Source organism: Moschus berezovskii, chromosome 28 (genome assembly GCF_049115385.1).
Source record: "Moschus berezovskii isolate FMDL1 chromosome 28, NW_MosBer_1.0, whole genome shotgun sequence".
Taxonomy (NCBI): domain Eukaryota; kingdom Metazoa; phylum Chordata; class Mammalia; order Artiodactyla; family Moschidae; genus Moschus; species Moschus berezovskii.
This window is the reverse complement of record NC_142487.1, coordinates 20067235-20211413: the sequence shown is the minus strand read 5'-3', so window position 1 is coordinate 20211413 and position 144179 is coordinate 20067235.

Sequence of the window (144179 nt, the reverse complement as noted above, 5' to 3'; positions counted from 1 at the left end):
GGTAGGCTACAGTCCATGGGGTCACAAAGAGTCAGACACGACTGAGTGACTTCAACTTAACTAAATATTCTACTTGATGGGTGAGTAATCTGAGGACTCCTTGAATCAATTTAGCACACATGCTTTTTCTTTAGTATGAACAAAAACCCACAGAGCAGTTCTTAGAGATTTTCTGACCCCAGAAAATTAAGTAGATTATATTTTCAGATTGACTAGCAAAGCCCTCACAAGCATTTCCAAATGAGGAAATGTTTTTATTTTATAGAGATTTAATTCTAACAAAGAATGTAATAAGTTGAAGACTATACTAAACAAAATAAGCATTTGGAAAAAAATCACCCCTTGGTAGTATTCGGGAAATATTTACATCACAGTTGAATTTTTGACTCTAATCATGAGCATAAAGACCATCCATGCATCTTCTAAGTTAGGAGCTGGCAGAAGTAACTAGGGGGAAAATAAAACAAACAGGACAGAAGGTATGACAGAGTACCAGGACAAGGGGACAAAAGAGGACGAGATGATTGGATGGCGTCACCATGAGTCTGAGCAAGCTCCAAAGGACACAGAAGCCTGTGTGCTGCAGTCCGTGGGGCTGCAAAGAGTTGAACACGACTGAGCAACTGATCAATAGCAACAAATGGCCATGTGAATGTGCCTCTGACTTCCCGCACTTCAGCTGTACCGCTATCACACGGAATTCATTCCTGTGGAAATAGTCCTGACTGGACTTTCTACCTGTAGGCATTCCCCTGCAAAGGTCTCCCCATTCCCATGTCACTGTGGAGTTTGGAGACCGATGTCTTTTCCCTGTGTCATCACACAGCCTTCCCTGTATCTGTGTCCTGATCCCCTCCTCCTATTAGGACTCCAGTCTTATTGAATTCGAACCCCTCCTAACAACCTCATTTGAACTTAATTGCTGCTTTAAAGACCCCTTCTTCAAATACAGTCACAGTCTGAAGCACCAGGGTTTACGGACTTCAACTTAGGGATTTAGTGTGGACACAGTGCAGCCCATAATGATACTCATTGGGTTTAGCTCCACTCCACTATTTTTAGAGTAAGATCTAAATAAACACAAAAATCTTGGAACAATGAGCTGTACTTTTCATCTTGGATTAGTCTCCTCTTTCTTCACACACACCCTCCCCTCAAACCCCAAGTTTATCAGAACATTCTAAGTCACCTTGGCCAGTTTCAGTTTGGGTTAAAATTTGTTTTTAAAGATTAATCCTCCTCTCATGGCTTCAGGGTTCTGGATTTTAGCCTCTGGACAGCTTATTACTGAAGCTTTTATTTGACTTTTGACATTTATCTAGCATGATACACCTTTAACTGTCAGCTTACTGAGCATCAAACCAAAGGTTATATTTACCCTTATAAATTCCCTGCTCAAGCTTTCGCTTCCTTTCTCCTTCAGCAAAGCAGAGAGGAAAAGAAAAAAAAAAAAATTCCTGTCCACGTCGGACCATGAGCAACATGGATTTCGAGGGTAGTTTTCCTCAGCAAAGAGATTTCAAGTTCTAAGTAGCCTTTTCTCTTGGAAAAGGTGCTCCATCCACCACTCTTCACACTGGTCCATGGCTAGATGCCCATGGAACATGTTACCTTGATCTTTAAACTGCATCATATTTAATAACTGGACATCTGATTTGAATTTGGATTATTTAGTTTGATTTTGCTACATTTCCAGCCCATAAGTGAATATAAGTTAAATGTTCAGATTAGGGGATTGGGATGTCTGGGAACATTTCCTAGGATAGGAAAAGGACTAGCAGCAGATGGGGATTTGGTAGATCACGATGCTCACTTGACAAAGACCAACAGGGAGCTCTGTGGTAAAACTTGTCTGTCAGAGGAGTCCTGTGCCAGGTGGGAGTGCCTTGTACCATCATCCTACCAAGTTTCTGATGAGGACCAGCCTGAGAAGATGTGGTTTCAGCTACAAATGCCTTGCTCAGTCACTGAGGGCTTCTCAAAACATGATACAAACTTGGGAGGAGGATCCTGACAAAGAGAGTTCGTCAGTTGAAATTCTGCACAGCTGGACAGCATATCCCTTCTCAAAGGGGATCTGAGCTGCACAACTCTGTCAGGCACATATGCTTTGAAAAAACTCTTCAGTGATGTCTACTTTTGTGAATATGCTTAAAACTGGTGACCATATTATTTATTGTCCAATGGATGCCCTTTTGAGAGTAAAAGGAGTGGATATTAACAATTACATCAGGACAACAGGCATGTATAATCACTCACTATATATCTGTCTTCCTTTATTACTCACGAACGTCTATCTTCACTCCTAGGAGACTCATCTATGCATCCATCACAATTAATTTCCTCCATATTTACTGTGTGCTTAGTCGCTCAGTCACGTCCTGCTCTTTATGATCCCATGGACTGTAGCCCGCCAAGCTCCTCTGTCTATGGGGATTCTCCAGGCAAGAATACTGGAGTGGGTCGCCATGCCCTCCTCCAGGAGATCTTCCCAACTTAGGGATCGAACCCAGATCTCCCACATTGCAGGCAGATTCTTTACCGACTGAGCCACCAGGGAAGCCTAAGAATACTGGAGTGAATAGCTTATCCCTTATGCCAAAGAATCTTCCTGACTTAGGAATCGAACCAGGATCTCTTGCATTGCAGGCGATTCTTTACCAGCTGAGCCACCAGGGAAGCCCCTCATATTTACTAAACACTTACTACTTATGGAAAAGGCAAACGTGGGTGTGCTTTGCAGACTGTGTTAAAGGAGAACATGTGAAAAAGCAGACGTGCACACCCCTCTTCTCGCTTCCTCTGCTTTCAGAACTCACACATCCACCTCACTGATTCTCAACCTTGAATCTGTACACTGTGGTTCTGTGAAACAGATCACTAAAGGCCCATACAACTTGTACTATTTCTTAATTTTCTGTTTTTATTTTCATGTGTGTAGGTTTTTATATTCAGTCTATGGTATACAATCACTTGGAAAAGCAAGCAGTTTCAGACTCCTAAAGTGTGGATGTGTATAATTTTAGTCTAATTTTTTCAAGACTCGCTAGCAAGGTTACGAATCTTAATCTTGCTCATTTTTGCCAAGGTGCTCAGTGTACTTGTTTGTCGACGGGAGGCCAGTCCCTATTTCCAGCCCCTTCCTGTCTCAAACAAAGAGGAGGGTCAGAGAAAAGAGTGGCACATGCCTTTTCAGATCTATTTTCTGAGCCAGGTGACTTCCTTTTCTCTTGTATCTAAGAACCGGGATGCCGTTTTTTAGCCAGTCTTTTCAGGCCAGGAAAGGGATCAGACAAGATAATGGTGTTCTCCAGTTTCTCTACTCCCCTGAATCTCTGAAGCTTCCCAGTGAAAAGTGGAGAGCCTTCTCAACAGTGCCTTCTTGCCATGCATAGTCATTTCTTTACCTATCAACTGTACTATGAATTGCAGCAATCTCCATTTGAAAGTCCAAGTTCCACCTCTATGACTTCATCAGCTCTGTGATATTACGTACCTGTTCAACCTCCCAGAAATTCAATTTTAATTATGCCAAATCTCTTTAAGGCATTTTATGGCCATTAAATGATATAAAACTATGTGTTTGGTTAGTACTACGGTCAGATGTACCCAAGAGAAAACTATACTGCAATACTTTAAAACACAGAGATTTGGGACTTCACCAGTGATCCAGTGGTTAAAACTCCAATGCAAAGAACCCTGGTTTGATCCCGAGTCACTAGAACTAGATCCCACACACCACAAAAAGATCAAAATCCGGCATGTCACGACAAAGCTCAAAGATCCCGCATGCCACAGCCAAGACCTGGTACAGAGAAATACACAAACACTAAAAAATAAAACAAAACTGAAAAGTACAGATATCTTTGCTTCACATAGACAACTAGAAGGGCAAGATAGTTAAGCATGTTACCTCTGATCATGGGCCCTTCTGGGTTCTTGCACTACCATCCTTGTTGTTGGTTTCTGTTGCCATGACTTCAAGATGGTTCTTTCACTTCAAGCCTCGATTCATTGTTCTGGCTTAAAAAAAGGAGAAAGTCAAAATGTCACAGGGGAAAATAACAAAAGTACATTTGCTGAGTCTCTCTCTTTTAAAAGATCGTCTGGGAAGCCTAATCTAGCAGCTTCTACTTATATTTCATTAGCCTCATCAGGACATTTGGCCCCTTGTGGACCCAGAGCAGTTTGGGAAAAAGGATGCTTTAACCCACCACATGGACACCTTGAACAAAATAAGGGATCTACTAATACAGAAGAGGAGAATGGATATCCAGGATTCATCTTCCATATTGTATAAAACACACTGTATAATGCCTGCACAGACACAGCTTATCTAAACCCGTTCCATTGTAGAAAGTATAATCCTACCACTCTATTACTTTGTCAACAAAGGTCCATCAGTCAAAGCTATGGCTTTTCCAGAGTCATGCATGTATGTGAGCGGAGAAGGCAATGGCAAGCCACTCCAGTACTCTTGCCTAGAAAATCCCATGGATGGAGGAGCCTGGTAGGCTGCAGTCCGCGGGGTCGCTAAGGGTCAGACACGACTGACTGACCTCACTTTCACTTTTCACTTTCACACATTGGAGAAGGAAATGGCAACCCACTCCAGTGTTCTTGCCTGGAGAATCCCAGGGAAGGGGGAGCCTGGTGGGCTTCCGTCTATGGGGTCACACAGAGTCGGACACGACTGAAGTGATTTAGCAGCAGCAGCAGCAGCATGTATGTGAGAGCTGGACTATAAAGAAAGCTGAGTGCCGAAGAATTGATGCCTTTGAACTGCGGTGTTGGAGAAGACTCTTCAGAGTCCCTTCGACTGCAAGGAGATTCAACCAGTCCATCCTAAAGGAAATCAATCTTGAATATTCATTGGAAGGACTGATGCTAAGGATGAAATTCTGATACTTTGACCACCTGATGCAAAGAACTGACTCATTGGAAAAGGCCCTGATGCTGGGAAAGATTGAAAGCAGGAGGAGAAGGGGACGACAGAGGATGAGATGGTTGGATGGCATCACTGACTCAATAGACATGAGTTTGAGTGAACTCCGGGAGCTGGTGATGGACAGGGAGGCCTGGCGTGCTGCGGTCCGTGGGGTCGCAGAGAGTCGGACACAACTGAGTGCCTGAGCTGAACTGAACCACCCCATCCTTGAACTTCTCATATATATTTTTACTTATAGAAATGTCCTCTCATTCTCTTTTCTCCCAAATAACATATTCATAGACTTTTCAAAGTTGAAAAACATCATGAATCATGTGGCCCCACTTTCTTAAGTCTGAGACCCAGCTTGGACATCATAACTGGTTCCTGCTGATCTTTCTAAATCCAGTACAGTATACACTGTTGCAACTATTACTTGCTGGCCAACTCATCCTCTAAATATAATTTCTCCTTCTGAATGCTGTACTTAAAAGTGATCCTTTCTCATCTATTACAGACTCAAAATATTAATTTAAAAATCATATTGTTATTCTTTAACCCTGTGGGCAGCCACAGTGACACCAGTACCTCTCCAAAGCAACTCATGCTCCAAACATCCAGGCCTATCCTACCCAGAGGGTGGCCTTGGCCAACAATGACACCCCTACAAATGGTCTCCTGCTCTGGGGGAGGGTTGCCCTACAGACTAGTATGTAGTATGACTCGACAAGAGTAAGAGCCAAGCCTCACAGCCAGCTGGTCTGAGGGTCAACCTCACTCACCACTGCAACCACAGCCATTATGGTCCATCTGCATAGATAGCCCATCATGGCCCATCTGCCCATCATGCGGTCCACTCATTAGAATGCCAGGCTCAGGTGACCAAGGGGATTGTGCCACTGGGCCCCAGAGGACATCTTCATCATAAGACCACTCTCACAAGACTGAGACACAGCTGATATACTGAATACACAGAAAAAAGAAGAAGAAAAAAAAAAACCACAGCGAGTGAGGCAAAATGAGGAGCAAAGGATTACCTTCCAAACAAGAGAACAAGACAAAACCTCAGAAAAGAACTAAACAAACATAAGCAATTGTGTATGGCAAAACCAACCAATATAATATTGTAAAATAATTAGCCTCCAATAAATATAAATAAATAAATAAGAAGAGGGGAAAAAAAAGAAGATGAAGTGTTCAAGGTGAAGTCATAAAAATGTTCACTAACTTAGAAGAGCAGAAGAACTTAGTGAGAACATCACCAAAGAGAAAACATTGAGAAAAAAAATCAGAACTGAAGAATATAACAACTGAAATGAAAAATACCCTAGAATGAATCGAGAGCATGCAGAAAGATGCGGAAAAAAAGACTGCAGGATAGATTGGGAATCTGGAGACAGTATATTGGAAGTCATCCAATCAGAACAGGGAAAAAGAGAAAAGAATTTTTTAAAATAAAGTTAAATTAAGAGACCTCTAGGACAACATTAAGCACACTAACATTCACATTATAAAGATTCCATAAGGAGGACAGATGAAAAAAAGAAAGAAAATCTATTTGAAGAAAAATGTCTGAAAGCCTCTTTAACCTGATGAAGGAAACATTCATCCAAGTCAGAAAACACAACAGAGATGAACCTGAAGAGACTAACACCAAGACACATTATAATTAAAATGTCAAAAGTCAGAGAAGTTAATGTTAAAAGTTAGGAGAGTCAGCTGATTTTTCAGCAGAATCTTTATAGGCCAAACAGGATTGACATAATATATTCAAACCACTAAAATAAAAACTTAACAGATGGAACACTCTAGCCAGCAAGGTTTGCATTCAAAATTGAGGGCGAGATAGTTTCTCAGGTAAGTGAAATCTATAGGAGTTAATCACCATTAAGCTAGCCTTATAAGAAATGTTGAAAGGACTTCTTTCAATAGAAAAGAAATGACCATAACTAGAAACACACAAAAAGAATATAAAAGAAAAAACTCTCCAGTGATAAAGGTAATACAGTATACGCAGTGGACCAAACACCTATAAAGTTAGTATGAAGGGTAAAAGACAAAAGTAGTATAAGCAATTATACATAAAGTAGTTAAATGTTACACAAAACACAAAGACAGCAAGACAATAAATGTGACACCAAAAACATAAAATGTGGAGAGGGCCTAAAAATGTAGTGTTCTAGAATGCACTTTAACTTCAGCAACCATCAATTTAAAATAGTTAGATACACAGGTAGTTATAGATGAACCCTCAAGGCAACCATAAACAAAAAACCTATGACAGATATAAAAAACAAAATAGAAAGAAATAAAATGTAACAATAAAGAAATTCAGCAACTCACAAGAGAACAAGAAAGGAACAGACAAGCGCTCCAAAAACAACGGGAAAACAGTTAACACATGGTAGAAAGTATATGTGTATCAATAATTACTTTAAATGTAAATGAACTAAATGTTCTAACCAAAAGACATAGGATGGATTGAGCAATACCAGTGTCATAGTCACATGAGACACTGCCTTTAATTCTGCCATTCAAATCTATAACCAGTAAAAACATCTACAAGTCAACAAGGTTCTTCTGCCCCGCTCACCAGGACACCACAGAGACCCACATCTCCGTACACCTGACGGTGGATGGACCAGAATACACAGAGGAGAACACTGGGGAAACAGCAGAGGTGGAGCCCACGATACCAACCCCCTCCCAATGGTGGCTTCGCCAGCTGCCCAGAGAGCTCAGGAACAGCAGGGGAAGCAGCACATTCAACTCCAGCTTCCTGGAGCAGCATCCATGGCCACAGGGATGCAAGCAGCAGCAGCGGGCCCCGTGACTTTCTCCCTCCAGCTGGAGAGGCACATAGTAACTGGACAACACCAGAAGTAGCAGAGGCACCTGCAACCCCAGCTCACCCTTAACCTCACCCAACAATAGCAGTGCCTTGGACCCAAGAGTCTCCAGAGGCAGTAGAGGTGTCCATCATTTGATGTCCCAGATAGCCACACCGGGGGTACCAGCAACTCTGACAGTACCAAGGCACTAGCGTTCTAGAGGCACAAGCAGTGTCGGTGAGGGCACTAGACAACAGCTTTGGCAGTGGCCGTAAGAGGGAGAGCACTGATTCTTGCATACAGCCAGAGGCAGCGCAGGTAAGGCCAACTAAAACTTGTGCTATACCGCCACCTACCGAAAAACAAAAGAAATGTTTCTAATTCCCAATCTGTTGAATTGTTGGAATAAAACAATTAAAGGTTTACCTAAAGAAAGGCATTCACTATTTCAAAGACGTCAGCAGAGAAACAAGTCATAAAACACCAGGAAAAACCACAGTAACACACTATCACAAAAAGAAAATGACAATTCTTTAGAAATCAAACATAGAGTCACAAAATATTATGATCTAGCTAATAGAGAATTCAAAATAGTTGCCATGAATAAATTCAACGAGCTACAAGAAGGCTCAGGAAAGAAGTTAAATGAGCTCAGAAATAAAATTAATGAACAGAGGGAAAATGAGACGGGAAGTCTAAAGAAGAACCAAACAGAAATTCTGGAGCTGATGAACTCAATAAATAAGATGAAGAATGCATTAGAAAGCATTGGAAATAGAGCAGGCCATATAGAAGAAAGAATTAGTGAGCTAAAAGAATTGTAGAAATTATATGGATAGAGGAGAGAGAAACAGGATATAAAAAGTGAAGAAATTCATGAGAACTATCCAAGTCCAGTAGAAAGGGCAACATGAGGATAATGGATATCTCTGGAGAAGTGAGGGTGAGGGGATCGGAGACTTTATTCAAGAAACCTGGGGAAGAAAATGGAGAGACGAGTCCATGAGGCTAAGATACACCTAATCATCTCAACAAAAAAAGACCTTCTCCAAGACACATTATATTAAAACTGTCAAAAGTCAATAGCAAAGAATTTTAAAGGCAGCCAGGGGGAAAAAGCTGGTAAAGTTCAAAGGAAATCCTATTATGCTATCATCAGGAGATTTCTTAGCAGAAACCTTACAAGCTAGGAGTGGGATGAAATACTCAAAACATTGAAAATTGAAAACTGTTGGCCAAGAATACTCTGTCCAGCAAAGCTATGCTTCACATATGAAGGAAAAACAAAGGCTTTCTGAGACAATCAAAAGTCAAGGGAGTAAATCACCAATAGACTAGTCTTAAAAGAAATCCTGGAAGGAGCACTTCTACCTGAAATGAAACACAAAAGTACACAAAACTTAGAGTTATATAATAAGTAGACACACAGAATCAGACAATGCAGCTCTGTATCAGGATATATTGTTAAACAGTTAAGTATAGCATAAAGGTTCAAGAGGAAAACACAGTAAAAAGTTAACAGTAGCTACTTCAAGTTTGAAATCAACTCACAACATAGAAAAGATGATTTGTGACAACAAAAAAATGTAAAAGGACAAGAGAAGGACAGAATTATTACAGGCAAATGATAAAATGACATCAGCAGAAAAAAAGACCATTTCATTTATGAGACATTTTACAAAATCCTCATGGTAACCATAAAACATAAATCTAGAGCAGAGGCATAACACATGAAAAAGAGGAAAATGAGAAAAACATCATACAAAATCACCAACACAAGGAAAAAGAAACAATGGAAATGTGAAGCAAACAAAAAACCAAAGATAAAATGGCAGTTCTAAGCTCTCATCTATCAATAAATACCCTATATGTAAATTGACTGATTTCACCAATCAAAAGATAGTGACTGGTTGGATTAAACCAACTATATATTTTCTCCAGGAGATTCAGCTCTAAAGACAGAAAAGAAAGTGAAGAGATGAAAAATGATGCTGTAAGAATATTTCAGTCAAAAGAAAATAGATGTACCAATACTCGTAGCAGATAAAACAGACTTCAAACCATAAATGGCAACAAGAGACCAACATGGATATTGTATACCGATAAAAGCATCAATTCAACAAGAAAACATAATAGTTATTAATATATATGCACCTAACTCAGGAGTGTCAAAATACATAAAGTGATTATTAACACTCACAAATGTAGAAACTGATGGTAACACAATAATATTAAGGGAGGTTAACGCCCACTTACATCAATGGATGGATTCTCCAGACAGAAGGCCAACAAGAAAATGCTGACTTTAATGAAAAATCAGACCTGGTGGACTTAATAGATGCATATAAAACATTCCATTCAAACACAGCAAAATACCCTTTTTTCTCACATGCACATGGGTTGTTCTCAAGGACAGACTATATACTGTGGCATAAAACAATGTGCAATAAATTTAAGAAGACTAAAAGCATACCAAGCATCTTTTCTAATCAGAATGGTACAAAACAAAACAAAGAACTTCAAAAAGGTTGGAAAAATCACAGATATGTGAAGACAGAATGACATGCTACTGAACTACTGAAGCAATAAAGATATTGAGGAAGAAAATTTTTTAAAAGTTGAAGATAAGTGAAAATGAAAATATGATACACCAAAACCTATAGGATTCAGCAAAAGCAGTACTAAGCGGAAAGTAAGTGCTGATCCCCAGTGCAGGTTAAGATCCATGTTTAACTTTACAGTCAGTCCATCATATCTATGGTTCCACATTCACAGACTCAACCAACTGTGGATCATGTAGTGCTATAGTCGTCAATTAAAAAAAAAAATCTGTGAATAAGTGGGCCCACGAAGTTCAAACCTATGTTGTTCAGGGGCCAATTATATATAGCAATACAGGCATAACTCAAGAAACAAACATATAACAATGTCTAAACTTATACTCAAATAAATTAGAAAAAGAAGAACAAAATCCAAAGTCGATAGAAGGAAGGAAATTATAAAAATCAGAGTGAAAATACATGAAATAGAGATTAAAAAGACAATATAAGAGACTAAAAAAAAAATAAACACCTAAGAGCTTGTTTTGTAAGAAGATAAACAAAACTGACAAATCTGTAGCCAGATTCAGTAAGAAAAAAACAGAGATGTCTCAGATAAGTAGTATCAGAAATAAGAGAAACCACAGAAATACGAAGGATTTTCAGAGAATACTATGAAGAGCTATGCACCAAATTGAACAATCTAAAAAGAAATAGATTCTTAGAATCACACCACCCTTCCAAGACTGAAGTATGAAGAAACAGAAAATCTGAACAGATCAATCACTAGTAAGGAAATTGAAACACTAATAAAAAATTTCCCCCCAAACAAGAGTCTAAGACCACATGACTTCACAGGTAAATTCTGTCCAACATTCAAAGAAAAGTTAATACATGTCTTTCCTAAACTTTTCCAAATAATTGGGTAAGAGGGAACACTCTGTAATTCATTTACAAGGGCAACATCACCCTGATACCAAGACTAGACAAGGACAACACACAAAAAAATAAAAATATGGGCCAATATCTCTCAGAAACATAGATGCAAAAATCCTCAGCAAAATATTAGCAAACCTAATTCAACAATACATTAAAAGGATCACACACACAATGATCCTATGACTTTTATTGCAGGGTATGCAAGAATGGTTCAACATCCACAAATAAATCAATGTGACACACTACATTCACAAATTAACTAAAAATCCTATGATCATCTTAATAGATGCAGAAAAAGCATCCAACAAGACTCAACATCCATTTATGAAAAGAAACTCAATATACAATGAATGTACCTCAACGTAATAATGGTCATATGTGACAAATCCATAACTAATATCATATTCAATGGTGAAAAACTAAAAGCAACCCAAGGTGAGAAAGAAAGATGCTCAGTCTCACCACTTTTATTCAACATAATATTAGAAATCTAAACCAGGAAAATGAGGCAAAATAAGAAATAAAAAGCATCCAAATTGGAAAGGAGAAAGTAAAATTGTCACTGTAAATGGCATAATTTTATGTATAGAAAACACTAGTGATTCCACCAAAAAACTACCAGAAATAATAAAGTTGTAGGGTACAAAATCAACACGTAAAAGTCTGTTGCATTTCTATACACTAACAAAAAACCAGTGGAACAAGATTAAGAAAACAATCCAATTAAGAAAAATAGAATTGCAATGAAAAGAATTAGAAGAAAAATTTAACCAAGAAGGTGAATGAAGACTAACAAACAAGAAAACAGAAAGAAAGAAAGAAACTGAAAAAGATACAAAAAAATGGAAAGATGATCTGTGTTAATGGATTGCAAAATTAACACTGTTAAAATGTCCCTATTACCTAAAGCAATCTATAGATTCAATGCATTCACTATCAAAATCTCAGTAACAGTTTTCACAGAAATAGAACCAAAAAATTCTAAAACTTGCTTCAAACCAAAAAATACCCAGAGAGCCAAAGCAATCTTGGGCAAAAAGAACAAAGCTAGAGTTATCACCCTTCATGATTTCAAATTATACGGAAAAGTTATAGGTGTAATCAAGCAACGTGGTATCGACAGGAAACACACAGAGATCAATGGAATAAACTTTCAAATTCCATAAATAAACCCACAGATACATGGATAATAAATTTACAACAAAAAGCAAAGGATAGAGAAAGTTAGTATCTTCAATTAACTGTGTTGGGAAAAATGGACATCTATAATCAAAAGAAGGAAACTAGACCAATACTTAAAGCATAACACAACTATTCACACAAAATGGATTTAAGACTTAAATGTAAGACCTGGAACACAAAAACTCCTAGAAGAAAACAAAGACAGCATGTTCTTTGACATCAGTCTTAGCAATGGCTTTTTGGAATGTCTCCCTCAGACAAGGGAAAGACAAAGAAAAAATAAATGCGACTACATCAAACTTGAAACCCTCTGCACAGCAAAAGAAATCATCAACAAAATGAACAGATAACCTACTGATCAGGAGAAGATATCTGTAAACCCTATATCTGATAAGGGATTGATTTCTAATTCACATCAAGAAATCACACAATTCACCATAAAAAAAATTAACCAATTCAGAAATGGAGAGAGGACCTACACAGACATTTTTCTAAAGAAGATACACAGATGGCCAACAGATATACGAAAAGATGCTCAATATCATTAATCATCAGGAAAATACAAATCAAAGCCGCACTGAGAGATCATCTGCCAGAACAACTACTATGAGAAACACAAAAATAATAAGTGTGGAGAGTATACAGAGAAAAGGGAATCCTAGTGACGGGAATGTAAATTGGTGAAGGTACTATGGAAAAAGTAGGGAGGCTTTTCCAAGGACTTTGGGATTAACATGTACACACTGCCATATTTAAAACAGATAACCAACAAGGACCTTCTGCACAACACAGGGAATTCTGCTCAGTATTATTTAACAACCTAAATGGGAAAAGAATTCGAAAAGAATAGATCCGTGTATATGTATAACGGAACCACTCTGCTGTACACCTGAAATGAATGCAACATTATTATTCAACTATACTCCAATATAAAATAAACTTTTTAAAGAAAACCTAAAAATAGGACAATCTAGCAAGTCTACTTCGGGGTAATTATCTGAAGAAAATGAAAACACTCATTGAAAAAGATGTATGCACATCTTCTGTTCACACCTTAAGTTACAACAGCCAAACTATGGAAGAGACCTAGGTTTCCATCAATAGATGAATGGATAAAGCAAAAGAAAACACACACAGATACAATGAAATATTACTCAACCATAAAAAGGAAGGAAAATTTGCCATCTGCCACAGTATGAATGGACCTAGAGGGTATTAAAGTCAGAAAATGACTGATCCCACATAACTCCATTTATGTATGGAATCTAAAAAACAAACAAAAAAAGAAAATAGAGAGTCAAAGATGGAACAACATACTGGTGGTCCCCAGAGCTGGTGGCAGGGATGGGGGTGGGGACTGGGTGAAGGGAATCAAAAGATACAAATTTTCCGTTATAAATTAAGTCACAAGGTTGTAACGTACAGAATAGGGAATATAGTTAGTACTATAAAAACTGTATAGTGACAGGCAATTATTCGACATCAATTTTTAATGTATATAAATATCAAATCACTACACTGTAAGCCTGAAACTTATAAAATACTGCATGCTGAATATACTGCAATTAAAAAGAAAACAGTGTTAATATATTTTTGTCACAAAATTTCTGCAAATAATCATGCATTAATTAGAACAGAAAAGGAAGGGCAGTAAATGCACACATTCAATACAAGCAAGCTGCTGCTGCTGCTGCTGCTGCTGCTAAGTCACTTCAGTCGTGTCCGACTCTGTGTGACCCAATAGACGGAAGCCCACCAGGCTCCCCCATCCCTGGGATTCTCCAGGCAAGAACACTGGAGTGGGTTGCCATTTCCTTCTCCAATGTGTGAAAGTGAAAAGTGAAAGTGAAGTCGCTCAGTCGTGTCCGACCCTTAGCGACCCCACGGACTGCAGCCTACCAGGCTCCTCCATCCATGGGATTTTCTAGGCAATACTACTGGAGTGGCTTGCCATTGCCTTCTCCGAATACAAGCAAGACAGAACATCAAATCTGCTAAGTGTGAAATAGAGGAAAATTTACAAAGCCCAGGAGAAAAACTTTCATTTTCTTATCTTTTGAAATTCACACCTGAATTATCATACATATATACACACAAAGAGCAACTGTGACATCAGAGGACAAGACTTCTTAGTTTCCTGTAAAATCAGTTACTACATTGCAGTGACATATCGTTTTTCACCCTTACAAAATGCTAACTAAATGGTAAATATATAAACAAGAATTCATATTTGCATAACTAATTTTCAGTTTTCTAATCTCTCTCCTTATGCTATCTGCCTTTTGACATTTATAATCCATATTAAAACTACATTCATATTTACATATTAGTTTGAGAAAAACGAGGGACTTGCCCAAAGTTACACACTAGAAAGTGAAAAATTCTGATTTAAAATCTGGTTCTCTTTCTCCCACCTCTCTGATTATTGACCCACTGGTAAAGAAAATTTGCTTGGAGTCAGAAATTGGAGGAGGGTTTATGTGCTGATTGAAAGAAATGTTTTTGTTTATCTTCTTTTTCCAAATTAGGAATATGATAGTATTGGGTGGAAAAAAACATTTTCAGGTTCAGTGGTTTAGCTAAAGGCTCAAGGCAATAAATTTCCAACAAGACTCAGGTTTCTAATCTGTACTTTGAAGCTGGCAGAATAGGTGAAATTCATCATGTCACTTACCTTCAATTAACTGCTTCAATTTTCTCAAGGAGCAAGCCAAGGAGACACAATCACATACTTGTGATTGATATATCGAATTCAGAGCTGATCACTCTTCTTTATAACCGTCCCTTAGGTTCACTCACCCCCCTAAGGAAAAGACCTTTGAGTCATCTTGACCTCATGCTGACACCTCTGTCCACAGACTAATAACTGCTGGGATAAACCAAGATCTTTCATTCTACAGTCTTCTTAATTCATTTACTAAGTATTCATTCAGTCACGCATATGGTCCCTGAACCACTCCAGGTTCTGGGACTACATGGAAAAAAAAAAAAAATGGACAAAACCCTAGGCCTGGCTGTGCCTACATCCCTATAAAGGAGGAGGAAAACACACGAAATCTGCCACATGCTACTGTGACTGTAACAGCAGTGGATCATAAGGCAGAGTGAGAAGACTCTCTCCTGTCCAGTAACCCAGAGGACACTGAAGAGCAGACCATCCAAAGAGTGGTTCCAGCGACACCATGAGGCTACAACAGAAGAGGCAAAATATAAAGTATAACCACACACTGTTTCCACAAGGTCTCTGGATAACCTGTAAAAGTGAAAGTTAGTCGCTCAGTCATGTCCAACTCTTTGCGACCCCACAGACTATAGCCCTCCAGGCTCCTCCGTCCCTCGGATTCTCCAGGTAAGAATACTGGAGTGGGTTGCCATTCCCTTCTCCAGAAGATCTTCCCGACCCAGGGATTGAATCTGGGTCTCCTGCATGGCAGGCAGATTCTTTATCATCAGAGCCACCAGGAAAACTCTGGCGGATGATTTAGGTAGAAACAAAAAATGGGAAAATCTTGGAGAATTTGGTCGTTGGATACTGGTATATTACATATTTAGATGATCCAACAATCTTGGGTGTTCATTGGAAGGACTGATGCTGAAGCTGAAACTGCAATACTTTGGCCACCTCATGCGACGAGCTAACTCACTGGAAAAAACTCTGATGCTGGGAAAGGTTGGGGGCGGGAGGAGAAGGGGACGACGGAGAATGAGATGGCTGGATGGCATCACCGACTCTGTGGACATGAGTTTGAGTGAACTCCGGGAGTTGGTGATGGACAGGGAGGCCTGGCGTGCTGTGATTCATGGGGTCGCAGAGAGTCGGACACGACTGAGCGACTGAACTGAACTGAACTGAGCTGAACTGAAGTGGACTGCATTTCTCCAGGCAAAATAAAGCCCAGATTGAGGCCACACATCTGAAGCATGACGGATGTCCTCAAACGGGTAAGGTCAAGCTACTCACGGGTTTACAGAAGTAATCCGAGTATTAACGTTGCCATAGCTGCTGGCAGTAAAGGTGATGTCGAGAAAGGAAGGCTGGCTCAACCAAAGTTTTCAACAGCATAAACTAAGGGGCTTTCAAATGACCGGAAGTTTGTTAGATTATCAATGGTACAGCAGGGTGGCATATGTTACAGAGGAGGGAGAATTATTGTACTGGCTACAGACAAATCAGTCTCAAAGGAACTTAAATTTCAAAGTCATCCCCAGATCTCACCATATGTATGTTATGGCAATGCAGTGTCTCCTCTGCAGAATACGAAAAGGAAGTGGGGTCTTTGGGAAAAAGCCAGGCATGTTAAGTCAAAGCAGAGTGAGCAAATCTGTTTAAAACTGAATGTGGTTCCCAAAGGGAAGAAGCCCAACAGGAAGAACTGGAGGAGAAAAAGCACTGAGTAGCAGCAGAATGAATATGTGGCTAAATAATCTTGTGCTATCACCCGTGAACAGGACACCAGGATCACGGTGCATGGTTTCTGAGGTTCCAGGACTCAATAGGCTGAGATTCTGGACAGTGTTGTGGTCGCATCAGATGGATACCTGCCTGTACTGTGGGTAAAGTTATAGGAGAGAGACTCTGGGCTTAGATTCCAGAATCTTTTATAATGAGTAATAAGCATGGAGGGAAACATTATCTTGGTTATATGAGATAATAAGCATTCCTGCTTTTACTTAAGAAGACTTAACCTCTATGCTCAAAGGCTGTTTGTATTAACATCCTTGAAGTAGTCTGAACCAAAGGGCAGTCCATCCTATGAATACAATATAATTTTCTGTTCCTTCACAGCTGATAGATACTGAGTTGCTTCTAATTTGGGGCAACTACACTGGAAAAGACTCTGATGCTGGGAGGGATTGGGGGCAGGAGGAGAAGGGGACGACAGAGAATGAGATGGCTGGATGGCATCACTGACTCGATGGACATGAGTTTGAGGGAACTCTGGGAGTTGGTGATGGACAGGGAGGCCTGGCGTGCTGTGATTCATGGGGTTGCAAAGAGTCGGACACGACTGAGCGACTGAACTGAACTGACAGGTAAGATTACTACACATATTTATGTCTAGGTTTCATGTGCATGTTAGTTTGGATTTCTCTTGGCTAGGAGTGGGATTGCTGAGTGATAGAAATATATGATTAAATTTGTAAGAACCAGCAAACAATTTTCTAAGGTGGCTGTGTCAGTTTGCATTTCGACCAGAAGGATCTGAGAGTCCATTTATTCCACATGCCTTCCTTAGTTTTCTTCTCACCCTATTGCCCTGGCTAAAAACTACAGCAAATATTAAATAGAAATGAATAGAGCAGGAACCCTTACCTTGTGGCAAGAGTTTTAACTACATTTCTATGGCAGATACAGAGTAAGTCATGTTATCTACTTTTGTAATTAGCTTTGTAACGTGTATCTTTAGAGTAATTTGACCATTTCATCTACATCATGATTTTTATTGACCTAAAGTTATTCATAATATCTCCTTGATATATTTATTATCTATAGGATCTGTACTAGTTTCTCTCCCTTTCCTGGTATTGGTAAATGATTTCTTTTTTTCTTCTTTGGTCTGGCTAGTGGTTCATCAGTTTAATCAATTCCATGAACAAGTTTTTTATTTCATTGATTTAAAAACTCTCAGTTAAAAATGTCATTGATTTCTGAGTATTATTTCCTTTTTTCTGCTCGCTTTACTTTTTCTAGCTTCTTAAAGTGGCACCTTTACACTTCTAGATTTTTAATAAGCATAAAAATATTCCTCTAAGCATTGCTTTAGCCATATTCTATAATTTCTGGTATGCTGCATTTCATTTTTATCCAATTCAAGACACTTCTATGTCTATTTTGACATATGGGATAGGAAGAATTATAGTGTTTAATTTCCAAAGAGATTGTTCAAGTATCCTTCTGTTACTGATTTGTATTTTAACTTCATTGTAAACATAAAACATATATTTAGGATTTTATTTTTAATTGGTGAGATTTTCGTTATGGTCCAGAATGTGGTCTATCTTGGTAAATGTTCCCTCTGCATATGAAAAGAAGATACATTATTCTATTGTGTGGAGAGCATATACATGTAACGTATCAGAGCTGTTTGACAGTACTACTCAAGTCTTATATACTTAATGATTTTCTATTTGTTTCATCAGCTAATAAGATGGTGTTGAAATCTACAACTATACTTATGGATTTATTATTGAGATTTTTTTCACATGTATTTTGAAATATTCTGAAGCATTTTTATAGATGCCTCCATATTTAGGACAGTTACATCTTTTTGATGCATTGATAACATTATCACTATATATTTCTCCTCTTTAAATCCAAATAATATTCCTTATTCTGAAGCCAACTTTGTGTGATATTAAAAGACATTTCCTTGTAGACTTTTGGATAGCAGTCATTCTGACTGGCGTGAAATGGTACCTCATTGAGGTTTTGATTTGCATTTCTCTGATAATGAATGATGTTGAGCATCTTTTCATGTATTTGTTAGCCATCTGTATGTCTTCTTTGGAGAAATGTCTGTTTAGTTCTTTGGCCCATTTTTTGATTGGGTTGTTTATTTTTCTGGAATTGAGCTGGAGGAGTTGCTTGTATATTTTTGAGATTAATTCTTTGTCAGTTGCTTCATTTGCTACTATTTTCTCCCATTCTGAAGGCTGTCTTTTCACCTTGCTTATAGTTTCCTTCGCTGTGCAGAAACTTTTAATTTTAATTAGGTCCCATTTATTTATGCTTTTTTTCCAATATTTTTTCCAATATTTTTCAATATTTTTTCCAATATTCTGGGAGGTGGGTCATGGAGGATCCTGCTGTGATTTATGTCAGAGTGTGTTTTGCCTATGTTCTACTCTAGGAGTTTTATAGTTTCTGATCTTACATTTAGATCTTTAATCCATTTTGAAGTCTACAAACAATAAATGCTGGAGAGGGTGTGGAGAAAAGGGAACCCTCTTACACTGTTGGTGGGAATGCAACTAGTACAGCCACTATGGAGAACAGTGTGGAGATTCCTTAAAAATCTGGAAATAGAACTGCCATACGACCCAGCAATCCCACTGCTGGGCATACACACCAAAGAAACCAGAATTGAAAGAGACACATGTACTCCGATGTTGATCACAGCACTGTTTATAATAGCCAGGACATGGAAGCAACCTAGATGTCCATCTGCAGACGAATGGATAAGAAAGCTTTGGTACATATACACAATGGAGTATTACTCAGCAATTAAAAAGAATACATTTGAATCAGTTCTAATGAGGTGAATGAAATTGTAGTCCATTATACAGAGTGAAGTAGGCCAGAAAGAAAAACACCAATACAGTATACTAACACATATATATGGAATTTAGAAAGACGGTAACGATAACCCTGTATATGAGACAACTACTCTTCGAATGTATAAAGTTGTTTCTATTATTTATATTCTTAATGCTTCTGTGAATAATTCCCATTTTGAATATGGTTTATTTGCAAGATTTTTCTTGATTATTGTTACCTGATGTTTCCCATTTTAGAGAAGCTTTTTAAGGCAGCTTTGACTCTGTCGAACCTCTCAATTTTATCTTTATTTTTATTGCATTCTGATGCTGGGAGGGATTGGGGGTGGGAGGAGACAGGGACGACAGAGAATGAGATGGATGGATGGCATCACCAACTCGATGGACAGGAGTTTGAGTGAACTCCGGGAGTTGGTGATGGACAGGGAGGCCTGGTGTGCTGTGATTCATGGGGTCGCGAAGAGTCGGACACGACTGAGTGACTGAACTGAACTGAACTGAACTGAATAACTGGTATGTATTAGGTGCTTTCTGTTCTTTATGATTATTCTGTTTATCTTGCTAACTTCCTAAACTGGCTGTTTACTTGTACACTCATTGCTCTTCCTTTTTGTGTAAAGTCTACTACATTTGGGGCCTCACTGGATAATATTTTCCATACCCCATAGGTTTTAGGACTTTGTATTTTTATTGTCTTTCTGTGATGATGTTGTTTTTGGATGCCATGTACTCAGTGATATGAACACATTGTATATTTCAGTTAATTAATAAAATAAAGAAAAAAAGATATTTCCATGTTGTTTAGTATTTCCAAAGTATATCTTTTTTCCTATCCTTTTACTTTTAATTGTCTATACAGTGTATATGTATCAGTGTGGTGTTGGTAAATAGTATAGAGTTGTCTTGCATTTCTGTCTAATCTGACAATCTTTGCCTTTTAATTAGGGTTTTGGCTGTTTATAGTTAATTAAATTATCAATATTTGGATTTAAATTTTTGAGTTTGCTATTTGTCTCTTTGTCCTCTTTGTCTTCTTTTTCTCTTTTTCTGACTTATTTTGCATTCTAGTTTCTTTTTTTCTTTTCTAATGATTGCACTATTGGGATCATACTAATAATTTTTTAGTGCTTGCTCCAGGGTTTACAAATTCATTTTTAACTTATCAAAGTCTACCATCAATTAATAATATACCACTTCAGGTATATTAAAATATTGTAACAGAGCATTTTTATACTTTCTGCTACTAAATACATACATTTTACTTGGACATCTGTTATAAATCACAAGACATTGTTAGATTTTTTATTTTTGCTTTAACTTTTTAAAAGACTAAATAAAAATATATATTAATCCTGATAGCTACCATGTTCTGTGTGTTTGTTTCTTTTTTAGATTCAGATTTCCATCTTTTATCATACTTTTTCTTCTTGAAGTACTTCGTATTAAAACACTTCATTTAGTGCAGATACTCTAGCAATGAAATCTGGATATATTGGATAGAAGTGGTATTTTTGATCTGTATGAGATACATATAGCATCATCAAATTCAAGACTTTTAAAATAATATTAAAATCCTCTATAATAGTGGTTATTATGCACAAAAAAGATATTTTGTGTTGGAATTCTAGAAATTGTAAAATGAAAATGCTTGAAATGATTATGAAGTGAATGGGAATTTTAAAAATAAAGCTTATAAAAGAATAATGAAATAAATCTTTGATGGCTATTATGGTATTTACTGGTCACTATTACTGCTTAACTATTTATAACAAATTGTTTATCACCCAACATATTTAATTTTAAATATTAAAGAAGCAAAACAGTCACACATTATAGTAAACCCAAATTCTACCTCAAACTATGTTCATATTAGACCCTGTTTTTCACTACCAGTAAATTATTCTCCATTTTATTCAGTGAAGAAGCTCCTCTTTCCATCAAATAAAATGCACATACTCATTAAAATCTAGCAGCACAGCTCTGAAGGATGTTTTAGAAACTTCACATGACAGGAGATTTACTATGCAGTCCGACTTCTGTATTTTATAGATGTACAAACAAAAGGCAGCTTAATATTTTATCAGAATCAAGACTAAAATTTAGGCCCCACTGATTGACAAAGCTGGTGCTCTACAGAAAACTAATAAATTGTGCCATTGGTTATTTTTCTATTCAGAATTCAATGGTTTAGGTGTAAAACTGATAAACAAAATGTTTTCTTTCTATTGCCATTCTACCTCCAACTGGTATGCAAGCAAATTTAATGAAAATAAGAGAAATATGTCATTACCTCTTTTTTTGTCCTTGTGTCCCAAAGAGACAAGTATATTGGTCACATGAAAGTTCACCTATAAATGTATGAAATTAGATTAACCTCTCATTGACTTAACAAAGACTCTTGGCTTTTTGTATCATGCATGTATCTATGCAAATAGATACATATCCCATATGTTCGTTTCAGCATCAATGCTTTCTCAGTACCATCCAATAGAAGTGGAAGAGTCTATCCCACTTGGTTTTGTATGTGGCAGCCAGGGTATTTCACTCTGATCTTAACCAAAGAAAGCAAAACCTGTGCCCTTGTAAGTGTTTGTACAAGGCACACCACAGTACAGACACAATTTATCATTTATTTTTGATCATTTATATTGACTTGATCATCAACTATTTAATAACTCAATCACAAACTAAAAAATAAGTAGACTGATTAACTGGGGACAAAACTTACTTTCACCAGTTCATGCTGACACAACAATGGCTCTGTCTTATATTATGAAAAGTGCTGGTGACTGTTAATTTTCAGAGAAAGTAAACAAGTAGCAGAACAGGATACTTCCAGGCTCCTCTGCAGTGGTGCCACAAACAAAAACCTTGTCCAAGATGCACATTTTCAGAGATTATCTCATACCCCTGTCAAATGTGGATTATAAAGACCTAGCAGAGGAATAAAGTAACAAAAATTACCTCTACTCCTCCCACTAAATACAACAGCCACAAATTACTGGAAATCTTTCCAATTATGGCTCTAAAATTGAGCCTTCAATTGGGAACTAACAAAGCCTAGTCCACTGCTAATCCTTAGATAATTACGAAAATTCGAAATTGCCTGTCATGTGATTGAAGTAGACACTTATAAGGCAACAGGGTGGCCGTGGTCACTAAAGAGACGGGAATTCAGATGAAGGATGTGACACTGTGGGTGTCAGCAAATGCAAAGAGAGAGGACACCTCTCTTTCCCTGTGCCTGTTGACCTCTGTGCTCCATGCCCAATCTCCTGGTCTAAATGCATTTACACATCTTAGCATCTTTTTCACATGATCCATGAGAAATCTTTCTGTATTCTCCTGTACTCTCCAAGCAGATAGTTGGTTCTGATCCTTAAAAAGGCTGACGTATGTTGGGTCAATCCACCATTGACCTACAACACAAGCTAATTCTTTAAAAAATTCAGTGTTAGCAAATGTTCAAAAGAGCAGCACATAGGAACATTTTATACAGATAAAAGAATTATAAAATAAGCTCATAGAGTATGGTATCTTATATATCTGATATTCTGAGTTTACCAGTTACTTGTAAAAGCATTACAAATCAACTAGTTTCCTATCTCATAAGGAAACACATCTATGAAAGCAGCCATGATCCCTCTAACCTTCTTGGCCTCCTAGTAATTCATACAACACATTAGAATTAGTCACACTCTTTAGCAGCTAATCACTTGCTATCATGTTATTGTTTTCTAATTATTCCATGTACATTATTCTTGGCACCCCAAAGTTGCAATCTTTAGTTTAAAATGACTATGTTATACCACCCATGTGTGCCCTGTACCTTCTGAATTTGTGCTGATCACATGAAGAGCACTCAATACTAGCTTACTTTTCTCTCTCTGTGTCTGCTGTCAGCGTACAACATACTATCACATCCACAGCCCCATCAACTGTACTTGAATAACCTAACACTCTCTCTTCTTCTGTCTACAGTCTCATCTTATAGGTTTAACTTAGTCTCCTGTATGTCTTAGATGTTACATTATGGCCAGAACTTAGCCAATGATCCCTTTTATTTCTTTATATTCTCTTTCCTCAGGTAGCCAATACATACTCTTGCAGGCAGGAACTATATCTTAAGTCGTATCTATCTCCACAGTGCCTAGCATAGTGGAGCCCAAATGAGAATACACGTGGTATTTTACCTTTTTTCTATGTGTCCCGAAATTTAATGCAGTACCTGACACACAGTAGTCAACAAATGACTTGTTAAATGAATAAATAATGAGATAAACATAATTAAAAATTAAGCTAGATTGAGTTTAAATAAAACATTCTTTGTTAAAAATGTAGGCATATATAAATTCTGATTTTCAAAAAGTTGTAGAAATAAGAAACGCGGTTGCTAAGTTATTTATACTGTACTGAACTGATTTTGATTGGCAGCTTCAAATTATTTCACGATCAAAACTCTAACCAGGGAAACTAAACTTAGCAAACTAAAAGGGGGAATGAGATGGTGGAGTAGAAGACATGAAGCTCACCCCCACCACAATCAAAAAAACCAGACATGTATAAAAATTCTCACAGAAAACTGGAAATTGGCAGAAAAACTCCTATACAACCAAGGCTGCAAGAAAGATGTAACTGGGTGTATGCTCAGTCATTAAGTCATGTTCAACTCTTTGTGATCCTACAGCTCGTCAGACAGGATCCTAAAGGAAATCAGTCCTGAATATTCACTGGAAGGACTGATGCTGAAGCTGAAACTCCAATACTTTGGCCACTTGATGCGGAGAACTGACTCATTGGAAAAGACCCTGATGCTGGGAAAGATTGAAGGCAGGAGGAGAAGGGGATGACAGAGGATGAGATGGTTGGATGGCATCACCAACTCAATGGACATGAGTTTCAGTAGGCTCTGGGAGTTGGTCATGGACAGGGAAGCCTGGAGTGCTGCAATCCATGGGGTCAAAAAGAGTCAAACACGACTGAGCAACTGAACTGAACTGAACTGAGGCTGTCAGGATCCTCTCTCCATGGGATTCTCCAGGCAAGAACACTGGAGTGGGTTGCCATTTCTTTCTCCAGTAACTGGATAAGATGGGTGGGGCGGGGGAAAACATTGGATCCAGATTTGTGTCCCTGAAAGGTGTCTAAGAGGACAAGAAGGACCACATGGAGAGTCTCTCACCCTGGTAAGTGACTCAGAGTGATTGTGTGTCTGTCCCGAAATCCTACATGTATGAAACAAGCTCCTTTGGTGCTGGGAGAACACCTGGGAGAGCAGAAAGTCTGATGAAGCCTTGTGAGCTAACCCCACCCTGAACAGGGTGATGACTGCCACTGAGCTGAGAGGAAGTCCCACCTGACACTCCGTGCAGGCCTCAGATCCTCCAACACCAGGCAAAACCCCCTATCAAAGCGATAATGGCCAGCACACACTGGGAAAGATGTGGCCCGCATCCACATTAAATCCAGTCCTCACACTAAAAATACTGGGCACACACAGTCAACATAGGAACACTTTCATGTTAAGAACCCACCTTCTAGACCACAATAGATAACTGCTTCATTTATATTTATAGGGATAAAGTTAATAAATTGAAAAAGCAGAGGGATAACTCCCAATTGAAAGAGCAAGAATGAACCCCTGAACAAACATAAAATCAAACAGAGAAAATCAGCTTACCAGGTCCTGAGTTCTGAAAGTTGGTAACAAACATGCTAACTGAAATAAGAGAGAACATCAATATAAACACAGATCATTTTAACAAAGAACTAGAAACTATAAAAAAGACCCAATCAAAAATAAATAGCTCAATTTCTAAGATAAAAAGCACTCTGCTGCTGCTGCTAAGTCACTTCAGTCGTGTCCGACTCTGTGTGACCCCACAGACGGAAGCCCACCAGGCTCCCCCGTCCCTGGGATTCTCCAGGCAAGAACACTGGAGTGGGTTGCCATTTCCTTCTCCAATGTGTGAAAGTGAAAAGTGAAAGTGAAGTAGCTCAGTCGTGTCCAACCCTTAGCGACCCCATGGACTACAGCCCACCAGGCTCCTCCATCCATGGGATTTTCTAGGCAAGAGCACTGGTGTGGCTTGCCATTGCCTTCTCCGGGAAAAAGCACTCTAGAAGCCATTAATAGCAGACTAAATGACACAGAATAAGGCATAAGAGATCTAAGAATGTAAAAATAATGCAAATCACCCAATCAGAACATCAGACAGAGGAATTCCCTGACAGTCCCATAGTTAGGACTCTGTACTTCCAGTGCAGGGGTGCTGGGTTCAACGCCTGGTTGGGAAACTAGGATCTTGAAAGCTGTGATGAGGCCAAAAAAAAAAGCAGACAGAAAGACAAACAATAAAAAGGAACACATGAGATTTACAGGACATACACATAACAGGAAATCCAAAAGGAAAAGAAAGAAGAGAAGGGAATAAAAATTGCAGTTGAGGAAACTTTGGCTGAAAACTTACTAAATCTAAAAGCACAGAGGGTTCCAAACAAGATGAACTCAAACAGAACCACAAATGAAGACAAACCATAATGAAAATAGCAAAAGTTAAAGAAGAATTTCTACAGGCAGCAAGAGAAAAAGAGAGTCACATATGAGGGAATCCACATAAGACTATCAGCTGATTTCTCTGCAGAAACTACATGTCAGAGAGTAATGGCTTGGTATATTTAAAACCCCAAAAGGGGAAAATTACAATCTAGGATACTCTACCAGGAAGATCATCATTTAGAATACAAGAGATAAAGAATTTCTCAAGCAAAAAAAAAAAAAAAAAAGAATTCAGCAATACTAATACTACTCTAGAAGAAATGCTGAAGGGTCCCCTCTAACTGGAAAAGAAGCAAATATTTATAGGAAAGGGAAAATCCCAATGGGAAAGGCAAATATAAAATCACTTAAATAGGCCAGTATACAGATTGTTTTTAAAAACAACAATAACTACAGTAAACAGTAAAGGGAAAAGTATGAAGATGGAAAAGAGGACATCAAAAACACAAAATGTGGGAGAGCAGAATAAAAACTGTAGACCTTTTAGAATGTGTTTGAACTTAAATGATCACCAGTTTAAAACAAATAGGTATAATTATAAGTCAAAATACATAAACTCCATGGTAACCGCAAATAGAAACCTACAATAGATACCAAAAAAAAGAAACTTAAGCATTTCACAGAAAAATCATCACATCACAATGGGAAAAACAAAAAGATGATGAAATGAACAAAGCGTAACTATAAAAACAAGCGGAAAACAAGGAATTTAAAATGGCAGTAAGTACACACCTATCAATAATTACTTTAAATGTCAAGAGATTAAATGCCTCAATCAAAAGACATAGGGTGCCTGATTGAACAACAACAAAAAACAAAACCCTTCAATATGCTTCTTACAAGAGACTCACTTCAGGGTGAAAGAAACACAGACTAAAACTGAGGATTTGGAAAAAGATATTTCATGTAAGTGGCAATGACAAGAAAGTAGAGGCAGCAAGACCCTATCAGACAAAACAGACTTTAAAACAAAGACTATGACAAAGAATAAATAAGGACATTATACAGTGATGAAGGGATCAATATAAGATTATATAATATATATGCACCCAATACAGAAATACTTAAATATGTAAAGCAAATACTAAATACGTAAAGCAAATACTAAATATATAAAGCAAATACTAAATATGTAAAGCAAATACTATCAGACATAAAGCAGAAATTGACAGTAATACAATACTAGGAGGCTTTAACACCCACTGACATCAATGTGTCAACAGATCATTAGAAAGAAAATCAATAAGGCAACAGAAGTCCTAAATGACTCAATAGACCAATTAGATTCAATTGATATCAAAAGGACAGCACATCTATAAGAGCTGAATACACATCCTTTTGAAGTACGCATGGAATGTTCTCCAGAACAGACCACATACTGGCCATCACAAAACAAGCCTCAACAAAAATTAAGAGAATAGAATATATTAAACATCTTTTCTGATCACAATGGTATGAAACTAGAAATCAACTACACAAAGGAAGAGAAAAAGAATAAATATGTGGAGACCAAACAACTTTCCACTAAAATACCAATGGGTCAACGATGAAATCAAAGAGGAAATTTAAAAACACTTGGAGAAATATAAAAATGAAAACACAACTTTCCAAAATCTATGGGATGCAACAAAAACAGTTCTAAAAGCAAAGTTCATAGTGATACAGGCTTTCCTAAAAAAAGAAGAAAAGTCTCAAACACCCTATTCCAGCACCTAAAAGATTTAGAAAAAGAATACACAAAGCCCAAAGTAGGATGAAAGAAGAAAAATGAGAGAGGAGATAACAGAGATAAAAAGTAGAATAAATTAATGAAAGAACTGGCTTTTTGAAAAGATAAACAAAATTAATAAATCTTTAGCCAGGCTCACCAAGAAGAAAAGAGAGAAGACTCAAGCAAAATACAAAATGACATAGGAAAAATAAAATCCAATACCACAGATACAGAAAAATAAGAGAATAATATGTCAAACTTGACAACCTAGAAAAAATGAAAAATTTTTAAAAATATATCTCATGCTAAGACTGGGTCCAGAAGAAAGAATTTGAACAGACCAATAACCAGAAGTGAAACAGAGTCTGCAATTAAAAAAAAAACAAAAAACCCTCCCTGCAAATAAAAGTCCAGGACTGGACAGCATCACTGAAGAAGTCTACCAAACATATATATAAGAACTTATATCAATCATTCTCAAACTATTACAGATAACTGAAGAAGAGGAAACACCCCCCCAAATCATTCTACAAGGTTATTATTCTGATATCAATACAAAACAAAGACACTCCAAAAAAAGAAAATCACAGGCAAGTATCTTCAATAAATACAGATGCAAAAATCCTTAATAAATAGTAGCAAACCAAATCCAATAAAAATCAAAAGGATCATCACGATCAAGATGGATTTATCCCAGGGTCACAAGGATGGTTCAACATATGCAAATCAATCAGTATGATATATCACATTAACAAAAGGAAAGAAAATCCACATGAACATCTCAATAGATGCAGAAAAACCATTTGATTAAATTCAACATCCATTTGTGACAAAAAACTCTCATTAAAGTGGGTCTAGAGGGAACAAATCTCAACATAATAAAAGCCATTTATGACCAACACACAGCCAACATGATACTCAATGGTGAAAATGTGAAAGCCTTCCTGCTAAATTCAGAAAAAAATGACATTGAAGACCTCTCTTACCACTTCTCCCTAAAATGGTATTGGAAGTCCTAGCCACAACAGTCAGAAAATAATAAAGTGTATCCAAATTGGAAAGAGATAAAATTGTGACTATTTGCAGATGACATGATACTCTACACATAGAGAACCATAAAGCCTTCACCCCAAAACTATTAGAATTAAGTAATGAATTCAGCAAGGTTAGTAGAATACAAGATTAATAAACACTGATCTGTTTTGTATCTATACACCAGTAATGAAATCAGAATTTTTTTTAAAATCCTATTTAAAATGATACCAAAAACACACATAGGAATAAACTTAACCAAGTAGGTAAAAGACCTATACACTAGAACTATAAAACAATGATGAAGGAAACTAAAGAGGAGTCAAAGATATTAAAAGATATCCCATGTTATTGGGTTGGAAGAATTATAGTATTAAAATAGCCAAACTACCCAAAGAAATCTGTAGATTTAATCCAATCCCTAGGACAAAATACCTAGGACACTTTTCACCAAACTAGAACAAATACTTCTAAAATATATGTATAAAGCTACAAAATACCTAGAATTGCCAAAGTAATCCTAAAAAAGATAACAAAGCTGGATGAATAATCCTCCCAGACTAAAGCTAAAATAATCAGAGCAGCATGGTATTGGCACAGAAACAGATACATCAGTGGGAAAGAATAGAGAGCCCTGAAATAAACTCATGCACTTATGGTCAAGTAATCTATGGAAAAGGAGGCAAGAATGTACAATGGAGAAGAGAGTCTCTTTAATAAGTGGTACTAGGAAAATGGGACAACTACATGTAAAAAAATGGAACATTCTCTAACACCATATACAGAAATAAGTTCAAAATGGTTAAAGATCTTAATGCAAGATTAACATCATAAAACTCCTAGAGGAGAACACAGGGAGAACACTTTTTGACATAAATCATAGCACTATTCTGTCATATAAAGCAAATGAAATAAAACTAAAAAGAAGGAAATGTGACCTAATTAATTAAAAATTTTTGCATGGCAAAGGAAGCCATCAATAAAACAAAAAGACAATCTACAGAATGGGAGAAAATATTTGCAAACGATATGACTGACAAGCGGTTACTATTCAAAATATACAAATAACTCATACAATTCCACATAAAAATTGAATTCAAAAATGGGCAAAAGCCTTGAATAGACATTTTCCAAAAGAAGATATACAGATGACGAATAGGCACATGGAGAATGCTCAACCTCACCATCAGAGAAATGCAACCACAATGAGGCATTACCTCACACCTGTCAGAATGGCTAAAATCAAAGTCTATAAATAGTCTTACAGATGGACAATAAACATATGAAAAGATTCTCAACATTGCTCACTTTTAGAGAAATGCAAATCAAAACAACAATGAGATATCATCTCACATCAGTCAGAATGACCATCGTTAAAAAGTCTACAATCTGGAAAGGATGTGGAGAAAAGGGAACTCTCTTCCACTTCTGGTGAGAATGTAAATCAATACAGCCACTATGGAGAACAGTACGGAGATTTTTTTTAAAAAACTTGGAATAAAACTACGATATGACTCAGCAATACCACTCCTGGGCATATACACTGAGAAAACCATCAATTCAAAGAGACACATGTACTCCAATGTTCATCAGCGTACTCTTTACAATAGACAGGACAGGAAAGCAACCTAGATGGCCGCTGACAGATAAATGTATTAAGAAGTTGCAGTACATAAACACAATGGACTAGTACTAAGCCATAAAAAAGGGATGAGAATGAATCAGTTGGACTGCGGTGAATGAACCTAGAACCTGTTTGTTTATAGAGAGTGAAGTAAGTCAGAAAAAGAAATATATATGAACACATACATTTGGAATCTAGAAAAATGGTACGGATGAACCTATTTGCAGGGCACAGACTTGTGGACACAGCAGGTGAAGGAGAAGGTGGGGTGAATTGAGAGAGTAACACTGAAACAAATGCATTACCCAAACAGGCAGCCCAGTGGGAAGTTGTTGTATGATACAGGGAGCTCAGCCCAGTGCTCTGTGATGACCTAGATGGGTGGAATGATGGGGGATGGACGGAGGTTCAATAGGGAGCAGACACATGTACACTTACAGCCAACTCACACTGCTGTACTACAGAAACTAATACAATATTGTAAAGCAATTATTCTCCAATTAAAAATAAAATTTTATAAAAGTCTTTAAATAACAAATGTTTGAGAAGATGTGCAAAAAAGGAACCCATGTTTACTGTTGGTGGCAAAATAGTATGAAGATTCCTTAAAAGAAAAAATGGGACTACCATATGACCCAGCAATTCTACTCCTGAGTATATACCAGAAAAAAGAGAACACTAATTTAAAAAGATGCATACACTCCAATGGTCATAGCAGCACTATTTTCAACAGCCAAGACATGGAAGAAATGCAAGTGGCCACCAACAGATGATAGACTTAAGAGGATTTGATATATACACAAAATGAATTATTATTCAGTCGTGAAAAGAATACTGCCATTTGCAGGAATATGGATAGACCTAGACAATATTATGCTTAGTGAAACACGTTGGATGGAAAAAGACAAATACTACATGATTATCACTTATATGTGGAATCTAAAAAATACAAATGAATGTATTTACAAAACAAACTGACTCATAGACATACCCAAGAATCTAGTTACCAGGGGGGTTACCCAAGGGGAAAAGGGAAGGGGTGAGATCAAGGTATGGGATTAATTATTTAATTTTTAATTGAAGGACAATTGCTTAATAGAATTTTGTTTTCTGTCAAACCTCAATATGAATCAGCCATAGGTATACATGTATCCCCTCCCTTATGAACCTCCCTCCCATCTCCCTCCCCATCCCACCCCTCTAGGTTGATACAGAGCCCCTGTTTGAATTTCCTGAGCCATACAGCAAATTCCCTTTGGCTATCTATTTTACACATGGTAATATAAGTTTCCATGTTACTCTTTCCATACATCTCACCCTCTCTTCCCCTCTCCCCATGTCCATAAGTCTATTCTCTACATCTGTTTCTCCATTGCTGCCTTGTAAATAAAATCTTCAGTACCATTTTTCTAGATTCTGTATATATGCATTCAGTTTAGTTCAGTCGCTCAGTCATGTCCGACTCTTTGCGACCCCATGAACCACAGCATGCCAGGCCTCCCTGTCCATCACCAACTCCCGGAGTTCACTCAAACTCATGTCCATCGAGTCGGTGATGCCATCCAGCCATCTCATTCTCTGTTGTCCCCGTCTCCTCCTACCCTCAATCCTTCCCAGCATCAGACTCTTCCAGTGAGTCAACTCGTCGCATGAGGTGGCCAAAGTACTGGAGTTTCAGCTTTAGCATCAGTCCTTCCAATGAACACCCAGGATTGATCTCCTTTAGAATGGACTGGTTGGATCTCCTTGCAGTCCAAGGCACTCTCAAGAGTCTTCTCCAGCACACAGTTCAAAAGCATCAATTCTTCGGCGATCAGCTTTCTTCACAGTCCAACTCTCACATCCATACATGACCATGGGAAAAACCATAGCCTTGACTACATGGACCTTGGTTGGCAAAGTAATGTCTCTGCTTTTTAATATGCTATCTAGGCTGGTCATAACTTTTCTTCCAAGGAGTAAGCGTCTTTTAATTTCATGGCTGCAATCAGCATCTGCAGTGATTTTAGAGCCCAAAAAAATAAAGTCTGACACTGTTTCCACTGTTTCCCCATCTATTTCCCATGAAGTGATGGGACCAGATGCCATGATCTTTGTTTTCTGAATGTTGAGCTTCAAGCCAACCTTTTCACTCTCCTCTTTCACTTTCATCAAGAGGCCTTTGAGTTCCTCTTCACTTTCTGCCATAAGGGTGGTGTCATCTGCATTAGAATATATATATATGCATCAGAATACGATATTATACGATATTTATCTTTTTCTTACTGACTTCCTTCACTCATATAATAGACTCTAGGTTCATCCACCTCATTAGAACTGACTCAAATACATTCCTGTTTATGGCTGGGATTAAGAAACAAACTACTACGAGTAAAATAAATATGTGACAAGATACACTGTATAATACAAGGAATTATATCCATTATACCATAATAACCTATAACAGAATATAATCTTAAAAAAATACTTAATCACTGTTACACACCTGAAACTAGCATATTGTGAGTTACCTATACTCAAAAAAAAAAAAAACCCAAAATAAAATTAACAGACTACATCAATTCCCATTTTCTTCCCCCAACTTCATTTTGGAGACTCTCTAGGAAATGTTTTTGAGAAAGTGTGGAGAGCAGAGAGATATTCAAAATGCAGGAGAGAAGGGTAGCAGAAAAATTAACAAATTCCCTGGATATTGTACACATTAGTTATTCACACTGCTGGGTTCTATGCTTTGAAACAAAGTATAATATAAGACATAAAGTCCACTGCTTTGAGTAGAAGCTATTTTAGACTTAGAGGAGGTCCAGTAATTTCCTCTAAAGATCTGCCATTCATCCCCCTTCTCAGCTCTAACAAATCTGCCAAGTTGGTCTTTATAAACCCAACACTATTTCCAAACGGTAAACAAGGAACCACCAGGAGCCACATGAGGAGAGGATTCTGGTGGGGAGAATGAAAACAGAACACAGAGGAAAGAGCACAGAAATGGGAAACGAGAGGTCGGAGCTAAGTGTTGCTTACAATACAACAGTGCCACCAACGCCTCTGTGTACATGCTGACCTGGATCAAAGTGTCCTCCTCATGACATTTTAAAGAAGAGGTATTCTGCTATTTCATCTTTCAATATAGAATACATGTGAGGCAAGAACCAGATGTACTATCACAGAAGCTATTTATCCTCCGGCAGCATGATTTCTAGTATCAGCAAATCACCTCCATTCTTTGCCCAGAAATCATGAGTTGGTACACAACACTGCCACTTCAAAAACAGAAGTCACAGGCCACACACCTGCTTGACAACCAACTGGTGTCTGACACCATCTGGAGCTCTGCTTTCAGGAGGCCTGTCTCCAAACGGTCTCCTCTTCCCCATCTGGATTTTCCTGGTTCTGATGTTTGAGTTACTGATTTATTGAGACAACACAGAATACCACAGCTTCCCTCTTCTTTAAGTAGCCACGTATGTTTCACCTGTGTTTCGCGTTAGGCATACACTCACACTTGAGTGGCATCAGCTAATATAATTGCTCCCTTTTTCTCTCCTCAAAACCAAATGATTTTGACCTTTTTGGATCTCTTAATTTCGGCACTAAAAAGTCATTCAAGTTACTCTTGCACAAATTTATGTTACTTTTGCTGTACTAAATCATCATTATCTTGTCTTCAATTTTAATATTTACTTCTAAACGTTTTGATAAAGATTCCAGTCCAAGTAGAAAACACGCCTAACACTACCAAAGATTTGTGATACTTGTTTCGAATCACATCAAAAAACACCCCAGTTTTTTGTGCCAAGTGCTCAAGACTGTGGCGTGTACACTTTGTCTTAAGAAGTCATAACTTTCTTTAACCACATAAGCAAGGAATTTAAAGGCGGTGGGTTCTTACTCTAGAACTAAGAATGAACTTTAAAGAGAGGCTGAAACAGAGTTGATTCCTTATAAGTGGTTATAGCATGCCACAGTTCATCTATTTCAAACTCCAAGCTGAACACTAAAGCTAGCTTTGAAAATATTCTGACAAATTTTCATGCAAAATCAACTGTACCATTTTCATCATCACAGGGCGAGATCATGACCTCAAAAACACACTCCATCCAGCTTTAACAGCTCCCTTGATTCAGTAGAACATGTTCCCCTTGAACTAAGCAGAAGTCTGCTTCCCTGGAATCTCCACCCCTTTACTTCTGGCCTCTGGAATACTACCAATGAAATGTCACCTTGCTCCCAAATGGCTGCCCTGAGAATGTAAGGTATAAAACAAACAGCCCGCACACAAGAGGGATGTCTTAACAGGCTTTAATGGCGAGGCGCTCCCAGGGGGGATTCCCGGACCCAAGCAAGGGAGGTCGAGGAAGTCCGCGCGTATCCTGTGTCGAGAGGCAGCTTATATAGGTTCACAGCTAAGGGCAGCAAAGTTTTTGCCAAAAATGGTAAGGCGAGGAAGCGAGTGTCTTGATAGGCTGGTGGGTCGAGGTGGCGTAGCTTGATTGGCCTTCTGGGGCGGCCCGAGCTGCTGTCCTGTGGTTGACGTGGCGGCGTGTCATTGGCCCCCCCGGGTGGGGTGACTTGGGGCTTTCCGGTGGGCGGGGTTTCGTCGGGGACTTTCCCGCCGGCGGGAAGGGGCAAGACGAGGAGAGGCCAAAATGGCCACCGAGGTCCGGCCTTACAGAGAATATTTTAAGTTTTCCCCTTAGACCATTTATTGTCTGTTCAGACGTTTCTAGTTTCTTTACCAGCGGCTTCCTGGACAAGTCACCCACTAAGCACTCTCCTGTGGATGAAATGCAATCTCAAAGCATCCCCTCAAAACATAAGCCTTGAATCTGAGTTAAGTGAACACATCCCTTGACTCTGTCTTCTCCGTAGGATGTAGATCTTTGTAGGATATAGAAAGCTGAAAACAACAGCAGCCATCTATGACCACACCAACACAGATACACACGCGGACACACACTAGACAATTTGAAAGTTGACAACAACCAGAAAGCTGAGGTTACAAAACTACAAGTAACCCAGACTATAAGGGAAGACAGGACCCTCTAGAGAGAAGAATGCATACACCTGTTCACCGAGGAGAGAAGCTACTGGGCACCACACATACACTCGGAAGGACAAATCAGCTAAAAGTCTAAACAAATTGCTAAAGGCTGAATGTGGGCCAGTGTGGCAATGTAAAACTCCAGTCGTTGGAGGCCAAGGAGAATTCGTACCCTTTTTCAGGCTCCTTCTCCACTTAAGGTGTTTGGTAGGAAGATGAGCGGTGGATGAGAATGGAGGAGGCTCGTGGCTGGGGAGACATAGAGTCAGGGAGGAGCCTTGCTGTGAGCAAGTGCACAGCCCCTCTGGACGCTTCCCCCCACCCCCAGAAGATAAGCCAGAAGCTTTTGGAAGAAGAGCAACAAATCCCATCACCTGAGGGCACAGGTGAAATTCACTGTGTCAAGAGAAGCGAACAAACAAAAGCTGCTGCTCCGGAAGCGTGCAGTACACATTCCTGGGTCTAGATCTCGAGGGGTGTCCCACCAGGGAGGCTAGGCCAGGATCACAGGAATAAAAGCCCCAAGATGCGTGGCCAGAGCTGTATCTAAAGCAATCACCGAGTCATTATTTCTAATACTTGTATGTCTCCCTTCAATGCTAAACGTTTCCTGGCTAATCTCATTCTTGACTCCTAGAAAATTTTTCTAAGAACCCGCTCCTGCTTTTCTCCTAGTTAGGCTACCAGGCGAAGCCTTTTGAATGGCTGCCAATGAATGGGGTTTAGACAATCCCTTTCTGCCGGGGCTTTGAAAATAGATAATAGAGAGGGAGAGAAAAGGGTTAGCAGATTAAAAATTCAACAGCCCTCGCAGCTTAGCTGTTCTTTTCTTTATTCTAGCCTTCCTGTAAATCGACTTTTTGAATATTGAGATGATTGAGACAGAACAGGATAATACAGAGTGCAGAAAAAATTTCCCCAATCTCCAAGAATCTTCCCCTTCCCTGGGTCCTTGGAGGACAGGTAAAGAAACACCACGGAGAGGAAGGAGAATTCGCGCTTGTCCTCTGCAAAGACCGCATGCGCCTGAGGGGAGAGCTTGCAGCGCTCAAAGCCTGGCGATTGAGTTTGTAATGAGCAGAGCCAAGCGGAGGCTCCTGCGCTGCTCTGATCCTTCTGAATCAGGCCCACTGCTGGGCTCCCTCTGCGCCTGTTGAAAGAGCCTCCAGGGACTTGTCTATGCGGTTGTTGTCTCAATCAACACTGCAAGCTTCTTTTCCTCTTCCTTCCCACCCTCCAGCCCTCAACGCTGCCAACTGTGGCGGGATTTTCATGACGCAAGTAGGTCTTTACCCCACCTGCACACTAGATAAGACCCTGAAGTTTCCAGAGCCCCACAGGAATGGGGGAAAAAAGGCAAGAGAGACAATCACAGTCCTCTTAAATGTATTCTGTTTCCCTCCATCTAATCTCCAAAGCCTCCTAGGCATGCAAACCCCAAGAGAATGTGTTTTCGGAAGTCCCTTAAGGAAAAGGCCGATGTAGGGGAGATCAAACCAGTCCATCCTGAAGGAAATCAATCCTGAATATTCACTGGAAGGACTGATGCTGAAGCTGAAACTCCAATCCTTTGGCCACCTGATGTGAAGAGCCAGCTCACAAAAGACCCTGATGCTGGGAAAGACCGAAGGCAGGAGGAGAAGGGGGCAGCAGAGGACGAGGTGGTTGGTTGGCATCTCCCACTCAATGGACATGAGTCTGAGCAAGCTCTGGGAGTTGGTGGTGGACAGGGAAGCCTGGCGTGCTGCAGTCCATGGGGTCGCAGAGAGTCCCAGAGGACTAAGAAACTGAACAACAACAAGGGGGAGACAGGTTGAGCAATTACGTCATCAGAATGATAGTGGACTCATGAGGGAATGCTTCCCTCTGCTACTTAGGCTCTTTGCCAGGAGTTTTAATTTGTTTGTTTCATTTTGGTCTTACTTTTATTCTTACACTGGTTTGGGTGCCAGTGTTGCAAGAGTTTGCAGTACCATCTTTTGATGTGAAGAAGACCATGAATTCTTTCTAGTTAGGACCAGAAGCTTTAGATGCTTTGGTAACTATGAGATCTCCCTCTGTCCTACTCCATATCTCTCTCCCGCCATCCTTCCATCATCAGCTGTTTATTGAACACCTCCGTGTGCAAAGAAATCTTTATCATTCTAATTAATGACAATTTATTACAGTCGATGTAGGAGATCAGGGTAAATAAAACACAAAGCCTTTCATCTTCTAGCTAAAGAACTAGTAAAGGCCGCAGCGTGGTTGCAGCCTGCCCACCCATCAAGGCAGCACCACTGTCTCCTGTGCACTGAGCTCCAGAAGGGCAGGTGGCAGCCTGTGTGGGCACCAGGTCAGCTCCAGGCCTGCACGATGCACATCAGAAATGGGGTTCCATAAAGGCTTGTTGAACTCAATAAGTGAGAGTGTGTGTAAGTGCATAGATGGACTCTAAAGATCTTTCCATTCGCATTTTCTGTGCTCCCCCAAGTCACCTTTCACATAACAATCCCCATTATGAGTAGTTTAGACACACTGAAACCCACTCATCCTCCAGAAGCACACCCAAAGGAATTTTTTCAATTCTTTGAGATTTTCGGCCATTCTACAAATCAGGGCAAAACAAAAGGAAATCGTCCAAACAAAAGCAAGACCACCATTCCCTGAAGTATGAACGAAGGCCTGTGGAAGGACAGAATACTATCTGTGTGTCTGTTTGTAAATTTGCTGAGGCTGCTGAGGGCTGAGATGTAGCTGGGAAGGCTTCCTGTAAGTGGAAACATTTCTGCTCCTTCTCAAAAGTCGGGTGTAACTTGGCTGGACAGAGCCAGAGGAGAAAAGGACTTTCCATGGATGGGGTTCTTGGGGATGCACTGTGATTCAGAAACAGAAAGTAAAGTGGGGATATGGAAGTGAAAGTGTTCGTTGCTCAGTCCTGTTGGACTCGTTGCAACCTCATGGACTGTACCCCACAAGGCTCTTCTGTCCTTGGAATTCTCCAGACAAGAATACTGAAGTGGGTAGACATTCCCTTCTCCAGGGCATCTTCCTGACCCAGGGATCCAACCTGGTTTCCTGCATTCCAGGCAGATTCTTTACCACTAAGTCACCAGGGAAGCCCAGTGTGGAGTAGGGCAGAGGAAATAGTGAGTCTGCCCAGATTAACTGACTGGCTGGCACATATAAATGTATATGCTCCCTATAGAGAGGTAAAGAATGCATGGAGGATTTTAAAGTAGAGAAGTCCGTGTTCTTGAAGGGTAGTTTTAGGAGTGGTGTACCAGAGGGCCTAGGCAAAGGAAAGCAAGGAGACTGGATATAAGGCTTTGCAGGAGTAGAGAAACACACTCGTGGTATTAACACGTGGCTTATCAGAAATACAGGCTCAAAAATGGCTCATCCCAGCCCACTGCATGCCTGCGAAATTCTTCTGCATTGATCTATACTCAGAGATGATGGAGGCATAGTAAAAACTGCTATAATCTTAATAGATGTTACTTCTCAAATAAACCAGTGTATAAATAGCTTCCAGAACCCAGATTATAGAAGCCAGCTCTCTACTTGTACTGACGTCCCTCAAGAATAGCTTTCCCACCCAATCAGGAGATTCTTACCTAATGCAAATCGCCCTGACCTTCATCACAAGGCGTTGTAATATTGTGTTTGGAGATATTGTTGTGGTCTTCCTGTGTCTCATTAGCACAGAATCATAGCCCACTGCATCCTGTATCTTTTGGTGAAAGTAACTGAGCTCTGCAAAGGGCCAGACAGAGTACACAGAAGAGGGAGAGAATATGACTATTTCCTTGGGAAAATCATAAAGGCATAATTATACTTCATATATATAAGTGGCTTATTTTTGGAAGCATTAAGTTTTAATCCGGGAACATTCATCTCTGAGACTTGGCATTTAGTTCAGATGTTAATAACCTGGGGTGAGCACACAGGTGCAGGGGGCCCCCAGCCTCCAGGGCCACCAGTCCTCGTCTCCACTGGTTGCCTTGCCCGTCCGTACACTAGGAGGTAACGCTGCACACTGGTTAAGGGTGCAAGCTCTGGGGGCTATCTGAGTTTGAATTCCATCTCTACTACTTTGATCTTGGCAAGCTGTTTAAATGTTCTCTCTCTCTCTTTTTTCCTATAAAAATGGTAGAACCTATCTCACAAGTTAGTTTGTTCTTTTGAGAACCAGATGAATTTCCAGGCTCAGGGGGCATACCATTGAAAAACATCAAGATCCCTGTCCTTGCGGTGTTTACAGTCTACTAAGGGGGGCGAGCCAGTAAGCTACTAATAATATAGTATACCAGCAACTATAAAAATATATTAACATGATTAGTATGTAGATATATTGTACGCTAGCCAGTGAGGAGGGCTATGGTAACGCGGAAGCAGCAGAGCAGGGTAAGACGGATGAGAGATGCTGAGTGGACGGGTTTGCAGGGTGGCCAGGACAGTGTCCCTGAGGACCTAAGACTTGAGGATATACTCGGAGGGGAGGAAGTTATCGAAGTAAACACCTGAGATGGAGGCCCAAAGGCCCTCACGTGGTATGCTCCACTAAAGGAGGAGCCAGACAGAACAGGCTCCGTCTTGAAAGCAGGACTCCATCTAGGGCCGAGCTTTATGCCCAGTGTCTATGGAAATGACATACTAACTGGAAAACCAGGCCCCAGGAAGGAAGAGCCCCAGGGCTCATACCTAGACTCTCCGCCTAAAAGAATACCTCTGTGTAACCAAATAGAATCATCCTTATTGGGGTATGACCACAGGCCTATTGATAATTGTCCACTGTTAACTACCTAGGCTTAAGGCATACGAATCACAGGTTAACTTTGATTGTATCTTTCTTTTCCTTTGTTCAGACTAGTTTCAGGGAATTTGGGGAGGTGGGTTTGGGCATGTACACTTAGGGTATATAAGGTTTTCACCTTGGTCGGGGTTCTTCACTAAGAGGAGACTCTGTCTTGGGCCCGCCAGTGTAATAGACTGCACTCCACTGTCTGCATTGTCCTTCTGAGTGAGTTTGTTTCCCGGAATGCGTGGCTACAATACCACGAGCCCCAAGAAACCAGGGTCATTGCCACAGTGAGACAGGGAAAGGGTGTGTGAGGCCAGGTCACTAGGGACTTTCTGGCCACTTTGTCGACTTTGGCTTCTAGGAGTGAACTAGGTTTGAACAGAAAAATGACAAGACCCTATACCAACTAAAAAAAAATATATATATATATATATATATATATATATTCACAACCAGAAAGCAGAGAGTGTTTTATTCAGTGGGAAACTTTTAGGACTTCAAGCCCAGAAGGCAGCATCTCAACTAACCCTGAAAAAGTACTCAGAGGAAGAAAGGAGGGGAAGGAATCAGGCTCCATAAAAGTTTGCAGCAAAGAGGGCAGAGAGTCTGAACATCAAAGATTATTGTCAATTAAGGAAACCAGATATCTCAAACTAAGGAATTTGCACTCTTCTGCATCTAGGAAGATGCAAGCATCTGGGCTTACTGAAATCTTTCCTTTCATATGCAGCTCAGCTCTCTGGGACCAGCATCCTGAGTTTTTACATCCCCTGTCTTTAGGGAGTTGATGTAGCCTGTTAGCAGGTACACTTCTCCTCCGTGAATTACCTTAGGGCTCACCAGCTCATATTAGGATGGCCTGAATTGAGGATAGCTGTGACATTCTTGTTTACTGATATGGCAGGAAATATTCCACTTCACAAAATGATTTACATTTTAGAGGCTCATGTGCTGAGAACCACAGAAGCAGCAGAAAGGCCCTTGAGGTTTCTGCTGCCATCAGGTGAAGGACAGTGATGGTCACGTCCAAGGAAGTCACTCTGAAGTGGGTAATAAGGAACCACATTCTGCATACATTTTGGAAGTATGGGATGTCTTGGACTTCTCTAGTGGTGGCATAGTGGTAGAGAATCTGCCTGCCAATGCAGGAGACGTGGGTTCAACCTCTGGGTTGGGAAGATCCCCTGGAGAAGTAAATGGCAACCCACTCCAGCATTCTTAACTGGGAAACCTCATGGACAAAAGGAGCCTGGCGGGCTACAGTCTGTGGGGTCAAAAAAAGATCCAGACACGACTTGGTGAACAAACAACGGCTACATGTCTTAGACAGTGGCGCTCATATTTTTGGTATGAATAACTGAAAAGATAAAGCTGTCATTAACTGAGAAGCCTGCAAGTAAAGGTTGATAGAGCAAGAATCAGGGTTCAGTGTAGTGATGCTGAGTTTGAGTAACATCCGGTAGGAGATCCTGAAAAGATACCTAGACATGGGACTCTGAAGCTCTAGGGAGTAGACAATGTCTAAACATAGATGTGGTACTTAAAGGCAGGAAACTGGGTGAAATCATCAAGGAAGGGAATGAGCAGGACCAAAACAAGAAAGAAAAATTAAAATCTGAGCCCTGCAGCACAGGGATGCTCAAAAATATGGTACTTAAGAAGCAAAGGCCTCAGGGGCAGCTTAGTCCTAAAGCTAATGAGGCTGAAGTTTCAGGGCCCTTCCTAATGCCCAGTAGTGTGTTCATATTTCTATATTTTCATAACATTTGCCAAAGATCAGATGTTTTAATCAAATCTCAATTACGATGACTGTCTCTTTCCACTGAAACTGGTCTCTCTTGCAACAGGCTCTCCCTTGCGACAAAGCATGCATTTTTCAGAACCTCTAAGAGGAGGCTGAATTGGTTCAAGTTTATTGGCTCTATTAATATGGTTCACAGTCACTGCCACATTTAATTGAGTGTGAGCTGTTTGTCATGGTCTGCGAATGGCTTCCAGGAGGAGTCTGAATCTCCATGCTGCCAACTCAAGTGGGGTCATGACACCAAAGTGTGGGGCCAGAGATCATGGCATCATATAGCTCTCGGAACCAGCTGGGGAGAAACAAAGTTTAAAATGTATGGGACACAAGGTTTTTCTCAAAGTTCTTCCAGTTATTAATGTGTAACATTGTAACTAAGCAGGACCCTATGAGACCTTCCCAGGAGAGGCCCCTCCCCCATATCCTCTGCTTTAGCTCCTCTTTTAAGTAACTAGATAATAATAACAGATACAGAGTTTCTGAGTTGTTTTACAGATGCTAAAACCCCATATCAAATGGAAGAAGTTAAGTACTTGATGACCATGAGCATGAAGCTCCCCAGACCTATCAGAGCCTAAGGATTGGTAACATTAACCCCTGTGACACTGCCCTCGACATTGGCACCTCACCATCAATGAATCAGAGAATTGTGCAAGAGCTGATCACACACCCTGCAATACCCCTCCGTCACCCTGCCTTTAAAAATGCTTTCCTAAAACCCACAGGGGAGTTCAGGTGTTTTGAACACTAGTTGCCCTGGACTCCGTGCTGGACAGCCTGGAATAAACAATGCACTTTCCTTCCCCACAATGCAGTGTCATATCTAGAATTCGTTTTATAGCATTATATTTTCAACTCTGGCCAAGTTTTCAATCAGTTAAGTGGCAGATACTATGTTAATTAGCAATGCTAACTGATGAACCGTCTTAGTTTTTACTCTGGACTGGTGAGGTTAGCTCAAACTACTGCATTCTTTGTCATAGACTAAGAAAAACAGAGTCAGCTAATAAGGAGTGAAATAATGATAAAAGTGAAAGACAGTACAATGACAGGAAACCATGCTGAGCCGGCGCTCCGCTCCCTGTCATTTTCTCTCCCCTGTGCCCTTGACCTCTTGAGGTGGGCCTCTCGATCCCCACCCTTGCCGACTCCCCTTCTTCTCCCATCTCATTCAACAAATATTTACTGAGTGCCCACTGTGTGTCTGCACCTAAAGACAAGGAGTAAAACTTGAAAACAACAGGAGCTGGTATTGATTTTACAGATTTATTCCTCTGCAGAACAAGGCCAGCCTCACCCAGGGGCCGGCTGAGCCAGCCCTCCTGCTTCAGCTCCCCTGGAAATGAGCCCTTCGCCCAGGGGCATCCTGTTCTCTGGCCCTGCCAGGTGCCTGCCATTCTCACATTAGTCACCAGTTTTTATTAAGGCCCTGAGAGTCTCCCTGATGCAAGGCAAAGGTTACTTGGGAGGGGAAACAAATTAAACCATTAACACAGATGAGTTAAACACATTAGCTTCTTCTCCCTGTAGGCATTGAACACAGGATAGAAAGGATTGATGGCATGGCCTGGAGAAAATTCCCGGAGACCAGTGGGGATACCTCCTTTTGGGGAATGAACTTTTTAATACCAAAAAGATTTGGACCCGCACATGGCAGTAGTTTGACTTCTAAAACAATAACAGCCATTATTTACTGCACCCTTACAGTTTACTAAGCACTATATGCACACACATCCTTTATTTTCTCTTTTAAGCAGCCTGGTAATAAATGTAATGTATTTTAACCCCCATTTTACAAATTATGAAACTGCATCTTCAGGGAGTTTAAGTAATTTCCCTAAGGTTACACAGGTCATAATGCATTCATATCTCTTAGATTTAAAATCTTGGAATATAAAGCCAGTATATTTTACCGCTTCCCTTAATACAGAGAAAAAATTAATAAAAAACCTACTCTTCACGCAGAAGTATTTTTAATGACTTTGAATTATATCATTGACAACATAACCATACCTATGGAGAACAGTTGTAATCACATCATAACCACCCTTGCTTAGGCTATGCATTCAAGAGCCCTGAACCACTCAAGGACATATGAGAATCTGGAATCTAACACATTTGGGCAATCCCTGCTCTAGGGGCCTTCCCTGGTAGCTCAGTTGGTAAAGAATCCACCTGCAATGCAGGAGACCCCAGGTTTATTCCTGGGTCATGAAGATGCCCTGGAGAAGGGATAGGCTACCCACTCCAGTATTCTTGGGCTTTCCTGGTGACTCAAATGGTAAAGAATCTGCCTGCAGTGCAGGAGACCTGGGTTTGATCCCTGGCTTGGGAATATCCCTTGGAGAAGAGAACGGCTATCCACTCCAGTATTCTGGCCTGGAGAATTCCATGGACAGTGGAACCTGGAAGGCTACAGTCCATGGGTCGCAAAAAGTCAAACAGACTGAGCGACTTTCACTTTGACACTTTGACAGCTCTAGATGATGAATCATTAAAGAGTATACTGCCTCCTCTAACTCACGGGTACCAGGAAGTCAGAGGGTAGCCTGTCCATCTCAAGTAATGAGGTGAGGTAAAACAACTAAGGGAATCCAAAACGAGTAAAACAACTCCAAGGTCTCTATAGATATGGACAGAGATATATTCTATATTCTGTTGATTCTGAGTCTTCAAAAGGCTATTTCAGAACTCTAGCAAACAAGCTGCTTCAGGATGGTAAGAAGAATGATGTGTGTGTGTGTGTGTGTGTGTGTGTGTGTGTGTGTGTTATGTTAGTCGCTAAGTTGTGTCTGTCATGAAAGAACACTGGAGTGGTTAGTCATCCCCTTCTCCAGGGGATCTTCCCAACCCAGGGATTGAACCTGGGTCTCTGGCATTGCAGGCAGATTCTTCCCCATCTAAGCCACCAGGAGAGTTCCAAAGAAATGTGTTAAGACCACTGAATTCCATGAGCAAGGTCCATTCCCATGCTTGCTATAAAGTGAGCAAACTGATGAGGAAAAATGCTGTGTACAATAGTCATTCTGTAAATCCATGGATGTTACCTCTGTTAGAAGCATTGTGAGCAAGGAAGGCAAATCCATATCCAGAGTAATTACCTATTCCAGGAGGAACAAAACACTGCCCTTTCCATGATAGGAGTGGTCCAGTATAAACAACTCATTACTAGATAGCTGGATGATCACCCCAGGGAAGGGTACCATATTGGGAACCCAGTGTTGATCTCTGCTGCTGATAGACAGCAATGGCCATAGCCAGATAAGATCAATCTTGATAAGCAGAAGTCCATCTGCTAAGCCCAGGTATAGCCTCCATCTCTCCCAGAATGGTCACTTTATTCATGAGTCCGTTGGGTGATGACAGGTATGGCTAGTGAAAGAAGCTAAGTGATCCATACTGGTGTATCCAAACTGGCAGCCAAGCTTGAAAAGGCTGCAATCAACAGGGTCTCAAGACACTTTATCTCCTCGCTTAACTGTCTTCCTTATGCAGCTTCTATCTTATGGTCTAAGATGGCTGTTGGAACTCTAGCCAACACATCTGCATTCCCAACAGAGTAACTGGGGAAATGAGGAAGGGAGAGAACACCGGTTGAAAGAAGTTTCCAAAGATGTGCTTACATCCCAGTGGCTAGAATGTAATTAAATGGCCATCACCCAGGTGCAAGCAAGCTGAGAAAGCCTCCAGGAAACATGGACACTTAATTTTTAAGGGAGAAAATGGATATTTGGGGCCAGCAAGCAGTCTCGTCATCCTTTAATATACTTTAAAACAAATTTATCCACTTTATCCACCTCCAAACAACAAAAGCTGTTTTCCCTCGTACAGAACCTCTCTTGGTAAGTGGCAGCATCATTTATCAAACTGCCAAAGTCAGAAACCTTCTCCTACTTCACTGTGTACATTTGGTATGGCCAACCTCTGTTGACTCTATCTTTCAATACACCTAAAGTCTATCTCCTTTCCGGAAATTCAAACACCACTCCCCTGCACCCTTTCATGACCTCACTTTCCTAAGCTCCTGTTTCTCAAATAACCACTCCATTGTCAGCCCATGCCTCTTTCATCCACTTCTCACTCTAACGGCAAAGCCACTTTTCCAAACAGCTTGGATCACAGATGTCTCTGGTCATTCTGCAGTGGCTTCTCAAATCCCACCCCTATCAAGTTCATGGCCTTTACCTCAGTCTTATGGCTTACCAAACCCCCCAGCCCCGTTTTACCTCCATAGTCTAGTCATCCATGGGGGTTTCCAGTTTCTCAAGTATGCTGGGCACTGTTCCATCTTTTGACCTTCCCACATCCCACTTATTACCTGAAGTATACCTACTATTCCCATCCTTACTACTACTCTGCACACACCCACTTCATTGTTGTTCAGTTGCTAAGTCGTGTCCAACTCCTTGCAATCCCATCAATGATGGCATGCCAGGCTCTTCCACTGTCTCCCAGAGTTTGCTCAGATTCACATCCATTGAGTTGGTGATGCTACCTAACCATCTCATCCTCTGCCACCCCCTTCTCCTGTTGCCTTCGATCTTTCCCAACATCAGGGTCTTTTCCCATGAGTTGGCTTTCACATTAGGTGGCCAAAGTAGTAGAGCTTCAGCTTCAGCATCAGTCCTTCCAGTGAATATTCAGGGTTGGTTTCCTTTAGGATTGACTAGTTTGATCTTGCAGTCCAAGGGACTCTCAAGAGTCTTCTGCAGTATCACAATTTGAAAGGATCAATTCTTCTGTGCTCAGCCTTCTTTATGGTCCAACTCTCACATCCATACATGACCACTGGGAAAACCATAGGTTTGACTAGACAGACTTATGTCCTAACTCCTGGTCATTCTTCAAGGATCAGCTCAGGTGTCATCTCTTCCAAGAAGCCTTCTGTAAAGGCCACAGATTGTGAAATTGTGTCTTCCTGCAGCATCTCTACCAGGGGATTTTCTACAACACACCATAATCAGTCATTCTCCCCCTACCCCAGGACTCTAGAAAAGGAACAGAATCATTTGTCTACAGATGTCCTGTTCTTATAATGTCAAGTATAGTGTCAAGCACATCAACTTCTGCAATAAATACGAGTTCACTGAACAGGATTCCAGATCTCTTGCCAATCACACAGATTTCATTTCTGTTCAAAACCTGAGGACTCCGTAATCCTGTTCCTAATTTGTTATCCTGACTAATACAAGCTTGTCCTGACACTGCTGCTCATAAGAACGCTAGTTCAGAATGACCTACCAGGCAATGACGTCTAGTCTGACTTTTATCCTTTACAAGCCTATCTACTACATACCAGATACACATATTCAGAGCAAATTTCAGACTGGAACTACTTGAAACTACTATAAGAAACCCTATGCTGAATCTTGGTTCTAGAAAACTTTTCTGAATCTGCCAATGTAATAACAAACAAAGCTTTAACTACTGAAAATCAAAACACTTGTTGAGCATTAATAATCTCAAAAATATTTATTGCAACCTTCTTTTGCACTGAATACTATGTCCAATGCTGAAGATGCAATGATGAGCAAAAACAGTTCCTTCTCTAATGGAGACTCGGAACTAGTTAGGAAAATGACATTAATCAAATAGCTGCATTAATAAAACTTGTAATTATAAATATTAAGAAGTACTTTCAATGAAATGAAGATATTCACTGATTGCTAATATCAAAGAACTGTACTTGGATGAGTGTGGAAGTGAGGAAAGTTGGGAGGGCCACATAAGGGGAGTCAAAGTATCTATAGGATGAATAGACATTAACTAGGTGGGAGAAAAGTGTGACGATAAGAGCAAGGAGAGAGGGAGAACAATGAGACAGTGGGGGTAGTATATGCAAAGGTCCTGTGGTAGAAGGACTTTTCCCCATACCTTCAAGATGGTGAGAGAAGGTTCATGTAACTGGAGCACATGTGTGATGGCCATCCTGGCAGAGCCATATCAAGAACATGGGTCTCCAGAACTGTGGTAACCGAGATACTTTCATGAGATAGGGATTGAAGGGGAATTCATGTGCTTGTCAGATAAAGGATGAGTCCATGGGAAAATACATATGGCGTGGTCTGTAGCTTCAGTGAATTTACAGTTAAGAATTGGATGTCTTGACCTATAAGCAATCAGATATCAAGTAATGGCTGAACAATTTGCTAATGATTCAAGGAACCACAGGAAATCAGAGATGGGATGAGTCCTTTCCAGTTCCTCTGAAGTCTGTAGCCTGGTGAGCACTGGAATGGATAAAGCTTCTAATAAGAAAATGTACTTTATTTCACTGTATGTTCATCTGCCCAGGGGACCTTTCATGGGTATCTTTCTTGAGCTAATAAACAATTGAAAAAGTTCTAAATAGGAAGTGGGGAACTCTCAGAAAGAAATTATAAAATAGAGTCTGTCCCACTCTGAAGAGCCCAAACAGGAATTTCTTTTCCCAGAAATATTACATTTAAATAGTTCCCAATTTGCTTTTCATTACAGAAAGGATTTAACAGTTTATGGAAATAAGATGTAAAGGGTTCAAATGCTCTTGAAACATACACCAAAGTCTGCCACAGAACAGAGTGTGAGAAGCTATTGGCATTCCTGGTGCATGAGATGAGTGTGAGAAGAGTGTCCTGTTCCCCTCAAGTCACTAGGACAGCTGGCCATGAACTTTAGGGATCTCTGCCTAGACAAAGCTGTACGACTGTCCATAGTCAGGGCTGCGCTGTCCTTGGTGGACAAATACTGTAGACCTGGCTGGGCTCTACAAGTGAGAATACAATTATTAATGTAATAACTAATTCTTAATGAACATTTACTATATAGCAGGATCTGTTCTATATAGCTTATATATATTAACATATTTAATTATTAGGAAAATTGTACAAAGTAGGTATTATTAGATTCATTTTGTAAATAAGGAAGCTGAGACACAGAGGAGTTAAGTAACTTCTCAAAGCCTCATAATTAATTAATAGGGGGTGAGGGTTAGATCCCAGGCAATCAGCCTCCAAAATCCACACTCACTATAAACATGCTGCAGTCCCCCCATTCACATATCCATTTCAAGTGTTTGATACAAGAATGAAGTGGACTTAGGCATAAAAAGAGACTAGAAGAATTCCCAGCCCATAACAGTACCCATGGTAAGTTTTAATTTTTTTGCTTCAGCTGACTTTCATCTGCTACCCCAATTCTGTTCATCTCTTTTTTTTTTTCTTCTATTCTTCTCTCAATTCAACTGACTCTCAGCAACCACAGCTTGATCCATTAACATGTGTTAACCATCTACCTTTTGTCCAGTTCTTCCAGATGACTGTTAAGACGGGAAGGAGGGGAAAGAGAAATTCACAAGCACATTGATGACTGAAGAACCGTAGGAGCAAACACTCCTGAAGGCAAGAAACTCAACAGCCAGCCAACCCAGGATGGGTGCCATGTGGACATGACTCACTCCAGAGGCGCAAGAAGCCTGAGAGTGTCACACCTGCTCCACACATCACAGACATGAGTTTCCCATACTTTTTCCCAAGGTCGGGTGTTGAGGGGATAAGACAGTATGACAGACACAAAATGTGAAATGTGGACTCATAAAGGAGAAATTCAGAGATGTGGGAAGAGAATCAGAAGCAAGCACGGGGCACTTTCATGCCATGACACTGCAACCACAGAGTTAATAAAAGGCTGTGGTTATAGGTGACAGGTGAGGTAATAACATATTGACTTGGGGACCTTGACTTGAAGGCAGGGAATGAAAGACAATCCCTGTGTGTATTTTGACAAATGAAATGATCATCTCTCAAAATCAAAGGTACCCAACCTTGACTTCCTTCTGCTAAGGGAACAGATAATACCATCAAAAGATACAACGTTTTTGTCAAAGGTCTCGCCATGGGGCTCATTAGTTCAGAGAAACGAGTTCCAAACAGGACTGATAGAAGCAAATAACAAAGGACACCTTGGGAACTTTTTGGAACAATGTCTTCCAAGCAGTGAGGCTGCTGAGGGTCAAGACTGTCAGAGGCCTAGGGTACTGGGGATATTTTTAATAGACCGCCGCACGGCTTCTGTGCCATGTGAAGACAGACTGATATTCTGCAATGGACCCTGATGGACATGCAGCTGGAGGAGAGCCAGCAGCGGAAACTAATAATAGAGCAGCCTGGAGCACAAACCCAGTGGATGTGGACGTCATGGCGGGCGACACACACTCATGGCGGGCGACACACACCCACAGGAGGAAATGCCACCCTCACCGCTCACACCTCACCCTCCCTCTTCCTGATCTGCTGAAATGGCTATGACCAGGCATTGAAGGGAGTTCAGAGCTGACAGACAAGCTCTGTCAGTCATTCCTGGTCCAGCTGCGCCTCTGGTCTCAGGTCCGTAGGAGGGCTCTCATTTCCCCTTCACATTACATTTCCCCAAAGTGAGAAATCCTGTAAGCTAGCATTGACTAACTGCTTACCATGCACTGGGCAACTTGTACATCCAATATCTCATTTAACCTTCACCATGATCCAATGAGGCCGTAAATTTTTTAAACAGCATTTCCATTTTTAAACATAAATAAATGGAGGGCCTGAGAAAACAGACACTTGGCCATGTGGCACAGAACGATAATTCAAATCAAGTTCCCATTTGATTCTGAAATGTGGGCTTTTGTCCCCTCTGCTGTCATTTCCTGGATGGCTGTTTGGATCATGAGCATGTGGGGGTAGCAATTTCTGTTCCAGAAACAGTGTCCACCCCTGCTCTGTTTATACCACAGTATGTAAACGCTTGCAAATGTTTGGAAACTCACAACCCTCTAGAGAGTGAAATATAAATTCAAGCAGGATTATTTTAGCTAGATCCTATCCAAAGTCACTTATTTTTACCCTTCCAAGGATCATCTCCTGGGATAATTCAGTATTTACTAAAACCCCAGTGTTTGCTTGGCACTCTGTCAGGAGCTACAGATAAACAACTAATAAGACACAGAACTTGGACATCATCAGATGATCAATGATGCTCAGTTATTAACCTTTATTTCATGCAAATACTTCCACTACTATAGTCTCACCCCAACAAGGAGACTGCTGGAGTTTTCTTAACTCCTGCTCTTATTGGGAAACTTAGAATCCTCATTCCTTCATCAAAAAGATGTTTAAGGCTTGGGGAAGGAGTCCTCCCAGCTGAGCTGTGGTTGCCATGGAGACTTCCTCTCCTTCCTTCTCTGCTTTGGCCACTGCTACCACTTGGACCTCTGGTGACCCCTACCCCCCACTTTAACTCAACGCAAGGGGGAGAACATTATACTGGGAACAGGTGTGTGCATGGTATGTAAAACTAGAAAATGCAAATGTGTTCTACAGAGATGTAGCTTGTGAATGAGAAAACAGAGTTTTAAAAATAGATTTAATATTCATCTATATTCTCTAAAGAAATAAAATATGGTAGTCTAAATTAATAATCTGTCTATGCTTTATTTTTCTAGGGGAAAATAAATTTCAGATTCCTAACAACCAACTTCAAGGCAAAATAAATGAGACTCCTTCATTAATTGTGGGCTGGCTACTCATATTATACTTTTTAAAATTTATTTATCCTAGGGCAGTACACAAATGTCTGGAAGTGGTATAAATAGCCAATTAGAGAATCTAATAGAAAATGGAAGACAAAATTCAATGAGAGTAAGCATGTTGTCTTAGATCCTCTTGTGAGTCTGTCAAGAATGCTCATAAAAGGATGAAGTTAGCTTTGCCAGTGAACCAATGCTTTGGTGCAACCTTCCACTCTGCAAAAGGAAACCTGAGTATGCATAGTATATGTATAAAGGCCATTAAAAGGATAAAATGAGTAAACTCTTGAGGTTGTTTCTAGAACATCCTCTCTTATTTTCAACATACACAACTACTGAGGCAGATATATTAGGTTGAGACTATTATGGAGATATCCAAGAGAAATACTTTTCTCTGCATCTTGATTTCTACTCAAATGCCTGCCCAAAAAGTAACGAAAATATTTGGTTAGAAGGATTTGGACACAGGGTAGGGGGTGGGATGAACTGAGAGATCGAAACTGACATGCATGAACTGCCATGTGTAAAACGGATAGCTAACGAGAACCTATTGTACAGCAAAGGCAGCTCAGCTTGGTGCGCTGTGATGTCTTGGAGGGGTGGAATTTGGGTGCTGGGTGGTCCAAGACAGACTGGATCTACATAAACTTATAGTTGATTCACTTTGTTGTACAGCAAAAACTAACATAACATTGTAAAGTAACTTGTATTGTTTATGTTCAATCGTTAAATTTTGTCCGACTCTGCGACCCCATGGAATGCAGCATGCCAGGATCCTCTATCCTTCACTATCTCCCAGAGTTTGCCCAAATTCATGTCCATTAATCAGTGATGCCATCCAATCATCTCGTCCTCTGCCACCCCCTTCTCTTTTTGATTTCAGATCTTTCCCAGCATCAGGGTATTTCCCAATGGGATGGTTCTTAGTATCAAGCAGCCAAAGTATTGGGGCTTCAGCTTTAGCATCAGTCCTTCCAATGAATATTCAGGGTTGATTTCCACTCGTTTGATCCCCTTGCAGTCCAACGGACTCTCAAGAGTTTTCTCTAGCACCACAATTCGAAAGCATTAATTATTTGGCACTCAGCCTTCTTTTGGAGAAGGCAATGGCAAACCACTCCAGTACTCTTGCCTAGAAAAATCCCATGGACAGAGGAGCCTGGTGGGCTGCAGTCCATGGGGTCGCTACTAGTCAGACACGACTGAGCGACTTCACTTTCACTTTTCACTTTCACACATTGGAGAAGGAAATGGCAGCCCACTCCAGTGTTCTTGCCTGGAGAATCCCAGGGACGGCGGAGCCTGGTCGGCTGCCGTCTATGGGGTCGCACATTCGGACACGACTGAAGCGACTTAGCAGCAGCAGTAGCAGCAGCAGCCTTCTTTATGGTCCAACTCTCATATCTGTATGTGGCTACAGGAAAAACCACAGCTTTGACCATATGAACCTCTGTCAGCAAAGTGATGTCTTTTATATTTAATATGCTGTCGAGGTTTGTCATAGCTTTCCTTCCAAGGAGCAAGCATCTTTTAATTTTATGGCTGTAGTCACTGTCTGCAGTGATTTTGTGTTAGTTGCTCAGTTGTGTCTGACTCTTTTGCAACTCCATGAACTGTAGCCTGCCAGACTCCTCTGTCCATGGAATTCTCCAGGTAGGAGCACTGCCATGAAGTGATCATAACAGTATCTCGCACATCATGACTAGGGCTAATCCTATGTAAGAGGATTTATAGGAAAGAAATCAAAGATGTTTCTTCTAAGTCAAGGCTGCCAATTATGGATTTTTCTGAGACACAGTCCTGGCCAAAAGAAATACTTAGGTTGGTCAATCAACTCTTTCTGACTGTTGGTCTGAAATCAGTTCAGTTCAGTTCAGTTCAGTTGCTCAGTCGTGTCTGACTCTCCGCAACCCCATGAATCACAGCACGCCAGGCCTCCCTGTCCATCACCAACTCCCGGAGTTCAAACTCATGTCCATCGAGTCGGTGATGCCATCCAGCCATCTCATTCTCTGTCGTCCCCTTCTCCTCCCGCCCCCAACCTTTCCCAGCATCAAAGTCTTTTCCAGTGAGTCAACTCGTAGCATGACGTGGCCAAAGTATTGCAGTTTCAGCTTTAGCATCAGTCCTTCCAATGAACACCCAGGATTGATCTCCTTTAGAATGGACTGGTTGGATCTCCTTGCAGTATAAGGGACTCTCAAGAGTCTTCTCCAACACCACAGTTCAAAAGCATCAATTCTTCAGCGATCAGCTTTCTTCACCTATTTTATCCTGACACCTTAAGGGGGGCCTAAAAGCCAGAAAGGAGAAAGGTCCCATTATAACCATGATCAGTCACTGGTGTGGACTTACTTTTAGCTGATATAAGGGAAACAATTTCCTGTCTGAGGGAAAATTCACCTAAGACAAGCAGTGGGAAACCAATCTCATCTGTGTATATATCAGTTTACTTGGACTTTATAAATTTTTTACCCTCGGGCTTTGTTTTAAAAACTTGAAAATCAGCTAGTTTACCTCAATTTCCTTTTCTGTCTTCCTTCCATTTTGTGTGAATATGATCTTGAGTTGTGTATCTAGGACTTTTTCCTATTGACTGCCTTCTGAATGCTTTTATGAAGAAATGGGATTGCCACCATGATAAAAATCTATATCACCTCATTCTCAAATATTGTCTTACCCTCTGGCTTTCTATGTTCAAGACTCTTCCTTCCCTGTGTTTGTTGATATATGTCTGCCTTCTAAACCTGTACAAGTAGGTTCATATTGAGACCTGTCTTGGTAAGAGATTCCTTAGATAAGCTCCTTCTTGCTTGGGGTCTAGGTACTACCTAAACAAATGCCATTTCACAATGAAAGGTTTTATCTTCAGTCATGATGAAACTGAGTAGTTTCAGTGGGTCCCTCAACCCCCGCCAAATACAAAGGCCCCTTCCATGTCCCCTGCCTCTTGTTTGTAGAAAAGCTGAGGTGTCCCAGGCCTCCCTGAGTCACAAAGGAGCAGGTTCAAACAATTTACAGTTAGAACAATAGAGTCCCAGAATCTTTCAGTGTCTTATACAGAGCCTTGAGTTGTCTTATTGATCCTCTAACTGCCACCAGAAGGAAAAAGCTAACTGCATCATGATCAGCCTGTAGCCATGACATAAATTGCTCCATCTTGAGCAGTACTGAATTGATGCCTAGCACAATTCCAAGAACTGGCCTCAAGAGAATGGGATTAACACTATTGTTCATAATAATCTGTACCTTTGTCAGCATCAAAATAATTATAGCTTGTTCTGTCCACAGATGCAAGTGGCAATTAGAATTGTCAGCAAAGAGATGTTATAGACCCATGTCGACATCTTCCACTCTAAGAATATGGTACCCTATGTCAGCATGAAGAAACTACAGAAGAGGAACCTTTGCCCATGAACCCATACAAATGGAATGATGTCTGATGGTGGAGATTTGTAAGCAGCTTATTGCAGGAAAGAGTTTTCTGCAGGAGTCCCCTTTTGTCTTGTCTTAGCAAAGCTATGGGTTGGCCAGAAAGTTCATTTGGATCATACCATCTTACAGAAAAACCCAAATGAAACTTTTGGCCAACCCAATAAATTGTAACTAACTTTGAACCAGGCACCCCCAATATTTACTCATCTCCAGTCCAAGCACACCTTTCACATCTTTTGATCACATGATACTTGGCCTAAACGGTTGGTTCTTTCCTCAGAGTAAACAAACAGAAATGAAGAATAAGTAATTAACAGATAACCAGATACTTCCCCGGCTTCCCTTCAGCGATCTCCTGAATGAACTCTGTGAACAGATGGCATCTAAAGAAAGAGCACAAGGAACTGACAAGTCTGCACACAGTGGGTGGTGATGATGAATCTGATCTGCTACCTCAGTGATTAACTAAGATTACTTCCCCTTCTTCCCTTTAAAAACGTTCATGGTCAAGTAAAATCTTCGGAGTTGGTTCTGGTACACAGGTACACCTTCTCCCCAGATTGCCAGCCTTCTGATTAAAATAATTGTTCCATTCCTACCAGCACTTGTCCCTTCAGTAATAATTTTCTGAGTAGTGAGCAGCCAGACCTGAGTTCGGTAACAAAGAGATTATCCTTATAAATAGTGGAAGTCAGTAGTCTTTAATTATAAAGCCATCTAAAGCAACTTGATTATATTATACCAGTTTGAATTTATACTCCAACATTACATTTGAAATAGGAATGTGTCCCTGGGTTTTTCAAATGTATCAAAAGAATAGTTTTGCTCAGGAAGATGGAGAAGCCCTAACATAACTATTAACTCTTGATGTGGTGAGCAACCTCACCTTGAGCTTGACCATCCCCAATAAAAGGCTAATAAAATTCAATTGGTCCCCTAAAATAGAAGATTGGGAGTCATCCTTCAGGAGAGCCAAAGGTAACAGTTGCTCACTTAGCCTGATTTCAAAGTTGATTTTCTATCACTTGTGGAGATCAATTGCTGCTGCTGCTGCTGCTGCTGCTAAGTCACTTCAGTCATATCCAACTCTGTGTGACCCCATAAATGTCAGCCCACCAGGCTCCCCCGTCCCTGGGATTCTCCAGGCAAGAACACTGGAGTGGGTTGCCATTTCCTTCTCCAATGCATGAAAGTGAAAAGTGAAAGTGAAGTCGCTCAGTTGTGTCTGACTCTTAGCGACCCCATGGACCACAGCCTAGCAGGCTCCTCCATCCATGGGATTTTCCAGGCAAGAGTACTGGAGTGGGGTGCATTGCCCTCTCCCGGAGACCAACTGACTGACTGACTATTTCTCCTCTCATGGTCCATTGAAGACCCAGGTTCCCTGAAGAACTTGTAGGTTGTTTGGCTATATATGCTTGCCCATTTCTGCCATTAGAATAAGCACAAAACCCTGCTTGGGGTGGGAAAAAAGGTAACTCCTCTTTGTCAAAGGATCCTGTTTTTCCTCCCCAATCACTGGGTCTCTGGAGGGCAAGTGACAATAAATTTTGCTTATACCTACACATTTTCTGTGCAGCTAATTGATTTTATTATGTTTCATTCAAATAGTGGGGGAAAAAACTGCCTATGATTTTATCCTTAGAAATGAAAATGTGATCCCCCTTAATCAGACTAAGAAAGGACACTTACATGAATTATATGCCCATTTTAGCTCTTTCCAGCCTAAATTGACCTACTCTATCAAGTAATGGCTTACAAACTAATAGAGTCAATAGAATAGTTATAAAAGAAAGATTTGGATGAAAAAAAATGTTAAGACTAAGTGATTTATCCAGAAGTTGGATATTTTACTGCTTGGAGACTGGCTTAGAATTCTAAATCTCCTTCCTATCTTGGTTATAACTTTGTATCTCATTCTATACCCTTCCTATTTGCTTTATAATTTGGTAGGTATTTTTTTTTATCTTGTATGTGTATGTGTTTATCCTCTTTTATTTAAACATAATCAGGAGCACATCACACTGTTTTGCATCTTTTCTTTGCACCTAATCTTTTTCTGAATCGGGATATAGCATTTTACAGCATTGAGTTAGCCTCTGCTTTTGATGAAGAACTTTGTATGTTCTTAGCACATACCTGTGAGGAGTGCATAAGTCAGGTATTTTCCTAGACATCTAGCTGGCTGAAACTCCCTACACTCCAGGAAGAGGAAGAGGTATTCCTCTCCTGCCTCCTTTAACAAAGATCCCATGAATTATAAAATGGGTGTAGGAATGAATCTGGAGGAATTACTAACCAGTATATATTGTGGAAAAAAAAATTCGACTATATAAATCTTGTGATGGCCTCTTCCTCTGAGTGGTTTCTCAGATATTTCATTGGCTATTCCTGGATCTGAGGTCATAGAATTCAGAGTCTCCTGTCAATCTATAAGTCAAGAGGGTATCTATTTCACGATGATGGGCCTAGGAAAACCAGGCTTACTAAAAGTGTGATTCTAATTCCTACAAATTATGGCACTATACTGTTGTTGCCATGTGGTAAGCTGGGAAAGCTAAATCTAGTCAAGGCTATGGTTTTTCCAGTAGTCATGTATGCATGTGAGAGTTGGACTATAAATAAAGCTGAGTGCCGAAGAATTAATGCATTTGAACTGTGGTGTTGGAGAAGACTCTTGAGAGTCCCTTGGACTGCAAGGAGATCCAACCAGTCCATCCTAAAGGAAATCAGTCCTGAATATTCATTGGAAGGACTGATGCTGAAGCTGAAACTCCAATACTTTGGCCACCTGTTGCGAAGAACTGACTAACTGGAAAAGACCCTGATGCTGGGAAAGATTGAAGGCGGGAGGAGAAGGGAACAACAGAGGATGAGATGGCTGGATGGCATCACCAACTCGATGGACATGAGTTTGAGTAAGCTCTGGGTGTGGGTAATGGACAGGGAAGCCTTTCGTGACTTAACTTGTGACTTGCATGACTTGCGGACATGACTGAGGACTGAACTGAAACTGAAGCTGGGAAAGGAAGAAAAAAAGAGCAGTGTAGTTGGGAGTTCTTTTCCTTGCATCTGTTTTCAATATTTCCTTTCACCATCATTCTTATGCAGCGGATATTGACAAAACATGAAGATCTTTGCACAGATGATGTCCATCTGCTCCGGCACCTTATATCCCACCTGAAGCTCTGATCCCCTGACAGTGACGTCATAGGCTTTTCTGCCCAGAGTCATTTATAATTAGGGCTCCAGGTGAAAAATTAACACCAGGAGCAGATGGGCCCATAAGCGGCAAAGAGTCTGTTCACATGTAAATTTCATCAATACTTGAAGACTGAAGAAAATTGTGGAGCACAGGAAGGCTCTACGCTAAAAATAATTCTTCCGCACAATGGGGAGAGTTGGCCATTGTTCCTCTGCCCTTCCTCAGCCCATCAGGGCTTTTTCTTTCTGTTCATAAGGGAAGACGGGCTGGGGGAAAGCACAGCACCCAGGCCATGACAACTTAGAGCTTTTTGGCTGTGAGCACGGGGATCCAGGTAGATGTAGCACAGGCTAGGCATAAAGAAGTGGTGCTTACCTCAGAGGGAAGAGATGCAGCCCAGGAGCTGTCAATCCTGATTAACTGCTTTAAAGAACTTTCGTGTGTGACACAAAATAAAAATAATACAGCCGTGTGAAGTGGAAGGCAGTAATTGCAGATTCTTCTCAACGGGTGTTTTATGTTACTGGGACCCTATATTACTGAAATCACTGCATTCCTAGTTAAGTGTAAAAAATATGTGGTCTTTTATTTGTTAATTTACATGGTTACAGGAAGCCTGAGGGATCAGTTCAGGACCTGCAGGGATGGGAAATAAGGGGGAAAGATAGCGTTGCATGTAAGTAGGCCCTGAGGTTTTTCGGCACAGTGTATCTGAATTCATCATCTTCCCACCCAAACTTTCATGCAAATTGTAATAACTTTTTTTCTCCCTCACAGAGGTTTAGCAGATTATACCAACGTGCAGTGGCTCATATCCATAGCTCTTCCTTTATTCCATTTAACATACAGTAAGTTCCCTGCGTATGAACCTTCAAGTTGTGAACTTTCAAAAGACGTGAACGTGCGTCCGCATGTCCAATCACGCTAGTCCACGTGCCTGGTATACACTGTCACTTGCTCGCATCCTCTACAAGCAGCTGTGCTTCTGTATACTGAAGTGTACAGTACTACATAGTGGATAGTAGCACAGTATCTTTATTTCAAACCATGGATGTCTAGAAACAAGCGTAAAAGCAGTGGTTTATAGCCCTCTGTGTTAGTTGGGTACCTCGACTTACTTTATTGGACTTTGGAACAAATTGGAATTATGAACCTGCTTTTGGAATACAACCCAGTCATATGTAGGGGACTTACTATATTCTAATCTTTTATTTTATTCTATAATAGTTAAATTAGTCTTTATTTCTGTTGCTTCGTTCCTTCAATCTACTCTAACAAAGAAATCCCAGAACTAGTTTCCTAAAAGTGTTGGTTACAGCTTTTCCCTATCCAGATCATACTCATAGTACCAAGTGAAAGTTAAATTGGAAGTACCATGTCTTTGGAAAAAAATTTAATAGTATCTACTGAAGCTGAATAGATGTTCAACTTTCAACTCAGAGTTCCATCCCAAATATATACCCAAGAAAGATGTATACATTCATACTGTCAAGGAATATGTACTAGAATGTTAATAAAATCACTATTTATCATAGTCCCAAAGCAGGATATATAAATGCTTGTAATCAGTAGAACAAAGAAACTGTGATATAGTTACACAGAAATGAGAACAAATTTATTCAGCAATTATCATTATCATAATGAGTATAATGTTGAGCAAAAGAAGATAGAATGAAAAAGTACATATTATTATCATTCCATCCATATAATGAATAAAAAACATGCAAAACTAGTCTATACTGTTAGAAGTCAGGAGAGTGGTTACTCTTAAGCTGTTATAAGTCAGAGGGTATGGAAAGGAAAGGACAAAAGGATGAGTGGACATGAGTTTGAGTGAACTCCGGGAGTTGGTGATAGACAGGGAGGCCTGGCGTGCTATGATTCATGGGGTCGCAGAGTCAAACACGACTGAGCGACTGAACTGAACTGAACTGAACTGAAGATCTGTGCTCATGCATGTGTAGTCGCTCAGTCATACCTGATTCTTTGCAACCTTTTGGTCTGTAGCCTGCCAGGCTCCTCTGTCCATAGGGTTTTTCAGGCAAGAATACTGGAGTGGGTTGCCATTTTCCTCCTCCAGGGATTCTTCCCAACCCAGGGATTGAACCCACATCTCCTGTGTCTCCTGCACTGCAGGCAGATTCTTTACCCATTGAGCCATCAAGAAAGCCCATGTAAGACTGTGACCATGCAAAATTAGATATGTGAGTGAAGATTGAAAAATAATTTTTTTAATGAAAATGCATTTCTCTTGATTTTATAAATTTTCTAAAATCTTAAAATGTATTTGAAAATTCTGATATAATACCAATATGTGTGTTATTACCTCTATTGGGAATATTTCTATCTGAATAGATGTTTTGTTTTGTTTTCCTTTCCTAGAACTGTCAGAAACAGCACTATCTTATGAATACTGGCCTCTTCTTCTCCTTTCTGGGGATGATACTGTGTTACCATATGAGAAATGTATTACTGTACAGAGAAAGCTGGAGAGATTTCGTGTCCATTTATACTCCAAACTTACTTTCTAGCTCCTCCTTCAATCTGTCCATAGGCTATCAGAGGATGCTTTCCTTGGGAAGGACTTGCAAAGAGCCCAGGAATTGCTATACACATAAAAGTGATGCTATATACTGAATTCTTCCTCCCTATTCAGGGACTCACACACAGATGGAGATCAGAAAGGTCTTAGGGATCATTTCTAGCACCACCTTTGCCTTTTATATATGAGGAAGGTGTGGTGGACACTGTTGGGTTGGCTAACTCAACCGGTAAGCAGCATACCTTTCTTCTGCCTGCCTCTCACCACAGAGGCTGGAACAACCGAGTACTAACTTTCTCAGCCTCCCTTGTAGCTGGGGTTTTCATGTGATTCTATCTGCTGGGAGCTTCTGAGATGGCTTTTCCTTCTGCTTATGGAAGGAACAGGAGAGGAGGGCTGTTTCCTCTCCACACTCCCCTGCTTCTCCTTCCTGCCCTAAATGCAGAGCTGTCTGGAGCTACAATTCACATCCTGAAACAATAAGGCAAGGCTTCCCAGGTGGCACAGTGGTAAAGAATCTGTTGCCAATGCAGGAAAGACAAGGGATGAGGGTGCGATTCCTGGGTCGGGAAGATCCCCTGCAGAAGCAAATGACAACCCACTTCAGTGTTCTTGCCTGGAAATTTCCATGGACAGAAGAGCCTAGCAGGCTACACTATAGTCCGTGGAGTAGCCAAGAGTCAGACATGACTGAACATGAGAACTGCAGTCACTGACCTTAGCGCTGCTAAGCTGCCAGAATCACAGCAGAGGCTGCCCAAGGGCAGATCCCTGGCTACAGGAGAGAATAACCTTCAACTTGATAAGAACTACTGGGACTCCACTTTTCTGTTTCTTGCAGCCAATGTTTTCCTTCAGGAAACTGAAATCCAAACAGGTGAAATGATTTAACTAAAGCCATACAGCTAAGTTACTTGCAGAGCAAGGATTAGGATCCAAGAACAGATACTCCCAACTCAACTCTATCTCCACAGCAGAGCTCTTCAGAGAGGGCATTTTGCTGCAACTACAAGTGAAAATGAGTTAAGCTGATTCATGAGTCCTGTGCCTAACTTGCCTTTTGGTCCAGAAAAAAAAACTGAAGAAGCACTTAAGGAGAAGAAAATGTAAGAATGCTTGAGTATATATCACATAACATTGTCTATACTCTCACTACGGAGAAATAAGAGAAGTCTTTTCTTTCTCCCAAAGCCAATGCCTATGTTTATTAAAAACGTTCAAGGTACCAACTCCCAAACTGAAGGAAATTTGAAATTTGAGCCTAGTCTAAATTCTGTTTTCTAGGTGTGAGAGAGTGAGAAAGAAGACAATGCCACCCAAATTCACAAGCTCCCTCACTTACTAAGGGCATGACCTCAGTCCTCTCTATATTAGATGGCCTGCTTATCAGAATGGTTTGACGAGGCTACTATGGGATCAAGAATTCAGGACATGAGGAAACACTGAACCTTTTCCCCAAACTTGCTAGAAACAGAATGGACTGCCCAGGGATGATGATGCTGGAGGGCAGGAGACTGGCTGACATCTGGGTGGAATCTGGGCTTTGGCCAATGGCTACGTGGTGTAAGAAAGAAAAGGGAGAGCTACACTGCTCTGCATGAGTGAATGGGGATTAAGGGCATTTGAAAGAAGCTTTAGAAGGGGTATTTTGAAGGGGCTCAGTAATAAAACAAGGAGATTTCTGAGCAGTGTGTGTAGGCTAGGCCTTTGTAGAAAAGAAGATAGTGAGCAATTCTCTAAGGACAGAAAATTAAAGGCTTTTTAACAGCATGGCTGTCTATGCATGCTCTGTGCTAAGTTGCTTCTGTTGCGTCCAACTCTCTGCGACGCTATGGACTGTAACCCACTAGGCTCCTCTGTCCATGGGATTCTCCAGGCAAGAATACTGGAGTGGGTTGCCATGCCCTCCTCCAGGGGATCTTCCTGACCCAGGGATCGAATCAAGATGGGGATTTGATTTCTAGGTGGTGGTGGTAGTGGTAAAGAACCTGCCTGCCAGTGGGTGTCGATGGCTGTGTGCAATTGTTATCTCACACTGTGTTGAGAAACTGCCACTTGTATCCTGCCTGCATATTTGTTTGGGACAGGTGTGCTACAAACACATGCTTAAATCAATGCGGGGCATGAAGTTAACAATGCCCCTGAAGACCCCAGCATTTCTGGGAGCCACTCATTTGATAACCTAAAGTGAGAACCAAGTCATGAGAGGATAGGAGGAAACACACACACATCCCCCAAATATACTGGAAGCTGAGTGGCTGCCCAGGGTGGAGGGTGGTGCGGAGTAGGAGGAAGGCTCACACCTGGGTGGAATCTGAGTGACTTCCAACCCTCAGGCAACATCTCTGCGCCTCATGACCTCTGTCTTAAAATGGAAAGTATATCATTAATGATATCTAGGCTTCTTTTAAGACCTGAAGGTCTACAAGTTTACCATTTGAACAACTGTCCTGCTTTCTCTAATATTAAGCCAACGAGGAAAACTTTCCAAGGTTCAGTAGGAATCATAAGAGCCTGGGATCAAGTACAGACAATGGATACAGAGATAGTCAGGATTCAGAGTTCTGAATCTTAAAGCTCAGAAAAGCAGGAGAGAACCAGGTATCAATCTAGGAAACTGGCAAATGAAAGGATCACATCCAGAAAAAGAGCTAATGCAATAATGAGTTGGGAACCCAAGCTGGGGTCTTGGTGCCAGCAATCAGCAATAGATGCGAAATAAACATTAATTTAAGAATTTCTGAAATACTTCCCCAGCTATTTAATAGCTTCTCAGGGGAAATCCTCTGCATGAGTTAAAGCAAAACAAGACCAACTGAAAGAGGAAAAATGGGGCTTGGAAAATAAATGGCCTAAGTCCTTCTCTTATCTTCGAGAAGGTGCCGCTGAAGGAATCAAATAGCAAAACATTCCTATACATGTATATACATTCCATACTTACAAAAATAGCCATGTGTCTCAAAGGGAAGGCGTGGGCTGTCTCAGCACCTTGAGTTATGGGGAGACAGAAACAGATGAACAGCAAGTTAATGGGTTGGTTTTACCACCTGCAAAGTCCTCTCCTCCTGCGGTTGGATTCCAGGGAATATTTAGCATAATATATAGCCACAGGCTCTCTGCCCTCCGGTACAGCAGCAGAAAGGGGATATTTACAACTGAATAGCAGTCAGTATGGGGCCCTATAGAGCAGAACTGCTGCAGTCAGTTCATTATTTACAGTTCCAACAACAGGGCTCATTGTTTCCCTCGTGGCTTCCCAGCTGTTCTGGCAAGTAAGCAGTCCCTAAAAGGCTTCAGGGGGACCCCAAACGCTCAAGACTCACTCCCTCTGAGTAACAGGACTGAACTTACATATAGACAGGCCAAGAAACTTCCAATGAGGCATAATTTCAGGGCCCTCTGAAGACCCCTGGATCAAAAATATCCCTGCAAGCTGCCCGTTGCCTGACCCTGAGACCTGAAATCTTCCTCTGTAGAAGTGTGTCTGTTTGAGTTAGGTTAATGTATGTTCCTATTCTGGAGAAAGAAATGGCAACCCAGTCCAGTATTCTTGCCTGGGAAATCTCATCGACAGAGGAGCCTGGCAGGCTACAGTCTGTGGGGTCACAAAGAGTCGGACATGACTTAGTGACATGTTCCTGTTCAAAAGCAAAAGTATTTCAAGCCAGTATCATTTATTAATATCTTGTTGAAAATTTACCAGATCCCACCTAATTTTAAATCATCAATTTTCTGAGTTGAGCAGGTGCAGACAGATCCTGGAGTACAGGGTTACCTAGCAAAGCACGGCCCATGGAGCAAATCTAGCCAAACACCTGTTTCATAAAGAAAGTCTGACTAGAGCACAGATGCACTAGTTTGGTTACATATTGTCAATGCCAGAGCTGAATGTTTGTAATATAGACTGTATGGCCCGGGAAGATGAAAATATTTACAGAAAATATTCCCTCCTCTTAATACAGAATACAACCTTTGTGGGAAAACTGAGACCCAGAGAGGGCAGGGGACGTGACCAAAACTGTAGGAGTAATCCTGGCAGAGCTGAATCTCAACCTTGACTCTGGACTCCCGGACCTTATTGATCCTTCTGAAACTGACTGGTGTCATTTTAGGGGGTCTCTGAAGAGCTCCGGTACCATAGTCCTTTACGTCTCAGTACAGAGAAGAATTCGGCAAGAGCAAAATGATAGATAAGAAGTGATTTATTACAATAGGATACTTGTGAGGTTTCCAAGCAGGTGGGTGAGAAATGACATGCCCTGGAAACTTACTGGGCTACAGTTTTATATTTTATATAATCAAAGGCAAAGTGGGGCAGGGGAGAGGACCTTCTTTGTCTTTCTTGAGCAGATGTCATGTTTTCATCATTAGCTCCTCCTCCAGGTTGGGCAGGGGAGTTTTCTTGTCCTCGCGTGGTCAAGTTAGGTCCACAAATTACTGTTTTTTACGTGCAGAGAGCATGTCCTAGGGATCATTGACTTACTGAGCTCACTGGGCAGGATGTGGGTCTCCTGCCACCCTTGTTTTCTGGTCTTGGGGCATGTCTTGTGCTTCTGTTGCATGGTTTTGTTGTTAAGCAAGCCTGCTTTCTTGAGGAATCATTAATTCATAGAGGTCTCCCATATTTTCTACTTACAATGCCCTAGTGGGATTAACTATTTAACCCATTTTGTCCCTTCATTCTGTCCCTATCACTTCCATTATGTCACATTTCCTGTAAAATAACAGTAAAAGGCCTTTGAATGAAGTGGGGCCTGAGGAGCTCTCCTATGAACAAAACATACCAACATACAGTCTGTGAATTTTGTGAGTCAGTTTGCTTACTCAGTGGGTTTTTGAGCTATTTTGCAATTGGACACTATTGGTAGATGATGAGTTCTCACAGCAGTTTAATCAAAAGTTTGGAGCTTGGAGAATAACCTCTATCTATCAAATTGAAAAGCCGTGCATTAGGGAATCTCGCCTTTAACATTCAACAGTTGTTCTCTGGTCAGGGCTCATAGAATCAGAGAAACTCTTCTGGTGCAGCCTGTGTGTTATGTGAGTGTGTGTGTGTACTTTCCTTATGAATAAGGAAATTCAGAGATCATATTTCAATCAAATGAGCGCTGAATTATGCAGTTGGGGAAATAACTAATATTCAGAACAATATTTAATAAGTGCTGCTCACTGCGCGAGGAAGACACGGAGAGCCCTGGAGAAAGATGGCCGCGCCCGTGACCTCCAAGAACCCTCAGCTTCGTGGGACAGTCCAATGTGTCCACAGAGACAGGTGGTGATGCAAAGGTACAATAAAGTACTGTGGGATTCCAAATATTGTTTGAATATGCTTCACTTTAGAGATAATATTTGAGATCAGAGTGGAAGCAGATGGAAGAATTCTACACGCAGACAGCTTTGAACAAGAGTCAGGAGAAAGCTCATGCAGGAGTGATGGGGCCCGCCATGTCTGAAGAGCTGAGGCAGGCAAGTTCTGACCAGACTTCCTAGTGTTCTTGCCCCTGTGGAATCCCCTTCCCTTGATCTAGGGTGGACCTAGTGACTTTCTCCTTATGGACAGAACACGGAAAGAGTGACAGGACTCAAATTCCATGACTAGGGTAAAAAGACTGGCTTCTTTCTTGCTTGCACTCTCTCGATGGCCCCCTCCTACACCCTTACTTGCTTACTCAGGTGGAGCAAGCTGCTGTGATGTGAGGTGGTCTAAGAAGAGGAATATGTAGCGAGGAACTGAGGCTGTGGTCCAGCCACCCACAGGAATTGAAAGCTAAAACCACCAGGTGGGTCAACCAGGAAGTGGGTCTTTCCAAAGTAAGTCTCGTCCTGGATGTCGTCTCATGAGAGACTCTGAGCCAGAGGCCCAAACTAAGCAACAGCCATGTTCCTGGCTCACAGGAACTATGAGGTAATATATGATACTGTTGTTTTCAGTTTCTACAATTTCCGGACAATATGCCAGCAACACCCAGCAATAGATAACTGTAGTAGGCTAATTGATGGCCCCCAGAGATAGGCCTACCTCCTCATCCCCAGAACCTATGAAAGTTATATGGCAAAGACATTGTAGGATGTGATTAACTTATAGATCCTTGTGCGGGGTGGGGACTCAGATTCTCTTGGACTATCAGGTGGGTCCTAAATGGAATCACAAGTATCTTTATAAAAGAGGAAATCAGAAGGAAATTCTGTATACACAGAGGAGAAGGCAATGTGACCACTGAGGCAGAGAGAGGAGTGATGTGGCTATAAGTCAAGGATTGCTGGCAGCTACCTGATACTGGAAAAGGCAAAGCATAGATTCTCACATCCAGAGAGAGTGTGGCCCTTCTGACACGCTGATTTTTGCCCAGTGACACTGATTTTCAATTTCTGGCCACCAGAACTGTGAACAAATACACTTCTATTATTTTAAGCCACCAAAAGCGTGACAATTTGCTACTGCAGCCACAGGAAGCAAATACGATTACTAATATAAGAACCTGACAAAGTTCAGCATAGATGGTGTGGAGGATACACGGGAGCACTTTCACAGAGAAGATGGTTCTGGGAAGGTAACCGAAAGTCAGTCGATTAGCTAAACAATTTTAGTACTAAGCAAATTTTACACAGCAAGTTATAGACAGCTCATTTCAGCGGGTGGGAAAAGCAGAGTTAAGCAAAGGAAATGTCCTGATTAGTTTAAAACTCACCCTGGTGGCATTCGGGAGCAAGGACAGGGCAGGGCAGGTTAGACGTCCTTCAGGGAAGTTAGTGCAGCAGACTGGATAAGAACCTGAGGAAAAGCAACAGAAGGACTGAATTCACACAAGGTAATTTCCTAAAGAAGAGGGTAGAGAGAGAAATAAAACAGCAGTGGGGTGGGAGTAAGAACACCGAGCAGCCATTGGCAGCCAAGGGCACTCCTACAGACAGAGCAGCCCACTTCATAGGATAGGGGTCTAAACGCTAGATGGCCTTTCCCATCTAAGGAAAGGAATGAGCCTTATTTGCAAAGACCAAGAGTGGAAACTGTTTCATTTGTGGGTCAGCTAAAGCGACGCAAACAACTCCTTAAGGGTTTAACAAAACACACTGGTATTGCTAGGAAGCCTGTCTGAAGGACTTGGAAACCAAAGCCAGGTAAGCAACTTGGACTTTGAGTAGGACTCAAGGCATAGTGGAAGGGGTCAAACAGCCCTCGCTCAGTCAGTCTCTGATTATATGGTCTTGGGCTAATGACATAGTCTTTCTGACATAACCACTCAGTTTTTAGACACATCAACTGGGTCTAATAACATTGTATAGTGTGATTATAAGGATAAATAAGGACAAATGGGGTAAAACATCAAAAAGAAACTAGCTGATATTCAGATGAACTTCCAGAAGAATACAATATAGAGTAAGAAGAATCATATAATATCAGTTCTTACATCATTTGACTCTTTTCTTGATTAGCATATTACCTAGAACAAAACTACAGGTTGACAGGAAGATATGAATGGCATATTTGATAAGCCACTTATAACAAAGAATAAAGTGTTTAAAAAATTATTTAGTTACATAAATGCTTAGTTTTACTAAGGAAAATATTTATAAATAGTTATATATAAATCATATTTTATAAGATAAATTACATAAAATAAACATAATTTAGATTAACATTTAATAGAACATTATGGATCTATTTGTAAAACTTATATTCATTCCTCAATTTCTCTTTGAAAAAGTAAAATCCAACTTACACTTCTAGAAAATGCTCCTAAAAATACTACTTTCAATTAAGTATGAATGACTAGTATTTGTGTAATATTTCTCTAAGTTAGGAATTTAATTATAGGGAGAAGCTTAGGTCATTTTTAAATAAATTATTCCATTCATTGACTTGATAGTTGATTTCAATTACTTGATTTTTTCATGTGAAACAATAATAATAGCACATATTTGCATATAGTCTTTTCCAATTTACATTCACACAAAACCACAATTCCTAACTGTGTGCTATGTAATGGAAATTAAATTTTTTTCTGAATAGCCTTGTAATGGGGAAAAATAGGACCAATGAATGAAAATGTCAGGAAGGCAGATTTCGGTTCATTTGGGAAAACTATTCATTATCAGAAATGCCTCAAATAGAATGGACTATTGGACTAATGTGACTATTCTCACTGTGGGGGAGCACCCTGAGAGAAATCAAGTATCAAGAGACTTTCTTGGTCAACCTACACACTGTTAAGTTTCCTCCCTGGCTCAAATACGTTATGATCCAATGTGTATTTCTATATTGATGCACTATAAATAAATACTCCTGGCTTGTGTACATCACCAGAAATATAACATACTTGATCTCAGTCTGTCTTTACTGAAGTGCATAGAGAAAGTTAATGGGGGGAGGGTGGGTGGGAGGCAAGATGGGAGAAGAGAGGCAAAAAGGGAAGGGAAAATACACACTCCCTGTTCCTATTGTTCCCACCCTATTCCTGGAATTTACCTCCACACATAACCTCATTCATCTGTTTCACTTCCCAAGTGCTAGGCAAATTATAATTACAAATGCAATTTAAAAATAATAAAGGTTTCTATAAGGTGCTCACACATAGAAATGACTCAGTACGAAGATTTACATCTTAAACTGCCTCAAGTGTTAGACTGTTATTCTACTATAGCTCAAACATGGTTAAAGAATAAAATGAATGGCTACCCCCAGGGGACACTGACATTTTCACAGGAGGAAGAATGAGACTTCATTGCCTTCTTTGCTTACCGGCTCCCTCTTGTTGCCTTTCCATTCTGAAAATGGAAATGTTTCAATCTCCAAAATGTCTGAGCTGGCCCGCTGAGCAGGCCAGGGATGAGGAGCACTGTATCTGAAAGGTGTATGTGAAGATAGGAGGTCTCAGGGTGTGTTAAACTCCAGGAGACAACTTCAGGACACTGTGCTAAAAGGGGGAAATCAAATTTTTCAGTAATTTCTGCATTCAGCTATCTGACATCACCATTTTTGCAGGTCAAAAAGGTTCAAAGTTGGCAAGTTCATATTGCTCAAATTAGGTAAATGGGAAAATGATTAGAGGATTTATGTTTAAGACCACGGTTGCATAGAATCTATAGGAAATTTATTTAGGTAATATGTTTATTTGAGGTAACCCTGAGGAGGCTGATATAGTTTATGGGATACCCCCAAATATTCCCAGAGTTCATGTTTTCACTACCAGGGGTAATTAGGAAAATGCCATCAAACATCAGATACCATGAAGTGTTAAAACTGGAGAAGCAAAGGTGACACTGGAAAAATGTGTTTGAATTCTCTGTTACAGAGTAAAAAATATGAAACAAGTTTCAAGGAGGTGAAGCAAGGCCTAAGGAGCTAAGGCTTTAACAAATTTTTCAGACTTTCTGCAAGAACAACACAATTTATCACATCCTGATGTCCTCCATAAAATATAAAGCTTCCATGGTGGACTGACTTCATTAAAAGCCACAATGAAGTGCCTCCTTGTATCTATACCTTTTGTCTTGAAACTCGGTTGCCCCTACCTTCTCTGGATCTGGGGTGATTAAAATCATGACACAGTCCTACACTCTTCGAGTCTCTCTCCTGCTCAACTTAGAATCCTGCAATTTCTGTGAGAACACATGGAACTCAGCTTGTTGGAGGATGAATGACTACATGGAGCAGAGCTTCAAGTCCCAGCCAAAATGCCAGCTGATCAGAGATGCTTGAGCAAGCCTATCCGTGAAATTTAAAACCCCGACCAAAATTTACACAAACTTCTCATGTTTCTGAAATTGGTCACATAGTCACAGCCAGTATGTTTTATTACCTTCTTCTATTATCCATTTTTTAATTCCCCTTGCTTTAAGTAAGCACCATAGTTGGCTCTGGTTCCTTGCCTGGTAAACTCAAATATTTACTCCTAAAGAGTCTACATCATTAGCCATCCTGACTGTATTAGGTTGTTTTGTTTTCCATAGGCTTCAGAGTTATGGGGAATATAGTAAGACCAGTGAATTTCACAATCATGGGCACATTGCTATACTTCATTGACTTTTACATGAATGCCCCAAATAGACTCTATAGTGTGAAAATACTATACCAGTAAAACATTCCATAAGTTCAGGAATATTGGTGGCAGAAGTATGATGAGCAGAGAAGGGAAATCCATATCCAGAGCACCTCTTTCAAGGACAACAAAGTGCCACTCCTTCCAGGATGGCAGTAACCCCATATAATCAAGTTTCTGTCACATGGCTGGTTTACCTACTCACAAAATGCTACTCTCGCTGGGGCTCAGTGTTGATATTTATAATTGGAAGATTGGAATCTTAGCAGTGAATTCAGTCCCTGACCTTGGTAAGTGGGAACATCATTTTGCTATCTAAGGCATGACCATCCCTACTACCACAGCCACTTTTTTCATGAGCCTATGGGAAGCATGAGATGAGATGGTTGAGAAGATGAGATGGTTCTTCTATGGGAAGAAAGGATGAGATGGTTGGATGGCATCACCGACTCAACGGACATGAGTCTAAGTAAGCTCCGGGAGCTGGTGATGGACAGGGAAGCCTGGCCTGCTGCAGTCCATGGGGTCGCAAAGAGTTGGAAGCGACTGAGCAACTGAACTGAACTGATGGGAAGAATGGGGTAACCAGGCAAACAAGCCGATTGATATCCGCAGGATAAGCCATTCTTACCAACTTGATTATGAAGATCCTCCTTGCTCTTTTGTGAGCATTCACATTGGAAACAAGCTTACATGCATTCTTAGCCTACTTAGTGAGGTTTACCCACATACCTCTTCCTCAGACTTTCTTGTCACCGATTTACGCCTACAACCACTTCCAGTCCAAAAGTCTTTCTCAGTAAAGATTGAGTCAGACATGTAAAAACTGTTGTAGTTGAAAAGTAAAATGGAAAAGGAAAGGAAATTTCAGGAATTTTACATTGAACAGTTGTGAAAGCCAGTGCCACACTGTGAGAGGCTGCTGTTTGCAGATCTAGTGCTGATATTCACTGAGCAGTGTGCAAGGAAAATGAAAATGGAGTCAGTATAGCTAAGAGCCCCCTCTCAAATGGAACCAGGAGGCCACTAAGGAAGTGTGGCTTCTGCCCATCTCAGCCTGGATATAGTCTCAACTTCCAACCATTTACTGTCTTAACTAAGGCAATCCAAAACATCTGCATGAAATTCTAGAATTTCAAAGTCCTTATTAAATCCTTACCATCAATAACTCAGGATTACCTATTCCTTAAGGGAAAATATTTCCCTTTTGTGATAGAGCCAACCATAATCCTTGCAAGACAACTTTAACAACCTTGTGGTTTTTGCCTTTATAAGCCTGCAAATTTTTCTCTTCCCCAGAACACTCTTTCAGTTTCACCTAAACCTGTGTCTCCCAAATTTCAACTGCTAGGGCCCCAAATAAAGCTCTTCATTCTTTGCAGTTTTGAAACTAAGCCGGCACCTGGGAAAAGAAGGCGAGGACAAACTCAGGGAAGCAAAGACACACTGGAACCTGTGAGGGTGAGTGTTGAGGACTGACTGGAACTTGCATCAGTTGCTTATTCCTGGAAAGCTTCAACTAGATGCTTGGGGTGTCCCTACAGGAAGAGCTGACCTGCATCTGGCTGGAGGAGCCCCAGCCAGGAAACAAGGTGACCCAGGAGAGAGGCTATGGCATGGGTGTGCTGTTACTGAAACACACACTCCATGGCCACCTTCCCAGCACATAAACACAGAGTCTTCATCTCCACCTTCCCCTCTGCAACGAAACATTTCTCATGGCCCCCATTGACCTAGAAGGACGCAACAAAGGGAACTCTGGGAAATACAGTTCAAGGGTTACCTAAGTGGACACACTACAAACTCACACAGACCCTAAGTTTGTTGTTCTGTTTTTGTTTTTTTGTCTCATTTGTCTCACAGAAGTTGCTGATTGAAGGAGTGTCTTAAAATGTTCGTCCCTGCTTGGGCCTTAAGGGACAATAAATAAGGAGATCCCAGCTGTAGTATTAATGATTTCTCTCTGGGAATTGGAAACAAGGAACTGAGGATGTTAAATAAAAGCCAATAATTTTTAGTTCCTAAGGATGACTTTAAAATTTTAAGAGTGAAAATAGGCGATGAGATATAAGTCAAAATCCATGTAATAGCTTACTTTCGATAACTGTTTTTATTTTCATGTGTGCTTTCTCCAAAATTTGTTTCTCCTGTTGTCTCTTCGAAAATGATTGCTTTCTGCATCTGCCTGAAACACTGAGTAACATCAAATAAGTGTGATGATGATTTTCCTTTTTTAAAGTTCTTATTATAACATTAATTCTTTTTCTCTCTCACATCCCCTTCCTTTCTCCTGATGGCAAGTGCATATAAGTTAATTTTCTCTGCCTCTTAGTTCATGATATATTCCGATTTTTTGAGCTCAGACCCTCTTTTTATCTTTCTTAGTATTTTAATATTTGGGTTTGCTTTGTCACATAGCTCCAAATTCACCCCTCCTTACCCTGCCCTAGTCTCCTAAGTGGGTAGGAAAAAGAGAAAAGAGTAATCTCAGGGTTGCGATGAGCTTGACTAAAAGTGGCAATACTTGTACAAAGACAGCTCTCACACCAGCATTTAGCATCAGGTGGGTGAGTTACACCTGAGCACACACCTGAGAGTACTTTGATGATTTTTTAAATATTATGCTTTTGAACTTTCCAAATTAAAAAAAAAAATAAAGACAGAGCCTCAAATCCTTTTAACCTTAAAATATTAGACTTTTACATAAATAAAACATTTTAGACATTTTCAAGTACTTTTTCCTCCTTTCTCTCTCCTGGAAGAAAACTGATGAAATAGCCTTTTTTTAAAAAAAAGGAATCAGGATTGTTTGGTTGAGACATTTTTAGCCTTAAAGGGTATTATAATGAATTCTAACTAGCAGGATCAATTTTATGCCTCTTATATTACACAGGTGAATACATACGTAAAGAGAGGAAAGGCTTTTCTCACCCAGATATCTCAGTCATTAAGTGCAAATTCTGGTACTCTGAAATGGAAATAATTCGTTTGAGGGGAAAAGGAAGGGAGCTGAAGAGAATGGTAATTTTGGAAAATGATCTTATTCGGTGGTGTGTGAAAAAGACTTTCCCTGTGTTTACTTGCTTCCTAATTTAATCCACACTGGCAGCCCTTGAAGACCTTAGATGGTTCTCACTGGAAACAGCTTCTGTGTATTTGCATATCAGACCCACAGTGAGCCCTGTGACCCTCTCGGGGAGTTTGTGGTGAGACGGGAGGCGGCCATGACACCGGATGTGGTGGGTCCCGCGGGAACCGCTGAGATCCCCACTCGGGACTGAGGCTCACCACTCTAGCTGCGGTTGCTGGCTGACGACTGTCGGTCGTGTTCTTCTCAAGTATCTGACTTCAGCCCAGGAAAACCATCTCTATCTCCCCCAGGGTCACAGCTCCTCCCACAGGATAACGCTCATCCAGAGCCCAGTACATGACAGGTGAAATGATTAGGGACTTTTCTCCTTTACAGCACAGACAACAAAGGCACAGCCCCAGAGCCTATGAGATCACCTGAAACAGAAGCTCCTGAGAAATTTCTTGGAGTCGCTGTTTTTCCCCCAAAGCATGCAGCTTTTGCATTCTGCTCTAGGATATGACCATTTTATGTGGATATATTTAAAACTGTTAGGTAACTTAATATTTCCCCTAAATTTGCAACTAAAATTAACATCCCTGAATATTCATTCTCTGGCCTTCTGGCCCTAATCAAACAACAAGAGTAGGATACCCAGTTTGAAAAGTGCAGACCTGTGCTGCAGCTCCATGGTAACTGGGTCAGGTGGAAGGGGCTAAATGGGAGCTCAGTTCTAGTGACAAGCGACATGGGTTATCTAGCATCCTTCAAGGCTTGTATCAGCCTTGGTTTCAAGAAGCACCATATTCCATTATAACACAAGAAGGATGCTGAGGAGATGTTTCTGAATCATATGTGAAGATGTTGCATGGAACTGGGTTTGGGTAGAACAGGTCGCCTGAAACATTCAGATGGGTGGATGCTCAGTCACTTCAGTCGTGTCCGACTCTTTGTGACCCTACAGACTGCAGCCCTCCAAGCTCCTCTGTCCATGGGAATCTCCAGGAAAGAAAACTGGAGTGGGTTGCCATGCCCTCCTCTAGGGAATCTTCCCCATCCAGGGATCGAACCCAGGTCTCCTGCGTCGACTTTGCATCGCAGGCAGACTCCTTACCGCTTAGTGACCAGGGAAGCTTTCAGATACACATAGTATTTTGTTTCAATCTCTATAAGACTGATTTAGTCAGAGCTATTTGGGAAGGGTTGGGGGCGGGAGAAGAAGGGGACGACTGAGAATGAGATGGCTGGATGGCATCACCGACTCTGTGGACATGAGTTTGAGTGAGCTCCGGGAGTTGGTGATGGACAGGGAGGCCTGGCGTGCTGTCATTCATGGGGTTGCGGAGAGTCGGACATGACTGAGCGACTGAACTGAACTGAACTGAACTGATTCTGTGCTCAGATTATAAAATTGGAAGTTTGTTTTCCAATTCCCACCACTCTCTCCTTCTTAGGTGGTTTTCCAAACTGCTATTGCCTCTTTGTGGGTACTTCATGCAATGTCCCCTGCCTCAGACAGCCTCTACACTGTCCACCCCAAATACACACACACACACACACACACTTCTGCTACAATGACTGAGTAGGAAAATACACACACATACGCACTTCTGCTAAAATGACTGAGTAGGTAAAGCTCAGGAAAAGTTGGGCAAACAGTGGGTAAACAGATCTCCACTTATCTCTGTGTTTATGAACATTGTAATTTGAGGGAACTAGGTGGCATCTACATTTAGACTGAAAACCTCTTGTGTGCGTGTGTGCTGAGTTGTTTCAGTCGTGTCTGACTCTGCGACCCCATGGACTATAGCCCACCGGGCTCCTCTGCACATGAGATTCTCCAGGCAAGAATACTGGAGTGGGTTGCCATGCTCTCCTGCAGGCAACCTGTGTCTCTTACATGTCCTGCATTGGCTGGTGGGTTCTTTACCACCAGCACCACCTGGGAAGCCCAAATATCTCTTACGACCTTCTAAAGAAATGACCATGACAAGAGTCCTTTATGACATGAAGTTAATAAAACAGAAAGACAAAAGACAGTGACAGAAAATGTGACCAAAAGCAAAACAGAGGAAAGTGCAGAAACACCTTCACTCTGTTTTACTCCCACAGTAAACCTGAGGGCAGATGGGGGTGGGGAGGGCTCACAGTATCCCCCCTTAATTTGCTAGAAATTGAGTGGATCGTGCCCACCACACTGTCACGCTACCCTGTAGTAAGGCCGAGGACCTGTATGTGAGAACACCTCTCACTTCAGTTCGTTCGTTTCCCAACAGATAACTAATGGGTTGTATGTGGCATTGGCCAAGTCGATTCCTCACTCTGAATCTCATCTTTAAAATTGGGGCACTGGGTGAGATGATCTATGAGGTCCCTTTAACACTCACATTCTAAAATTCTATTATTTTTATAACCTGGTTGGGACAAGCATACATATCTCCCGAATTCTCATCCTAGGTTCATTTTCTGTACCACTTACGGTTCCTCCTTAGGCTCTCTGGAATTCCCCAAGGTAACGACAGATGAAGATGACAGGGAGAATGGATGATGTTCATCTTCCTCTATCTACATCTGACTGTGACTGATGGCAAGACACACGTTGCTGAAGATTTGGTGACGTGAAGGTGGGAACAGTTGACCTCTATTAGTTAGTGATAATAGGAGATGGCCTGAAATCTGTTCGAGTGTGTCCAGGAACTACACTAAGTTAAGTCATCTCTTGCTCTGAACATCTGTCTAAAGGACAGTCGATGTCTCTAAGAAGTAAACCAAACACTGCCTTTGTGTTGAATCCTGCAAACAGAAAATGTTAATTTTTAAAATAAGAGTGAAATAGATTTAGAATGCCATTGTTCTTTTAGGTAAAACCTTCAGCTTCTCTCCATGCCAAGAATGCTTAATAATAGTTTAACCTTGCTCAGTAGATTACTTGAAAAATTATTCCTCGTTCTTCATGGGCATGCTTCTCTCACTGACTTTGTCTCGGGTCATAGATCTGGGTAACTCAAAAGTTATTTTGTGAGTTCTCCTGGGTTCTTAAACTAAAAATGTATTTTAAAGTCCCACTCTGAAAAATAAGTCAGAATGATTTTGTGGTATGAGGGGTGGGGTATATTTTATTAGGGATATTCGTAAGGATTTTTAACATTACAGAGAGAAAGTTTGGTTACGGAATGGTTTTTCAAAATTAAAATACTAACGTCTTGCTCTATTTGCTTCAAAAAAAATTTTAAAGTAATGAAACATTTGCAGTCTTGCTGAAACCTTACCAGGAACTACTCTCTTCCTTGCCTCCTCTAAGATAGCTACTCTTCTGAATTTTCTTTTTTTTTTTTTTTACCCTACTAATAATCAGTTCAGTCAGTTCAGTCGCTCAGTCGTGTCTGACTCTCCACGACCCCATGAATCACAGCACGCCAGGCCTCCCTGTCCATCACCAACTCCTGGAGTACACTCAAACTCATGTCCACAGAGTCGGTGATGCCATCCAGCCATCTCATTCTCCGTCGTCCCCTTCTCCTCCCGCCCCCAACCTTTCCCAGCATCAGAGTCTTTTCCAGTGAGTCAACTCGTCGCATGAGGTGGCCAAAGTATTGGAGTTTCAGCTTTAGCATCAGTCCCTCCAATGAACATCCAGGATTGATCTCCTTTAGAATGGACTGGTTGGATCTCCTTGCAGTATAAGGGACTCTCAAGAGTCTTCTCCAACACCACAGTTCAAAAGCATCGATTCTTCGGCGATCAGCCTTCTTCACAGTCCAACTCTCACATCCATACATGACCACGGGAAAAACCATTGCCTTGACTAGACGGACCTTGATTGGCAAAGTAATGTCTCTGCTTTTTAATATACTATGAAGGTTGGTCATAACTTTCCTTCCAAGGAGCAAGCGTCTTTTAATTTCATGGCTGCAATCAGCATCTGCAGTGATTTTGGAGCCCAAAAAAACAAAGTCTGACACTGTTTCCACTGTTTTTCCATCTATTTCCCATGAAGTGATGGGACCAGATGCCATGATCTTTGTTTTCTGAATGTTGAGCTTCAAACCAACCTTTTCACTCTCCTCTTTCACTTTCATCAAGAGGCTTTTGAGTTCCTCTTCCCTTTCTGCCATAAGGGTAGTGTCATCTGCATATCTGAGGTTATTGATATTTCTCCCAGCAATAGATGCTCCTATTTTGCATTCTTTGAAGCTTAGTATCAATGACACATTTTCTTACCAATGAGCAATACTGCTGAAAGCCCAGGTTTTGGATTCAGGCTGCCACCTACAATCGACGTGACCTCATGTATGTTGCTTAATTTTTGTACCAACATTACCTCATTTTTAAATATGGATCTAATCTCATTTCCTACCTCATGGAGTTACTTGAAGAATAAATGAGAAAATACACATAAAACACCTAAAACATTACCTAGCATACATTAACATTCAATAAGTTTTCAGTTTCTCAGGTAGCCCATTAGGTAGCGTGTGTGTGTGAGTGTGTGTGTGTGTCTGTGTTTGTGTGCTCAGTCATGTCCAACTCTCTGCCAACCCCTGGATTGTAGCCTACCAGGCTCCTCTGTAAATGGAATTTATGGCAAAACTCAACATTTCTTCTCCAGATTTACTCACTTTAGCATAATCATATTTAAGTTCATTTTAAGTCTATTACTTGACTGTACTGCAGTTTATCTGTTCTCTTATTGAAGGACAGTTACAACAAAGTACCAATTTATATGACTGCAAACAATAATTTTTGGTTCATGTTTTTATGTATAGATGCATATGAGTTTCTCCAGGGTTTATTCTTAGGTAGAACTGTTATCCCTTTATCTTTGCCAGCTAGTGTCCAAAAGCTTACCAATTTATATGACTGCAAACAATAATTTTTGGTTCATGTTTTTATGTATAGATGCATATGAGTTTCTCCAGGGTTTATTCTTAGGTAGAACTGTTATCCCTTTATCTTTGCCAGCTAGTGTCCAAAAGCTTACTAGCTAGTGCCTTTAAGTCAGGATCCTCTAGCATACTTTTAAAGTCACCAGGAGGACTTTTTAGAACTCTGGGTCCCCATACCCAGAGTTTCTAATTCAGTAGGTATATGATGAGGCCTAAAAATTTGCCTTCCTAACAACTGTCCAGGTGTTGCTGATTCTGCTGGTCTGGAGACTACATTTTGAGAACACATGCTCTAAAAGATTGCTTAAATTTAGTCCTCTGTCAGTGATTTTATGATTTTCTTCATCCTCACAACACTTGAAAGTGAAAGTCACTCAGCAGTGTCCGACTCTTGGCGACCCCATGGACTGTACCCTGCCAGGCTTCTCTGTGCATGGAATTCTTCAGGCAAGAATACTGGAGTGGGCAGCTGTTCCCATCTCCAGGGGATCTTCCCAACCCAGGGATTGAACTACATTTTGAGAACGAGTGCTCTAAATGATTGCTTAAATTTAGTCCTCTGTCATGATCTTATGGTTTTCTTTATCCTCACAACAACCTGGACCTGTCATATTTTTCAATATCATAGAAGTTAAATGGCATCTCTGTGGTTTTAGTTTGGTTCACTCTGATTATTCAGGAGATGGAGAATTCTCTTGTTTGATCACTGGTCATTCATAGTACATCACCTATGAACTGCCACTAAGTAGTACAATGTAGACTAGAAGTGAGCCACTTTTTCATCACTAACGGTCCTAGTTCCTGCAGCAATAAAAGAAAAGGACATAAAAGATATAATAATTACAAAGGGAGCTAAAGTTCTCTTTATTTCTCTGTATAAACAATCAAAGAATCAACAAATAAAGATAATTTAGCAAGGTTACTAAAGAAAAGATCAATATATAAAAATCAACAGAGTTTGTATATGCTATGAAACAATTAGGAAATACAAAGAAATATGATTCCCTAAAGAGCAGCAATAACTATGAGGTAGTAAAGCTCATAAAAGATATGAAAATTCTTCACAGAAAAAGATTATAAAGTTTAGCCATTAAGTATATTTCCAATCAGACTTTAATAGATAAACAAAGATCCATTTTAAAGAATGTGGTCATATACTAATTTATTAAGATTTTCATTAGATTTTCTCCAGAAAATCATTACTGCTAATATTGTTTTACATTTTCTGATGTGGAACCATCTTCACATATTTTCTACTTAGTAATTAGTAATCCTAAAAGATAATGGTGTGAAAGTGCTGCACTCAATATGCCAGCACATTTGGAAAACTCAGCAGTGGCCACAGGACTGGAAAAGGTCAGTTTTCATTCCAATACCAAAGAAAGGCAATGCCAAACAGTGTTCAAACTACCACACAATTGCACTCATCTCACACGCTAGTAAAGTCATGCTCAAAATTCTCCAAGCCAGGCTTCAACAGTATGTGAACCATGAGCTTCCAGATGTTCAAGCGGGATTTAGAAAAGGCAGAGGAACCAGAGATCAATTGCCAACATCTGCTGGATCATCAAAAAAGCAAGAGAGTTCCAGAAAAACACCTACGTCTGTTTTATTGACAATGCCAAAGCCTTTGACTCAGTGGATCACAAAAAACTGGAAAATTCTTAAAGAGATGAGAATACCAGACCACCTGACCTGCCTCTGCAGAAATCTGTATGCAGGTGAGGAAGCAACAGTTAGAACTGGACATGGAACAACAGACTCTTTCCAAAGAGGAAAAGGAGTACATCAAGGCTGTATCTTGTCACCCTGCTTATTTAATTTTCATGCAGTGTACATCTTGCAAAATGCTGGACTGGATGAAGCACAAGCTGGAATCAAGATTGCCGGGAGAAGTATCAATCATCTCAGATATGCAGATAACACCACCCTTATGGCAGAAAGTGAAGAAGAACTGAAGAGCCTCTTGATGAAAGTGAAAGAGGAGAGTGAAAAAGTTGGCTTCAGTTCAGTTCAGTTCAGTCGCTCAGTCGTGACTGACTCTTTGCGACCCCATGAATCAACATTCAGAAAACTCAGATTATGGCATCCAGTCCCATCACTTCATGGCAAATAGATGGGGAATAGTGGAAATAGTGGTTGATTTTATTTTGGGGGGGCTCCAAAATCACTGCAGATGGTGACTGCAGCCGTGAAATGAAAAGACACTTGCTCCTTGGAAGAAAAGTTATGACCAACCTAGACACCATATTAAAAAGCAGAGACATTACTTTGCCAACAAAGGTCCATCTAGTCAAAACTATGGTTTTTCCAGTAGTCATGAATGGATGTGAGAGTTGGACTATAGAGAAAGCTGAGCGCCAAAGAATTGATGCTTTTGAACTGTGGTGTTGGAGAAGAATTTTGAGAGTCCCTTGGACTGCAAGGAGATCCAACCATTCCATCCTAAAGGAAATCAGTCCTGAATATTCATTGGAAGGACTGGTGCTGAAGTTGAATCTCCAATACTTTGGCCACCTGATGTGAAGAAATGACTCATTTGAAAAGACCCTGATGTTGGGAAAGATTGAAGGCAGGAGGAGAAGGGGATTACAGAGGATGAAATGGCTGGATGGCATCACCGACTCAATAGACCCGAGTTTGAGTAAACTCCGGGAGTTGGCAATGGACAGGGAGGTCTGGGGTGCTGTAGTCCATGGGGTCACAAAGAGTCAGACATGACTAAGCAACTGAACTGAACTGAATTAGTAATATTTGTATATTCTATTTAACTCTGTTTGCTTGTATTTGATTTAGAACACATGTATCACTGCTCAAAAAATGAAACTGCATATGATTATCTTAACTGGGTTGTCCAGGCCAACTTTCTTATCAGTACCATCCTGTTCAATTCTCTTTTTCTGAAATCATCATTCTTATTTTTCAAGAGTTCCCAAATGAATTTATAAAAACATATGGAACTAGTATCTTTCAGAGAAGTCACTTTATTATGAGTTCAATGCCTTCATTTTTGATGTGTTTACATTTTTGCTGTTCTTCTTTCATTAATATCAGTCATCTACATTCTAGAAAATATTCATTCTTCTTTAAATTGCCAAATGTACTTTCATAAAACTGTTTAAAACACGGTGGCTCAGATGGTAAAGCGTCTGCCTACAATGCGGGAGACCCAGGTTTGATTCCTGGGTTGGGAATATCCTCTGGAGAAGGAAATGGCAATCCACTCCAGTACCCTTGCCTGGAAAATCCCATGGACGGAGGAGTGTGGTAGGCTACAGTCCATGGGGTCGCAAAGAGTCGGACACGCCTGAGTGACTTCCCTTCACTTCATTTCACTTCATACTGTCTTTATTTGTGTCTTTTCATTTCTCTTATTTTTGTCTTTTTTCTTATTGATAATTCTTACTAAGTGTATCTGTTTGTGTCCCCTTTTAGTTTTGTTGATAATCTCCATAATCTGTTTTGAATAAAATATGCTTTTATTCACTTTCTCATGTTAGAGGCAAAGCGTACAAGTCATTCTTAATGTCTTGAATAGCTGAAACACAGAGAGGGTAATAACTTATCCCAAACCTTGCAATTACACTTCACTCTTGAACAATGTGAGTTTGAGCCTTGTGGGTCCACTTATATGCAGCTATTTTCAACAGTAAATACTCTAGTACTACACAGTTTGTGATTGGTTGAATCTATGGGCGCAGGGGATAAGGAAGGCTGACTATAAGTCATACAGAGATTGACCCCAAAGTTCACAGTAGTTAGTGAGAAAATCAGGATCTGTCTGGACCTAGGAAACGGGACTCATGATGCCTATTCTTGCCCGTGGTTGCTCATACCTAGATGTGTGGCTCAACACACATTCGCTGAATGAATAAGGGCACTATTTTCCTACTGCTGCTATAAAAAAGTCCCACAATCTGAGCTGGTCTAAAAACAACAGAAATTTGTCTCACAGGCTTGAAATCTGAAAATCACTGCTCTGTTCTCTCTTAGAGATATAGGGAAGAATCTGTTACCATGTCTTTTAGTTTCCTGGGGTGGCAATCTTAGTTTACAGTTGCATCACTCCAATTCCCGTCTGTGCTCACATGCCATGCTTTCCTCTGTGTCTGCGTCTCTCCTTATAAGGACATCAGTTACACTGAACTAGGGCCGATCCTAACCGAGCATGACCTCATCTTAACCTCTCACATGTGCAGAGAGGCTATTTCTAAACAAGGTCATAGTCAGGTACTGGGGTTAGGACTCAAACATATCTTATGTGGGGGACACAATTCAACCCATAGCAGTAAGATTCAGATTAGATAAATTCACTCACAAGGGAAAAAAAACACTCACTTCTTACTGGAATCACTTCACTTAGTCTTCTAATTGAAGACTTAAGATCGCTCAGGTTTGCTGCTGCTGCTGCTGCTGCTAAGTCACTTCAGTCATGTCCGACTCTGTGTGACCCCATAGACGGAAGCCCACCAGGCTCCACCATCCCTGGGATTCTCCAGGCAAGAACACTGGAGTGGGTTGCCATTTCCTTCTCCAATGTGTGAAAGTGAAAAGTGAAAGTGAAGTCGCTCAGTTGTGTCTGACCCTTAGCGACCCCATGGACTGCAGCCTACCAGGCTCCTCCATCCATGGGATTTTCTAGGCAAGAGTACTGGAGTGACTTGCCATTGCCTTCTCCGTCGCTCAGGTTTGCCCATCATTTACTCCCTATGCAAGCAGTGAAAGACACAATACCTTTCTAAGCTTCAGTTTCCTTCTATGTAAACTCATAATACAATATCTACTATAAAGAATTATTGTAAAAATCCATGGCAAAAACACATGAATAGGAAGGAAATAAACCACTTCATGGCAGTGAGTTCAAAAGGGTTAAAAAGAGCACAAAGAGAAGGAAAAGCAGAGCCTCTAACATCTCAGTACTAACTGATATGTCAGATATGTCACACCTTCTCTGTGCCAGACTTTCCTTAGATTTTCTGATTTAACGTTGTGATAACCCTCTGAAGTCATTAGCATTGGCAGGATGATGAAGCTGTGATCAGCGTGGCTAGGGAAACTGGACACAATGAGACAAGCAGTGAGTGGTGAAAGCAGGATGGAGACTCAGGTATGTCTCATTTCAGAGCCCAAGCACGGCCCACTGCCCAGGACTGCTCCTGACGGAAGTTGTGGGAGGAAGGCATCCATCCAGGGAAATAACTCTCTATCAATGCTTGCCTGGATTTCTGGTCTTCTAATGCTCCTGAATTTAGAAACAATCTTCTCCGAGTCTCTTCCGCCAATTTCTTGGTCCAGTTCCAAGCTCTGGGCACCTTCTCCCAGAAAGTGAAATACAAAGAGCCCTCCAGCAGTTTAGCAAATGGGTTCTGAACCAGCCTTTTCTTCAAAGAGATGTCTTATAAAAAATGGGCTGAATCGGTGTCTTTTCCCCCTTGACGTTGTCACTGTAAGATTGGTTCTTATTTCCAGTCACTTGGGTTCCTAACTAGATCATCAGTCTACATGTCCTTCCCTGGAGCCCCATTTCCTAGGGATGAGATTTTTTGGTCATTAAAGGTTTCTAAGCTTAGCTCTTTCTCCATAACTGGTCTAAAATGACTTTTCTACGTGACATGTGCTGTGGTCCCTGCTCCTGCAATCTACAACATTGAATTTAATTCAGATTGCCCTATGAGCTAATTTAATAAAATATTTTAAGGGCACTCTGTCCATTCATGACCCAGTTGTTCAGAGGTCAATTCAAATCTCAATACTGACTACTTCCTCCAGACTGTGTGGCTTCTTGTTTCCTTTGAGGGTTTCTTAGAAATAAAATGACTGATTCCAACTCTGTGTCTTTAAAATGAGTAGATATTTATAACTCTGGATTGAAGGTTACATGTACAAGAGGAATATTAGACATATGAGCTAAGATGGATTCTGGGTCCCAGAGAGTTTCAGCAGACCTTTCTTATTATTACAAATTGTTACAGAGGCATGACTCATCGATGGATCCAGCCAGAAGGTAGCTCCAAATTTTCTGTATAGAAGAGTCTTAGTGATGGAGCTTCCCAGGAGCTTACCAAGTGGCGCTTCTGATAAAGAACCTGCCTGCCAATGTAGGAGATGTAAGGGACATAATTTCAATCCCTGGGTCAGGAAGATCCCCTGAAGGAGGGCATGGCAACCCACTCCAGTATTCTTGCCTGGAGAATCCCACAGACAGAGGAGCCTGATGGACTATAGTCCATAGGATTACAAACAGTTAGACATGACTGAGCACGCAAGCACAGAATCACACGGATAATAACGGAAGGTGGGCAGAAGACTTATCTTGAAACTGTATTTTCATAGTGAGCTGATTAAACTTGTTCATATTTATGTTAAAGATCAAGAAGAATGTTTTTTTTCTAAATATGCCTCTAATCACACATTGTGTATAATTAAGAGAATATTAGTTTTTCATGTTAGCTAATATTACTGCTGTAATCGTCATTACTACTATTAATATTTTTGAAAGGATGGAAATTTTAGAGAGGTTGATGCCCCAGTCCCCGTCCATTCTTGGTAGGTCACAAGGACCAAAATTGGGTTTGCCCAAAATGCTGCCAAGGGATTATATTCAGTGGCACTGTTTTGCTGCATGGTGACAAATGCTGAGCTATAGCACGGTGTCCCAATCACTTCAACAATTTATTTGATTTATTCAGTACAATTTTGAAAAAAACTTGGAAGCCTGTCTTTCGAAACAATCCCTGTCTAAATGCTCACTGGTCATTCTAACCACAAGAGAGAAGTAATGATACAGTGGGGAGATGTGTGGTCTAGACTTTGGGTAGGAATGCAAGGACAACTATGCAACAGTAATTGTTGTCACAGCATTATCATGGGAGGCAAGGAGGTAAAAATAGAAAAGAGACTTTCCGCCTTCTCAGTCTAATATATTCCCTTCTATCGTCTTTTCTCAAGATTTTCTCCAATCTCATTAGATTGAAATGAAGTGCTATTTCCTTGATTAAAATAGTGATAGAAAATATTATGTGACTCCTAAACTTACAAGGTGGAGCTGTTGTGAGAGTTTTACATAGAACAAATCATTTAGTCCTCACAGTAACCCTACAGACAGGTAGGGTTACTTCCATCACCAGTTAAAGGAAATACAAACAGAGGGAATGAGTATCCTGCCCAAAGACACAGCTGTATGTGGCAGAAGTAGGAACTGAACCTAAATAATCTGGCTGCAAATCTATGCATTTGCCCACCACATTTTGCTGCATCTTACTAGAGAGTTGGGGATAGAATAAATGATGCTGGTTTTCTGGGTAGCATTTATGATTCTGCAAAGCATTTGAAAAGGGGGCTCAATCAGATAAGGCACAATTCAGGTAATTACACTCCATTAAGCGACTGAACTAACTAACTAAGAACTAAAGAGGAAAAGATAAACAGTCTTGCCCTTGGTAAGGTGAAGAATGTGGGGGTAGGGAATGACTCTTTTAAAATCTCCATCTCAACTAATTATAACACAATTCTCATGTGCTGAGTACTATAAAAGAAATATATTACAGTGTGGCGAGAAATTGCAGCACCATTATTAACCAGAAGAAAAAAAAATTTATTGTACATTACATTGGTATTTTTCTTAATATAAGAAGTATTGGTTATATTTTTATATGTGTAGGGGTAACTTTCATTTTTCTGTGATGTTTGTGGCCTATTTTTTCCCATTTAAAAATACTGAATTGTTGGTATGTTTCTTGCTTTCAGTTTTCTATGTATTAAGTATGATAATTTTAAATTTGCACTATAAATTGCAAACACTGTATCTCTCAGCCTGTCACTTTTCATTTTCCACATGGAGTATCTTTTTTTATGATTAGGAAAAAGTTTTGCATTTCTCTAGGAGCAGAGGAATTCAGCCATTTTACCATGTTTTCTCCTGGTACTTGTTTGTTTGTTTGTTTGTTTTTAATTTAAATACCTCATCCACTTGGAATTTTTCCTGGTGTGGAATGTTAGAAATGGATTCAACTTGATATCTCTAATATGAATATTTACTTATCTCAAAATCACTTATTAAAAATATAATCTCACTCTTCGATTGAGAGGTTGTTCTTATTACATCTAGATTTCTCTACATAATTGAGTCCATTATTTGTGTTTTTTCTCTCCCAGGGTGTGTCTGTCTGTTCCTATGCTAATATCACACTGTTTTAAATATAAGGGCTATATATTTTGATTTATGTTTGATTTATTATCTCCATCTTATTATTCTTCTTTGCTAGGTTTTCCTGGTTATTCTTGTGTGTGTACAAAAAAGTTCCTTCATTTTTCTATATTGAAATTATTTTGCATTCAAAGTCCTCCCACTGCAGGAATGTCTGGCTGCTTCTGTATTTTAGGGATTGCACAGGGCTAGGTTATTATGGCATATCTTCCCTTGAGTTATCCATATGAGTAAGAACGCTGTGAGACCGACAGTCCCTGTTCTTATTCTCAGCCACAGGGGCACACAGGCCACTCCTGGGATAGTCCATCTCCTTGTCCAGAGGCTCAGCGTCCGCTGTTGCCTGTGCCACACCCAGAGCAGGCTGAAGCATAGATATCTCTCTGTAACTTGGACTCCAGTGAAAGTCTTCATATTTGTCTATGACAAATACATGTCTGTCCGCATAGGCCCCTTATGCAGACACTCATTACTGTCATGGATGTTTTTTTCTCCCTCTCCCTACCCTCTGAGCATCCTGTTGCTGAATCAGGTCCCAGATAACCCTCTTTGAAAGATCCTACATTTCCCCTCTTTAATCATTCTCTTACCATCCCTCCTCTTTTCCTTCCCACCCATGTGATTCTTTTCCTAGTACAGTTGGGAGTAGGCATGGAAGACCTTTCTTTTTTCTTCTGTTTCTACCACTCATTTTACTCAGATTCCTTTGACTTAACTAAAGGAACTTAAACTTTTGGAATACAAAAGCCTTGGCTCCTTTTTCTTTGTGTAGTGTCATACATAACTTCACTAAAATCATGATTACATGTCAAGCATTTTTCTTCAACGGGGACAAAGAATGGGGGAAAATTCCATGTAGTTACCATTTCTGACAAAAAGAGGAAAATCTGACCTATACACAGGAATAAAAGCAGGCAGAGAAATGAAAATTAAAAGTCCAAATTGTGGGCTTAGCAGACAAAGATTTCTAAGCAGCTGTAACAAATGTGTTCATAAAACTAAAGGAACCAGGCTTCAGTTCACTTCAGTTCAGTCGCTCAGTCGTGTCCGACTCTTTGCGACCCCATGAATCACAGCACGCCAGGCCTCCCTGTCCATCACCAACTCCCGGAGTTCACTCAAACTCATGTCCATCGATTCGGTGATGCCATCCAGCCATCTCATTCTCTGCCGTCCCCTTCTCCTCCCGCCCCCAATCCTTCCCAGCATCAGAGTCTTTTCCAGTAAGTCAACTCGTCGCATGAGGTGGCCAAAGTATTGCAGTTTCAGCTTTAGCATCAGTCCTTTCAATGAACACCCAGGATTGATCTCCTTTAGAATGGACTGGTTGGATCTCCTTGCAGTCCAAGGGACTCTCAAGAGTCTTCTCCAGCACCACAGTTCAAAAGCATCAATTCTTCGGCGATCAGCCTTCTTCACAGTCCAACTCTCACATCCATACATGACCACTGAAAAAACCATGAAGGAACCAGGCTTAGAGAAGTGATAAAAGAAAAGATGACAATGTATCACCAGATAAAGAATACCAATACAAAGAGAAAATATAAACAAGAGAAACACGGAAATTCTGGATCTGACAGTACAACAGTTGAAATAAAAAATTCACTAGATGGATTCAATACTAAATTTGACCTGACAGAAGAAAAAAAAACTCATCAAACTTCAAGAGAGAGAGAGTTTATACAGTCTGAAAAACAGAGATAAAAAGAATGGAAAAATAAATAACCACCTAAGACAAACATGCAACACCATTAAGCACAACAATATAACATGTGTTACGCCAGTACCAGAAAGAGAGCAGAGATATAAAGGAGCATTAAAGTGTTCAAAAATATAATGGCAGAAAGTTCACAAACCTGATGAGGCTCAATAAATTCCAAGGAAAATAAATGCAAAAAGATTCACATCCACATATCATAATAAAAATGCTGAAAGCCAAAAAGAAAATTTTGTAAGCAGCCAGATGAAAACAACTAATCACATGTAAAGGAAGCCTAATAAGATGAACACCTGACTTCTTACAAGAAACAAGGAAAGCCAGATGGCTGACATATCCAAAGTGCTGAAAAAGAACAAAAAATTATAACTTTCATGCCAGGATTTTATATCTATCAAAAACTATCTTTCAATAAGTGAAAGAAAAATAAATATATTCCCATATAGACAAAAAATGAAAGAATTCATCGCTAGCATATGCACTTGTAAGAGACGCAGGAAAGTTATCAGAAAAAAGCAAGCGATCCCAGCCAGTAATTCACATCTACATGAAGCCAAAGTATAACCACAAAGCTAATTATGTAATCATAAAAGATTCCCTTTATAACTGCTTTAAGAATTAATTTTATAAAATAACATGAAGATAATTGTACTGTTAGGCCAATATAACATATATAAAAGTAATATAATTGGCAAAACCTCATAAAGAAAGTGGTGGAAGAAAAGGTACACTGGAATAAAAAAAATGCCACCAAATGTCACGTGAATCCATAGGAATAAATAAGAAAACCAAAAAAAAAAAGTAAATGAGAAGTTTAACTTAACAAACATTATAAATATACACTGGCACTCTTTTCGTCTATCATCTTTTTAAAAAGACAATTTTTATATATAGCAATAATTATAACCATGTATTTTTGGATAGTAACATTTAACTGAGTGTGTATGACAAAAATAATACCGAAAGAAGTGACAACGTGGACATATAAAAACAATGCTTCAATACCTTCTGGAATTACAATATAAATCTATAGTAGATTCTGATAGACTAAGATATATGATAAGTCCTTGGGCAACTACTTAAGAAAACACACACCTACACACATACACACATATACATATACACACACGTACATATATATATGCATACATATACTAAAATATTAAAAATTAAAATACTTCTATGGAAAATGTTTATTAAAGGTAAGTGAAAATACCTAAGGAGACGCTATGAAAGGCATAACACAAAATGACCAATGAAAATCCAACTGTATCAATGATAACAGATTTTAACAGATTTGCTAATCTAATAAGGGGACAAATAACATCAACTATATTCTTTCTGCAGAAGACACATTTTCAGTTCAGATATAAATAGAAATTTTTTGAAAAAGGAAAAGAAACCATGTTGGAGTATTTATACCAACATCAGACAAAATAGACTGCAAGACAAATATATTATTAGAGATAAAGAGAGACATACTATAACAATGAGAGGGTCAATTCATCAAAAAATGTAACAACTATACACACCTACCCACAGAGGCCTAAATTACATGAAGCAAAAATTGACATGACTAAAGACAGAATTAGACAACTCAACAATAAACAGTAGCTGGAGCCTTCGATGTCTTACATTCACTAATTGACAGAACAACTAGGTTGAGAATTAAAAAAAGGAAATCGAAGAATTAAACACCACTAATAACTACCAGACAGCCATATAATATTCTACTTAATATATCAGAATACACATTTCTCTCACTGTAGATTTTAAATGCAAAATAAATGGAATTATTATTATTATGCATGGCATGCGGGATTTTAGTTTCCTAAACAGAGAGCAAACCCATCCCCCTGCAGTGAAAGCACAAAGCCCTAACCATTGGACCATCAGGGAATTCCCAGAAATGGAATTATTTTTAAAAACAGATTATCTGACCACAAAGGAATAAAGTTAGATGTAAATATAAGAAACACATTTAGAGAATTTGCAAGCATGTGGAAATTAAGTAACTCCTAATTACTTAGGGGGAAAAGGTCATAAGGGAATTTTAAAAATATTTTGAGATCAATTAATATAAAGACACAACATATTAAAATTTATGGGACACAGTTAAAGCAGTACTTACAAATTTATAACTGCAAATACTTTTTGAGAAATTTTAAAAACTCAAAATAACAAAGTCTTTTCCTTTAAGACACAGTAAATGAAAAATAAATTAACCCAAGAGCAAGAAGAAGTGATGAAGATAACAGTGGTACACAATAAAATAGAAACAGTCATTAAAATCAACAGTTAGTATTTTTGAAAATTGAGACAACTGACAAATTTTTAGCTAAAATGAACCAAAAAGATGAGAAGACTCAAATGAGTAAAAAGAGAAATGAAATATACCACCAACTTCACAAAAACAAACTAGATCATAGCAGAATGCTATAAACAGGTATATGTCAAATTATATAACAGATAAAACAGAGAAACTCCAAAAGGACAAAAATTACCGAAACTATCTCTTTCAAGGTGAAAAACAAAATCTGGAAAAACTTGCAAAAAATAAAGTGATTGAATTAGCAGTCAAAATCACTATCCAAAAACAGAAACCCAGGCCAAGATTATGTGTGTGTGTGTTAGCTGCTTAGTCGTGTCCTGTTCTTTGTGATCTCATGGACTGTAGCCCACCAGGCTCCTCTCCATAGAATTCTCCAAGAGTGAGTTACCATTTCCTTCTCCAGGGGATCATCCTGAACCAGGGATCGAACCCAGGTCTCCTGCCTTGCAGGAGGAGTCTTTACTGTCTGAGTCACCAGGGAACCCCTATATTACTGGTAAATTTGACCAGCAAATGTTGCTTGTATAATTGGATGCTGCTGCTGCTGCTAAGTTGCTTCAGTCGTGTCTGACTCTGTGCGACCCCATAGACGGCAGCCCACCAGGATCCCCCATCCCTGGGATTCTCCAGGCAAGAACACTGGAGTGGATTGCCATTTCCTTCTCCAATATCTATAAGCAAAAAAACAGAAAAGAAATTTGGAAATGTGGACCTCCTGCCTTATACCATATACAAAGATTTACTCAATATGGATCACATATCTAATATAAGAGCAATGTGTTTAATGCTTAGAAGAAAACAGGACCAAATCTTTATGATGGTAGTTTAGACAAGGGTTTACTGCATATGACACCAAATATACAATTAACAAAATTATAAAATAGATGAATTGAACTTCATCAATACTAAAACTTTCATGCTTCCAGAGATACCACTGGAAAATATTAATAAAAAGGCAATCGATACAATGGAAAATGAACACTTACAATTTACATATTGCATAAGGAACTTGTATCTAGACTACACAAAGAATTCTTACAGCACAATAATAAAGCAAATAATTCTATTAACAATAGATAATGGATTCAAATGGACATTTCTCAAAGAAGATATACAAATTGTCAATAAGCACATAAATATCATCAGCCAACAGGTAACTGCAACTTAAAAGCACAGTGAGACGTACTTCATACTCACTAAAGTGGATGCAATAAAATATATTAACAAATTTGCCTGAGGATATGGAGAAGTTGGAACCTTATATATTACAATTTGGAATGTAAAATGATGCAACTACTTTGGAAAATGGACTGACAAGAAGTTTAAACACCATTATTACCGTATTACCACTCAGCAATTCTACTCAGATATAGATGATATAAATGAAAAGAAATGCCCACACAAAGCCTTGTAAAAGAATGTTCATGGCAGCATTTTTCATAGTAACCAAAAAGTTACAACTTAAGTCTCCATAAACTGATGAACAGATAAATATGCCATATCCATATAATGGTATGTCATTCAATATTAGAAGAAACGAAATGCTACAATACAAATGAACCTTGGAATCATATGCTATGTGAAAGAAGTCCGTCACAAAAGACTTCATATTATACGGTTCAGTGGATGAATGGAAAAACAGAATGTGATATATCCATACAGCAGAATACTATTCATGTAGAAAAAGGAAAGAGCTCCTAATACATACTACTTCATGAGTGGCCTCAAAAACATCATGTTAAATGAAAAACAGCAAGACATAGAAAACAATCATGAACGGTTTCTATGTAAAATGCCCAGGAAAGCCAAACCCATAGAGACAGAAAGTATTTATTGAGATGAGCTGCTGTTTGAGAGTGGAAAGGAGTATCTCATGCAAGGAACATGAGAAATCTCCTGGGGATTGATGAACATGTTCTAAATTGGTTTGAACTCATGGTTGGACAACTCTCTAAATTTATTAAGAGTCACTGAATTGCACATACAGGCAGGCAAATTTCATGGCATGGAAATTGTATTTCAATAAAGCCTGCAGCGTAGGTGAGTGAAGGGAGAGCAAGAACATGAGAGAGTAGGAGAGATCCAGTAGATGTTCATCCACACACCAGTTGACGCTGAGTATCCTGGTATTGGCTCGGGAATCCAACCAGCTGCAGCAATGCTGGATTGCCTGCACTTTCTTAATTTGGGCTCTGGGTCACTTCTACCCCATCCAGACACATGAGATCCATGGCTTTCCTGCCAACACACAGTCTTCTCACCTGTTAGATAGCAGTGGGGGACAGTTGCTGATTCATTCTCTCTCCTTCAATAGACTAATCAACACTGATGATGATTAGCAATTACACTGCATTAGGCCCCCAGCTTTGTTCTTCAAAGCTGTGGTAGCTCTATGCTCATTTGCAGCTGTGAGGTGGGGCTCAGCCACATGCCGTGCTCTTGACTTTGAGAGAAGCATGATGTCACTGCCACCTAACACCAGTGACAGGACAAGATCACCAGAAGAGATTCCTGGACCAGGTCAGTCTACAGAGAGGAAATTCAAGCTGATAAATTGAAACAAGGTAAATGAATGTGATCTGGGGAATGTAAAAGATTCTGTTTCTCATATTTTCCTCTGATATTGATGACCATGTCTAGGGCCATCAGAATTTATAATTTACAAAGAAAATAAATGCAAAGCAGGACTCCACGTTATGTTAACTGCACAACTCTATTTAACAGTAGCTATTTCCTGAGTCTTTATAAGAAAGTTCCTTCTAGAGAATACAAGAAAGACAAGAAGAACTATTCCTTGTGTGTTCCTTGTGTGGAACATTTTCCCTGTTTTCTCAGGAGAAAGGGAGATTTTAAAAGGAGTGTTTTTAAGGAATGGGAAAGAACATGCTTTCCTGATGTACGAAAAGAATTGGTTCCAGAGGTCCTAAAGAGTTGTGATGCCTTTTATCATTTATGAAGTGCATAGGAATCAGGATTTTGTCAAGTTCAAAGCTCTCAGTTCAGCTCAGTTCAGTTCAGTCACACAACTGTGTCTGACTCTTTGTGACCCCATAGATTGCAGCATGCCAGGCTTCCCTGTCCATCACCAACTCCCATAGCATGCTCAAACTCATGTCCATTGAGCTGGTGATGGACCTAACTAAGCTCTACCCTTGGGATTAAAAGCACCAAATACATAGCAATATTCAAGAATATTTTTACTGGATGAAGGAGTAAAAATTGAATAACTTACAGATGCTCTTAAAGACGTGCTAAGAACCAAGAGAGAATTCCTAAGCCAAAGGAGATCTCAGGTCTAAAGACATTTGCAGAAAAAATGTCTTGGCCAAGCCCTGACAGCCAAGAATAGGGAGAGAAAGATCCAGGAACTCTTTCTAGGGACTATCTAGGGTTGGGAACAGTGCTCATGAAAAGGTAACCAGAGATGATATAAGCACTCGAGATATGTAAGCGAATGATGTTTGGGGGTTTTACTTCCTACAAAACATTTGTAGGGCGTAATGCTACATAGAATGGTAGGGTTTCTAGATTTGTCTGAGAGAACAATCCTTGTGCAATAGTGCTTAGTTGCTCAGTCATGTCTAATTCTTTGCAACCCCTTGGACTGTACCCCACCAGGCTTCCCTGTCCATGGGATTCTCCAGGCAAAAACAACAGAGTTGTTGTTCCCATGCCCTCCTCCAGAGGGTCTTCCCAACCCAGGGATCGAACCCAGGTCTCCTGCATTGCAGACGGATTCTTTGCCATCTGACCCAGTCTCCTAGAAGAACATATATGTTCTACATGATCTAGAAATCTCTAGGGCAGAGGTTCAGCTTAGAACACTCTATAGCTTGCAAATGACTTTCAAGTACAAATCTTACTGGTTCATCATAAAAATCGCATACAGTGAGTAGGGAAGATATTGCTATTCTCGTTTTACAGTTAAGGAAAGTGAACTCTAAAGAGAATAAGATATTCATTCTCCCAGAAAATAGCAAAGCCAGGGGTTGGATCCAGTTCTCTCGAGTCCAAGATCAGTGTAAATTCTGTTATAATCAGTTCAGTTCAGTTCAGTCGCTCAGTTGTGTCCGACTCTCCGCGACCCCATGAATCACAGCACGCCAGGCCTCCCTGTCCATCACCAACTCCCGGAGTACACTCAAACTCATGTCCACAGAGTCGGTGATGCCATCCAGCCATCTCATTCTCCGTCGTCCCCGTCTCCTCCCGCCCCCAACCTTTCCCAGCATCAGAGTCTTTTCCAGTGAGTCAACTCGTCACATGAGGTGGCCAAAGTATTGTACAATATGTTTAATGGGGGACATCTGGCACCTGACTTACAAGACTGGGCCACTTTCATCTAAATGAATGAACTTGCTTGTTATTTTGTTTTGTTTGAAGTGCTTTTAAGAACAGTTAAAAAAATCAGACTCAAAGTGCCTCATACTCTTTGGGCAATGGCCATCTTCATCAATGACATCAGACTCTGAATTTCAGAACAAGAAGACACTTAAGGGTTTTGGACCCAGGTATGTCATTTAACAGGGACTTCCCAGGTGGTGCTAGTGTTAAAGAACCTGCCTGCCAAGGCAGGAGATGTCAAAGACATGGGTTCAATCCCTGGGTCAAGAAGATCCCCTGGAGGAGGGCACAGCAACCCACTCCAGTATTCTTCCCTGGAAAACTCCATGAACAGAGGAGCCTGGCGGGCTACAGTTATGGACTTGCAAAGAGTCGGACATGACTGACTCAACTTAGCATACACACCACATTTAACAGGTGAGGATATGATGGTCCATGGAGCCCAAGACAGGCATGACTACAACTTGTCCTAACCTCAGAGTTTGACTCAATGGCAAGTCAAATCAAATCCTTTCAGAGCCCAGCACAGTCTTTTGTTTGTTTGTCTGTTTTAACTTCAAACCAAACAGTACATGCTCTCAAGAAAGAAATAAGATAAAGCATTTCATTGTCGTCTCTTTGTTATTATCCTCTATTACTTTTTCTATTACTGTCAGTTTAACTTGTCGTGACCACATCACAAACTCTTTTTAGATAGAGTCCAAGTGGAATGCCCATTCACTTATCCCAGAAATGACCACTGTGAATGCAAGTTTCTCACAAGAAAAGCAATACCTTCATGGCACATGGTTAGGGTTAAAGGGAAGACTAATAAAATTGAATTCATTAAAAATTAAAATATAGCAAAGCAGATTAATTTTAAAAATTATTTGTGGAAGTGCTGCCAAGAGTAATTTAGGAAAAAAAGTCTCCTTGAGTAAAATGAAAGCTTACACAACCATTTTTCCTAAACCTGAAAAATTTAATTGATATAAACCCAAAAGAACTGCAACTCAGCAAGGTTTGCTGCTGCTGCTGCTAAGTCGCTTCTGTGCGACCCCATAGACGGCAGCCCACCAGGCTCCCCTGTCCCTGGGATTCTGCAGGCAAGAACACTGGAGTGGGTTGCCATTTCCTTCTCCAAAGCATGAAAGTGAAAAGGGAAAATGAAGTTGCTTAGTCATGTACGACTCTTAGCGACCCCATGGACTGCAGCTTACCAGGCTCCTCCATCCATGGGATTTTCCAGGCAAGAGTACTAGAGCAAGGTTTAGTTATACTTAAATACTCAGAAACTACACTGTGCCACTGAGTGCAACTTCCTTTAATTCTGGCTCCCACTAACAGTAACTAATAGGCAGGGTTTGTGATTGCTTTCTTTTTCTGAGGCTTTTCTTTTTTCTGTTGAACCAAACTTTTTTTTCAAAAATTGTTCCTGCATATTCAAGTGCTACAAATTGGGAGCACCAAGAACAGAATGGAGTTGTTCAGGGAGGGTTGGCTAGGGTGGAAATGAAGCATGTCATGTGTCAAATGCCATTACGAACCCGAATAGATAAATATTTTCTCAATGGTAAAACTCTCAAGAACCCTCCAGGTGCAAGCTCTGTGATTGAAAATAAATACTGACTCAATCCAGTGATAAATCACTCTTTGTGCTTATTAAGAAATTACTATGCAGAATCAGCAGCTGACTATAGGATTTATTTTTAAACCATAGAAACCTCTGCACTGTCAGGTAATCTTATTTTAATTTGTTTTAGGGCTGGGTAGCTAGCAAGCCCCAAAGTGAAATCTCATTTCACTCAAAGCAGCAGATACAATTGTTTCAATTCACTTATTTGCTGCATGAATCTAATCATTTCTTATGCCTGGGTCACAGTGAAAGTTCCCTTTGATACCCTGCACACATCTTTCTAGATGCAAAATCTTGACAGAGAAAAGATACTAAGCTAAAGGAAAGGAAAGGGGAAGACTCTCCCTCCAAAAATATACAGAATTAAATTCAGTATTTTTATGTCATTATGTAAAGAATGACTTGTATATTGACCTTCCTCTGTTGTTGCACTGATTGAGATCAAAGCCTGCCTTGCTGCAATAAAACCAGATTCTGTAAGCACCAGTTATAGCCATCAGTTCTATCAATTTACAGAAAAATGCAAGGGCTAGGGGAAAATGCACATACCTATTTTTAATAGGATCAGGTCTAACTACTCTTTTAAATTCAAGTATAGTCGATGACTGAGTAGGTAAAGAATCTGCCTACAGTTCAGGAGCCATAGGAGATGTAGGTTCGATCCCTGGGTTGGGAAAATCCCCTGGAGGAGGAAATGGCAACTCACACCAGTATTCTTGCCTGAAAAATCCCACAGACAGAGGAGCCTGGTGGGCGACTGTACATGGGGTTGCAGAGAGTTGGACACACCTGAAGAAACTTAGCATATGCATAGCTGATTTACAGTGCTGTGTTAATTTTTGCTGTACAGCAAAGTGATTCAGTTACACCTATATCCATTCTTTTAGAATATTATTTTCCATTAGGGTTTAAATCACAGGATACTGAATATAGCTCCCTATGCTGTACAATACTACCCTGTTGTTTATCCATTCTATAAATAATAGTTTGCATCTGCTAACCCCATGCATAACTCTTGATCCTATCAGGTTTTGAGTAGAAGTTAATAGTATTGACACTTGATTACTACTTGATTTGTGCTGAGCTCTGTTTTTTAGTTCAGGTATATTAAGTCTTACAACAAGCCTATAACACAGGTGTAATTTTTATCATCATTTTACTCATGAAAATAATTTAGAGCATTTTAGGAACAGTACTGAGTTGAATAGTTACCCTCCCCCCCAATTCATGTCTACCTAGAAATTGTAGTCATATTTGGAAATGGGGTATTTAAAGATATAATCAAGATTAAAGTGAAAGTGCTAGTCACTCAATTGTGTCTGACTCATTTTGACCCATGGACTGTAGCCCGCCAGGCTCCTCTGTCCATGGAATTCTCCAGGCAAGAATACTGGAGTGGATTGCCCTGGCCTTCTCCCAACCTAGAGCTTGAACCCAGGTCTCCCACATTGTAGGCAGATTCTTTACCATCTGAGCCACCAGGGAAGCCCTTGGTCATACTTAATTGGGGTGGGCCTCAAACCCAATGTGACTGGAATCTGTATTAGAAGAAAATTTGGAACCACAAAGGCACATAGAGAATGCCACGTGAAGACAGAGGCAGAGACTGGAATGATCTACAAGCCAGAGAAGACCAAGAATTGTCAGCAACCACAAGAAGCGAGGAGAGACCTGGAACAGACCCGTCCCCTGCAACTTCAGAGGGAATAAAGGTCTACTTACAACGTGATTTTACGCTTCTGGCCTCCGGAACCACGAGACAATACATTTCTGTTGTTTTAAACCGCTCAGTGTTGGGTAATTTGTGATGGCAGCCCTAAGAAACTAACACAGAAATTTCTCCCCAAATCCATTCAGCTCTGATTAGAATTCAGACAGTCTGGTTTCAGAGTTCACATGCTTAACCATCGTCCTTCACAATATCCTGTGGCTAACGATACTAACACTGGAAGAAAAGAGGACAAGTGGGAAGGAGAGCTTCAGTTCTGTACCTTGCCTCATGCTATGTTACAAGGAGTGAAAATTAATCAGAGTTGGTCTTGGTCACTTTTTTTGTCTTTTTTTTTTTTACAAATAACCACTTCTACCTTAACTTCTCTTAGTTTCAAATCAGTTTCTTCATCTGTAAATTGCTATACTAGCGCTCAGTGGATTTTCTGAGGATTAAATGAGTTAATTCATTGATAGTGCTTATGAGAGAGGGGTGTGTTATGAGTACTCTCTACTGGCATAATTGCTGTCATCAACATCATCACTACCCTCCTTCCACACTTAGTGGAGATTTTCTCAGACCTGGGTCTGCATCTCGCTTTTGCTACTTTTTCCTGTGTATCTTTAGGCAAGTTATTTAACCTCTCTGAGCCTTTTTTATTGGACACTGGGATATTAATGTATGCCCATATCATGGAGTTACTGTGAAGATTAGAAGTAACCTACATGAATACTCAACCCAGTGTTAGAAATATAGTAAGCAGAGGCTCACAATACATGGTTGTTCTTATTATTATCATAAACTACTCCAGTGTGCAGTCATCTTTTCAATCAAGAGATGTCTTCTTTTCTCTAACCTGAAATATTCTAACTGCAGTTCAGGCATTCTCTCTATTCTTCTACCTTTGGTGATGCTGAAACCATTTAGGTAACTGACTTTTGAAGAATAAACTTTCCTAATCTCTAGCTAGAATCAACATTAGTGGTAAAGGTGAACATTTCTAGAAAACATACATTTTCCTCTAGACATCTGAGCCTACATTTAAGCAAGAAAAAATTGAACCTTTAAAAACTATCTTTGTGAAAGTGATTATTGAAATGTCTTCTAGAAAGATAACGAGATGGATGAGCTAATGCAAAAGCTCTTCTTGTGCCTTGTGAAATATGGGTTTCATATTATTCTCCATTTTTCCTAGCATTTCTCCCATCTCATTTCCTTGCCTGTCTATGTATGTGTGCTCTTATGGATTAGTTCGTTTATTTATTTTTAATCTTACATATACATTTAGATAAATGACTGTGTAAGTGGTGAGATGAACGGTTAATGAGAGGAGTTGTTGCTGATAACTAGAAGGAGTAAAGCCTTTCATCTTTGTCAGGGATACAAGGTAATTTTGCCGGAGGAGTGACATTATAATGAACACCAAAATGGAATTTCCATTATATCCTTGCCTCTTCAACCAATTCTCTCCCTCCTTCCATTTTGTGTTGCTGTGCACATGTTTAACTTAATTCTACAAGGAATTTTTTAACCTCACTTTGTAAAGCATGTTACACAGAGAAAAAATTCTATCAGGGCGAGAGGGGAGTCTCCTCTCTATGATGATTCTCAATCCTTTGAAATCCTTAAAGACCCTCAGCACTGTCTATAGTTCAGGAAGCCAAGTGGAAAGTAATAGAAGCAAGATATTAGAAAGAAAGAAAGAGAAAATGAAAATCTTTTAGTTACCTGTGGTCTTCAGCAAACATCTCTATCTATGTCTCTCCCCTTCTCGGCTCATACATAACAGGAATGCACTTCCTAGGTGGAGTCCATGTGAAAACTTTTGCCCAGTAAGTGTGAGTGCAAGTCATGTACACCATGTCCCAAATCAAGCATTTAATCTGAATGTGAGACCTTCCAGATCTCTTTTACCCTCTGTTGTGTCCACTAGCATGGTGAACAGCAAAAAGAATCATTCACTGCAAGTTTGCCCAACCAAATCCTGGGTCCCAGAACATGGGCAAAGCATGTGTCCCCAGGATACCTGCTGTGATCATGTGTTAGGTGAAAGAACTCAGCCTCCATTATTCTTAGTCACTGAGATTTTGGAGTTGCTGGATATGGAGCATAACAACCCAGCCCATCTTTATTTTATGGAAAATAATATTGGGTTGGCCAATAAGTCCATTCTGGCTTTTTCCATAAGATGTAATGGAAAAACTCAAACAAACTTTTTGACCAACCCAATAACAAAAGTTGCTGCCATCATTTAAAGGAATGGAAAATAAATTTTGGCAATACCAAAAAGTGGCTTAGGGCCTGAGGAAGGCTATGCCACGACCAACCCCACTTCCATAGGCTCATCACCACAACCAACCAACCACCACCACTTCTTTGGTGTGGAAACCATTCCCTTAGTAATTCTATATGTGCAAGAGTGGATTCAGACAATTCTCTAGCCCTCTTTTCAATCAGACCATTAGCCCTAAATATCTCCCAGGTAGAAAGCAGAAAATCATCACCAGTATGTGCTTCAGTATGTCACACACAGCTCTGGGTTGCCTCCTCCTGGTCTGCTTCCTTGCCCGCGCTCTTGTCACAGGTTGAGTTCTCTGGAAATGCCATGATAGAGTTTTGTAGAAATATATGTGTTGGGATCAACACTTTAAAGGGAAGGTGTGAAAACGGAAGTGAAGAAAGGGAGAAGGTGAACTTCAACACAGGTCCCACCCATCTGGGAGCCCTTAAACAAGCACTGTCCATCAGAATGACCAGCATCAGGCAGAAACAGTCAGCTTCAGTACCAACGGCAGGGCTTGACAGCTCCTAAGCACAGATTCTGACCATGCTGAGAGCTGAGGGGCTACCTGATGACCCAAGCCCCCATGGTTCACATCAAGTCCTTCCCTGAGTGGGAATCCAGGGGGACCACCTCCATGTCTAACACACCACCCCCACAAAAAGCCCTCCTTCCTTTCACCAGGAAAAGGTTGAGACCAAAAATGAAACCTCATTTCTCTGTGTCATCGGATCCTAACTGACTTCACTATGATATGTGGAAACTCCAAGGTAATCATCCTGAAAGCACCTCGGGTAGCCTCTAAATTGGTTGGACTGCTTCCAGTTTCTTCCCACTCAAGTTCAGCGTGCAAACCACAATTAGATACATTTTCATGAAATACATCTATCACATCACCTTCATGTTGAAAAACCTCTGTAACTTCTGTTTGCCACAATTCTTAGGCGTGTCCTCTGGATGCAAGCATCTGGCAGCAGGGATCTTCTCCCCGCTGTCAAGAGCTGCTCCTGGCCAAACACTCTCAGAGCTCCCAGCCACTGGCTCTGACTTTATTATGTTTTTACTGCTCTATTCCAGAACCTTTCCCATCTTTTCCTCTTTGCAAAATCTTTCACAACCTTTCATTCCCAACTCAGCTGTATCTCCCTCTGAGACGCTCTTCCTAACCACCCTAAGTCCACAAGGAGGATTCTCTGCCTGCTATGAACTCTTAAACAAATAACATATTATCCTGCTTTGTTGATGCTTCATTTGCATAAAACTCTAGATCCGGGGTCAGTGGGTTAGCCCTCACTCAGTATTCTATTTAGCGTGGCTAAACAGAGGTGAGGAAGAAAGAGACAGGGACCAATTACTGGCCAACTAGTCTCAGCTTCCTTTCCTGTAAGAAGAGAATGAATCAAATGTTCCTCTCTGTCATTTTAAGCTTAGGTTTTCTATGATTGACTGGTTGGATCTCCTTGCTGTCCAAGGGACTCTCAAGAGTCTTCTCCAACACCAGTTCAAAAGCATCAATTCTTCGGCGCTCAGCTTTCTTTATAGTCCAACTCTCACATCCATGCATGACTACCGGAAAAACCATACCTTTGACTAGACATACTGAACAGACTGGTTCCAAATATGAAAAGGAGTACGTCAAGGCTGTATCTTGTCACCCTGCTTATTTAACTTATATGCAGAGTACATCATGAGGAACGCTGTGCTGGAAGAAGCACAAGCTGGAATCAAGATTGCCGGGAGAAATATCAATAACCTCAAACATGCAGATGACACTACCCTTATGGCAGAAAGTGAAGAGGAACTAAAAGGCCTCTTGATGAAAGTGAAAGAGGAGAGTGAAAAGGTTAGCTTGAAGCTCAACATTCAGAAAACAAAGATCATGGCATCTGGTCCCATCACTTCATGGGAAATAGATGGAAAAACAGTGGAAACAGTGTCAGACTTTATTTTTTGGGGCTCCAAAATCACTGCGGATGCTGATTGCAGCCAGGAAATTTTTTAATTTCTGGCTTACTTCACTCTGTATAATAGGCTCCAATTTCATCCACCTCATTAAAACTGATTCAAATGCATTCTTTTTGATGGCTGAAAAATACTCCATTGTGTATATGTACCAAAGCTTTCTTATCCATTCATCTGCAGATGGACATCTAGGTTGCTTCCATGTCCTGACTATTATAAACAGTGCTGCAATGAACATTGGAGTACATGTGTCTCTTTCAATTCTGGTTTCCTCGGTGTGTATGCCCAGGAGTGCGATTGCTGGATCATATGGCAGTTCTATTTCCAGTTTTTTGAGGAATCTCCACACTGTTCTCCATAGTGGCTGTACTAGTTTGCATTCCCACCAACAGTGTAAGAGGGTTCCCTTTTCTCCACACGCTTTCCAGCATTTATTGCATGTAGACTTTTGGATAGCAGCCATTCTGACTGGTGTGAAATGGTATCTCATTGTGGTTTTGATTTGCATTTCTCTGATTATGAGGGATGTTGAGCATTTTTCATGTGTTTGTTAGCCATCTTTATGTCTTTGGAGAAATGTCTGTTTAGTTCTTTGGCCCATTTTTTGATTTGGTCACTTAGTTTCCTGGAATTGATCTGCAGGAGCTGTTCGTATATTTTGGAGATTAATCCTTTATCAGTTGCTTCATTTGCTATTATTTTCTCCCATTCTGAAGGCTGTCTTTTCACCTTGCTTATAGTTTCCTTTGCTGGGCAGAAGCTTTTGATTTTAACTAGGTCCCATTTGTTTATTTTTGCTTTTATTTCCAATATTCTGGGAGGTGGGTCTTGGAGGATCCTGCTGTGATTTATGTCAGAGAATGTTTTGCCTACGTTCTCCTGTAGGAATTTTATAGTATCTGGTCTTACATTTAGCTCTCTAATCCATTTTGAGTTTATTTTGGTGTATGGTGTTAGGAAGTGTTCTAGTTTCATTCTTTTACAAGTGGTTGACCAGTTTTCCCAGCACCACTTGTTAAAGAGACTGTCTTTTGTCCATTTTACATTCTTGCCTCCTTTGTCGAAGATAAGGTGTCCATAGGTGCGTGGATTTATCTCTGGGCTTTCTATTTTGTTCCATTGATCTATATTTCTGTCTTTATGCCAGTACCATACTGTCTTGATGACTGTGGCTTTGTAGTAGAGCCTGAAATCTGGCAGGTTAATTCCTCCAGTTCCATTTTTCTTCTTCAAGATTGCTTTGGCTATTCGAGGTTTTTTGTATTTCCATACAAATTGTGAGATTATTTGTTCTAGTTCTGTGAAAAATATCGTTGGTAGCTTGATAGGAATTACATTGAATGTATAAATTACTTTGGGTAGTATACTCATTTTCACAATATTTATTCTTCCAATCCACGAACACAGTATATTTCTCCATCTATTAGTGTCCTCTTTGATTACTTTCACTAGTGTTTTATAGTTTTCTATGTACAAGTCTTTTGTTTCCTTAGGTAGATATGTTCCTAAGTATTTAATTCTTTTTGTTGCAACAGTGAATGGAATAGTTTCCTTAATTTCTCTATTTTCTCATTATTAGTGTATAGGAATGCAAGGGATTTCTGTGTGTTGATTTTATATCCTGCAACTTTACTGTATTCATTGATTAGCTCTAGTAGTTTTCTGGTAGAGTCTTTAGGGTTTTCTGTGTAGGGGATCATGTCATCCACAAACTGTGAAAGTTTTACTTCTTCTTTTCCAATTTGTATTCCTTTTATGTCTTTTTCTGCTCTGATTGCTGTAGCCAAAACTTCCAGAACTATGTTGAATAGTAGTGGTGAGAGTGGGCACCCTTGTCTTGTTCCTGACTTTAGGGGAAATGCTTTCAGTTTTTCACCATTCAGGATAATGTTTGCTGTGGGTTTGTCGTATATAGCTTTTATTATGTTGAGTTATGTCCCTTCTATTCCCACTTTCTGGAGAGTTTTTATCATAAATGGATGTTGTATTTTGTCAAAGGCTTTCTCTGCATCTATTGAGATAATCATATGATTTTTATTTTTCAGTTTGTTAATGTGGTGTATTACGTTGATTGATTTGCGGATATTGAAGAATCCTTGCATTCCTGGGATAAAGCCCACTTGGTCATGATGTATGATCTTCTTAATGTGTTGTTGGATTCTGATTGCTAGAATTTTGTTAAGGATTTTTGCATCTATGTTCATCAGTGATATTGGCCTGTAGTTTTCTTTTTTTGTGTGATCTTTACCAGGTTTTGGGATTAGGGTGATGGTGGCCTCATAGAATGAGTTTGGAAGTTTCCATTCCTCAGCAATTTTCTGGAAGAGTTTGAGTAGAATAGGTGTTAGCTCTTCACTAAATTTTTGGTAGAATTCAGCTGTGAAGCCGTCTGGACCTGGGTTTTTGTTTGCTGGGAGCTTTCCGATTATTTCCTCTATTTCCATGCTTTTGATGGGTCTGTTCAGATTTTCTATTTCTTCCTGGTTCAGTTTTGGCAAGGTGTACTTTTCTAGGAATTTGTCCATTTCTTCCAAGTTATTCATTTTGTTGCCATATAATTGCTGATAGTACTCTCTAATAATCCTTTGTATTTCTGTTTTCAGTTGTGATCTCTCCATTTTCATTTCTAATTTTATTGATTTGGTTCTTCTCCCTTTGTTTCTTGATGAGTCTGGATAGTGGTTTGTCAATTTTATTTACCTTCTCAAAGAACCAGCTTTTGGCTTTGTTGATTTTTGCTATGGTCTCTTTTGTTTCTTTTGCATTTATCTCTGCCCTAAGAGAATTTACGATTTTAAGAATTTAAGAATTTTTTATGATTTCTTTCCTTCTGCTAACCCTGGGGTTCTTCATTTCTTCCTTTTCTAGTTTCTTTAGATGTAGAGTTAGGTTATTTAGTTGACTTTTTTCTTGTTTCTTGAGGTGTGCCTGTATTGCTATGAACTTCCCCCTTAGCACTGCTTTTACAGTGTCCCAGAGGTTTTGGGTTGTTGTGTTTTCATTTTCATTCATTTCTATGCATATTTTGATTTCTCTTTTGATTTTTTCTATGATTTGTTCATTATTCAGCAGCGTGTTGTTCAGCCTCCATATGTTGGCATTTTTAATAGTTTTTCTCCTGTAATTGAGATCTAATCTTACTGCATCTTAGAATGATTTCAATTTTTTTGAATTTACCAAGGCTAGATTTATGGCCCAGGATGTGATCTATCCTGGAAAAGGTTCCATGTGAGCTTGAGAAAAAGGTGAAATTCATTGTTTTGGGGTGAAATGTCCTATAGATATCTATTAGGTCTAACTGGTCTATTGTATCATTTAAAGTTTGTGTTTCCTTGTTAATTTTCTGTTTAGTTGATCTATCCATAGATGTAAGTGGGGTATTAAAGTCTCCCACTATTATTGTGTTATTGTTAATTTCCCCTTTCATACTTGTTAGTAATTGTCTTACATATTGTGGTGCTCCTATGTTGGGTGCATAAATATTTATAATTGTTATATCTTCTTCTTGGATTGATCCTTTGATCATTATGTAGTTTCCTTCTTTGTATCTTTTCACAGTCTTTGTTTTAAAGTCTATTTTATCTGATATGAGTATTGCTACTCCTGCTTTCTTTTGGTCTCTATTTGCATGGAATATCTTTTTCCAGCCCTTCACTTTCAGTCTGTATGTGTCCCTCAATTTGAGGTGGGTCTCTTGTAGACAACATATATGGGGGTCTTGTTTTTGTATCCATTCAGCCAGCCTTTGTCTTTTGGTTGGGGCATTCAACCCATTTACGTTTAAGGTGATTATTGATAAGTATGATCCCGTTGCCATTTTCTTTATTGTTTTGGGTTCGAGTTTATATACCCTTTCTGTGTTTCCAGTCTAGAGAAGATCCTTTAGTATTTGTTGGAGAGCTGGTTTGGTGATGCTGAATTCTCTCAGCTTTTGCTTGTCTGTAAAGCTTTTGATTTCTCCTTCATATTTGAATGAGATCCTTGCTGGGTACAGTAATCTGGGCTGTAGGTTATTTTCTTTCATCACTTTAAGTATGTCTTGCCATTCCCTCCTGGCCTGTAGAGTTTCTGCTGAAAGATCAGCTGTTATCCTCATGGGGATCCCCTTGTGTGTTATTTGTTGTTTTTCCCTTGCTGCTTTTAATATTTTTTCTTTGTGTTTGATTTTGTTAATTTGATTAATATGTGCCTTGGGGTATTTCACCTTGGGTTTATCCTGTTAGGGACTCTCTGTGTTTCTTGGACTTGGGTGATTATTTCCTTTCCCATTTTAGGGAAATTTTCAACTATTATCTTCTCAAGTATTCTCTCATGGTCTTTCTTTTTGTATTCTTCTTCTGGGACTCCTATGATTCGAATGTTGGGGCGTTTAATATTGTCCCATATGTCTCTAATATTGTCCTCATTTTTTAAAATTCTTTTTTCTTTTTCCGTCTCTGTTTCATTTATTTCTACAATTCTATCTTCTAGCTCACTTATCCTGTCTTCTGCCTCCATTATTCTACTGTTTCTGCCCTCGAGAGTGTTTCTGATCTCCTCTACCGTATTATTCATTGTATATTGACTCTTTTTTATTTCCTCTAATTCCTTATTGAACATTTCTTCCATCTTCTCAATCCTTTTCTCCAGTTTATTTATCTGTAACTCCATTTTTCTTTCCAGATTTTGAATCATTTTCACAATTAAAATTTGAAATTCTTTATCGGGTAGGTTCCCTATATCTTCCTCTTTTGTTTGTGTTGGTGGGAATTTATCCTGTTCCTTTACTTGTTGGCTATTTCTCTGCCTCTTCATCTTGCTTATATTGCTGTGTTCGGGGTGGCCTTTCCGTCCTCTGACAGTTTGTAGAGTTCTCTTTATTAAGTAGTTACCTCGTTGTGTGTGGGGTTGGATGGGTGACTTGTCAAGGTTCCCTGGTTAGGGAAGCTTGAGTCGATGTTCTGGTGGGTGGAGCTGGATTTCTTCTCTCTGGAATGCAATGAAGTGTCCAGTAATGAGCTTGAGATGTCAGTGGGTTTGGGGTGGCTTTGGGCAGCCTGTATATTGAAGCTCAGTGCTATTCTCCTGTGTTGCTGGATAGCTTGCGTAGTATGTCTTTCACTGAAACTTGTTGACCCTTGGGTGGTGCCTGGTTTCAGTATATGTATGGAGGCATTTGATGAGTACCTATCAATTAATGTTCTCTGGAACAAGAGATCTCTGGTGTTCTCAGGATTTGGCCTTAAGCCTCTGCCTCTGGTTTTCAGTCTTATTCTTGCAGGAGGCTCAAGGCTTCTCCCTCTGTTACTTCCAAGGCAGTTCCTTCTGTTGAAAAAGCTCTTCTGTTTTCTGGTCTCCTCAGTGTCTAATTCCTGTCCTGACACCAGGATGCGGTGGTGGACACTCCCCCCCCACCGCCGCCGTGGCTCTCCTATTCAGTCCTGCTATGGGGAGGGAGGAACAGCTAACAGATATCCGTGGCGTCTGTGGGGAGTGCTCACGGTGTCTCGGCTACACTGGGAATACTCCCGCTGGAGGCTTGTGTGCTTTCCCTGTTTATGCTGCTTAGGCTTTAGGTTGCTCTGCTGCGAGCTGTCCGCAGCTGGCGCTGGGTTGCATGCACTTCCCAGGTCTGAGCGGCTCAGGTTCAGGTCCTCGGGTACTCGACAAAGGCGCAGACTTGGCTGGGCCTGTGTTTTGTGCCTTCCCCGGTCCGAGCAGCTCAGGTGACCAGGCGTTTGGCGAGTGCGGTCGCTGCGACTTATCGCCTTCCTGGTCCCTGCCGCTCGGTTTTCTGGGAGTACAACCGGCGCGGTTTCTCAGGCGAGTATCGACCGGCCGGAACCCAAGAAGTCCTGGCCAGCAAGGAAGCCTGCCTGCAGCTTGGCGCGGGAAGCCTCTCTGGGGCCGCGGCTGTCCCCACCCCGGCGCTGGCCGCCCTCCCCGCCTGCGTTGGTGGGGGCTGGGGGCTGGGCCGCCCGCTTCCTGCTCGCTCTGCTCAGCGCCCGGTTCTGTGGGCGGGGCTGGCTTGGGGCTTTTTCACAGGCTTTTTCCAGCCCTCTCTCCCTTCAGCTGCAACCTCTGCTCTGGTATCTTAAGTTCGGGCCCTCAGTTTGCCCTGGGGCATTCAAGCCCGGTTCTCCCTCTAAGCACTGCTGCCGGCGCCTCCCTGCCCAGCCCCCGCCTGCTAGAGAGGGGCGCGGGTGTCTGCGCCGCTTCTCCGCTTAGAGTTTCCTCTGGGCACTTAGTCTGTGAATTTTAATTATTCATGTCTTTTGTCTTCCAGTTATGCGGCCCTCTGAGGTTCCACTCGCCGGTGTTTCCAGGTGTTTGGAAACTTATCTTTTTTTTTAAAGCCTCCCTTCCCTCTGTCCCTCCCTCTTTTGTCTTTTTATCTTTTTATCTATTTCCTACCTCCTTTCGTGGACTATGGGCTGCTTTTCTGAGTGCCTGATGTTCTCTGCCGGTATTCAGAAGTTTTTTTGTGGGATTTACTCAGCGTTCAAATGTTCTTTTGTTGATTTTGTTGGGGAGAAAGTGGCCGCCCCGTCCTATTCCTCTGCCATCTTCCCATGCTCCTGCAGCCAGGAAATTAAAAGACACTTACTTCTTGGAAGGAAAGTTATGACCAATCTAGATAGTATATTAAAAAGCAGACTTTGCCAACAAAGGCCTGTCTAGTCAAAGCTATGGTTTTTCCCGTGGTCATGTATGGATGTGAGAGTTGGACTGTGAAGAAAGCTGAGCGCCGAAGAATTGATGCTTTTGAACTGTGGTGCTGGAGAAGACTCTTGAGAGTCCCTTGGAATGCAAGGTGATCCAATCAGTCCTTTCTAAAGGAGATCAATCCTGGGTGTTCATTGGAAGGACTGATGCTAAAGCTGAAACTCCAATACTTTGGTCACCTCATGCGACGAGTTGACTCACTGGAAAAGAGTCTGATGCTGGGAAGGATTGGAGGCGGGAGGAGAAGGGGATGACAGAGAATGAGATGGCTGGATGGCATCACCGACTCGATGGACATGAGTTTGAGTGAACTCCCGGAGTTGGTGATGGACAGACAGGGAGGCCTGGCGTGCTGTGATTCATGGGGTCACAAAGAGTCGGACACGACTGAGCGACTGAACTGAACTGAAGTTCTGTGTGGTGGAACTGGGTTTGACTACAGACCTCACCTCCTCACGTCTGCAGGGCAAATCGTCTCAGGCATCAACTAATCCTTCTAACCCACATGTAGATAATAGTATTAATAGTATTTATCTCACAGGGTATTGGGAAGATTAAATGAGATAAAGTTAAGTAAACTCCAATTCTGGAACACTGCAAGATCTCAATAAATATTTGAGATCAGCAGCAGCATAGTTTTATATGCCAGTGGGTGTTCAGACTGATGAACTGGCATAGCCAGGCAGAGCTTTCCAAGAGAGGTAGAAAGGAGTTGGGCCATAAAGACAAGGGATGGGCTGGGATTGTTAGCTGGGTTGAGAACTGAGAGAAAACAAAAATAATAATAAGGGTTGAAGGAAGACCTTTATAAATTAGGGAAAAACAGAATGAATTTGGATCAATATGACCAACTGAGAATCCTATGTAGAAACAGCCTTTGACAGGATTTCCCTGATGGTCCAGTGGTTAGGGATCTGCCTCCTAATGCAGGGACGGTGGTTCCATCCCTACTCTGGGAAGGTTCCACACGCCAAGGAGCATCTAAGCCGGTGGACCATAACTACTAAAGCCTGCACACCTAGAGCCCGTGCTCAGCAACGAGAGAAGCCACCGCAATGAGAAGTCCTGCTACTGCAATTAGAGAGCAGACCGGACCCTCTCGTTGCCACAACTAGAGAAAGCCCATGTGCAGCAGCAAAGACCCAGCACAGACAAAAATAAACAAAACAAAATTTTAAAAACTTTAGAAAGAAAGAAACAGTCTTTGACCACAGACTTTTGGAGGTAGGTGGTCATACAGTCCGTGGACTCTGGACAACAGCATATTGTGAAACATGAGGGTTTGGGAACACTACATTACCTAAGGGTTGTTGGGCAAATCCCACCTTTTTCATAATAATCTTCTTTTCCTGAAAGGTTTTCTGTATTATTATGGCTACTGGTTAAATTAAGCTTTAAGGAAAAATCACAGAATAATTAATTATAGGTTCTGCAGATTTCCAGTAATAAACATCACTAATGCCTCATTTTGGAGCCACTGGTAACTAATTTAAACTTTTTTCTCATTAAATAGTCAATTTACTTAACTTGAGGAGGCCACATTTTTTTTTCTTTTATTAGCTTTTGGCCTTTCTCCAACTCATCTTAATCAAAATGCTTATTATTGGTGTCTTGCTATTAAGAATAATATAGCTCTGTAGATTGCATGCCAAAAAAAAAAAGAAAGAAAAACATTTAATAGTTGCTACCACACAATTTCACTGCTTCTGCCAAGTGAAAACAGAAATATTTGCAATTCAACAGCATGGAGTCATTCCCGGACAAGGGTTAATGGCAATTAAATGAAATATTCTTTGCCAACAGTGTTGTGCAAATTAAAGTCCTTTATTCTGAATGTTGGACGATCTTATCTACATTTTCCCTATTGCCTCTGCCACTGGAGAAAGGCAAAGGAACCTTGTAAATGTTTGTCTCGTTTTCCTTGATCAAATGTACACTGAATCCCTACTATGTGGCAGAGAATTGTTCTAGGCTTTAAGGATGGATATAATCATGGTTAAGACCAAGTTTTTGTTCACACTGAGCTTAAACTCAGGTAGGGAATCAGCCAGCCAGCATATATACATATTGGGTGGTGGATCTATGAAATGACAGAAAGAAAGTATTAATAGAAGTGAAGTAAGAGACAGTGGCAGGGGATGGGAACAATCCCATTGCATATAGTTCAATAAAGGAATAGTTACCCAATAACAGACACTCGATCAGGAACCTGACTGAAGCGAGAGAATAGGCTATGCAGATACCAGGGGGAAAGACTAAGGACACACTCTCCAACACTCACATATGCTCACGCATGCTCATCAAATGAAAAGCTTGGATAAAGAGATTTAGGAGGGCTTTTCACTCACCCAAATTCTCTAAACTTGCAGGGCTACCAGAACTTAGGTCTCTCTCTTTGAAATGTTAATAAATGGGCGCCTGCTTAATTTTGACTCCAAGGAGAGGCTGTAAATCTGAGAGGTGGATGTCCTGTTATATATCATGCATACTGCCGAAATTAGCAGATCCAACTGCCCAGAAGGCTGAACAAAAGTGGGATTTATACTCTTCCCTCCCTGATCTTTCACACATGAATCAAATGATATATTTCCAAAGAAGAATGAGAAACTGACACGGTCTGTGCCAGCAAGGAGATAAGGTTGGGACCTATGTGTATCGATGGTTACACTCGGATCTCTTGTGTCCCTCTGCCATATGGAGATTAATCTGGCTTGGGCCCTGCTGGTCGTTGGAATTACTAATCATCCTTACACAATACCAGCCAGTCACCACAGAAACGTGCTCCCGAATGGAGCTGGAGTCATCAAGCGCAACCCAGCCATCACCTGCTCCCATTCCCCCCTTTGTTAACCTTAAAATTAAACACAGTCACAAGCCACTTACTGAGAGGACAGATTTCCGCAGCCCTTAGGCATCCTGGAAGCAGCCTGCACAGGGTCACGGTACCAAATCCAGGCTCTACTCTTTCATATAGTCCTACTGACTGCTATTTAAAGGCAGAAAGCCCCCAAAACTCATTTCTAGGTATTCAGCTCCCAGAGAATTTTAATTTGCTAACTAGTAGAAGCAGAAAAAAGAAGACTCATAAAAGAAAGAAATAATGGAAATCGACTATTTGGTAGAGACAGAATATGGGGAAAACAACAAAAGATGCCGCAGAAGCCAGCAGCGAATTATAGCACAGGACAGAAGTGTAAGCCGCATACAGCTGAGCCACTGCTATGTAGCAGCACATGGTAAAGCAACTGTCCTTCAATCAAAAATACAATTTTATGAAGAGTGTATGCTGACTCTGAGCTGTGTCTGCATTTCCCATCTTTATGACCCCGAGTTCCACAGTCTTTCTAAGCCTCTGTTTCCTTAGCTGTAAAATGGGACTAACAGTAACCCCTTGTGAAGAGGCCTGTCAGCTTATTCTGTGTGCCTGTGCAGACAGTGAGTATGAATGCCTAGGAAGATGAGTTTTATCATACATTCTAAGGGCAGACCTTTACCATAATCATAATTTATTCTGCAATGTTAAATATGGAGGAAAAAAAACTGAGTCACTTAAGAGTTTGCATCTATTTTGATCCACATTGAATGTTTTATTAGTTAGCACACCAAATATTAAACATGGCTTTTCATGAGTGAAATTAGTAGGGATGTCCCAATGGGTGTTAATGATGGCTTTTCATTAATGAAACCCAACTTAAACACTAGTGATGTTTAAGATGTAGACTGGCTAATGTACTATGAATGTATAACACATTTTCACCACTCCATGGACAAGGAATATGATTCTAGAACTCTTTCACTCTTCGAAGTTATTCCCTGGGCTTAATTCCTAAAGAATTATTCCTAAATAACTCTTGGTTCTGATGAATTAACCGGCTGAACTTGACTAGATAGTTAGCCAATTCCCACTCTAAAGAGTTGTCATATTAGATTTGGGAGAGCCTTTCATGCAAGTATAAGTCAGATCTTCCCCAAACACTGAGGTCTTTTAGAACAGGTTATAACTACCTTTTCATACCTTCACACTTATAAATGTCTGCAGTGTTTCCACCATCTGTTTAAGATGCCACAAACATTTGTTATGTATTTTTGTAATGTTTCTATGGTAAGTATTTATCCTTTCAGATTTTGGCACCTGCATGCATAAGCTTCAGTTATATGGAAATGTTATCTACATGAAACACTCCATTTCAGTGAAGGTCCCACATTCAGATATTGCTTTTTGACTTACTGCAAAAATGCTGCATGAGTGATTCATACTCTTGGGAGACAATTCCCCATGGGCCTCTCCCATTTATATACATACTGAAGGCGCAAGCACAGGTGGCTAGCTTTGTTCCAGACTATTTTTTTCCTAGGACAGTTGAATAGCAGACAACTTTGAAAGACAAAGATAGTGTCTTCCTTTGGAGCAAAAATATGCAGGTTTATTTACTGTCTCGTATAATAAACATAATGTCTGGTTCAAATTTCAGGCAAGATTATTTTCCATTATAAAAGGTCAGGGTTTTCTAAGTTTAGGATTCCTCTCTTATAAAGCAATCACTGCATATGCAAAACTCACTTAACACTCCAAGGGTTGCCCTGTGGGAACTGGAGCTCTGGGAACTAAAGGAAAATGATGATAAAGTGGCTCTGGCTATTGCTGTGAGAATAAATCATCTTTCTCTATCAGCTAAGAATCTTGCATCCTTTGTCACCATCCAGCAAACCGTGTGTGGCATGCTACCTTGTTAGCTTGTATGTAGGGTAAAAATCTCAGACTGTTCACAGTTTTTGACACACATCACATTCGAATCAATTTGTTTTCGAGTAAACAGTCATGATGAATGCCACGGAGTCCAGAGATGAGCAGGAATACCATGGAGACCTCAAGAATTCTCAGCCAAGAAAAGGGAGAGAAGAATCATCATTCTGCTTTGGATAGGGTCTTCCCTTGTGGCTCAGCTGGTAAAGAATCCGCCTGCAATGTGGGAGACCTGGGTTCAATCCCTGGGTTGGGAAGATCCCTTGGAGAAGGGAAAGGGTATCCACTTCAATATTCTGGCCTGGAGAATTCCATGGACTGTATGTATAGTCCATAGGGTAGCTAAGAGTTGGACATGACTGAGCAACAGTTTGGACAGGGTCATAACTGAAAGTTGTCAAGTCTTGGCCTAAGAACTCATTGCAAAAGGAGAGTTAGAATACTAAAGAGAGTCAATTTTTCTCAAGTGCCTTTGAACTGATTAGAAGCATCTGTTTAGAAGAAACTTCAAGTTCCAAATACAAATGATTATTTTTTAGTTATTAAAGAAATAATCTCTGAAAATATAATATGGGGTTGGCCAAAGAGTTTGTTCAGATCTTATAGAAAAACTCGAATGAACCCTGGTCAATACTTTCCCCTATTTTTAAAAAACAGTAACTCTTTCCATTAAACATTTGACTTCTCTTTATGTGATAAGTAATACACAGACAGTATAGAAATTATTAAAAACAGTGTAAAATGATGAGTAGTAAAAATGTATTTACTGGAGTTCCATTCCTAGAATGTCAATGTTCCCCATGGTCCCACCCCCTAGTGAAACGACTATACTGTTGAAATTATTTTTAGAAACATTTAAAATTATTAGAAGACAACTGGACTGTCAATTAGAAGAATAAAGAAAGAAACATGTACTCATGAAAATGTATTACATTTTACTAAGAGCAGCTAGAGTCTGTGACATTGGAGCCACGCCTTTCTCACTCTCCCCATTCAGCTCACAAGGACAGTAGCCCCATTCTGGATGGGCGTGGCCCAGAAGATAAGGCTTCATCATTCTTTCCCTTACAGTCAAGATATCAGCGTTCCACCAGGAGAGGCAGCCCATCAGGCTGTCTCAGCACCCTCCCACCAGCTGCAAGTTTCACAGGCTAAGTTCCCAGCAGGGGTGGCTCCTTCTCCCACCCACGCACCATTCACAGGGCAGGAGGTTTACCACAGATACAGGAGGCAAATACTGAAGTCCCAACGTTCTCCATCCCAGCTCGTTTATGGGATATGTGTCACCCAGGAGAGAGAGACCAAGGAGATCAGAAGCCACTGTCTCTACCCGGTGGAATAGCAGTGTTCAACATTTCTCTAAGGCTTTAATTCTAAGGCTTTAATTCCTATTTCTTTATTCTTTTCTCTCTGTGTTCTTCAGATTGTGTAATCTGTATCAATCTGTCTTTCAGTTCAGTTCAGTTCAGTTCAGTCGCTCAGTCGTGTCCGACTCTCCACGACCCCATGAATCACAGCACGCCCCCTCTTAATTTTTTTCTTCCAGTTCAAATCTATTGTTTGCCCCTTTAGTAACTGTTTTCAGTTCATTGCTGTATTATGCTTTCAGACTTCAGAATTTCCATTTAATTCTTTTTATAATTTCTATCTCTTCAGTGATTTTCTTCAGTCAGAAACTGTCATCCTACCTTCCTTTATTTCTTTAAACATCGTTTTTGTTAAATATATTTATTATAGCTGCTTTGAAGTCTTTGCTAAATATACCATGTGGGTCCTCTTAAATTGTTTCTATTGCTTGGTTTTTCTCTGTGTATGGGTAACTGTTTCTTATTTCTCGTCATGTCTAGTAAATATTGTTGAAAATTGGACATTTTAGGCAGCATGTTATAGCAACCTTAGATGCTGATCCCCTCCCACATTGGGCATTTTTGTTCATCTGCTTGCTTATTTGTTTAATGAACTGACTGAAACATTTTAGCGAAGTCTCTTTCCCTCACCTGCAGGGTGAAGCCTCTGATGTTGCTCTTGATGACTAAGCCTTGCGCATTCATATAGTCACTCTGGGGGAATGGTTTTAGCAAGCCTCTCTTTTTTCATGATATCACGCTTAATCTGTCTGCCTCTGTTGGTATGACATCCAACCATTTGGTTCCACTAATTTCTGACCAGTGGTTCTGTTGTTTTCAGCAATGGTCTCAAGGCATAAATTGCTCTACCATCTTATTCCAGCTAAACCCAGACATTTTCACATAAATGGTTTTTGAGACCTGTCTGAGACCAGGCTTTTGTTCTGACCCCAGGAAGTCCCTTTTTAGCTGCTTTTCTCCCCTGATTCTCTCTTGTTAACTGGTCTCTATTTCAGGTTATTGCTCTCATGAAACTCTCAGTTTATTCACAATTGTGTGCTACTCACACCTGCCTTCCTATTTTTTTTTTTAGTGAGAGTACCCTTAAACCTGAACTTCCAAATACTCTTTTTCAAATAATATCAGGTGTGGCAGGGGAGATAAAACTTCTCTGTGTCTCCCCTCATGGTTCAGTGGTTAAGACTTTGAGCTTCCACTGCAGAGGGCATGGGTTTGATCCCTAATTAGGGAACTAAGATCCTACATGCTGCACAGAAATTAAAAAAGAAAAAGTCTTCGTTCTTATGAAAATCTCCCACTTTCTCCTCACTTGTGAATCGGGACAGTAAACTTCTGCTGTTGAGACACCCTTTCTTTAAAAGGAGGGTAGTAAAGGAGTACGTCAAAGTTGTATATTGTCACCCTGCTTATTTAACTTATATGCAGAGTACATCATGAGAAATGCTGGGCTGGAAGAAGCACAAGCTGGAATCAAGATTGCCAGGAGAAATATCAATAACCTCAGATATGCAGATGACACCACCCTTATGGCAGAAAGTGAAGAGGAACTAAAAAGCCTCTTGAGGAAAGTGAAAGAAGAGAGTGAAAAGGTTGGCTTGAAGCTCAACATTCAGAAAACAAAGATCATAGCATCTGGTCCCATCACTTCATGGGAAATAGATGGGGAAACAGTGGAAACAGTGTCAGACTTTATTTTTTTGGGCTCCAAAATCACTGTGGATGCTGATTGCAGCCATGAAATTAAAAGACGCTTACTCCTTGGAAGGAAAGTTATGACCAACCTAGATAGCATATTAAAAAGCAGAGACATTACTTTGCCAACAAAGGTCCATCTAGTCAAGGCTATGGTTATTCCCGTGGTCATGTATGGATGTGAAAGTTGGACTGTGAAGAAAGCTGATCACCGAAGAATTGATGCTTTTGAACTGTGGTGTTGGAGAAGACTCTTGAGAGTCCCTTGGACTGCAAGGAGATCCAACCAGTCCATTCTAAAGGAGATCAATCCTGGGTGTTCATTGGAAGGACTGATGCTGAAGCTGAAACTGCAATACTTTGGCCACCTCATGCGATGAGTTGACTCACTGGAAAAGACTCTGATGCTGGGAGGGGTTGGGGGCGGGAGGAGAAGGGGACGACAGAAAATGAGATGGCTGTATGGCATCACCAACTCGATGGACATGAGTTTGAGTGAACTCCGGGAGTTGGTGATGGACAGGGAGGCCTGGCGTGCTGTGATTCATGGGGTTGCAAAGAGTCGGACATGACTGAGCGACTGAACTGAACTGAACTGGAGTGGCTAAAAATGTTCCATATGCAAAACATAAACCTACACAGTCCAAATCTCAATTAATCCCAAGTGGATAAAATGCAAAGATATCCAGCCATAGTTAAAACATTGAAAGGCAAAGAGAAAATACTGAAAGCAGCAAGAGAAAAGAGCTCATCATACACAAAGGGTAAGATTAGTAACTCACTTCTCATTGGAAACCAGGGTAGCCAAAGGCAGAGACAAAGGCAGTGGGATGACAATTTAAATGCTACAAGAAGAAAAAAAAAAAAAACTGTCTCTCTTCCAATAATCTTATATCCAGCAAAACTATCTTTAAAAATCAAAGTGAAATAAAAACATACAAAACTGAAATATAAAAACTGAGAGAAGAGCCTGGTAGTAGATTACCTTATAAAAAATGCTGAAGGAAGATTTTTAGGCTGAAAGTAAGTACCTCTAGGCAGTAATCTGAATACACACACGAACAAGAGCACCAGTACAGATAACAAAGTAATTACAAAAGACATTTGGGAACATGACATGCACATCACTTTGCAACCTGCTTTGTTCACTTTAGTGTATTTCCAAAGAAGAAAAATTATTGTGATAACATAAGAGGTTTAGAGAAACTATTTGTAGATAAAAAATATATGAAGTGGTCCATTAGAGTAAGGGACACTAGTAAAGCTCCTAAAGAGACATGAAACTAGTAAAATTAGCCTACTTATTGAAGAAATAGATGCCTGAACTCTAGTCCCTAATATACCATTCGTGTCCCTTATGAGTTCTGCTATTAATGCTGTTTCTTTTTTCGGCGGGCGGGGGGGTGTGCTGTGCTGGATCCTCATTAGTGCAGAGGCTTCTGTGGTTGTAGCGCATGGGCTTCTCTATGGCTTCTCTCATCGCAGTGCTCAGGCTCTGAGTGCAGGCTCAGCAGCTGCAGCACATGGGCTTAGCTGCCCCACGGCATGTGAGATTTTAGTTCCTGGACCAGAGACTGAACATCATTAACATGCATCTCATGTGAGGGAGTACAGCCTTGACTGTAATAATCCTCTCAGCTCAAGGAATTGCTGACTACCTTTGGTCTCTTAGTTAAAATTTTGGAGAGGGCAAACTGCAGTGGTTTTGTCAAACTTATCGAGGGATTCCTCTCCAGGCCTACAAGTTGAAACAATCACCTGTTAAAAAGAAATTCATATAGCGCTGCCCTGTCAAAGGTGGCAAATATGGGCAGCTAAATCCAAAAAGAAAATAGACGTGTGCTGTCAAAAATCCCGAAGTAGTAAAAATTAAAACCAGACCACTCAAATAGTATTTCAGTTCAGTTCAGTCGCTCAGTCGTGTCCGACTCTTTGCGACCCCATGAATCACAGCATGCCAGGTCTCCCTGGTATTTAGTAAGAGGAAATGGAGTAGCCATCATGGTCAACAAAAGAGTCCGAAATGCAGTACTTGGAAGCAATCTTAAAAATGACAGGATGATTTCTGTTCGTTTCCAAGGCAAACCATTCAATATTACAGTAATCCAGGCCTATGCCCCAACCAGTAATGCTGAAGAAGCCGAAGTTAATCGGTTCTATGAAGACCTACAAGACCTTTTAGAACTAACACCCAAAAAAGATGTCCTTTTCATTATAGGGGACTGGAATGCAAAAGTAGGAAGTCAAGAAACACCTGGAGTAACTGGCAAATTTGGCCTTGGGGCACGGAATGAAGCAGGGCAAAGGCTAATAGAGTTTTGTCAAGAGAATGCACTGGTCATAGCAAACACCCTCTTCCAACAACACAAGAGAAGACTCTACACATGGACATCACCAGATGGTCAACACCGAAATCAGATTGATTATATTCTTTGCAACCAAAGATGGAGAAGCTGTATACAGTTAGCGAAAACAAGACCAGGAGCTGACTGTGGCTCAGATCATGAACTCCTTATTGCAAAGTTCAGACTTATATTGAAGAAAGTAGGGAAAACCACTAGACCATTCAGATATGACCTCAATCAAATCCCTTATGATTATACAGTGGAAGTGAGAAATAGATTTAAGGGACTAGATCTGATAGATAGAGTGCCTGATGAACTCTGGACGGAGGTTCGTGACATTGTACAGGAGACAGGGACCAAGACCATCCCCATGGAAAAGAAATGTAAAAGAGCGAAATGGCTGTCTGAGGAGGCCTTACAAATAGCTGTGAAAAGAAGAGAGGCGAAAAGCAAAAGAGAAAAGGAAAGATATAAGCATCTGAATGCAGAGTTCCAAAGAATAGCAAGGAGAGATAAGAAAGCCTTCCTCAGTGATCAATGCAAAGAAATAGAGGAAAACAACAGAATAGGAAAAACAAGAGACCTCTTCAAGAAAATTAGAGATTCCAAGGGAACATTTCATGCAAAGATGGGCTCGATAAACGACAGGAATGGTATGGACCTAACAGAAGCAGAAGATATTAAGAAGAGGTGGCAGGAATACACAGAAGAACTGTACAAAAAAGATCTTCATGACCAAGATAGTCACGATAACGTGATCACTGACCTAGAGCCAGACATCTTGGAATGTGAAGTCAAGTGGGCCTTAGAAAGCATTACTACTAACAAAGCTAGTGGAGGTGATGGAATTCCAGTTGAGCTATTTCAAGTCTTGAAAGATGATGCTGTGAAAGTGCTGCACTCAATATGCCAGCAGATTTGGAAAACTCAGCAGTGGCCACAGGACTGGAAAAGGTCAGTCTGCATTCCAATCCCAAAGAAAGGCAATGCCAAAGAATGCTCAAACTACCGCACAATTGCACTCATCTCACACGCTAGTAAAGTCATGCTCAAAATTCTCCAAGCCAGGCTTCAGCAGTATGTAAACCGTGAACTCCCAGACGTTCAAGCAGGTTTTAGAAAAGGCAGAGGCACCAGAGATCAAATTGCCAACATCCGCTGGATCATGGAGAAAGCAAGAGAATTTCAGAAAAACATCTATTTCTGCTTCATTGACTATGCCAAAGCCTTTGACTGTGTGGATCACAATAAACTGTGGAACATTCTGAAAGAGATGGGAATCCCAGACCACTTGACCTGCCTCTTGAAAAACCTGTATGCAGGTCAGGAAGCAACTGTTAGAACTGGACATGGAACAACAGACTGGTTCCAAATAGGAAAAGGTGTACGTCAAGGTTGTGTATTGTCACCTTGCTTATTTAACTTATATGCAGAGTACATCATGAGGAACGCTGGGCTTGAAGAAGCACAAGCTGGAATCAAGATTGCTGGGAGAAATATCAATAATCTTAGATATGCAGATGACACTACCCTTATGGCAGAAAGTGAAGAGGAACTCAAAAGCCTCTTGATGAAAGTGAAAGAGGAGAGTGAAAAGGTTGGCTTGAAGCTCAACATTCAGAAAACAAAGATCATGGCATCTGGTCACATCACTTCATGGGAAATAGATGGAAAAACAGTGGAAACAGTGTCAGACTTTGTTTTTTTGGGCTCCAAAATCACTGCAGATGCTGATTGTAGCCATGAAATTAAAAGATGCTTGCTCCTTGGAAGGAAAGTTATGACCAACCTAGATAGTATATTAAAAAGCAGAGACATTACTTTGCCAACCAAGGTCCATCTAGTCAAGGCAATGGTTTTTCCCGTGGTCATGTATGGATGTGAGAGTTGGACTGTGAAGAAGGCTGATCGCCGAAGAATCGATGCTTTTGAACTGTGGTGTTGGAGAAGACTCTTGAGAGTCCCTTATACTGCAAGGAGATCCAACCAGTTCATTCTAAAGGAGATCAATCCTGGATGTTCATTGGAGGGACTGATGCTAAAGCTGAAACTGCAATACTTTGGCCACCTCATGCGACGAGTTGACTCACTGGAAAAGACTCTGATGCTGGGAAAGGTTGGGGGCGGGAGGAGAAGGGGACGACGGAGAATGAGATGGCTGGATGGCATCACCGACTCTGTGGACATGAGTTTGAGTGAACTCAGGGAGTTGGTGATGGACAGGGAGGCCTGGCGTGCTGTGATTCATGGGGTTGCGGAGAGTCGGACACGACTGAGTGAATGAACTGAACTGAACTGAATTTTCTTTTACAAAAGCAATTTATGAACTGGGAGTCTTCAAATCCAAAACTGATAGACAGCTCAGAGGCGTGGCATGATGTTGTTGCTGTTTAGTCACTAAGTCATGTTTGGCTCTTTGCAACCCCATGAGCTGCAGCATGCCAGGCTTCCCTGCCCTTTACTATCTCCTGCAGTTTGCTCAAACTCATGTCCATTGAGTCAGTGATGCCATCCAACTGTCTCATCCTGTGTCACCCACTTCTCTTCCTGCCTTCAATCTTTCCCAGCGTCAGGGTCTTTACCAATAAGTCGGCTCTTTGCATCAAGTAGCCAAAGCATTGGTGCTTCAACTTCAGCATCAGTCCTTCTAATGAATATTCAGGGTTGATTTCCTTTAGGATGGACTTGAGAGAAGACTCTCAAGAGTCTTCTCCAACACCACAGTTCAAAAGCATCAATTCTTCTGCACTCAGCCTTCATTACGATCCAACTCTCACATCCATGTGTGACATGATGGGATGATTTATAAAGTAAAAATGAGGAAGTTAACCTTTACAATGACTGGTTATTACAATGGAGGTTTCCAGTTGGCAGAGATTGGTTAAAAGTGATTCCTATACCACTTTGGGAAGATGACTTAAGTTTCTTTTATGATTATCAGAGACACTTACCAGAGATAACCTAAATTTTGCTTATGATCATGGAATAAGCTAGATTTAGTTTTGCTTATGTGGCTTACATTGTTTTGCAAGCTTGGGGATTTTTAAGCCTGGTCTTTATTTGAATAGTCTCATTTTCTGTTACACTGCTCTTTAGTTAGTTACTGCCTCTCTTATCTACAATGCTTATCTACAAAATCCTTCTTTGTGGCTTCTTCTATTCAACATAGAATAGTCTATTTCTCTGGCATTACATGAATAAATGGTACCCAAAGCCATTCTGAATTCTCGAGCATTTTGCACACCCACTGGCATGACGCGAGACAATTTTAATGTACACGATAGGGCCAGAAATAGGTCATCCCGTGCTTCAGCACCCTAGCCCACCCCCCACACTACCTGACACTTTCTTTGTATCTCGGAATTTCATATTCTCTTTGGTTTATTTTCAAAGAACCAGGCTCCAGCCCAGGCATATGACTTGGGGATTCTCCCAATTACATTTTGAAAGAGAGCCCCACTTACTTCTTTTCCACATGAAAACGCTTATGCATATCTGGCATTAATTAAAGGACTAATTTAATAGCAATTCTAAGAAAAACAAGCCAGCCTCTAAATAGTCAGCCTCCTTCTCTCTTCTCAGCATATTGCAAATAATGTCAATCCTATAAATAACATGTAAGCTATAGTGTGAGCAATTTGAGTGCTTAATTGGATGAATACATCTGAAGCCGAATGACAGAACTTATGTTATCAAGTTGCTACTGTATGTCTTCAATGCAGAATTTCCAACAGATACACTCACTGGGGGCTGGGGTGGGGGAGACAGGCACAGAGTTGAGGATGGATTAGAGGAGAGAGTGAAAGTGGGTTTTACCAATGAGTCCAAGTTGCTGCATTCACAAGCCCTTCAAAGCAAATGTGTTCGTGATTTTCCATCATCTCTGAGCTAAAACACTGGCACTCTTACTGACTCAATGGTAGTCCAGAAACACCTATATTACAAACCAAAGGGATTCACAATAAATCTGGTAAAAAATTCTACTGGATAATTTAACTTCTAGCTTGATTATATTTAGATCAGAATCTTACTAGAGCCTCATACTCTCCTTTAACTATTTGGTTAAATCACAATTAGACTAACAGTTCTTCACCAAAAAAATATTGTGCCATATTTTCCTTCTGAATCCTATTAGAATCTTTAATATATTACTAGCTAAATGCATAGCAGACATTACAAAATGCTTATTCCACTGAACCAAGTTGAACATATGGTCCTTTAAGATCTAAAATAGCCATTCCAGTTTCCCACGGAGGTTAACTTCCATTTTCCTTAGCAAATGGAGGGAGGAGAAAAAAAAAAGAAATTTACATATATGAAAAGCTAGCATGAACAGAACAACAGATAATAAAATGCCTGAGTATCTGTCCCTTGGATATCATCTGCTGTACTCATTTTACCAAGCAAGACACTCAGAATTCCAGGGGTGATCTACCTGCTCAAACCACACAGCTCATGACAATCTTAGGCCCTCATCCACTCTCATCTTCCCAACTGCTGAACAATTATTAAAAAGTCAATAAAAGACCTTCATCTTGTTCTATAGTCATGCTCCACCAGTCTGCCAAAATCCTTTAGTACTGGTGAATCACAGTCTCTCAACGGGGACAATTTTTCAGCAGATTTTCAGGACCTCTTGAGTGTCTTCACTCATTTGTTTCACTTTTCCTTTTTTCATTAAACCAAGCCATCCTCAGAAACCTCCCATCACAACTCTGCTTCCTCCTTCATATGCAAAGCAGATGGTTATCAATGCTTCTTTTTGTATCTAAATAAGGCAAATAAAGATGGCACATTTCCTAGAGTGGATTCTCAGGGGTAGTGAGAGGATGAGAAAATCGGGAAAGTCACTGCTTTAAAAGTTTCTTTCACTGTAGGATGAAGGGTCTATCCAGGATCAGAAAACAGGGCCTTTCCATTATCAGTCAGTCATGGAAACCTCAATCCCACATCAACCAAACACTAAGAGACAAGTACAAAAGACGTTCTATCAATGAGGAAATGCATTCCTCTTCAAAGAGCAATACAGAGAGGCTGAAAATGACAAAACTATGAGATAGGAACTTGGCAAGTTATATCTAACCCAAGGTTCAGCCAGTTCAGTTGCTCAGTTGTGTTCAACTCTTTCTGACCCCATGGACTGCAGCATGCCAGTGCATCACCAATTCCTGGAGCTTGCTCAAACTCATGTCTATATAGTCGGTGATTCCATCCAACCATCTCATCCTCTGTCATCCCCTTCTCCTCCTGCCTTCAATCTTTGCCAGCATCAGGGTCTTTTCAAATGAGTTAGCTCTTCCCACCAGGTGGCCAAAGTACTGGAGCTCCAGCTTCAACATCAGTCCTTCCAATGAACACTCAGGACTGATATCCTGTAAGATGGACTGGTTGGAACTCCTTATAGTACAAGGGACTCTCAAGAGTCTTCTCCAACACCACAGTTCAAAGGCATCAATTCTTTGGTGCTCAGCTTTCTTTATAGTCCAACTCTGACATCCATACATGACTATTAGAAAAACCATAGCTTTGACTAGATGGACCTTTGTTGGCAAAGTAATGCCTCTGCTTTTTAATATGCTGTCTAGGTTGATCACACGATGGTGTGATCACTGACATAGAGCCAGACATCTTGGAATGTGAAGTCAAGTGGGACTTAGAAAGCATCCCTATGAACAAAGCTAGTGGAGGTGATGGAATTCCAGTTGAGCTATTTCAAATCCTGAAAGATGATGCTGTGAAAGTGCTGCACTCAATATGCCAGCAAATTTGGAAAACTCAGCAGTGGCCACAGGACTGGAAAAGGTCAGTCTGCATTCCAATCCCAAAGAAAGGCAATGCCAAAGAATGCTCAAACTACCGCACAATTGCACTCATCTCCCACGCTAGTAAAGTCATGCTCAAAATTCTCCAAGTCAGGCTTCAGCAATATGTGAACCGTGAACTCCCAGATGTTCAAGCAGGTTTTAGAAAAGGCAGAGGCACCAGAGATCAAATTGCCAACATCCGCTGGATCATGGAGAAAGCAAGAGAGTTCCAGAAAAACATCTATTTCTGCTTCATTGACTATGCCAAAGCCTTTGACTGTGTGGATCACAATAAACTGTGGAACATTCTGAAAGGGATGGGAATCCCAGACCACCTGACCTACCTCTTGAGAAACCTGTATGCAGGTCAGGAAGCAACAGTCAGAACTGGACATGGAACAACAGACTGGTTCCAAATAGGAAAAGGAGTGCGTCAAGGCTGTATATAGTCACCCTGCTTATTTAAATTATATGCAGAGTACATCATGAGGAACGCTGGGCTGGAAGAAGCACAAGCTAGAATCAAGATTGCTGGGAGAAATATCAATAACCTCAGATATGCAGATGACACCACCCTTATGGCAGAAAGTGAAGAGGAACTCAAAAGCCTCTTGATGAAAGTGAAAGAGGAGAGTGAAAAGGTTGGCTTGAAGCTCAACATTCAGAAAACAAAGACCATGGCATCTGGTCCCATCACTTCATGGGAAATAGATGGGGAAACAGTGGAAACAGTGTCAGACTTTATTTTTTTGGGCTCCAAAATCACTGCAGATGCTGACTGCAGCCATGAAATTAAAAGACGCTTACTCCTTGGAAGGAAAGTTATGACCAACCTAGATAGTATATTAAAGAGCAGAGACATTACTTTGCCAACAAAGGTCCGTCTAGTCAAGGCTATGGTTACTCCCGTGGTCATGTGTGGATGTGAGAGTTGGACTGTGAAGAAGGCTGATCGCCGAAGAATTGATGCTTTTGAACTGTGGTGCTGGAGAAGACTCTTGAGAGTCCCTTGGACTGCAAGGAGATCCAACCAGTCCATTCTAAAGGAGATCAATCCTGTGTGTTCATTGGAAGGACTGATGCTAAAGCTGAAACTCCAATACTTTGGCCACCTCATGCGATGAGTTGACTCACTGGAAAACACTCTGATGCTGGGAGGGATTGGGGGCAGGAGTAGAAGGCTACGACAGAGAATGAGGTGGATGGATGACCTCACCTACTCAATGGACATGAGTTTGAGTGAACTCCGGGAGTTGGTGATGGACAGGGAGGCCTGGTGTCCTGTGATTCATGGGGTCGCAAAGAGTCAGACACGACTGAATGACTGAACTGACTGAACTGAAATGACGTTGATCATAGTTCCTCTTCCAAGGAGGAAGCGTCTTTTAACTACATGAAGTCACCATCTGCAGTGATTTTGGAGTCTATAAAAATAATGTCTCTTACTGTTCCCATCGTTTTCCCATCTATTTGCCATGAAATGATGGGACCAGATGCCATGATCTTAGTTTTCTGAATGTTGAGCTTTAAGCCAACTTTTTCACTCTCCTCTTTCACTTTGATCAAGAGGTTCTTTAGTTCTTTTTCACTTTCTGCCATAAGTGTGGTTTCATCGGCATATCTGAGGTTATTAATATTTCTCCCAACAATCTTGATTCCAGCTTGTGCTTCATCCAGCCCAGCACTTTGCATGATGTACACTTAAATAAGTGTACTTCAGTTCAGTTCAGTTCAGTTCAGTTGCTCAGTAGTGTCCGACTCTCCGCGAACCCATGAATCACAGCACGCCAGGCCTCCCTGTCCATCACCAACTCCCGGAGTACACTCAAACTCATGTCCAAAGAGTCAGTGATGCCATCTAGCCATCTCATTCTCTGTCGTCCCCTTCTCCTCCCGCCCCCAACCTTTCCCAGCATCAGAGTCTTTTCCAGTGAGTCAACTTGTCGCATGAGGTGGCCAAAGTATTGCAGTTTCAGCTTTAGCATCTGTCCTTCCAATGAACACACAGGATCGATCTCCTTTAGAATGGACTGGTTGGATCTCCTTGCAGTCCAAGGGACTCTCAAGAGTCTTCTCCAACACCACAGTTCAAAAGCATCAATTCTTCAGCGATCAGCTTTCTTCACAGTCCAACTCTCACATCCATACATGACCATGGGAAAAACCATAGCCTTGACTAGACGGACCTTTGTTGGCAAAGTGATGTCTCTGCTCTTTAATATACTATCAAGGTTGGTCATAACTTTCCTTCCAAGGAGTAAGCGTCTTTTAATTTCAAGGCTGCAATCAGCATCCGCAGTGATTTTGGAGCCCCCCAAAAATAAAGTCTGACACTGTTTCCACTGTTTTTCCATCTATTTCCCATGAAGTGATGGGACCAGATGCCATGATCTTTGTTTTCTGAATGTTGAGCTTCAAGCCAACCTTTTCACTCTCCTCTTTCACTTTCATCAAGAGGCTTTTGAGTTCCTCTTCACTTTCTGCCATAAGGGTGGTGTCATCTGCATATCTGAGGTTATTGATATTTCTCCCGTCAATCTTGATTCCAGCTTGTGCTTCTTCCAGCCCAGCGTTCCTCATGATGTACTCTGCATAGAAGTTAAATAAGCAAGGTGACAATATACAGCCTTGACGCACTCCTTTTCCTATTTGAAACCAGTCTGTTGTTCCATGTCCAGTTCTGACTGTTGCTTCCTGACCTGCATACAGGTTTCTCAAGAGGTAGGTCAGGTGGTCTGGGATTCCCATCTCTCTCAGAATTTTCCAGTTTATTGTGATTCACACAGTCAAAGGCTTTGGCATAGTCAATGAAGCAGAAATAGATGCTCTTCTGGAACTCTCTTGCTTTCTCCATGATCCAGCGGATGTTGGCAATTTGATCTCTGGTGCCTCTGCCTTTTCTAAAACCTGCTTGAACATCTGGGAGTTCACGGTGCACATATTGCTGAAGCCTGACTTGGAGAATTTTGAGCATGACTTTACTAGTGTGGGAGATGAGTGCAATTGTGCGGTAGTTTGAGCATTCTTTGGCATTGCCTTTCTTTGGGATTGGAATGCAGACTGATCTTTTCCAGTCCTGTGGCCACTGCTGAGTTTTCCAAATTTGCTGGCATATTGAGTGCAGCACTTTCACAGCATCATCTTTCAGGATTTGAAATAGCTCAACTGGAATTCCATCATCACCACTAGCTTTGTTCGTAGTGATGCTTTCTAAGTCCCACTTGACTTCACATTCCAAGATATCTGGCTCTAGGTCAGTGATCACGTTATCATGACTATCTTGGTCGTGGGATCTTTTTTGTACAGTTCTTCTGTGTATTCTTGCCACCTCTTCTTAATATCTTCTTCTTCTGTTAGGTCCACACCATTCCTGTCCTTTATCGAGCCCATCTTTGCATGAAATGTTCACCTGGAATCTCTAATATTCTTGAGGAGATCTCTTGTTTTTCCTATTCTGTTGTTTTCCTCTATTTCTTTGCATTGATCACTGAGGAAGTCTTTCTTATCTCTCCTTGCTATTCTTTGGAACTCTGCATTCAGATGCTTATATCTTTCCTTTTCTCCTTTGCTCCCCGGCGGCGCAGATGCGCGAGACGCCAGCCCGGCGCAACCGACCAGGCAAAGAGGCGCGGCCGTGAGGAGCTACCCCATGCCTGAGGCCAGGGCCGGCAGCCGAGAGGAGCTACCCCACGTCCAATAGGCAGTGGCTGTGAGGGCGCAGGAGGGCCAGAGGAGCTACTCCATGTTCACGGTCAGAAGGGGCGGCCTTGAGGAGATACCCCTCATCCAAGGTAAGGTGCAGTGGCTGCGCTTTTTTGGAGCAGCTGTGATGAGATATCCCACGCCCAAGGTAAGAGAAAACCAAATAAGACGGTAGGTATTGTGAGGGGGCATCAGAGGGCAGACACACTGAAATCATAATCATAGGAAACTAGTCGGTCTGATCACATGGACCACAGCCGAATGTGGTCCACTGGAGAAGGGAATGGCAAACCACTTCAGTATACTTGCCTTGAGAACCCCATGAACAGTATCAAAGGGCAAAATGATAGGATACTGAATGAGGAATTCCCCAGGTCTGTAGGTGCCCAGTATGCTACTGGAGATCAATGGAGAAATAACTTAGAAGGAATGAAGAGAAGGAGCAAAAGCAAAACCAATACCCAGTTGTGGATGTGACTGGTGATAGAAGCAAGGTCCGGTGGTGTAAAGAGCAATATTACATAGGAACCTGGAATGTTAGGTCCATGAATCAAGGCAAATTGGAAGTGGTCAAGCAGGAGATGGCAAGAGTGAACATAGACATTCTAGGAATCAGTGAATTAAAATGGACTGGAATGGGTGAATTTAACTCAGATGACCATTATATCTACTACTGTGGGCAGGAATCCCTTAGAAGAAATGGAGGAGCCATCATGGTCAACAAAAGAGTCCGAAATGCAGTACTTGGATGCAATCTTAAAAATGACAGAATGATTTCTGTTCGTTTCCAAGGCAAACCATTCAATATTACAGTAATCCAGGCCTATGCCCCAACCAGTAACACTAAAGAGGCCGAAGTTGAACGGTTCTATGAAGACCTACAAGACCTTTTAGAACTAACACCCAAAAAAGATGTCCTTTTCATTATAGGGGACTGGAATGAAAAGTATGAAGTCAAGAAACCCCTGGAGTAACAGGAAAATTTGGCCTTGGAGCATGGAATAAAGCAGGGCAAAGGATAATAGAGTTTTGCCAAGAGAATGCACTGGTCATAGCAAATACCCTCTTCCAACAACACAAGAGAAGACTCTACACATGGACATCACCAGATGGTCAACACCGAAATCAGATTGATTATATTCTTTGCAGCCAAAGATGGAGAAGCTGTATACAGTTAGCAAAAACAAGACCAGGAGCTGACTGTGGCTCAGATCATGAACTCCTTATTGCCAAATTCAGACTTAAATAGAAAGAAAGTAGGGAAAGCCACTAGACCATTCAGATATGACCTAAATCAAATCCCTTATGATTATACAGTGGAAGTGAGAAATAGATTTAAGGGTCTAGATCTGATAGATAGAGTGCCTGATGAACTCTGGACGGAGGTTCATGACATTGTACAGGAGACAGGGACCAAGACCATCCCCATGGAAAAGAAATGCAAAAAAGCAAAATGGCTGTCTGAGGAGGCCTTACAAATAGCTAGGAAAAGAAGAGAAGTGAAAAGCAAAGGAGAAAAGGAAAGTGTACTTAAATAAGTTAAATAAGCAGGGTGACAATATACAGCCTTGATGTACTCCTTTTCCAATTTGGAACCAGTCTGTTGTTCCATCCATGTCCAGTTCTGTCTGTTGCTGCTTAAGCTGCATTCAGATTTCAGGAGGCAGGTCTGGTGGTCTGGTATTCCCATCTTTTTCAGAATTTTCCACAGTTTGTTGTGATCCACCATAGTCAATAAAGCAAAAGTAGATGTGCTTCTGGAACTCTCTTGCTTTTTCCATGATCCAGCAGATGTTGGCAGTTTGATCTCTGGTTCCTCTACCTTTTCTAAATCCAGCTTGAACATCTGGAAGTTCACAGTTCAGATATTGTTGAAGCCTGGCTTGGAGAATTTTGAGCATTACTTTTCTAGCATTGAGATGAGTGCAGCTGTGTGGTAGTTTGAGCATTCTTTGGCATTGCCTTTCTTTGGGATTGGAATGCAGACTGACCTTTTCCAGTCCTGTGGCCACTGCTGAGTTTTCCAAATTTGCTGGCATATTGAGTGCAGCACTTTCACAGCATCCTCTTTCAGGATTTGAAATAGCTCAACTGGAATTCCATCACCTCCACTAGCTTTGTTCGTAGTGATGCTCTCTAAGACCCACTTGACTTCACATTCCAAGATGTCTGGCTCTAGGTCAGTGATCACACCATGTGATTATCTGGGTTGTGAAGATCTTTTTTGTATAATTCTGTGTATTTTTGCCACCTCTTCTTAATATCTTCTGCTTCTGTTAGGTCCATACCATTTCTGTCCTTTATTGTGCTCATCTTTGCATTAAATGTTTCCTTGGTATCTTTAACTTTCTTGAAGAGGTCTCTAGTCTTTCACGTTTTATTGTTTTCCTCTATTTCTTTGCATTGATCCCTGAGGAAGGCTTTCTTATCTCTCCTGGCTATCCTTTGAAACTCTGCATTCAAATTTGGCTGCAAAGAACATGATCAATCTGATTTTGGTATTGACCATCTGGTGATGTCCATGTGGACAATCTTCTATGTGTTGTTGGAGGAGGGTGCTTGCTATGACCAGCACGTTCTCTTGGCAAAACTCTTAGCCTTTGTCCTGCTTCATTTTCTACTCTAAGGCCAAATTTGCCTGTTACACCAGGTATTTTTTGACTTCCTACTTTTGCATACCAGTCCTCTATCATGAAAAGGACATCTTTTTTGCATGTTAGTTCTAGAAGGTCTTGTAGGTCTTCATCAATCCGTTCAGCTTCAGCTTCTTCAGCATTACTAGTTGGGACACAGTCTTGGGTTACTGTGATACTGAATGGTTTGCCCTGGAAACAAACAGAGATCATTCTGTCGTTTTTGAGATTTCATCCAAGTACTGCATTTTGAACTCTTTTGTTGACTCTGAAGGCTACTCCATTTCTTCTAAGGGATTCTTTCCCACAGTCGTAGATATAATGGTCATCTGAGTTAAATTCACCCATTCCAGTCCATTTTAGTTCACTGATTCCTAAAATGTCAATGTTCACTCTTACCATCTCCTGTTTGACCATTTCCAATTTGCCTTTATTCATGGACCTAACATTCCAGGTTCTTTTGCAATATTGCTCAACTCCAGTAGCATACTGGGCACCTACCGACCTGGGGGGTTCATCTTTCAGTGTTCTATCTTTTTGCCTTTTCATGCTATTCATTGGGGTTCTCAAGTCAAGAATACTGAAGTGGTTTGCCATTCCCTTCTCCAGTGGACCACATTTTGTCAAAACTCTCCACCTTGACCCATCCGTCTTGGGTGGCCCTGCATGGCACAGCTCATAGTTTCATTAAGTTAGAGAAGGCTGTGGTCCATGTAATCAGTTTGGTTAGTTTTCTGTGATTATGGTTTTCATTCTGTCTGGCCTCTGGTAAAGAAGGATAAGAGGCTTATGGAAGCTTCCTGTTGAAAGAGACTGACTGAGGGTTAGACCTGTAGGTTACAGACTTTGAAAACATTTCAGTTCCAACATGGCCTTTGAAAAGGTAAACCTCTCTAATTGTAGGAGTTTGAGTAGTTCTGAAAAGATGAGAGTTTTAAAAAATGGGAATTGGTCCTTTCTTACCTCTCTAAAGTATCATGGAATTCTTATACCACGTAACATCACTCTGTCCAGGCTTGACGTCATGGTCCAGTAAGGCATTAATTATATTCTGCTCTCAGGCTTCAATTAGCGGATCATGGGGTGCATTCATCAGAGGAACTCCATATCTTTACAGAACATTAAAAGTTGTGGAAGTGCAAGCATGCATCATGATGACACATTACCCAGGAACCCCATCTAGTCATTCTGTCACAGACCAGCATCCCATGTAAAGGAAAATGGCGTGTAGAGTTTGGAAGCAGACAAATGGTTTATGGCAGAATTATAAACACCAAATGGAATGGAAGCTATGAAACCAGATTTGCACAAATTTCAGCTTAAGAGAAAAAGGAAAAGAGAGAAAGGAGATTTCCATCTTGGTGATGAATGACTTGATTTAGTTCTCACCGGGCTGGCATTTGTCTCTGTGTTATTAGTTTACTCTCACAAACTCGAGCAAGAGAAAGAGTAGAGCTTTTACTTAAAATATCTCACAAAGTGAATTTATAACCCGTTCTTGAATACATGTAATAAATGAAGGGAATAATTACCCTAAGTGACAATAATCATTTTAGAAGACGATCATCAGGGTGGGATTTTGAATCCTTGTTGAGCCTCCAATACAGCATAGCTGTTCAATGACCTATGTTTTGGTCCATGATCTCACTCACTAAATCTGGCTCTTCTCTCAGTCATTATTGCAAAGTCTTGTGGGGGAAGCAGGACCATAAGAAATTCCATGAACTAAACTGATTTACTCCTCAGCCTTAGGGTAAAATAAACACAGGTTACTCTCGATTGATAGCATAGCTAAATATGTCCAGAGGAGCGCTTAGAATTCCATTTGCAACAGCGTCCGACAGATCTGTGCCTCTCTGCACTTTCCCACAGGTCTAGATCAACTCTGTGCTCCAGATGTTCCAGACTGTTTTGTGGAGCTCTGTCCCCGCCTCAGCAGCCTCCTTGGACATTGTACCCAAACTGTGCACTTATCTTTCTTAATTTTTACTTCTCACCTTCCCTGAAATGACTTGCCTGGGAGTAAATCTTTCTCCTTCATGAACTTTAAATTATGACATTAACAGCATGCTTTCCAGCCTGCTCTTTCCCACAGCCACCTCCAGGAATGCCTGAACACCATGGTTGCTCTTCCTGTGGTAGGTCCCTCTGAGAACTACCCTCCTTAGCCTTTCAAGATGTATTCTGTCTGGTGGTCAGAAATTGAAGAAGTCAGAAAAATGTGATTATTTAATAAGTACTTGTTGAGAGAATGAATAAAATAATGAATAACGAATGAGTGAGTGAATATTAAGAGCCGCGGGCTTGAGATCAGGAGGCCTAGATTCAAGCCCTGACTTAACCACACTCTGACCGTATGATCTTGGACTATGTTTAATTCTTTGACCGTCAGTGACTTAGTTCAAGCTGCTACGTCAAAATACTATAGACCTAGAATTTTGAAAAAGAAGCATAATTTCTCATAATTCTTTATTCCGTTCCGTTCAGTCGCTCAGTTGTGTCCGACTCTTTGCGACCCCGTGGACTGTACCAGGCTTCTCCATCCATGGGATTCTCCAGGCAAGAATACTGGAGTGGGTTACCATTTCCTTCTCCAGGGGATCTTCCCGAACCAGGGATCGAACCCGGGTGTCCTGCATTGGAGGCAGACACTTTAACCTCTGAGCCACGGAGGCTGAGGTGTCTAAGATCAGGAAACCAGCAGATATAGTTCTTGGTGAGGGCTCTCTTCCCAGCATGCAGACAGTTGCCTTCTCACTGAATCCTCACTTATTGGAGAGGGGAAGCCCTGTGTCTCTTCCTCTTTTTATAAGGGCCTCATTCCATAATGTGGGCTCCATCCTCAGGACCTCATATAAACCTAATCATCTCCCAAAGGACCTACCTCCTAATACCATCACATTGAATGCTAGGGCTTCACAATATACATTTTGAAAGGACACAAACGTTCAGTCCATGCTGGTCAGGTTTTTTTGTTTTGTTTTCTCTTGTTTTACCAGTAAAATAAGGATAAATAACCCTTCCACCTATTTCATGGTTTTTCCAAATCTTAGAATGGACTTTTCAGACTGTAAAGTTCAACCAAAATATTTTACTGTTTATTATCAGAGAACCTTACATGTGAACTCTGTTCAATTAAAGTGAAAATACTTCCAGACAGAGCGAAGAATTTGGCAAAAAGAACCTGGAACTATGTGCTGTTCTATTTGACATACTGTTCTCTCTGTTTAAAGGGAATCAGTCCTGAATGTTCATTGGAAGGACTGATGCTGAAGCTGGAACTCCAATACTTTGGCTACCTGACGCGAACAGCTGACTCATTTGAAAAGACCCTGATGATGGGAAAGACTGAAGGCAGGAGGAGAATGGGACGGAGGAGGATGAGATGGTTGGATGGCATCAATGGACATGAGTTTGAATAAACTCTGGGAGTTGGTGATGGACACGAGGCCTGGCGTGCTGTAGTCCATGGGGTCGCAGAGTCGGACACAACTGAGTGACTGAACTGAACTGAACTCTCTCTGCTTGAAATTTTCCTTTGTCTTCCATCCTCCAAACCTTTAACATTCACACCTGGGAAACTGACTAATCTTTTAATACTCAGCTCAGACATCAACAATTGTGTGTCAAAGCAGCACATGGCAGTTGGGGGAGTAATGGTAAGAGGGAGAGCACTAAAATGTGATCACTCAATGCCAGATGCACCTGCTAGAGAAGACTCTTGAGAGCCCCCTTGGACTGCAAGGAGATCAAACCAGGCAATCCCTAAGGGAAATCAACCCTAAATGTACACTGGAAAGACTAATGCTGAAGCGGAATCTCCAAGCCACGTGATGCAAAGACTGACTGATTGACTGATTGGAAAAGACCCTGATGCTGGGAAAGACTGAAGGCAAAAGGAGAAGCAGGCACAGGATGAGATGGTTAGACAGCATCACCAACTCAACAGACATGAATTTGAGCAAACTCTGGGAGACAGTGAAGGACAAGGAAGCCTGGTGTGCTGCAATCCATGGACTCAAGCCATGCAGAGAGTCCGACAGGACTTAGTGACTGAGCAACAACAACAAACGTCCAAGGTACTGAATCAAGTCAGTCTGAAGGGAGGGGGAAAAAGGCAAATCACTTCTTCCTATTATTGCTAATTCAGTGGTGCCAGAAAAAATGACTTGAAAATCCTTTCGTTCATTTTGGACCCCTTCCTTCCACCTCCCCTTCTGCATCTCTGTCCTTCCTCTCACAAAGGATCTCATGTTCTCCAACAACTATAAACTCTGTCTCAAAAGTAACCCTTGCACTCAAATGACTTATTGAAGCCTCCTCAAATCAACCTCCCTCCCTCTGTGCGACTGAACTCTATTGTTTCACCAAAAGCAATAAGGTTGAAACAACCCTCCCAGATGTGTTTGCATTTGCAGAATAACTTTTATTGCTTTTCTCTAATTATGAAAGTAATTCACACTTATTGTAGAAAACATATGAAATATAAAACAGTATGAAGATAAAAACAAAAATTCTCAAAGCCTGTAGGATATTTGCATTTCCAAGAGGGAATGTTTGTTGACAGACGTATGCAGACAGGGTAGATGTATGAAGGCTTGACAGTATTACCAGGGGATAGTCATAGAGACTTTGAGGAAATCAAAGTGAGACAGAACCAGATCTTGTCCTCAAACAACCCATAGTTTTGTACACAAATTATTCTAGTACTAATGAATTAAAGGTCCCCAAATGCTCTTCATTTCAAATAGAGTACAACCTGAACTTTGTGACATTCTATTTTAAAGCTGCAGAAATAAAGGTTCATCTTTGAAGCTGAGCTCATTACAGGAAACTTCAAACATGAGTGCCAAATTCTCTCTACAGGATCTACCATCCTTGGAAAGCATGAACCAGGCAGAGAGAGAAGGGATAATTATAAACTATATTTTTCTAAGACAAATAGCTTATTTTCTTCATATATACGCTTTCTCTCTTTATAGAACTTTCATAAGAAAATGAAATCATCTCATATGAACTCTAAATGACCCTCCTTCCGCTTCTCCTATTTTGCTGTTGTTTGTTACTTATTTTTCATTTATATACAGTAAATTTTATTCTTTATGGTAGTCAGTTCTATGAGTTTTGACAAATGCATAGAGTTGTATTAGCACCAAAGCAATCAAGATGCAAAACCATTCTATCACTATCTTCCCACAATTCCCTTGTGTTACCCTTTTCAGTCACAACTCCTCTCAGCAATCTTTGATACCCACTGGGCTGTTCTCCTTCCCAATAATTCTTTTTTTTCCCTAAAATGTCATATGAATGAATCTGGTTTCTTTCACCTGCCATAGTGCTTTTGAGATCCATGGATGGTACTGAATTTGTATGTAGTTGGGCTTGTCACTCACAGATGCTGCTACTGCTAAGTCACTTCAGTCGTGTCCGACTCTTGTGATCCCATAGACGGAAGCTCACCAGGCTCCCCAGTCCCTGGGATTCTCCAGGCAAGAACACTGGAGTGGGTTGCCATTTCCTTCTCCAATGTGTGAAAGTGAAAAGGGAAAGTGAAGTCGCTCAGTCGTGTCCGACCCTTAGCGACCCCACGGACTGCAGCCTACCAGGCTCCTCCATCCATGGGATTTTCTAGGCAAGAGTACTGGAATGGCTTGCCATTCCTTCAGTCAACTCAGCAGAAACCAAGAGAGATAAGATTATCCAGGTTGCAGTACAGATGAGCCTCTCTTCTAACAGACTATCTCCATGACATACATGGGAGACCTACAAGGTTCTTAAGAATTTTATACCAACAGAAACACTACCAACTTGGATCAAAAGGGAGAAAGGGGAAAATAAAGGAGGCCGTTAAATCTCCTGCTGGAATTCCTACATGCAGAAAACAGGCTGCTAAAATTACTCAGCTGAAAAATACCTGCTTCCATTCATATAAAAGGTAGGATGACTCTAAGGGTGGGATTTGGAACCAAGAGATCAGAGCCTTAAACCAGAGAGGATTATTCCTAGGCCTAATGGAGTTTCCCTAGCTGGACTTCAAAATTGCTTGGGAATGATAGCTTCCTCTTTCCTTCCATTTCTGTCCTGTCAAAGAGATTGTTTAAAACAATCCTATGTCTGTGTCATCATAGTATTTTTAAAGCAGGAAACTTATTTTATAATTTTGCAAGTCCACAGATAAAGAGAAATTTCCCCCAGTATGAATCACACCTAGAGTTTCACCCTTTGATCAATTTATTTTTTTCCATTTTTTATTTTTTCATTTTATTGGAGGCAAATTACCTTATATTAATATATTGGTTGGTTTTGCCATACATTGACATGAATCGATGAGATTTGGGACTTTGAGATGATAAGATTTAGAAGAAGGTATGGAATTTGAGTTAATACGATTATGAGTTGAGACTTTCAGTAAACTTGGGATAGAATAAATGTACCTGGCACATGGGGTGAATGTGACTCTTTGGGTACCAGAGGGGAGACTATGGTTGGCAGAATAATGGCCTTCCAAGATCTCCATGTCCCAATTTTCAGAACCTGTGAGTATATCACTTTGCATGGTATTAAAAAACAAAACAAAACAAAAAACGTTTTCAGATGTGATAAGTTAAAGACCTTAAGATGGGGAGATTATCAAATTTAATCAGAAGAGTTCCTATAAGAGGGAGGCCACATAGTCAAAGTCAGAGGAAGAAGATGTGAAGTTACAAGTGGAGGTCAGAGTGATACAGAAGTGACCCAAAGAATGAAGCAACTCTACTTCCCCTCCCAGATCCTCCAGAAAGAGTGCAGCTCCACCAACCATATTTAGAAAGGCTTTTTCAAATCTTTGGAGAAGGAAATGGCAACCCACCCCAGTATTCTTGCCTGGAAACTCTCACAGACAGAGGAGCCTGGTGGGCTACAGTCCATGGGGTCACAAAGAGTTGGACACGACTGAGCGACTTCACATATTGTTGCTGCTGTTTTCAAATCTCCCCAAATAATAAAGGTTTCTGCTTACGCTTTCTTTTGATAACATATTTTTGTTTATTTTTACATTATGTAACTGTGTCATTGGGAACTTATCACAATGTATAAAGCGAGAAAATGGATCTCTTTCAAGTGACTAATTGTTTCGGCACTCGACATTTTCAAAATTGATGCGTGATGCTACATTATTATATTATAAAAGTTTCCAAGGCATTTTGTGTATTTCAAGAATTCTAGTTCTGTACCCTTCACTTTTTATTGTTCAAGAACCCAAACCGAGCCACTTAATTGCACAGGCTTTAAAATACATTTTAATGTTCTATAGGGCGAGCACTGCCTGGCCTAGTCTATTCTCTGCTGAGTTATAAGCAGCAGCAATTTATTTCTCACAGTTCTGGAGACTGGAAATTCTAAACCCAAGGCACCATCAGGTTGAGTATTTGGTGAGAACCCACTTCTGGATTCATAGATGGCTCTCTTCTCGCTGTGCTCACAGAGGGAGCTTTCTGGGCTCTCTTCTTACACAGGTGCTTATCTTATTCATGAGTGCTGCACCCTTATGATCTGACCATCTCCCAGAGATTCCACTTTCTAACACCATCACATCAGAGATCAGGATTTTAACATGTGAACTTTGAGGAAACAGATGCATTCAGTCTACAGCACCCCTGTATGGATCTTCTTTTCCAGAGTTAGTATAGCTACACTCCAGTGTTCTTGCCTGGAGAATCCCAGGGACGGCGGAGCCTGGTGGGCTGCCGTCTATGGGGTCACACAGAGTCGGACACAACTGAAGCGACTTAGCAGCAGTAGCAGCATAGTACCTATAGTATAGAATACTATAGCTATTTGGGGACATTTTTGTTGTTGTTGTTCTGTTTTAACTTTATAAATAACTTGTTTATATCCATAAAAAACCTTGATGATATTTTAATGGTATTTTATTACTATTTCCCATTACCTTACATATAATTGACTTTATTGTAATGTTTATTCTTCTACCCTGAAAACATGTTCACTAATTTCATTCCTCATTGTAAACCAGCTCAAACTGATTTAATCCATCTCTGAATGTTCAGAAAATACAACTATCTGCAAGAATGGCTGACTCTGTTATAAAGAAAAAAAAAATCTTCCCCCTTTGGCATATTCTGGAAGCCTCACCAAATTATAGAAAAATCATTTTTTCCTTCTACTATCTTTGTCTCCGGGTCGGGGTTGGGGGGATGCCTTCATTACATATTACTGCTGCTGCTGCTAAGTCACTTCAGTCGTGTCCGACTCTGTGTGACCTCATAGACGGCAGCCCACCAGGCTCCCCCGTCCCTGGGATTCTCCAGGCAAGAACACTGGAGTGGGTTGCCATTTCCTCCTCCAATGTGTGAAAGTGAAAGTGAAGTTGCTCAGTCATGTCCGACCCTTAGCGACTCCACGATCTGCAGCCTACCAGGCTCCTCCGTCCATGGGATTTTCTAGGCAAGAGTACTGGAGTGGCTTGCCATTGCCTTCTCCGTCATATTACTGAGTTAGTACCAAAATATTTCTCCAAAAGTAAGTGCTGATCCATCAGGGGTTCCAAGCTGGTAAAACGTATTAGATAAGAGAGCTCACTGAGGTTCTTTTAATTCACATGTCTGTAAGTGCAACCAAACTCTTTCTCTCTCTCTCTCAACAGTGGGCAGACCAACCTCTTTTCCCTTAGAGCACTTTAACAATATCCGCTCAGCCCCTTCCTTTTTTGCTTTCTCTCCAAGGACAACAAAGTGCGTCTTTTCAGACACTGAATATACACCATAATTGCATATAATGATAATTCTTAAGTTTTTGTGATTGATGATTTCACACGTAGTGTCACAGAATCATGTTAAAGAGAACAAGTCATTCACTTTTACTCATCCTGGATTTTCACTGGTTCGTGAAAATCTTATTACAAACCCTTCACACATAAACCCCAACATTTCTTTTTGACTTCCCACCCAGCTGGGGATATTCACACCTAACAACTTCCCCCCATTATAGTTAAGAGAGAAAAAAAAAAAAAGGCTGGTGCTCATGCTTTCCCCTTGCTTTTACCTTCTAACCAACCCGCGGGGCTCTACATGGCATAATGTGCTTCTTCCTCTCGGCACCTGGGAGTAACCAACTCTTCTTTCCAGATAGTTGTCTTTGCTTCTGTCATCTTACCACACTCGATTGAAGCAAACCCCCAGTACATTTGAAGACCCCACTGTTTTGCTTGTGTCTTTAACGACAGTGGCGCTGTCTGCTCACATGATGATAAGACCATAGCTTTCTCTGGCTGTTTGCTGCTCCTCTCTGTCACGGCTTCCCCTGGATTTCACGCACCAACACATCCATCCAAGAGTCAAAAAATCCTCTTCCATGAACTCCCACAGAATTTCTTTTCCCTGAATAACAGGATTATTTTAGTATTATCATAGATTTGCCTTCTTCCCTGGGTACATAATTGCCTCCAAGAGAGATGAGCCAATAACGATTTCTGTTCTGCCTAATTTTAGGACAATTCACTGCTCTCTCCCAATATTCAAGACTAGCTGCTGAGTCTGACCCACCACACCCCACAGCTTTCTCCACTTTGGTGGCCTTTTCCTACGAAGAGGTTCATTGTCCTTCAGTCAGTTCAGTTCAGTCATGTCCGACTCTCCACGACCCCATGAATCACAGCACGCCAGGCCGCCCTGTCCATCACCAACTCCCGGACTACACTCAAACTCATGTCCACAGAGTCGGTGATGCCATCCAGCCATCTCATTCTCTGTCATCCCCTTCTCCTCCCGCCCCCAACCTTTCCCAGCATCAGAGTCTTTTCCAATGAGTCAACTCGTCGCATGAGGTGGCCAAAGTAGTGCAGTTTCAGCTTTAGCATCAGTCCTTCCAATGAACACCCAGGATTGATCTCCTTTAGAATGGACTGGTTGGATCTCCTTGAAGTACAAGGCACTCTCAAGAGTCTTCTCCAACACCACAGTTCAAAAGCATCAATTCTTTGGCAATCAGGTTTCTTCACAGTCCAAGTCTCACATCCAAACATGACCACGGGAAAAACCATAGCCTTGACTAGACGGACCTTGGTTGGCGAAGTAATGTCTCTGCTTTTTAATATACTATCAAGGTTGGTCATAACTTTCCTTCCAAGGAGTAAGTGTCTTTAATTTCATGGCTGCAATCAGGATCCGCAGTGATTTTGGAGCCCAAAAAAATAAAGTCTGACACTGTTTCCACTGTTTTTCCATCTATTTCCCATGAAGTGATGGGACCAGATGCCATGATCTTTGTTTTCTGAATGTTGAGCTTCAAGCCAACCTTTTCACTCTCCTCTTTCACTTTCATCAAGAGGCTTTTGAGTTCCTCTTCACTTTCTGCCATAAGGGTAGTGTCATCTGCATATCTGAGGTTATTGATATTTCTCCCGGCAATCTTGATTCCAGCTTGTGCTTCTTCCAGCCCAGCGTTCCTCATGATGTACTCTGCATAGAAGTTAAATAAGCAGGGTGACAATATACAGCCTTGATGCACTCCTTTTCCTATTTGGAACCAGTCTGTTGTTCCATGTCCAGTTCTGACTGTTGCTTCCTGACCTGCATACAGGTTTCTCAAGAGGTAGGTCAGGTGGTCTGGTATTCTCATCTCTTTCAGAATGTTCCACAGTTTATTGTGATCCACACAGTCAAAGGCTTTGGCATAGTCAATGAAGCAGAAATAGATGTTTTTCTGGAACTCTCTTGCTTTCTCCATGATCCAGCAGATGTTGGCAATTTGATCTCTGGTGCCTCTGCCTTTTCTAAAACCTGCTTGAACATCTGGGAGTTCACGGTTCACATATTGCTGAAGCCTGGCTTGGAGAATTTTGAGCATGATTTTACTAGCGTGGGAGATGAGTGCACTTGTGCGGTAGTTTGAGCATTCTTTGGCATTGCCTTTCTTTGGGATTGGAATGAAGACTGACCTCTTCCAGTCCTGTGGCCACTCCCATGCAATCTAGCTTTTGCAGCTACCACCCATTTATGTCCATCAAATGTTAATGTCAAAGCCCAATTATCAATAAGGTTTAAGTCCTCCTTTAAGGAGAATCTTAGAATTTTACAAATAAGTGAACTATACTAGATTTGACTAGGAATTAGATTTGACTAACTCCACGTATCAGCATACCCTAGTTTCAGCTCTCACCCACCTGGAACTTAAACATCATATTCATTCATTGTTCACAATACTTTTAATAGACTCATGCTATAATTTATTTGACTAAATTATCATTACAACAGAGATCTGCACCAGTATTAATGATGTGAGATCAAATTATTCTATTAAAATGGGGAAAGTGTCTGTCATTTCTACAGACGGTTCATCTAGAAACAGCAGGGCTTAAGGTTGGAGGTGAGTTTTTCATCTGTTTTTCTAGTTAAAACTCATGACTTTAGAATCAACTAGAAGTTTTAAGATGTAAATAGGTAGCTATAGAGATGGTGTCAAAAAAAGAATATGGTGAGTTTTTTGCTTTTTTTTTTTTAAGATCATGACTTATGACAGCAAAAAAGAAAAGCTCCTGGCAAGGTATAGAGTTTATCTCATGGGGCCTGAGAAGAATATGTTTGCTAGGAAACTTGTCAACATGATAAAAAGAGATTTCAATTGAAACTTGAGAAAAGAAGGGGAAAATGCCCAGATCACACTATAAAATCCTGCCCTTAGAGGTTACAAGGTGTGAAGAAGGAAAAAAACAAAACAAAACAAAACAGTGGAGGAGATGCCAAGTAATTCAAAAAAGGAAATAACAAAGAGGATCAAACAGTAAATCTGACAACTTCAGAGTACCTATACCAATGAAAGAAGTATGGTTAATAAACAAAACGAACTTGAGACATTTAACTCAGAGAAATTCATAGAAGTTCATGAATGTCCCTGGGACTTGGCAGAATTATTAGCAAATGATGGTTGAAGGACAACATGCCCTATTGGAAGGGATAAAAATACCTCACAGAGGGGATAGGGCAGCTCTGCATTTCAAGACTGCCTAAAACTAAACGGAAGTTCAGGAAGCTGGGTGGAAAGCATCCTGTCA